The sequence below is a fragment of the Mytilus trossulus genome, chromosome 4 (genome assembly GCF_036588685.1).
Source record: "Mytilus trossulus isolate FHL-02 chromosome 4, PNRI_Mtr1.1.1.hap1, whole genome shotgun sequence".
Classification (NCBI taxonomy): domain Eukaryota; kingdom Metazoa; phylum Mollusca; class Bivalvia; order Mytilida; family Mytilidae; genus Mytilus; species Mytilus trossulus.
Window position 1 is genome coordinate 80,215,337 of NC_086376.1, and position 144,179 is coordinate 80,359,515.

General features: G+C 33.2%; 4 protein-coding genes across 9 annotated transcripts; 2 read left to right on the forward strand and 2 right to left on the reverse strand.

The window, feature by feature from the left end:
* Nucleotides 1-2,189: 2,189 nt before the first annotated feature.
* LOC134716085 (phosphatidylinositol 4-kinase type 2-alpha-like) lies at nucleotides 2,190-19,835 on the reverse strand. 2 transcript variants are annotated; one of them, XM_063578834.1, is made up of 9 exons: nucleotides 19,085-19,835; nucleotides 9,800-10,000; nucleotides 9,231-9,362; nucleotides 8,470-8,623; nucleotides 7,416-7,489; nucleotides 6,441-6,540; nucleotides 5,940-6,073; nucleotides 5,266-5,325; nucleotides 2,190-4,779 (listed from the first exon to the last, which is right to left on the reverse strand). In XM_063578834.1, exons 1-9 carry the CDS (start codon nucleotides 19,391-19,393, stop codon nucleotides 4,609-4,611), a joined length of 1,335 nt encoding a protein of 444 aa, XP_063434904.1. In that variant the 5' UTR covers nucleotides 19,394-19,835; the 3' UTR covers nucleotides 2,190-4,608. The 2 variants fall into 2 exon arrangements, with proteins under 2 accessions (XP_063434904.1, XP_063434905.1); XM_063578835.1 differs by lacking the exon at nucleotides 19,085-19,835 and adding an exon at nucleotides 12,016-12,744.
* A 3,263-nt stretch (nucleotides 19,836-23,098) lies between these two features.
* On the forward strand, nucleotides 23,099-26,793 carry LOC134716839 (uncharacterized). The gene is made up of 2 exons (XM_063579851.1): nucleotides 23,099-26,050; nucleotides 26,723-26,793. The coding sequence occupies exons 1-2, from the start codon at nucleotides 23,099-23,101 to the stop codon at nucleotides 26,723-26,725; spliced, it is 2,955 nt and encodes a 984-aa protein (XP_063435921.1). The 3' UTR covers nucleotides 26,726-26,793.
* Nucleotides 26,794-38,360: 11,567 nt separating this feature from the next.
* Nucleotides 38,361-56,215, forward strand: LOC134716086 (transcription elongation regulator 1-like). 2 transcript variants are annotated; one of them, XM_063578836.1, is made up of 21 exons: nucleotides 38,361-38,611; nucleotides 39,677-39,992; nucleotides 40,182-40,343; nucleotides 40,902-41,067; nucleotides 41,784-41,828; nucleotides 42,361-42,479; nucleotides 43,030-43,159; nucleotides 43,456-43,592; nucleotides 44,298-44,395; nucleotides 44,705-44,841; nucleotides 45,138-45,189; nucleotides 45,631-45,796; nucleotides 46,084-46,292; nucleotides 46,710-46,860; nucleotides 51,828-51,995; nucleotides 52,444-52,644; nucleotides 53,128-53,307; nucleotides 53,606-53,695; nucleotides 54,519-54,619; nucleotides 55,292-55,352; nucleotides 55,803-56,215. In XM_063578836.1, the coding sequence occupies exons 1-21, from the start codon at nucleotides 38,478-38,480 to the stop codon at nucleotides 55,938-55,940; spliced, it is 2,961 nt and encodes a 986-aa protein (XP_063434906.1). In that variant the 5' UTR covers nucleotides 38,361-38,477; the 3' UTR covers nucleotides 55,941-56,215. The 2 variants fall into 2 exon arrangements, with proteins under 2 accessions (XP_063434906.1, XP_063434907.1); XM_063578837.1 differs by having other exon boundaries at nucleotides 41,787-41,828.
* Nucleotides 56,216-57,324: 1,109 nt separating this feature from the next.
* On the reverse strand, nucleotides 57,325-109,502 carry LOC134716087 (insulin-degrading enzyme-like). Of its 4 annotated transcripts, none has more exons than XM_063578839.1 (28): nucleotides 109,480-109,502; nucleotides 100,565-100,743; nucleotides 99,280-99,356; nucleotides 98,680-98,706; nucleotides 98,046-98,149; nucleotides 96,592-96,761; nucleotides 90,833-90,955; nucleotides 90,241-90,353; nucleotides 89,851-89,940; nucleotides 88,859-88,931; nucleotides 88,126-88,218; nucleotides 87,693-87,784; nucleotides 86,974-87,054; nucleotides 86,624-86,727; nucleotides 84,634-84,736; nucleotides 82,974-83,072; nucleotides 81,775-81,881; nucleotides 80,979-81,123; nucleotides 69,385-69,495; nucleotides 67,816-67,936; nucleotides 66,837-66,928; nucleotides 64,989-65,100; nucleotides 64,351-64,518; nucleotides 63,218-63,342; nucleotides 61,832-61,979; nucleotides 60,757-60,818; nucleotides 59,779-59,940; nucleotides 57,325-59,460 (listed from the first exon to the last, which is right to left on the reverse strand). In XM_063578839.1, the coding sequence occupies exons 1-28, from the start codon at nucleotides 109,485-109,487 to the stop codon at nucleotides 59,359-59,361; spliced, it is 2,991 nt and encodes a 996-aa protein (XP_063434909.1). In that variant the 5' UTR covers nucleotides 109,488-109,502; the 3' UTR covers nucleotides 57,325-59,358. The 4 variants fall into 4 exon arrangements, with proteins under 4 accessions (XP_063434909.1, XP_063434913.1, XP_063434912.1 ...); XM_063578838.1 differs by lacking the exon at nucleotides 109,480-109,502 and adding an exon at nucleotides 103,347-103,515 and having other exon boundaries at nucleotides 57,326-59,460; XM_063578843.1 differs by lacking the exons at nucleotides 98,046-98,149; nucleotides 98,680-98,706; nucleotides 99,280-99,356; nucleotides 100,565-100,743; nucleotides 109,480-109,502 and adding an exon at nucleotides 97,318-97,347.
* Between the last annotated feature and the right edge of the window lie 34,677 nt (nucleotides 109,503-144,179).

Sequence of the window (144,179 nt, forward strand, 5' to 3'; positions counted from 1 at the left end):
GGTAATAGATTAATTTTATCTCGTAATTTGACTTTCCAAGTCTACTGTCCTTGAGACAAGGTTTACCTAACCTCGACCTCATTTCACATATTCCATGAAACAGTGATCAAGGTTAAAGTTACTGTGACATGATTAAGCAAGTTTCTCAGATACAGTCAGCAGAAGCTGAACTATATGTGGTGTATCTAGCAATTCGAATGTGTATACTAGTATATACATGCCAATCTGGTTGTTTTCATTCGAACTTGACCTCATTTTCACGGTACATTGATCTATGTTAAGATTTTGTGTTTTGTTCTGTTTTCTGATACTACATTGTATAAGCAAAAAAGGTACAGGTCTTAGTGACAGGTAGCATGTGTCCTTGACCTCATTTTCATGGTTAATTTGTCATGATATTAGGTTTCAGTAATTATGATCTCTTTCAAGATACCACAAGCATTCGCCTAGGTCAATTATAGCTGATGTATGGAATGATTGTAAGGTGCATCTGTCTGTCTGGCAGAGCTTATCTGACCTTGACCTGATATTTATGGCTCATTAATCAAAGTTATCATGCGTACCATTCAATGTGTACAATTGTGAACCTTTAAATTGCATAGTGATTTGAATTGTGACAAATGTGAACCCATTGAAATGTCTATCTTTTTTAACAAAATATATTAAACTGGTTTAATTAGAAAGTCTTTTGAGATCAAAATCAATGTCATTTTTTTACGAAAACTTGAACCATAAAATGAAGTCAAGGTCACAATAATTCTGTCAGACGGATATAAACACATTACAATGACACTATAGACCATACCTGTTAACCTACGAAAATGAAAATGCTGGTGATGATAAGAGGTCAAGGACAACAAACTTATCTAGATAGAGACTTAACACCATACTCCATCAAAATTCAAAGTATTGATTGTCTAGCTCCTGTAACTAGATAATATAATGAAATTCAGAATGGAAATGGGGAATGTGTCAAAGAGACCACAACCTGACCATGCATGGAACAGAAAACAGCAGAAGGTCACCAACAGGTGTCACCACTGCTTAAGGTCTTGTCTTTATTGGCAATCATCACAGGCGTGACATTAAACTGGTTTGTATATAATTGGTAAATAACTTAAGGATCATTTTGTAACATTTGATTGATTGCCACATAGTGATATAAATATGTGACATCCTATGATATTAGTTTGAAGAGGATATGAACATATTTTATTGGATTGGAGTTTAACCCCCATTGGCAAATATTACAAACTTATGATCAGAACATGTTAATGAGATATGAACCCTGCTTTGTATTTGACCAACAAGTTAACAATGTCTGTAGGAAGTTATATCAACCTACCTAGACACAGAGCTAACCACTTCACTCCATCACTAAAGGCTGTGGACTTGACAAAGAATCAGCAAATGTCAATTTTAAAGTCCTTGGTTTAACCCTGAAGGGGAATCGAACAGAAGACCTACTGTAGACGAGAATGCTTCCAAAAGACCACCATAGCAGTCATATAAGCCATACAAGTCCAGTGAAGGGCCTTCAGCAATAAGTACTCACCATACTTTTATCTTATAAAATACAATTCTGCACTGTGGTAGCCATATTGAAAGAAATTTTAGGTTCCAATGTCTATATTTGTTATCAAATAAATAAGATCGAGTAAGTATGAAAGATAATGAAGGTCAGGTTCAATAGACACTTATGCAGTAGACATTTTATTTGCATCTGTCCTAAGTCAGAAATCTGATGTGTAGAAGGTGTTAGCTCATATGGTTCATGAGTATTTCTTGTTTTTTATATAGATTAGACCGTTTTAGACTGTACTTTTACCTATGATGGCTTACTTTTACAAATTGTGACTTGGATGAGAGAGTTGTCTCATTGACACTCATACCACATCTTCCTATAGCTATATAAAGATAGTTGGTTGAATTAGATGTCTTTTCTTTTTTTATTATGTTGTTGGTCTTTACCCAAACTTCTTTTTTAAACTTTCTTTTTCACTTAGATTTTTGAATTCTTTACAGATGGCAAATGGTGAAATTTGCTTTATTGACTTTTAAAAATAAACCCAGCTGTATAAAGAATTAACCAAATATATCTGGAAAATGGAGTTGTTTGCTAATATATTAATTATCTTTTTCAATTACAAAATGTACAAGTCATGGTCAGAATGCAACACAACAAAAACTAAATTAATAATTTTAATTTAATTTCCTGAAATCAATGTCAATAACAAGTTAAAAATATCACATGTCATATACATATTGCAACACTTCTTATTGTCCTCATCTCATCCATCATATTAAATACAAATATAAATTATACAGCATCAACAATATTTAAATCATATACCAATGTACCTATACTAAGGTTGTCTCTTACTCTCTCTTGAAAATCATCATTCTTAAGTAACTTTGTGTCTGTGTCTGCATGTCCATTATTTTCAGTTATTACAAAACTGGAGAATTTCTCATTCAAGACTTGTTAACTGTATGACATGTCAAAATCTCAAAAATATCTCTTCCTATCAAACAATGTTTTACAGTTTACATGTATGGCATACCAATGGCAATTTTACAGAAATTAAGAAATGCATCTTCAAAACAAGTCATGACACTAAAGATTTTTTTAAAATGAAGTTCATATAAATCCCTGCTATTTATTCATTTAATATGCTTATCTTAAATTTATATGAATATATATTTTGAAAAAGGTTGTAACCTAACAATTATCCCTTAATTACATTGATTGATCGATTGGTGTTAAACACCACTTTCAGCACTATTGTTCTATTTTGTAGCGGTCAGTTTTTATTGGTCAAGGGAGCCAGAGTGCCTGGAGAGAACCACCTGTCCTGTGCAGGATTCATCCTCACACCATGACTGTTGACAGGATAGTGATACAGAAGTTTGACTTCTTAGACCACTCAGCCAATCCCTTAGTTCAAAAATAAAATAGAACTATTCCAAGGTTTTTGGAATTTTCTATATTTGCCAGAATAAATAAACTATTACTTCATCAATTAGTTTCAAATCTTTGGTCCTCTTCATCATTTTTTATGAAATCATTACAAAACTTCAATTACATATTTACAAACACATTACTATCTTCTTCGTAATTCTCTTTCTTTTCTTTATTATTCACTCACAAGTAGTGAAGTACTCATATTTTCAAAATTAAGTACAAAATAGTAACACTTTTTTTATTACATGACTGGGCATGACTTTAACATCTAGGTTACCTTGGGATTTCCTTTTGTATTTAAATGTTAAAAAGTTAACAGTAACAGTAATTTTATTATAAATGGGTATCTTCAGTTAATAAGTAGGATGTCTTCTTGTTAATAAAGCAAATTTATGATTTTAACATTGTTATGTAAATTATTAGACAGAGATCCCTATCTGTTCTGCAGATGATACAAAATAAATAATTATGCAGTTTAAAACACAATCTTTGTCATGATTGAAATCATTGGATCAATTGAAGAAAAAAATTGAGATCATTTTTAAATCTTAAATGTTTACATCATGGATTGTACAGCAAGATACAAGACATTTCCATTTATCTGGGACATAATTCTAAGAGATGCAACTTGGCTTTGCCAAACGTAAGAGAAAATGAAAACTTATGATATTTTTAAATATCAGGATAACTTCTGTGTCATGCTATTGTTGCTTAACAAAATAACATTGATAAGCATACAATATCAAAATATTTCCCTATAAAGCTGAATTGTAAGAACATTTAGAGATTACCCTTTGAGACAGACAAACAATGATTATGCAGAGGTACTGATTTAATGTGGAAAACTTAGCTATTATTAAACATATGCTAATAACAATATGTGTTAAATGTTACAAATCAGTTGGTGCATTGTAAAACTATTGTGACAGCTAAATAAATATCAATTGTAGAAAAGACTTCAACATGTTCAATCATCTCAGGAATTCAAGGCAGCAATGATTTTTTTATTGCTGTAATTTTATTGCATTCTTTTTTTTTTCTCTTTAAAAATCAATGTCGTGAAATAAATCTTTATTTTATCTTGTTTTAAAATCAACTGTAGAAAATTATTTACAGATAGTAAACATTTTTTCATGTTTTTGGGGACTAGAAACTACTGTGGATTCATTAATTTTCGTTGGATACCAATTATCGTGGATTTCGTTGGTACAGGAGAACCACGAATTCAAATGTTCAACGAATAACAAATTTTCTAAAGGAATGAGTGTAGACTTTGCCAAAACCACGAAATTAAATATCCACGAATATGTAAATTTTCCTTAAACCACGAAAATTGATACCCACGAAAATAAATGAATCCACAGTATTGAGGAAAATATTTTTGTGAAAAAAATAATTTAGGTAACCAAAATATATATTTTACTGAATCTAACTGTGAGAGCAAGAATACAAATCACTCTGAAACTTTTGTCCTATGCTTCACAGCAACACTTTACAGCTATTAATAAGCATTAACATATATATTTGGATTCCAAAAATATCAGGTCATATTTAAATCTCTCTTAGGTCCATCTTCTTTCCTTTCTTTTATAAAAAGAAAAGCATCATTCGTATGTGATTATCTAGTTTAATTTAACATTATATCAGCACCAAGAAAAGAATGGAGCTCTGTGTGCAAAGCTCTGTGTAAATGTTTCACTGTCAGTTCTGCCACGCCCACCCATTCCTTTACTTCGTTCTATTGTAACTACTGGCATCTGTACTAGTTGTACTGGGGATTTTCCATCTTTTAATGCTTGTGTCAAATTCAAAATCTAAAAATCAAATAAATGTTATTAATACAAATATCTTAAAAATTGATATATCAACAAAAAATAACGTGAAATTAGATTTTAAGTGAAAAAAATATGTACAAAACTATATAGATACAGGTCAACCATTTTACATGAAAACAGTCCTTTCATTTGTTAATTATCTGACAGAAGTATCTGCAAAGCTCTTGTTATGAATCAAACTTTTCCTTTTTAGAAAGGTTACAAATCTTCCAGCCAAAGGCTGTTCCATATAACATACATGAAACCCACCATGATTTTTTTTCTTTGGTAAAGTGTATGTTTAATAGAACAGCTCTTAGTATCAATGATAATTAATATAATTTAACTCCTTCAATAGAATTTATAATTCTAAACAATAATTTTTAAAAGCTCTTAGTGATTTAACAGTGTATCTCACAAAATTATATTTCAATATATATTTATTGTGTAAAGTAATAAAACAAAAGGTGAATAAGATATACTCACTTGTCCTCTCATAACTGACATCTGTTTTTCAAAAGTTCTTCTATCAAAACCTTTATCTGTCTATAAAAAGAAAAATAATTGTATAAGAACTTTTTACAAGCATGCCTGTGCTTCTTTCAAAAATGAATAATTCAAGTTTTACAAATTGCAAAATGTTTCAGGTACTGGAGCTCAAAGAGACGAAAGACTAGTTATACAAATTATATGTAGCGAAATAGGTTGTTTTCAAGGTGTTTCAAAAACAAAATATGAATTAAACATGGGCATATAATATGGATGACTGTTTTTTATAATACTGATTCATATGACTCTTAAAACCTTGTACTGGAAAAGTGGATATGGTAATTTGTTTACTTTTTACACATATTGATATGGAGGGGAGTTGTCTCATTGGCACTCATACCACATCTTCTTATTTTCAGTATATACATGGTGTACATGCAGATGACACAAAGATCTGATGTTCTTATGAGATATCGCTGAAAACTCCAACTTTCCATTGGACCATCAACAAGGAATCATGGTAAGGTGAAGACAACTTTCTGAAACATTTTGGTGAAATAGGAATAAGAAACAAAGGTATTTGTAAATGTTCATGCAATGGCTGTTGCCAAACCATGTGAAAAGTCAGACGGAATGATCTTTTTATTGCAAGTAATACAATAAAGTCTAACCTTAAAGAGTTCATACAAATCATCCACCAAGTCTTCTACAAATGTCATATCTGATAGCTGTGGTAATACTAGGTCTTTGATTTCATCAGAAAATGGTATCTTTGCCTGTGGTAACCATGCCCAATGATATGGATCTGAAATCATAAACATAGTTTTTAAGCTGAAATTAATATTGAACATACTAGCATGTGACTTCTTTTTTCATAGGAAATGTTAATGGATTTAAAACAAAACTTTCAATAGAGTTGTTCCATTTAAACATACATGGGACCAAGGAATGGCACTTTGAAATTTCAACTATGGGTTTGTGCCAAGTAAACAGTAATGTAAAATTGTAGTATGACTAAATCTTATGCCAAATAATAAAATACAAAAAGTAATAAAATATCCTTTATCTGGGACATCATTCTAAAAGGTGCAACTTTACTTTTTCCACTTTGGCAAATGCAAGAATAATTAAATACAAAAAGTAATAAAATATGACTATTTAAAAACACTTACAAGCTCTCCATTCATCAGGATGTTTATAAGGGAATGCTAATCCATTGTCTATAGCTGCTACACTGATGTCAGGATTGTCTACTAAACTCCATTCACCATCCTGAAATACAAAACAGCTCAAAATAACAAATAAATCAAATTCAGTTATATTTGTACAAAATTTTTTCTTAAAATACCACAAAAAAAAATATGAAAAAATGCTGACATCAATTGCAATAGTATCATTCCGCTATCATAATCTGAGTGAGATGTTTTCTACACTTCTTGTACAAGAACAAAGTTAATTAAATTCCATGTTACTGTTAGTAAAACTGTATGTAAAATATATTGGTTTGCTTTTCATTTAACTGTGTGCCCAATATTCATTCTAATGATTTTTACTGATCATGTTTGTGGTAGTTTACCTTTGGAAATGTATGTCAAATTAAATTACAATAAAGACTAAATGTCACTTGATAAGAAGACAACTCTACTAATGAAAAAAAAAGATATTTTCATTGGCTAGTTGATCAACTACAAGCTGCTTAATTAAGGATAAGCATAGGGATAAATAAGGGAAATTGTGAAATTGTTCTTTAAAAATAGCATTATAGATCTACTGATATGGAGTTCTATTCTACATACTGAAGTCAGTACATTTATTTTGTACTAATGATTTATAAACTTTAAGGCAGTGATTAAGGAGAACAAGAGGATACCATAAAACTACCCTCTGGCCTATGTACAAAACCAAGTGCTGAAAAAAAGTATCAGTTTATAGAAAATTGAAAAGGATTGAAAAATATGAATTTAAAAATTGTAAGATGTATGTTTACTTGTGAAAATCTTTAAGTGAATTCTGATATAAAGCAATGCTTTAATTTTATGTAATTCTATTCTTTTTGATCAAATGTGTATCTCATTTTGATTTATTCTTTTCTTTATGAAGGGCACAAATGTTGTTTGGCTAAGGATTTTTGTTTCAATTTAACCCACCTCTATATCTGTCCCTGAGCTGCCTCGTGATGACACTGGGTCATATTTTATTAACCAGTTGTCATTTCCTCTATCTACAAGATCAATATATATATTTTTTTAGAAATTGTTTAAGTTTATGAAGATTTATTTAGGTTCAGCTAAATTATAATTAAAATTTTATACTTTTATCTGCAAAGGCAAAACTCCATTACTTCAAATAAAGGCTTTGATAACTACAAATTAGGGCTTCTATAAAATCACAGACTACAAATTAGGGGTTCTATAAATTCACGGAGTACAAATTAGCGCTTCTACAAATTCACTGGTTAACAAGAATGTGTCTGCACTATCATTTTCTATGTTCAGTGAACCATGAAAATGATATATCTCTAATTTGGCATCAAAATTAGAAAGATCATATCATAGGGAACATGTTTACTAAGTTTCAAGCTGATTGGACTTCAACTTAATCAAAAACTACCTCAACCAAAAACTTCAACATGAAGCAGGAACGAAAGAACAGAAGCACAGACAAGAAAACATAATGCCCATAAATAGGGCATAAAATAAGTGCTTATATAACTCAACTGACTACAAATCAGGTCTTGTATATAAACTCCACGATTACAAATAAGAGATACTAAATAACTCCATAAACTACAAATTAGGGTTACTATATCTCCACAGACTACAACTAAAGTTTTCTGTAGAGGTCTCTTCTACATTTTTATATTCATTATTCAATCTCACTTTTCATTAAATACATGTATGCATGGTCTGACAGCTGAAAAGGTTTGTAAAAGTATTCTTAAAAATGTAAAACTATAACGTATACATACATGATGTTATAGTCCAAGTATATACTTAAAGTGGTGTACTTATAACTAAAGTATAATAAGTAAATCATTAAAATGATGCCATATTGTGGTTCATACAGAATTTTCATTAAGTGTTTGTACAACTAAACGAGACTAGTAACTGTGGCATACAGGTATCCTTGGGTTGGGACTAAGCAATTTCTACCAAATAACATTGACAACAAATTTTGTACATTTAAAATAAACAGCTTTACCTGTGTTTCTAATTATATAATCTAACACTACAAGTCTTTCAAATAAATGCTGTAATCTTGTCGCTGTAGATATTGGGAGATCTTCATGATCAAATTTCCTAAGCCAGAAATCAGCATCTTTGAAATCAGTTACAAACAGCTGAAATGAACCAGTCTGCAAAAGAAAAGTCTCTCATTTATATTGACTCTTGTAAAACAAGTTGAACTATGAGCTATTGATCTCTAATGTTACTCCCTTTATAAGTACAATGTATTTGGTAAACAGGAAGTTAAAACAAATAGCATTTCCCGAGAAAAAATGAGACAAAAAGTGTGGGATTAAAGATTGCAATGGATTAGTGATATATCTGCATGCTCACATGAAAATTAATTATTACATGTACCAAATATCAGGGAGTTCTGATTTGTAGTTTCTTATAAAAATGTGATCAAAATCTTATGGAAAGGATGGGACAGATGAAAATACTGACGGGAGGATACTGATGTAAACCAGTATACCTCGCCTCCTTTAAAGACAATGATGATTACTTGATATGGAGAGGCTCCTTCAAATGGACATGTTGCCAATTTTCTATCCAATCAACAAAACTTCATAAATTATGTTAATCAAAACCTCATCATAATGGAAGAAAGCAAAACATATCTTGTTTGAGAGATTTTTTGGGGTTATACATGAAGTGATATCTCTTAACCACACGATCAATGGTTAACTTATTTTTCACAGAATCATCTTATGTAAACTTTATTTATATAAAACAAACCTTTGGTGGTAAACCTAATCTATGAAATCTCTTTCCTAAAGCTGGTACTTTCTGTAATATGCTCTGTTTTGTCCTTGATTTTAACCTGTCGATGTCTGTGTAATTAAATGTTTCACTAGATAACCTTACTACCTACAAACAGAGAAACACACTTTAAAAATGTAAACTGAAATTAACCTTTTATTGTTACTAGTCTATAGCTAGGAGTGGGACATTCTGACTTTAACAGTGCTTATATATGGAACTTTAGGTTATGCTTTTTTTAGATTCAAAAATATGGAGGACAGGGTAATAGGAAACAGACATGTTTTTTTTTATTTGGCCTTAGTCATCATTTGACTTGCTTGTTAAATGATGATAATTTGGTCACTTCCAAAATAAAGATAATAATAGAACATAATAACATGACATACTACTTTGATGTTTAAATTTAAGACAGTTTTCATTCAAAATAACACTTAAAAATACAATACAACCTAATAATATCCAATATCTATACTTTAAAAGACTCTGCATTCCTTCCACATATAGACTTCACAGTTTACACTATAAATTGATTTGTCCCTTACCTTAGTTTTTGGGACTATACTCAATTGAAGTTTTGAGTCTACGAGACTAGCACCTGCCTCAGACAGGTATCCTTGGTTTGGGACTAAGCAATTTCTACCAAAACAACATGGGCAACATATTTTATGCATCCATTTGGTCCACTTTGGATTGAGTTGACCATATGGTTCTTCATCTTTTGGTTTAAACACACCAATTATTTTCTGAAAAAGAAAAGATGACATGATTAAACTTCTATTTAAAAAACATAACTCTAACTCTGACCTAACATTAACAACATTCTTCAGTTTTGGATCAATATGTCAAACTATTAAAGTTTAAAACTTGATTAACATCCAGTGACAGATATTTCAGGTAAAAAAACAGTAACAAGTTGCTTAAACACTGTGTAATACTTCCCTGCTTGTGATTTTAAAAGTAGTGGTTTATATTTTGAGCTACATAGTCATATATTCCATATCAATAATCATGATCATTAACCAATACTAAATTAACAAAAATTAACAGAAATTAAAGACTTAGGAAAGTCCTGATTGTGAATACACTTGCAGAAATTCTCAACATCTTATTTTTGTTCAAGTTGGTGCCTTCCTCCGATTCTATATATTGTGTATGAGGACATTTAAATCAAATCATTCAAATGTGCTGTATTTAGGGTGTACAATAGCTACTAAATCATATTTTACAACTTAAATGACTACCTAACTGCAATTGTACATTTGCAATATACTATATAATAGAATGGTTTTCAACTTATTGCTGTCTGACACAACAACTTTTAATATTTTTTGTAGTCCTAAAAAATAATTATAACTGAATGAATTATGATTTTTAACAGACTGCTTTCAGTTTATATTTTTTCACTCCCTCTTCAAGTGCACATGTTTAAAGACCTTTAATGGTAGATAAATGTATAGGGTTTTCTTTTGTGACATAAGAGATGTCAAGAAAAGTTTATTTTTCTATATTTCTGTTACTTTTAATGAATTACATTATACAAAATCACCAGTAGAATAAACAAATGAAATAAGAAAAATGTATGAAGCAATTGGGTCATCATGAATTTCAAAAGGTCAATACACAGAAGCAATATATGAGGAAACTAGGTCAAATTCCATCAGTACTAGTTCTGTTCAAACCAGTAGTCTAAAGGGGTGAGATTCTCACTATTCTGGGAGCTGTCAACTAATAAAATCAGAAAATTAGTTAAATACTCTAAAATATATTAAAATTGTCTCCCCTTGACCACTGATCCTTTCTTCATGCATTTGAATTATCATTTTATGTTTCTTTAATCACTCTGTAATGTTTATGTCATGTTGTAATTAATGTTATGCTCTTAATGGGCCCTTTAGTTTGGAAAATTAAAAAAAATGTTGTATTGTATATTGTACATTGTCAGATGGGTTTTGTCAGATGCAAACAAAATGTATAATGTCCATAGTCATGATAGTGCTGGACTATGTTTTAGCTTGCATCAAATGCGTAAATATATTTGATTGACATAATTAGTTGCAGTCTCATCACAAATGAAAACTGTAACTGTGTAAATACATGAAATACATGTATATTGTTGGTCGGATATGTACAGTGTATGGAGTGTTCATAGTTCAATATTTATAATTAATTGATTTTATTAGAATAGTGCACTGTTGTTATATATACACATTATCCTTAATCCCGGCTGACCCGGCCGCTTGAACTTTTGATGCACACAACAATCACTTTTCCATTGTGGCGTCAGATATTTTGTTTTTGTGACATTAAAATTTTACAGGAACCTGTGTGATATCCAGTAATGGTAGACAAATAGCAATAAGGTGTTTTGTGACCATAGATATGTATATATACATTGTAGGGGGTCTCATTGGGGGGTTCTGATCCACGGATCCTGCTTACTGTTTTGACAGATTCATATATATCCCCCTTACACTATGTACTTCTCATTTTTTTGTAAATATCCGGGTCCCACTAGACTCCCTTTCCCGTTTTCACGGCACAAAAAAATCATCAATCCTGCATCATGCTTAGACGTCAATGAGACCCACATTGTAGTGACAATTCATAGAATTTAAAATCAAGTTTAACCTATACTGAAAAAAGACAACAATGCCAGTGGTTCATCTAACATAGGTGGCAAATACAGGATAGGTAAAGGTCCACAGACATAGTCGTAGAACAAATTACTGTTTCTATAAAGAAAAACTTAGTCACGTACACCCTCTCTCCCATGAACAAAATAGCATCCACTTGTCCCTTTGTCACTTAATATTGGTTGATCGCCAGCAATTATTGCTAATTCTGCATCATAAACAATCTCAGCATATTCTCTATCTTGTGGAAATCTATTCTCAAAGGGAGACAGGTACTTGTTGACATCAATAGGCTGGTTATCATTGCATGCCCCATAATTATCATTATTTGGCAATTCTTCCCTGACAATAATGTTGACAGTATCAGAATCCTTCGTCTCCATAACTGTTACAGATTTTCATTTTGCCCTGTATGTGCAACTAACGTGCAAAGTCGTGTTTCCTGAATGAAATGATTCATCCAAGACCTTGAGCAATGTTATGCTCCTATCTTTATCTTATTCCTTTGCAGTACAGCAGTGAATTACTGGTACCGACAATTTAACAAATTCAAAATGTATGTCAAAATCCTTATCGTTTTTTGTCCTGTTAAAAGTGTTTCTACAGCAGGTCTCCTATTTTCATGGGTGACACTTCTGTCGCCGGTATTTATTTTAGTTCCGGTTTATGTTTTTCTACTTCCTTTCGACTGAGTCTGTCATTTTAACATCACGCATATGTCAATTAAAAGTAAATTAACTTTCATTCACAATACAAGCTTGAATTCATGTCCCAGCTGTTGCTAAATCCGTTTATTTCGAATGTTTACATTTGTCGATCAACGTGGACCAAGGGACGTAACTCTTTTGACTTTCAAGGGGAAGTAACTTTGAAAGTACCTATGAAAAACATCATCATGAGACAATCTCACATGATAATGACAAAAGAGTTAACCTATTTTTTTCTTGATTATTTCGAAATAAAACATACATTGTTTGAGGTTACACATATACGCTAAAGTGCATAGCTCAATCCCATTAAAATCTTAATTTTTTATGTTTAAATATTTTTATATAAACCTAGACTATTAATTAGTTATCAAAGGTATACGGATAATAATTTAGTAAGCCAGATGCTGTAACAAAATTGTTTTTTATCATTTATAGATTTTTTTGTTTGTTACCAATGTAAATCCCACCCATAACAATGACTTTGAAGCTTTATACTTGGTTTAATATCATCAAGATATTGAAAATCTTGATTAAATGTAAGAAAGATAGCTATATAGATAAAAGTATCACAAAGGTACATAACCGTTGGTTTTCCCGTTTGAATGGTTTTACACTAGTAATTTTGGGGCCCTTTATAGCTTGTTGTTCGGTGTGAGCCAAGGCTCTGTGTTGAAGGCCATACTTTAACCTATAATGGTTTTCTTTTTAAATTGTTATTTTAATGGAGAGTTGTCTCATTGGCACTCACACCACATCTTCCTATATCTATATGATTAAAAATTCAGATGCTTGTCAGCCTATATGACATATTAACTATAAAACTGTTTCCAAAAAATGAAAATATAACTTTATAATTTCTTATTTGTATGCATCCTTAGAGGTTTTCTTCATTAAAACCTTAAATCATGAAGGCTCAAAACCAAATATTTGAAGGCAAAGGAAAATAGCTATTTTGAGATCTTGTCATTAGTATTTTACATATAAGTCAATGTTTACTCAATACAATATTTTCATAAAGATGTTCTTTCCAATGATGTTTATTTTCATTTTTTAATATCAGCAGGTATTTATAGTGTGGGTTTGAAACTTTTGATTTCGAATTTAGAAAGTACCCTGGTTTTTCTTCTCCTCTCACCTATGTTGAATTATTTAAGGTGAATGGAATTTTCAGTTGCTATTGCACTGCTTGTGGAGAGTTGTCTCATTTATACCACATCTACTCATTTTTATATTGACCTAAATGTATTTACAATAGTAAAATAATTATGGTCATTATTGAACTTGAAAAAAATCAGGGAAATGTAGATTATACCCCCTTTTATGTATTTTTAGTTTTCAACCATTCTTGAAGATTTTTACCTCATAATTGGAATATTACTGTAAATACGTATGATTACTGATCACTTTTAGGTTTTGGGTAATGTTGAGCTGGATACTCATTTATATACATTTTTGTACTATAAATATGTTATAATAATTGAGAAGGTTTTTTTAACAATGCTATGAAAAGGACTACCGTAGTATAAAATACATATATATGATAGTATTATCAAAATTATTAACATATTTGCTTGAAACACCTGCATTAATTTTGATAATTTACTGATTTAATAAAAAATAAACTCATCAAATACATTTTCTCGAGTATTCTTTAGCACATGCCCATGGTGACCATAGGCAGATCCAGGGGGTCTGGGTCCCCTTTCATGGGAAAAAAATGGTTGATTATATAGGGAATCACTGAAGCATGACTGGAGTGGCCCCCTTTAGGTAAGTTAGTGCCCCCCTTATGAAAAGTTCTGGATCTGCCACTGGTGAATTTTGCATACAGACAATACTATTTATTCATATATATATGCATCAGCTGAATGTATGATGCTTCTGATGCATGTGGATGATGGTCAATAACCAATAATCATGATGGTTTATATGGCTATACATTTATTTTTGGCATTGCACAAGTCATGTCTTCTTTGACTATTAATGAGGTTAAAATACTAAATCCCTGTGATGTGTTTTAGTCGATTTGAGTCTCTGATGCATGATTTTTTACTATTAATTGGTTTTGGCTTTTAACTAGCTGTCAGTAACTGCGAGTACTCTCAAATCGTATTTTCTTGTTAATTCGACCTGTTGATACTGTTTATAATGCTTTTTTGTTATTTTTTATTTATATGGATCTTATCTGTACACCAGCTTTGATTATTTTTAATATCTTCAATTTTTCACTTGTTCTTACAACATTTGTATAAACTTCAAGATTATAAAAAAACGTTTTTTTCTAAAGTGAACATTGATTGGTTAAATATTTCTCAGTGTGTTTGAATTTGTTTGTTAGCTTTTTGGTCATGAATGTTTGTCTCTAATATTTAGTTAACTGTGCATTTGTATTCAGATATCGCAGATCAAATTTATTCGTTCATTGTGTAATCATACGTTTTTTGATTGAGTTAAGTCTGCCAATTGATATTTTATCGTATGTTTTTCTATGTTGTGATGTTATGCTATTGTTTCAGAAAAAGGGAGAAGTGTTTGGATCCATTAAAACGTTAAATCCCGCTGCAAATGTTTGCACCTGTCCTAAGTCAGGAATCTGATGTACAGTAGTTGTCGTTTGTTTATGTAATATATACGTGTTTCTCGTTTTGTTTTGTTTATATAGATTAGACCGTTGGTTTTCCCGTTTGAATGGTTTTACACTAGTAATTTTGGGGCCCTTTATAGCTTGTTGTTCGGTGTGAGCCAAGGCTCCGTGTTGAAGGCCGTACTTTAACCTATAATGGTTTACTTTTTAAATTGTTATTTGGATGGAGAGTTGTCTCATTGGCACTCACACCACATCTTCCTATATCTATATACAATACAATACAACAATACAATATTTTCATTTTCCAAATTTAAGGGCCCATTAAAAGGCATTACATTAATAACAACATGTCATAAAATAATAACTTAAATGCATAAGGAAAGGGTCAGTGGTCAAGGGGAGATAATTTTGATATCTTATTCTATTACAGCATGTAGAGTGTATAAGTTAATCTAACCATTAATTATTGGAGCTAGTTTAAGCTTTACTTTCAACCATTTTTAACTCAGCATAAGCACTTTGCAATAAATCAGATGGAGAATTCTCTAGTCTACACAATACATAAACATATGTGTTACTGTGGATTCATTTATTTTCATGGGAACCAATTTTCGTGGATTATGAAAAACTTGTAAGTTCGTGGATATTTAATTTTGTGGTTTTGCCAAAGTCTTCATACAAGCCTATAGAAAATTTGTTATTCGTTGAACATTTAATTTCGTGGTTCGCCAGTACCCACGAAAGCCATGAAAATTAGTATCCCACGAATAATAACGAATCCACAGTAGCAAATTTACATAAAGAGGATATCTACCCAGTTCAGACAGGACTGCTCCATTTGTGCACATCTTTGTTACACCAATAATATACTTACAAAATTTTAAATTTGGCTTCTCAATCTTCCAATATTTAAATATGTCATAAAGGGATAAGTTTTTCCTTTATATATATATATACATTATAAATTTTTCCTAAATATATATATATTATAAACTTAATTTATATTTTATGTTTGAGATGTTTTTCTTGTGTATTGTTAAGATTGTAAATGTTAAATAAAAAAACTCACTATACTGATTATGCCCGTAATGTGTCCTCTATAGGAAATTAAAATAATTGGGTAATGAGTCAACAGAACACAGGTGATGTCCCCATTTGTGTATAACATTATAAAGGGATATAACTCAAGAACTGTTAAAGTGACACTACCCAAATTTGTACCTGATTTGAGTTTTGTGGTAATAAGGTTTTTGTATACATTTTAGAACATTAAGTTGAGGCAAACTTATGATAGTGGACAGACACAAAAAATACAGCAATTTTTATATTTGTAGAGGGGCATAACTCTAGAACAGTAAAAGTGACACCACCAAAATTCAATCGGAACTACTCGGCCTTTCTGGTTGCATGAAGAAATAAAGTTATTGTACTGCATAGCGAGAATGGCCGAGTAGTTACGATTGCAACAAAATTCAAATAAATAAAGTTGGGGAACAGAAACAAATTTTACCGAAAAGCATATTAACCTATATGGACGTACTGATGGAGAAGGGAAAAACTTAATGCCCCTCCGCTACTGGAGGGGGAGGAGGATACAGATATAAATATATTATCATATAATTTAATCTCTAATAAACTCTAGATTAAAGTTTTAACATGAAGAATTATTAAATTAATTATAACTGTATTTTTGCCTTGAAGGAATGCAACTTTTGGCAAATGAATTAGTGACTAGATAATTAGCCTAGGTAAATATGTACATGTACAGTACATCACTACAAGTAGATTAAAATATATATTTTGAACTCAATATTTACCTTTTTGTTTGGCAAACTTTTGAAAGATTAGCAGGAAAGGTAAACAATTGACATATAATTGGGAGAACATATAATATTTTAAATGTACATTGTGTTGAATGTGTAATGAATACTACATGTGAAAGGAATATTGTAAACATGAGTGATTGATCTGAAAAACAGATTTCTTAGAGAAATAGAATTTATGTACATCATTTTGTACATGTATAAGTACCACATGTACATCATGTACATGTGAACACAAAATCTAGTTTATACATTGTATGTTGATTGCTGTGAATAGTGTAGAACTTTTGTTACCTTTCATAGTGTATGTTTGCTTTTCTGCATGACATACTACAGGGGTTACACATATTGGTTATTTCCAGCAAATATCCACTATTAACAGGAAAAATCATACTAAATTTGAACAAAACAATATTACAGTTAGAACCTTGAGAGAATATAAGACCATTTTGACAGTGACAAAAAACCAGTAGAAGACTGATTATGTTTTCCTGGCGCTTTTGGCGATAGGACAAAGTACAATCTGTGTACTCAACAGTTTTATTATAAGATTATAAAACCTTCACTGAATTTATTTTTAAATCCACCTGTACCAAAGTAGAAATGCGAAAGTTATTTGGAAGAAAATGTTACAGTTAAGTGAAGGAGTTTAAATTGCATTGATTGTTTTAAAATCATTTTTTTTTGGTTCTAATTGAAAAATAAAAGGTCAATTAAGCTTCAATTAAGTGCTTTTGAAGCTTCAGATGTTGGGGTAGCTCATCAAAAAAAGCAAATAGCATTACAATTTTTTTTTTAGAAAACTGACTGTGAATATTCGAGTTCAAGGACCATATAACTCTCCACAAAATTATCAGACTGGAATAAAATTTGAGCTAGATCTGTAACTAGTCACAATAAAACACTACGCTAAATTTCAAATCAATATCTTCAAGGATGAAAAAAAGGTGGAAAACTGATTTACCAGACTGATGGAGGAACAGACGGACAGATACATGTACATGTAGATGGAGTGTAAAATTAAAGTCCCCTTCGACTTCATTGGTAGGGGACTAAAAACAAGAAAATACTAACCTTTCCAAAGCACTTATGTCTTTCCTATAATTAAATTACTATATATAAATTACCTGGTCAAAAGTATTTGTCACCTACATTTATTTTTTATATATACATGTATTTCATATAAAATTAAAAACACATTTTTTTCAAAATAATATATTGATGGCATTTATTGTTAGAATTTTATCAACAAGGCTTTAAAAGACGTAGAAATGTCTTATTAAAGACTAAGTATGTTTGTTTATTTGGTCATGGTTTTGTCTTCAGAAGTTTTTGTTTTCTCTTGATGTGAACACATATATGACATATACATTTTTTAATATTTGTGTTTATCTTGTGAAAAAATCAAAATGATCCATAAAACAAATATAACCAAATAAACAAATAAACCTGTGACAATTCTGCTTCTATTGGGACCAAGTTGCTTAAAATCAAACCAAACATGACAACAATATATACATGTTGCAAAAAGTGACAAATTACTTACATTGTTTTTTGTATGGCCACACTCTGTAGCTAGCTATATAGTTTTTAAGGTGAAAAGGAATTATGCAAAATTTGGACAAAGAAGTTAACTCTAGAAAGTAATTCAGTGGTTGTTATCTACTGCTATATGGTTGGTACATGCAGAACATGTTATGATGATGATGATCTGGGAAGGGGCCAGAAATCAAACAATGTGAATTTTAGTTTTGCCCTGCAAATATAATTTATTAATCTTTAATATTGCATATCAACATGATTATACAGTACATTGTACTTGTATATTTTTTAATGTGGTGTAGTTTGACCTGCAAATATTATTTATGAATCTTCAATATAGCATATCAACATGTACATGTACATGATCATACAGTATGTGTTTGAATGTTGTGTAGTACATTGTAACCGGGAGACTATAATACTTATGGTACATTGTATCTGAATCTGAAACTGGAACAGTGCAATATGTACATATGTACATTGTAATTAGTTAGTATTAATCAAAGATTATATACATTTTGTAAAAACTAACCATATCTGTATTTTTTACAAAGTAGCTTCCACTTGAACCTTGATAGATTCTTTCTGGCATAATTCCTTGATCAATTGCTGCTTCAGCTTCTCTGATTATTTCTTGAAAATTTGGATCATCTGGGAAATTATTTTCAAATAATCCATACTCATGTTCAACTCTGGAAACTAGCAGAGGTGAACTTTCTTCATTGCCCCTTGTATTTGTACGGGTTGGTGACCTTGGAATACGAATATCAGGCAATCCTGGCGCTGCAAATGTAACATCAGGAGGTGGCGCTGCAGTATGTACATGTGAATTACTACTCATTCTCAATTTTTTGTTTAAATGGAAAAATGGTGTAAAATAGAATAGGAATACAAACTGTCTATAAATATAAAAGCAGAAACTTATTGGACAGATACCAGTGTCATTAAATGAAATTGTTTTTAAAAGTTTCCAAGTTTTTATAACATATCCTTATCAGATTTGTATCTGTCTACTGAATGTTTAGCTAAGCAACAAGATAAGATTTTGGTCTCTGGACCACCAACTGGAAAAGTTACTGTCAAAACTGTGGCAGCTATGCTGATGAGTCACTTTACTTAAACCGATTATATTGATTGATGAATTGACGATTTCTTTTGGAATACGCATCCATACTGGTATTGATTAAATCTTTGATCAGAGAAAACAATGAAACCGAAACTCAAATCACATGATCCATTTTGAGGATGACAAAATAATAATTTGGTTTCGGAACTCCTCAGCTGTTCCGAACACCTGTTGCACATAGTTTCGAACTTTATTAATTGTTTAACGTATTAATGAATTATAAATTTTATTGTAATAATTATTTAAACCTTGGTTTGATATAATAAAATTTGTTAACAAATAAATTTCAGGTTATTACGAAAATAAAACTATGTTACTTACTTGACAACAACCAGCGTAGTCAGATCTTCTACGTCAAAACCGGCGTAATTTAAAAAAAAAAGTTATTTAAATAGATTAAGATATTTCAAGTTGTCTGTGATAGGGTAAAATAAAATTATAAAAATACAAGGTAAAACTTGTATATACAATGTACTTAACAGAATTACATAAGAACAACACAATATATTTATAGAATGGATAAAACTTTTAAGTGCTGTGTCAAAAGTTTTGAATAAAGATTATTCGTGTCGACAGCCTCTGGTGTCGATAATGATCAAAAGTTCATAGATCTTGTGTGTTTCCATTCATTTAAATATATAGCCTTTTAGTTAAAATTTAAAACATTGCCAAGGACCCAATTATATAAGCTGCAGTTATTTGTTTGAACTTTCTGTCATTTTAAAAAATGTAGTTATATATGTATCAAATCTGAGACTACTATGTGTTATTGAAGATTTTCATGATATTGTCGAGCTGTAACACAAAATAACACTTATATTTGTGTTCAAATGGTGTTTTATCCTTTTAATAACTAGATTTATATATTTTTAACCCACCACCAAGCGAAGTTTGTGCAAAAAACTCATAGACATCATTCCGTCTCGTTCTGGTCAGTGGTCGGCCATGTTGATTTTATCTTCCAAGATACTGTAAATATTACTTGTGAGCCAGACCCTGATAGCATTCCTGACAGCAAATGGTAGAACTTTTTGTATATATGCACTGCACCTTTTTTTTTACCTTTTACAGTACATTTTAATTAAAAGTGTTGTGTATTTTTTAACACTTCCGTTTCGTCCATATTTTTAGATTTTAATACATAACCCATTTCGTTATTGTATTTTATCCTTTACATCCACTGAGCCTGAGATAAAGTCTAGGTAAACGCTGTTTTATCCATTTTATTCATTATTTTATTATTGTCTTTTAAAGTTTTTTACTGTAAATAATGATACAGTAGTCTAAAGTGACGAAACTAAAATCTTACTAAATAACCTGTAATAAAGTTCATTACCAGCACTATTCTAAATATTTATAAGACACTTTAACTTTTTTTGATTTGCCATCCGTTACGATGATTCGTTCAACACGTAGACGACAAACCAGAAAGCCGTTCACGCCAAGCCGTCCAACTGTACAAAAAACAGTAAATTATAACATTAATAAAACGAAAGCATTGAATCAAAAGTTAGATGCCACAGACCGTGAACATCTGCAGGTAGCGCTGAAAAATGGTAATCTAGTATTGACTTTTTCAACGGCAGCATTTGAGGCATTTAGGGCAGTTACTCAAACAATTTATAACTCAGTGCCTTTTCAAGACATTAAATTTGAATTTGTAACCCGGTTATCAAAAGATGGTATAACAAGGGTAGAGGAATCTCTGGTGGCATTCAAGGGTGGTGTTAAATTATACAGAATAAACTTATATTTGACGACTTCAGTTGTTAATGTGAATGGTGGATATTTACAAACTTTCTATTCCGATCACTTACATTTTATTATTAGTGAGCTTGACAAGATAGGGGATTTTAGTAATATGAACAAAATAATGAGAGAAAAAATTTGTGAACTGTTAGAAACTGACAAAAGTGCACAAGTTTCAAAAAGTGTAACTGACTCTTCTAACTTTGTGAGTAACACTGATGCAGCATCAAATATTGGTTGTGACACAATTAGTGTCCCAGGAAGAGGTGGGTCCATAGATATGAACTTAAGTATAGATGAAATCGAAATTTGTCTGATATGCGATAAACATTGTGCAGATAATGCAGTTTTGTGTGATAGGTGCAATGCCTGGTCTCATTATGCTTGTGAAAACATATCACCCTCAGATAGAAAGGGCCTTGAATCTGGGAATAATTATTACACTTGTACAAGCTGTAGGGATTTATTAACTATAGACAATATTGATAGATCTGAAACTGAGGAGTGTACTCCGTCCGTTAATAGCACAGATGACATTAGTTGTCCGTCCATAGTAAAAGTTTTAAATGCAAGGGAGCTTGGGGATAAAAAGAATAGTAGGAGTAAAAGTGTGAGTACTACCAAGTCCATTGGAAACTTACCAAGACGAATAAATATTAATAGAAAATGTATAGACGTAGCTATAAATACTGACATTTGCTATAGTGATACTAAAATTTTGGACAATTTACCTGATAAGGAAAAACAATTAAAAGCTAAAGAGCGTGAATTAGCTAATAAAGAATCAGCTCTCAAAGTAAAGGAGCGAACATTAAATGATACAAGTAAGAAATTAGCTGCAGCACAATCATATATATATACTTTGGAAAAGAAAATTGAAGAATTAGAACAGTCTCTTATATTAAGTGAACGTGCTAAAAATGTGCAGGATGTTAACAGTGAGTTTAATTCTCAAATTAACACTAACAATAACTCTAATAGTGAGCTCAAAATTCTTGAACACAGGTTTAATCTGTTAGAAAGCAAAGTAGGACAATTTCTAAATAGTGATAAAAGTATAGTTATAAATAATAACAATTATGGCTCTAATAATCGTCATGCACTGTCTCAAGAAGGGTCCGATATCCCAGTATATAAGGTACAGGCGACAGAGTGTTGTTCGGGTACTCAGGACACCGTCTCACAAAACCCAGTTACTAGTAGGGTCTCAGTAGGTACCAACTTGATAAATACTTCATGTAACACTTCTGAGCAGGACAATACCGCAAAATCAGATACATCTTTTTTAGAAAAGACTGTGAAGAAAAAAAGGCCACCCAGGTACAGGAGAAAACCTCAAAAACAACAACAGCATGTTGTAAACAGTCTCCAACCACAATGGCCAATGCAACAAACATTACCGAGCCAAGTATATGCAAGGTTACCAGTCTATCCTCACAGTCACAATCTGAACATACCGGCCAATCACTTTGTGAGACAGCAAATACCAACATCAATGGTAAGGCAACCACTATTGCATCCTTCAATGTTGAGAACTTCACAACAAACGCCGTATACCTATCAGAGCTACTCGGGAATGTAGATATTCTAGCTATACAGGAACATTGGCTATGGTCTTTTGAGAAATCCAAATTAGAAGCTTTTGCTGCTGAACGCGATTTTTGTACTACTATGAAATGTACCGACGAATATGATCCTATCAGTAATAGACAGCGCATGCGGGGATGGGGAGGTTGTGGTATTTTATGGAGAGCACATTTAGACCAATTTGTGAAAATTCATAATGATGGTAATGAACGTATTTGTGTTATAACTTTAGACACTAAGCCAAAACCAATTTGTATTGTGGCCGTATATATGCCCTGTACTGGTAGTAAGGAATATGACCGAAAATATGAGCAATGTTTTGATGAGATAAGTGAATTAACTATTAAATTTGCAGATCATACCATAATAGTGCTAGGTGATTTAAATGCCTCATTGATTCGTAAACAGAAAACTACAAGAGACAAAGTGTTTTTAACATCAATACAGGAAATAAACTTATGTGTACCAAGGAATTATCCTTCTAGTCATACTTTTTTTCACCATAATGACAAAGCTTCGTCACAAATAGACTATATTTTAGCTTTTAATGATAATAACTTTTTTACTAAGACAGATATATATTGTATGTCGCCGTTAAATTTGTCATCTCATGTGCCAGTGACCGCCAACTTTATCTGTAATTTATATGCGTCAGAAAAGAATGATGTAGTCAATACTGCTACGACGAATAGAATCAACTGGGAGAAATGTGATACGTTGAAGTACCAAAGGCTACTTGATGAAAAATTTAATTCCTTAGATATTACATCTGGAACTTTAGATGAACAATTTCAAAATGTGGCTGATATTTTTAAAACGAGTGCAGAGGAATCTTCAGAGGAGGTTAAAAAACGTAGGGTTCGAAAATTAAAACCGTGGCCTATAAATTTGAGAAGTCTATGTCATGACAGTAAACAAGCATATAATATTTTTAAACAAGATGGGGGAAATAAATGTGAAACTAACGCTCTATGGGTGAACTGTAAAGTGGCTAAAAAGAAACTTCGACAAGCTCAGAGGCAGCTGGATGCGAATAATAGATATAAACTGTACTATGAAATAATGGACTCGTATACTTCAAATCAGAAGCTCTTTTACAAACTTATTAATATTCAAAGAACTGGACAAGTTAAGAAACTGACTAAATTAGTTATTGATGGCATAAATCTTGAGTCCTCAGAAGAAATAAGGGATGGATGGGCCTCGTATTTCGAAAAATTAAGTACTTTATCTACAAGTTCATCATTTTGTGATCATCAGCATCAAATTGTGAAGCGTAATATACAAAATATTTTGACACTACAAAATTCAGGGAATAAGGGAAGGCAATATGCAACTTTAGATGAAGTTACAGCAGCTATAAGCAAAATGAAAAATGGAAAGTCACCTGACGAATTAAATCTAATGAGTGAACATTTGAAATGTGGTGGTCAAATAGTACCTATAATTTTAAAAGCTCTTTTTGATCGTGTTTTACAAGAAAGAGATGTACCTGAAATTTTTCAGTCTGGAATTATTACACCAATACACAAGAGTCATGGTAAACCCTTGCAGGATCCAAATTCTTATAGGCGAATTACAGTATGTAGTATAATGGGAAAAGTTTTTGAGACTATACATTTGTCGAAAATTTCACCAGATTTAGATAGACTTCAAAATAAATTGCAACGTGGTTTTACTAAACGGGTATCTCCAACAAATGCAGCTTTATTGCTTACTGAGGCGCTAGCTGATGCAAAGGATCGTAAAAAGAAAGTATTTGTAGCCTTTATTGATGCCTCTAAAGCATTTGATGTTGTGTGGCATGACTCTTTAATGTTAAAACTTTTTCAGTCTGGAATTAAGGATGAGGATTGGATTGTTGTATATAAATGGTATCAACAAATGAGATCAAAGGTTAAGTGGGATGGACAGTTTTCTAGAGCTTTTGATGAGCAACAGGGAGTTAGACAAGGAGGTATTTTGTCTCCTACTCTGTATAAACTTTATATTAATCCATTATTAGATTGGTATCAAAACAAGCATTTGGGCTTCCGTATTGGAACGATACATATTGCTTCACCAGCATGCGCAGATGATATTGTGTTATTGGCGGAAGATGCTATTTCATTACAGACAATGTTAAATTTACAAGAAACTTTTGCAAATAAAGATAGATATTTTATTAGTGAAGCTAAAAGTAAAATTATGACTTTCAATAGTAGAAGAAATGAAAAATGTGTGGATGAATTTTATTTACATGAAAAACCTATAGAACATGTTGTTTCATATACTCATGTGGGAATTAATCGAAATTCAGAAGAAAAATGTTTGGTATCAGAAAGAATTAAATTAGCTAGACGAACCTGCTATTCGCTAATGGGTGCAGGTATGCACGGATATAATGGAGTCAACCCGAATATAGTCATCAAACTATGGAATACATATGTTCGCCCACGATTAATTTTTGGACTAGACTGTGTAACACTTAGCAGAAAGGAATTGGATGAATTGAACTTTTTTCACAAATCACAACTTAAAATTCTGCAAAATTTGCCAGAACGAACCGCTGATGCAGCAATATATATTCTGTCTGGCCAAATGCCAATAGAAGCGTTTTTACATAGACAAATTTTAGTGAACTTTGGTAACATTGTGCGAAATAATGATATAGAGAAGGAGATTTGTATTAGACAACTTGTGATGAAGGATAACACCTCTCATAGCTGGTTTATATATGTGGACGCTATACTCTCATTGTATGAATTTGAATCTATTTTTGACATTTTAAACTCGATTCCAAATAGAGAAAGCTGGAAAATCTATGTGAAACAGAGAATAGAAACATTCTGGAAACAGAAGATAACGAATATGGCAGAAGGCAAATCTACTCTTCGCTTCTTGCATCCTATGTCAATGAATTGTGGAACTGTTCATAACGTTTGGGCCAACACAGGACTTGACTCTATTTCTATTATGAAAGCTAATGTAAAAGCTAGATTACTTACAGGAGTGTATACACTGCAATCAAATCGTAGTAGATTTAACAAGTATGAAGTAAGTGCGATATGTCCATTGTGTATGGATGAGATCGAAGATACTGAACATTTCTTGCTACAATGTGCTAGTACAGATACTGTGAGGAATGAATTTATTCCTAAGCTAAGAACTCTGCTTTATGACTTTAATCATGAAATAGGAAATTTAGTCTTCTCAAACAATTCAATGCTATTGAGAGTGATTTTGGATGTCTCTAGTCCACAAGTTCCAATATTAATACAGACGTTCTTATTTATGGAGAAAATTGAGGCCATAACACGAGGAATGGTATTTGCCTTGCACCATAAAAGATGTTCTATACTGGAGTTAGTAGGCAGCTAGGATGGCAATGTCATTTAAAGTCATTTAAAATTATTTAATAGTTTAAAATACAATAAAGTAATTTATTAAATTACTATTAATAAACAGTTAAAGGTTTAATATGACAATTTAATGTTAAGTAAGCCCTGTGTCCTGTTATTTATTGCAATAATTATATTTAAGGTTGCAAGGAAACTTAAGGGTTGAAAATGGTTAAGTGTTCTATTAAGTTAAGAAATGATTTTTCTATTAAGGTATAAAGAAATTATACTCGGATAAATAAATATTTGTCCCAAATAGGTGATAAATTAAATATTATGTAAGCTACTTATTCCCTCCCTAACTTAACTTCTTGTGTGTTTTTTTTAGTGAAGTAGGAGATATAAGGCTACTGGTGCAGTGTAAAAGGAAATCCGAGTGAAGTACCAATAAAAATGTGCATATTGGTCAGTTTTGAATGAACAATACAAAGTTGAGTTGTGTGCTGAGGTACAAACTGTCACAGTAACATTGATAATTTGGTGGTACACGAAGTGTTTTAGATTTTAGTATATGCCACAGTGCATGAACTTTTAAAGTAATATACATTGGTTAGTGTATAATTGACATAACAAGTGTGATTTATATGGAGCACAGATGTATATAGTATGGTGATGGAACAGTTTCCTGCACGTCTACAAAAATGATTTAACATTAAGTTATTTTAAAGTTTATGTTTTGAATTGAGCTCTGGCTGGGATCGCAGCCTTAGCTCATTTTGGATAAGACCAACTGCCGTTGCGTTGTAAATTGGTGGTGGGTACGCCAGGCTGTGTTGATATCCTTTATACCAGTATCTAGGACAATATATTTTAGGCGAAATAATACTGGTTTGTGCACCGATCATATATTCACTGTACAATATTCCTGCACATGCACACAGTTGCTTACAGTATACAGTAATCAGTTGCTTATCCGTGCTACACTACAAAAGTAGTGGTACTCCAGACAGTGGAGGAAAGAATTATAAAGAAGAAGATATAGTAGTCTCAGATCAAATGGAATGCATGGATCATATAGTTTATATATATACTAACCAACAAATAGGCTTAAGTCTCATAGAACGTAGGAAAAAAGTCACAGGAAAAAAGTCACGGAAAAAAGTCACGGAAAAAAAGTCACAGGAAAAAAGGTCACAGGAAAACTGGAAAGTCACAAGAAAAAAGTCACAATACATATTTTGTATGAAATAGTCATATGGTCTGCACATGTATTTATAGGAAAACATTCCCAATATATTTGTTTTTTTATGAATATGAACATATTTGAATTCAGTTTTAAACTCTTTAACTTTAGAAAAGATATAAATAGCAAAGCATTTAAATGAAGCGTGTACATGATGGTGCCCTTCTGATAATACTTTGTTGTAATAGTTTTTTATATTTCTTATGGAGGAGATGTGAGTTAAACTGCAACAATTCCTTTAATTTGAGTCAAAGATGAAAGAAATTTAGTATGTATGGCTTGACAATATGTAATATATTTTTTGCAGATAAGAATCCTTCAATTTAGTGTTAAAGAAACAACTCATTGTTATTTATAATGATTTAGTATTTACAACAATTATTCACAGGGACTGTGGCTTCTTGTGGAACATTTCCCGTTGTAGACCTTTCACTTCCTGTATTGGTAGAAAGCCATACCAATGAAATACAACTTAGGCTCATTATCAAATAATAATTTTAAATGAAATAATCAGCTTTGTTAAAAGTCAGTTTTGAAAATAAAAAATGAATTTTTTTATTACAATTTCATTAGTTTATATATCACATGTAATGAGTTTAATCGTCCCTTTATAGTGTTAAAAATTACCACTTAGGATAGTCGATCTGATACAAGTATTTTATGACTTTTCCCTATGCATTCATTCACTTCAGTTTAATTATTTATTGCATACGTGTACATATAGTGTCTTTTTCATGTGCAAACATACTTCAAATTCTGATAACAAATTAACTAAAATTATTGTGACTTTTTTCCTGTGACTTTTTTTCTTGTGACTTTTTTCCTAGGGATTTTGTGACTTTTTCCCCCGTTTACCGTCTAATACAGTAATCGGCCGGATATTATAATTTATTTTCAATCCCATGTCCGATGGTAGTAAGCTTTGTACAGGGTTCTTATAAGGTTCCAAGAGTAAAAAAAGAATGTTCATCATATTTTAATGAAATAATTCCACTCTCTTGGTATGCAATGCATATTGGCTGTTGTCTGCTTTATGGTCGGGGTTGTTGTCACTTTCTCACAATTCCCATTTCTATTCTCAATTTTATAAACCGAGTCTTTGAAAAATCTTTCTGTAGCAAATAAAGGCGAGTGACAGGTATGCGATGTTGGCTGTAACAGCCGACTAGTAATTGAAGCAGATCGTCTTCAGATTAAACGATGTAGTTGTAGTTGATCTTAAGTTCAGCCAACACTTGAAATGTTTGTCTGATGTATAGTATATAATACTATGATACTATGATTTTTTAATGTATCAGTTAAATATTCTGGTCTTTATCATTATTCCTTTAGCGATCGAGGTTTAGCAACATTTCGCTTGTTGTCTCGGAAGCTGCTTAATTCAAAATGTATTAGGTTTTTGGAAGTTCTTATTGCTTACTTCCATATGATTCATTGAAGTTATGGTTTCAGCTATCTCAGACCATTTTGTTTTTCAAGCTGAATCAATCATACCATGAATGTTTTTTTCCACAGTTTTCAGTCTTTGGGTTTAAAATTATCTCATGTGCAGATGGTAATTCATGATGAATTGTGAATATTGTCTCACTTATTTATACCAACTGTTGGAGTTACCATCTTTTGTTGCTTATGGTATTATTCCTTTTTTATGGTCAATTGAATATGTATCGTTTAAAATTCTAAGAAACAGAGAATTTATTGCTTTGTGGATATCAAAGATCATGTTCTACGGATTTCACCCAACCAATATATATTATTGGGTTTAGGAACCCAACAATGTTAGATCTGTAAATTTACGAAAGCAAATTTACAGATTTAAAATTGTTGGGTTGATGTTAAGACGAGTTGTATATATCCGAACCCATGCTACTGAGATATCGTGACACCAAATCGCCTGCACTGCAGCCGTCCCGCTAGACCACACGACCACCTGGCACCTGGGCTTCACAAATATATATATACATCTGTTGTAGGGTTGTCACTGACTCAGACGTACTTATGAATATAATTATTTTCTGTGACTGTATCTTACATTAATTTGTAGGATCCTTTACTATAGATAATTTAGCTGATCTGTAACAATAACATCTGCATGCCTTATATATCATGTACTGTAGTACGCCGCTAGATTAAAACTGACGTGGAAAGGTAACACATGCCCACCGAAGCTCTTTTTTGGAGAGCCCAGGTGGTCGTGTGGTCTAGCGGGACGGCTGCAGTGCAGGCGATTTGGTGTCACGATATCACAGTAGCATGGGTTCGAATCCCGGCGAGGGAAGAACCAAAAATTTGCTTTCTAACATTGTTGGGTTGATATATATATATATAGATTGTAGCATCTTCTATACGTTGTGGTAGAGACAGTAGTTGTTTATATGTATTTTTCTGAAAGGTTTTCTCGTTTTAAAATGTCCGTCTTGATGATGTTAAGAATTTCAAAGCCATGAAGCATCTTAATTATTATATGACATAATAAATATAGGAAGATGTGGTATAAGTGCCAATGAGACATTACTCCATCCAAATAACAATTTATAAAGATAAACCATTATAGGTCAAGGTATGGCCTTCAAAACGGATCATTGGCTCACAACGAACAGCAAGCTATAAAGGGCCCCAAAAATTAGTTATGTAAAACCATTCAAACGGGAAAACCAACGGTCTAATCTATAAGATTGCCAAATAAAAGTGTGTACGATCAATGGATTTCCGTTAATTCCATGTAGACCTGCTGTCATAAGTGAGTAGTAGATATTCTCTTTACTACATTTGGGCTATTTCGATCCTGTCTTTCGATACCCAGGTGCTCTTACATCTGTCTTCGCATTAAGTTATGAATTTTGTTCTTTGGTTGATGGACAGTATTTCAGTCTTTTTATTATTGATCTTAACTCGCTCAATTTTGGGTACAACTTTCAATGATGTGAAGTTGAGCTGATGCATCCACAAAAAATATTATCATCTGAAGTTGGTTCAAATTCTATTTCGCAACAAATCTGTGAAACTGATATATTATATTTAATCATTCAAGACTTAGGTGGTATTGGAGAATAAATAAAAAATAATAGAATTTGTTCATACTTTGCCAAACGAAGTATACATTGTGATATGTAAAAATATTATAAAAATGATAGTTCACCGTGCATTTTCTCAAGCTACAGGTTGTGACAAAATGACACATTTTGTATGGATTAAAGGAAAAACATCACATTGAAAAAAATGTCATTATGTAATTAAAAGCTAAACTAAATGATACTGAGAATTGTAATATAAAATACGAGAAGATAGTTTTTAGCAAATACTTTAATTTTGAGAATATCAATTGAAAAGACAGGGTACGTTTTTTTCTGCGATGGTAAAATATCAATATGAATAAGTTGAAATCTTACACATTTCTTGTTTTAATGAAAATTCACATAAGTTATCTGCATTCCTGCATAAAATTTTGCTAGCTTGATTGAAAATCTGGACCTTAATTAGGTTCTCTGTTATTTGCAATCCAACATATACAAACATAAAAGTCTGAAAGCTCTAACATACCACCGCTCTCACTAACATCTGACTCTAAAGCAAAAGTTAATATTTTAAAGGAACAGTTTATAAAGCATTTACACCTGTAACAGATGACCCAATACTAGACAAGGCCGCGTCAGTAAACATCCACTGATGGCCATCATGCCTGATATTAAGATACAAAAAGAAGGCATAGCAAAACTCTTAAATAATATCAACATCAACAAAGCTGCTGGGCCTGATCTCATCCATGGAAAATTTTTAAAAGAGTGTAAATCATCTATCACTCCATCTTATCAATCATATTCCAAAAATCACTGAACTCTGGAAAGATCCCAGATGACTGGCGTCACGCAAGTGTATGTCTAGCATTCAAAAAAGGCGACAAACACGATCCTATAAATTATCGCCCAATATCATTGACTTGCATCTGCTGCAAACGATTAGAACATGTTGTAGCTAGTAGCATTATGAAACATCTGGAAAAAATAAAATACTATATGACTTACAACATGGATTTCGATCATCCCGCTCCTGTGAAACTCAGCTTAAATCATTTATTCAAGATCTTGCAAATTCAAATAATAAAAACATCCAAATAGACATCATAATAATGGATTTTGCAAAAGCATTTGATAAAGTTTCACACCACCACCTCATGTATAAAATTGGTTTCTACGGAAAAATTGTAATGCATATATTATTGGATTCAAGATTTCTTAACAAACAGAACACAAACAGTAATCCTTGAAGGTGAAACATCAAATAAAATTCCTGTAACATCTGGTGGTCCTCAAGGCACAGTGATTGGTCCAATTTTATTTTTAATCTTCATGAATGATTTTGAAAAATATATTGAACACAGTACATTAAGATTGTTTGCAGATGACAGCATTATTTATAGGGAAATTTAAAAACCAGATGACACACTTAAATTTCAGTCTGACTTAGAAGCGGCCGGCAGGTGGGAGCAGGACTGGCTCATGCATTTTAACCCTGATAAGTGCAACATTCTCAGTATAACTAAAAAAACGCAAACCTTTAGACTTTACTTATAAATTACACAATCACTCTCTTGAAAAAGTTGATTCTACAAAATATTTAGGCCTAACTCTTCAATCAAATTTAAAATGGGACAAACATATAGATAACATCAAAAGCAAACCAGTCCCTTAGATTTATTCGTAGAAACCTAAAAGTAGCATCACCGAAAGTTAAAGCTCATGCATATAAAGCTCTTGTCCGACCAAAATTAAAGTACTGCTCAACAATTTGGGACCCACATCAAAAACAACAAACTTTACAAATTGAAAAAGTTCAGAGAAGAGCAGCACGCTTCTCATGCAACCGCTTCCATAACACCAGCTCAGTTACTGAAATGATGACAGACCTAAATTGGTACCCACTCGAAATTAGGCGTTTACGATACAGACTTGTTTTCTTTTACAAACTTATTCATGAAATTGTTGCACTCCCTACACATAATCTTTTGATCCCACTTGACAATAGAACCAGACATAGCAATCCACACTCATTTAGGCAAATACAAACATCTAAAGACAGTTATAAATATTCATTTTATCCACGAACTGTTATAAATTGGAATCATCTGGCACAACAAATAGTATCATGCAGTACAGTAGAGGGATTTAAGAGTATGATCTCAGAATCTGCTCTCATCCCCATATGCTATCCCTATAATTATTCTGTTATCAAATGTATATAGTTTTATCACAATTTATTTTTTTAAATGTACATATCCAGGTGTAATGATAAGTCGTTATACTAAGGCTATTTTTTTCTTATTTTTTCTGTAGACTTAGCTTTAATTTTTTATAACCATGCATTGGCAAGCTTGATAACTGGTTATTGTTTGTAAGTAACTAAATGTACAATGATGTCCCATACGGAACCTTCTGACCTTGTTTGTTTACATTAAAATTTCAATGGCGTCAAAATCACGTGATGTCAATTCGTTATATCCAATCAAATTGCTTTACTGTCAATTAGGGGATTTTTCAGTCTACGGCAATTACGTTATTTCTTTCTGGGATATTGCTTCAGAATAGTTTGCAATAGTTCTGGGTTTTATTCAACAGGAAAACTCTTTTTTTGCCATCCCTTTTGACATCGAGATTCACTTGTTGTCGAGTATCGAGTTGCGAGTTAAGAAAATCGAGTTGCGAGTTTAAAAAGTCGAGTTGCGAGTTACGAATGTCGAGTTGAGAGTTACAAAAGTCGAGTTGCGAGTTACAAAAGTCGAGTTGCGAGTTACAAAAGTCGAGTTGCGAGTTACAAAAGTCGAGTTGCGAGTTAAGAAAGTCGAGTTGCGAGTTAAGAAAGTCGAGTTGCGAGTTACGAAAGTCGAGTTGCGAGTTACAAAAGTCGAGTTGCGAGTTACAAAAGTCGAGTTGCGAGTTTAGAAAGTCGAGTTGCGAGTTACAAAAGTCGAGTTGCGAGTTAAGTCGAGTTGCGAGTTACAAAAGTCGAATTGCGTAAAAATGTGGAAACTAAAATATTTTAATTTTTTGGTGTAACTGTATAACATTTTGGAATGATGATTGCTTATAGAATTCATTGTACATAGTGTTGTTGATTATTTTTGTGGTTTGGACTTTATCTGAGTCTCTTGTAAAAATGAAATGGACTAGATAATAACTACGTATAGTATTTTCTGAAGAAGCAGATAGCCTTTTGAAATACAGCAGATGGCTTGCCGTTTAATTATTTTTAAATTTCATACATAGCACCGTCGTATTAAACTTAAAGGTAGATAGCAACTAAACTATAGTACATATATGTAAAACACCCCTTCTGCAGATTTCCAGTTTAAACCCGCCGCATTTTTGTGTCTGACCTATGTCAGGAACCTTTAGCCTTTGTTGCTCTTGTATATGTTTTAATTTTGGTTCATCTTTATATTCAGCAGCATAGAATGGCGTCTATATTCTTGATCTATCTAATATTGTGTTTTGGGGCCTGCTCAGGGCTCCCTATCGGTGTGTGATTTTTTCGCTGTGTTGTAGACCCAATGACCTTTGGTTGAATTGTATATTTTGATTTGGTTGCTGTCTCTTTGACTCATTACCCGTTTTTATTCTTTATTTTATAAATGTAGCTGTCAAAGATACTATTGTAAAAACTACATTTGCGCCATTTTACAGGTAAGATTTTATTGGAAAGTATAAAATGATTATTGCTACATCGTGATTTCATAAGTATTTTTTAAAAGTATTGGGTAACTTAATTTTAAACTGAGTCACTTAGGTATTAACCTGAGTTATATAGTGTTCACATGTTTGATATTGTCAATTATAAGTTATTTTTAACTTAATTAAAACCGGCAAAATAGCAAAACTCTGTATAAATCGCTCATTCTGCTGGAGCTGGTAAAATAGCCCCGAAAGGAGTCGAAAAAACAGCCACTGCCATATTTTATACGTTGAAACGAAATATTATTCTAAATAAGTCACATACATTTAATTCAAGACAGGACCTGAACTATAAAATCACTGATTTCAATTGTAATTGTTAAGTAACTTTTATTCATTTACATTTCGTTTAACATCTAGACTTGTAATAATATATAAATGTAGTTCCCTAAATATCTATGTACAGACACATTCTCAAATATACATAACAAAACAAATTTTGTCTCATTTGAGAGATATGAAAAATTAGCAAAAATACTGAAAAATATCTCCTTGAAAAACATCTTCCTACAGATCATCTTTGTACATGCTGGACAACTTGTAATGAAATGTTGTTCATCTTCAACTACATTTCTTACAAATCCTTTAAAATGGTCTCTTGCTATATACAAAGTTTTATATCTTGTCTCTTTCTATTTTGAGATCGTGGGCACTGATTCTGATTTTACATATGACGACACTTTATCAAAAAATTGTTTAAAGATTCATGTAGATACATTTCTTTAGAAAAACAAGTTTTTAATTTGAAATAAAAATCTAATTTACTACTCTTTGTATTTATTCTTTTTGTGTTCCAAAATTTTACCAAACTTTAACAAAGTTTTTGCTTAATTGACTTGATAAAAAAGTCAAGCTATACTTCCAAATTGTGATTTCAGCTTTTTGAAAATAAATAATGTATGTGTATGGATGAATTAAAGCATTCAATATTATTAGTGAACATGTTTTTGTTACACATAAAGGTTTCATATTGTTTTTTTTTTTTTTTTTTTTATTATAAACCGATATTTCATAATTGATAATACAACTGAAAATATAAAGGGAATATATCAAGCTCTCCTAGCACAGCTATAAAGTTAGAAGATTATTTGTTTAACCTAAAATATATTTCATATATTTTAAATTGGAGTCATCTAAAAAATCGTTCATATGTAAAGGTGCTTTAATAAATATTCACTTTCTTTCTGGCATGCTGCAGAGATAGTTTTGAACATTCCTGTAATTTCACTGTCATTCATTAAAATAGGTTTTATTGTATGGTCATATATATATATATATATGTTATAGAGTAAAATTACTTGGATTGTAAGATGAGTTCGCAATTTGAATATTGCTTAAAGTGATTTTTTGTATAAGTTAACTCTTCCTTTCCACGCTTAAAAAGTCAATATACATTTTAAACCTAGATACTTATAATTGTAAACACATTCTATTATATTTTTTTCGCAATACAAATATTCTTTTAAAAGTTTTCCAGGTTTGTTAAACATATTAATTTTGGTTTTAGATGGATTGACCTCTAAACACCATTTTACAGTACAGGATAAACTATCAAGTCGTTTTTGAAAGACTTGCCTTGGAACTAGACAAAAAATAACAAGATCCTCTGCAAACATGAGGCAGTCAATTCTGCGGTAATTTATATCAACAGCATCTGGGGTTTCATTAAATGCATCCGGTAAAATTCGTTTATAAAAATATTGAAAAGGTTGGGATTCAAAATATCCCCTTAGTTTACTCCAATTTGGGAATAACAATTAGAAGTAAGCACATTGTTTATTTTAGCACATAATTCACTTTTATTGTACATATCTCTCACGATTGCATGGAAATTACTACCTATGTTTGGCGGCAAAAACACACGTTTTTCAAAACGATGGATGGAATAATGAAAACGGAAAAGATCGATCTTCAATCGGTCTTTAAAAGTCTACTTCCAGATATCGATGTAGTTTTAAAAAGATCAATCTTATTTGAATCGATCTTTTTTCAAGTGTAAATGCTTAGATCGATCGCTTTTTTCAGGTGAATGTTATATTCAGATATGAAAATAAATCTGCGGATGTTCGGCGTGTTTAAAAATGATGGATGGAATACGAAAAGTAAACATTGATTCGTTTTTTTTTTTATTATCTTCTAAATCAATATATAAGTTCTATTTGTTTGCTGCAAATCCTCATCTTCAAACGCATTGGCCGTTCGTTATTTAGCGATAGTCTACACACATATCTTTGTTTAATGACTTGTGATGTATGATCAAAACTAATGATTAATAAGTCCATACGAAATTCCAATGAGCAAACTATTTTCTCAATGATTTTTGCAATGTGTTATAGTTCGCGCGAGATGCAGAATTTCCTTTACTATTCTATTTTTAGGATTATTTGTTTACGAAAGGTAATTTATGGTCAGATCGGTTCGTTTTATGTTGTAGTGTAAACGCATTGGATTAAATAAGATCGATCTCGTTCATTAGGATACATTATTTTTTTTTAAATGCTTCCGGAACTTAACTTATATTAGACTCTTATAAATAAGTATCACATATAACTGTTTCAAATCCCACAATCACGGGAATAACTAAGTTCGGGTACATGCATGTTTTGTTTATCAAATGTGAATCAAACCTGAAAATTCGGTGTAAACAATATTTTTGTAACTCGCAACTCGACTTTCGTAACTCGCAACTCGACTTTTGTAACTCGCAACTCGACTTTTGTAACTCGCAACTCGACTTTTGTAACTCGCAACTCGACTTTTGTATCTCGCAACTCGACTTTCGTAACTCGCAACTCGACTTTTGTAACTCGCAACTCGACTTTCCTAACTCGCAACTCGACTTTTGTAACTCGCAACTCGACTTTTGTAACTCGCAACTCGACTTTTGTAACTCGCAACTCGACTTTTGTAACTCGCAACTCGACTTTTGTATCTCGCAACTCGACTTTCGTAACTCGCAACTCGACTTTTGTAACTCGCAACTCGACTTTCCTAACTCGCAACTCGACTTTTGTAACTCGCAACTCGACTTTTGTAACTCGCAACTCGACTTTCTTAACTCGCAACTCGACTTTTATAACTCGTAACTCGACTTTCTTAACTCGCAACTTGCAACTCGACGATAAGAAACCCTCTTTGACATCAAGGGAATTTTGTATGAACATTTTCCTACAGTCATGATGGTCAGAATATCGATCAATTTATAATGAATAAAAAGAAAATTCTATGAAAAATAAATGTAAATTGTTTCTCATTAACCAACTCTATATGCCTGTTCAAAATTATGGCATGGACATCGTTTTTTCCTATAGTTTTCCTTTCATTTTGGTTGGGCTTTTTTCGCGGGAAAATCGAGAAAGAGGTAAGGAGCATGTCATTTTTAAATTCCTAAAAATACGATTTGCTTGACCTATATTGGCTGCCACAAGATTGATGACGCTGAATGGAATGTACACAAAGCAATGGAGGCCGGAAATGGGATTTTGTGAAGTTCTAGAATGTTTTTAAATATTCGGAAGTTAGGATTGAAACGGGCATTAGAAAATTGGCATTTTTGGCAATAATTGAGAACAACAATGAAAACTTACCTTTATAAATGTTTTTTTATTCAAAAGTGCAGAAAAAACGTATTTTGCACTGTTTTTCTACGCCAGAAGTACCGTAGTGACATCAATGCGGAGTTTCCCCGTGTGTTAAGTTCAAACACAAATACCTAACGAACTGACAAGATGAACGATCTTAGACTACGGTAGGATACGTTATGTTGATTTTTTGATTTTGTTATTTTTGTTTTTTTGTTGTTGCTAAATTAGTGTAAATTATAAATGTTATAGTCGACGCCCGGCGAATAAATACTACTGGTGAATGTGAAGACGGTCACAGTCGACTTGACCGTAGATCTATGAGTTGGTCAGAGATGTTTCAAAATCGTTACAATATTAATATTTTATATTTAAAGCCGAAGAAAAGGTATCCTAATATGACTTTATTCGAATACTGTGACCAAAGCCGAGGTATTTAATATTGGTGTTTTAATGTGCAGTGTTTGGCCGAAACGGCTTTAATTGCCGGACGGCGACGTAGGATGAAACAAGTTTAGCCTATGTTAGTCTACCAAGTCTGGTACCTCCAGGAAAATCGGGAACCAGTTAGCCTACAAAACGCGACCAGACAAGATGGGCGACGATGAACAAAATGAACATGATCATCATGACCATGGGCCTAGAGACAATGGGGATCGTGATTTCAGATCTCACAGAAATCAATACAATGGCCCTCCACGTGGTAGAGGATATATGAGAGGCCCAAGGTACCAAAACTAAAGCATGAAAGCTATGTTCTGTATTGTCGGCCATCTTTGTTGCTAAAAAGTAAAAATTGATCCAGTAGCCGGCGTATGGATAATTTTAATAGCCAAAATATTGTCTGTTCCGTAGGCGACTAGATTATCATTAAGTCGAATATGAACTTTTGAAATTTTATGCTTGCATCCATGTTGCTAAAAATGGAGATGGCAAATTATAAAAAAAAAATCCCCAAAAATGACTTGGACCCCTCCCCCTTTTCTTAAATTTACTCCATTTATTTATTTTCCCAAAAAATAATTAACTTCCATGTACAACTGTCACTGTTAGCCGAAAATTGCAAAATTTTGTAAAAAAATCATTTTTTTCCCTGTTTTTTTGCTATGACGACAAACTAGTCCTAATAATTATGAATTTTGGCAAAGCTATTTTTTTCTTTCCGAGATGCCTTCCTACGACGTCTCAACGCTGAAGCCATTTTTCATGTCTGGAGTTTGAGAGCAAATTTTGGGGGGAACTTTTCAACTTTGACACCAAATTTTGACATGAAATTTTATTGCTGGTTAGAAATTTGTACATAGTTACAAAGTCCTAGCTTTTTATGCTTATTGATGTAAAACATTTCCATAAATATCCAAAAGAAATGCTAAGATAAGATACGATTCCTTTAGAGATGGGCAAATATTTATTTGGGTCCATTAGAGTAAAGATTTAGAAATAAACTTACTCTAAATAGTTCTGATGTTTAGTTTCCCTCGAGGTTCTCATTAAGATGTGTACATGTATACTTGTCCAGGACTTTTACAAATCCGGCTGAATGTGTCATTTTTGAAACTTGTCAGTGGGATATATCCCAAGAGTCCGTAACACATTGTTTTACAAAAAATATTTCATGATTGTCACCATTGTAGTGACAGGAAACTAAAGTGGAATTTGATGTTGAAAATCTATGTAATGCCTAGATCAATATTTTTGTTGACTGATATGAGAACTTTTTTTTTAATGACGTCCTTATTCATAAAATATGATTATTCTGATCAAAGTAATTTAAAAAAATGAATGTCTTTCAGAGGACCACCACCATTTAGAGGTCCCCCAGGACCAGGAGGTCCTCCAAGAGGATACAGAGGGCCACCACCACCTGGCATGAGAGGCCCACCCCCACCTGGAATGAGAGGTCCCCCACCACCTGGAATGAGGGGTCCACCCCCACCAGGAATGCGAGGTCCACCTCCATTTGGAAGACCTCCATTTGATCCAAATTATGGACCACCTCATCCTGGAGGGCCTGGTGGACCACCACCTCAGAATTATCAGGGTATGCCTCCTCCTCCAGGAATGCCACCACCTCCAGGGATGCCACCACCACCTGGTATGCAAGGAATGGTAAGTTTTTTTCAAAAAGTTCTGTGGATAAACTTAAATTTTGGCTGGACTATAACAAAATCGTTTAAAACTCAAGTTAAAAGAAATTATGAAATTAAAAATCAAGAATAATGAATATGATGAAAAAAATTGCTAAATTCTGTGAAACCTTAAAAAATATTTGACAAACATTTTTTTTAATTCTATTAGCGACCACCTATGATGCCTCCTCCTGGGATGCCACCAGGCATGCCTCCACCAAATTTTGCCATGCCACCACCAGGTTATAGTATCCCTCCTCCAGGACAGATGCAACCCAATATGGATGGAAATCAAGAACTATGGGTGGAAACTAAGACAGCTGAAGGAAAGGTAACTATGTCTTATAAAATTTATATCATAGTTTAATATCAGAGTATTTTGCTGGTTGAAGAAACTACATGTGAAGCTGATTGTAATTTTTATCAACAAATATAGAAAAGTGCCACACACTCCTGTAGTAGCTGTCCTTTGATCTGGATGATAGCCAAAGTTTTTCATTTTTTAAGATCCTTCATTGAATGTAAAGATCACGGAAAACAGAAATAATTAATCTTTGATGTACATGTATGTTTCATTTAGGTACCAGGTGCCACATTCATTTGGAATTGTTGTCTCATGTTCATTTAATTCCTATTTGACCTGGTCTTGTTGTAGCATGCTCGATTAAGTGAAAGGTCATTGCCTCAATCTGAATTTTGGTGACCTTCACTTAAAAACTAGTATTTGCTTCTTTTCCAAGAATGTACAGTATTAAGAAGTAAGAATGTGTCCTATTATCTATATATATGCATGCCAGATTGGCCTCTGTACAATTTTTCCCCAAATTTATTAAAAAAAACAAACATAAAAAAACAATTTATTTACCTGCATGTTTTGTTTGAATTTAAGGCCTATTACTACAATGCAAAGACGAGGGAAGCTGCTTGGTCTAGACCAGAAAATGTTAAAATCATAACTCAATCAGAAGTGGAACAGATGGCTGCCCAGCAACAAACTACACCCAATCCAGTTCAAACTGGTCCTACTACAGCAGCACAGAATGCAGTAGCTCAAGGTAGGTAATTGGAAATAGGGATTAAATACAGCACAAACTGGTATAACTTGAGAAGGTTAAAATGATACAATTATTACAGGTTAAACTATTGGCTCTAGACACACTTAATATAACAGAGACTTGTCCAGCTACAGCAGTTTAAAATGCAATCAGCTACAGCAGTTTAAAATGCAATAGCTTAGGGTATGTTGCAGATAAGAAAAAAAAAAGATTTGGTTCATGATTCCAGCTCATTCAGAACCACTTATACTAATTCAAAATTTTGTAAATCAGGGCAGATGTAAGACAAGCCAGATGTTCATGAAGCTGAAGGTAAATTATGCATCAACCCCAGAACATATTTTATATTCCCTTCTTACTGAAAAGGTTTGATATTATCAAATGCCTTCTTAGCACAATTGTACAATGCAACCTTGAACAATATTGTTGGACAACTTTATATCCTTGACTGAATGTGCATTATGGGGTTTTCGAGGGAATGGAGGGGTAATATATGTTACAATGTTGCTGCTATATTGTCCTGTATTCCACATTAAATTTTATTAATATAAATATATCAGGAATAGGGTGTATGAATGAATTTAAGAAAAAAAATCAGTCACACACAAAAAATAATAAAAAAAGTTAATCAAAATAGTAATGGAAACTTGTAATGCTATCTCAATTAGAATTTTTATTTTTTTTATTTTTCTAAAATTTTGTAATTCTTCTTTCAGCAGCTGCAGCACAGCCACAAGTCACACCAGATCCAACGCTGACAGGTATGTTATTATGTTTTGTTAGATAAAAGATATTTTTCTTTCATAGACACATTTTTTAGCAACAGAAAATAAATGTTATTTTGTTAATGATTTGTGTTTTTCATTTGATATATGTATTTTTTAAGAAAAAAGAAATATAGCTTTATCATGTTAAACAGACTGCCGACCCTTTCATTCAGTAACTGTATGAAATATTGTCCAAAGAAGTTTCATATAGAGGAAGCATTAATATGTTCTGCTTTTAAGATATCTCTACGCAGTTTATCCAGATAAAAAAAGAAATATTCATGAAATATTTGTAAATTCTATAAACTGAAGCAATGTAAATTTAAGATCATTAATTATAGTATTTAAAAGTTGTTGTTTTTTTTGTTGTCAAAATAATATTTTTGGTTCCTTTAAACATGTATATATTACCAACTACTACATTTCATTCAGAGTTTATTTGTGTGTTAAAAAAGTGATCATAGGTAGCATGCAATGGATCAGATTTGGAAGAAAATATAATTACTTTGATTATCTTTTATTTAAGGTATGGCAATGCCACAAGTAGCAGCAGCCATTCCAGCAGCTGTCTTGCCTAATGCCACTCAGATGGGTGGACAATCTCCCACTGATGCCACATCATTACAGAAACCTTCTACGGTTCAGGTATTGAACTTGTCTGTCAATTTTAAGACATCATTTTGACATAAGAACATGTATTTAAGTCACATGTTATGAAAATATTGATTAAAATTCAGAGTTAGTTGGCATTTAAGCCTTAACCTATGATAGCAACAGTAAAAATATTCAAGGTATTTATTTGTATGGTATTTGATGTAAGGAATAATTCACTCAAAAAATAGATTTAAAAGAACATAATAATTTAGCAATGTCATAGTTCATTTGTACTAACTATTTGGAAGCTATTTTCGATTATACCAAAGGGGTGTTCCAACAAAAATTCAGTATAGTATGAATGAGTCGTTCTAAAGCACCTAAATTATATCACCTAATGGGTAGAGGCTTGAAATGTGTTTGGACAGTTAATACTCATATTTCCTCCAAAGTATTATAGACATGAGAAAAGGGGCCCTTCTTGATACCCTTTTTTTTTAAATAAGAAATTTTTTAAGAATAAAAAAGTTGTACACAGATATTTTTCATGTTTATAGCATTATTTTGACTTGGTGACTTATCTTGGAGTTTATAATTTCAGCTTCCTCCAAAGCCAGCAGAAGTAGTAGAATGGTCTGAACATAAAAATGCTGAAGGCAGATCATACTTTTACAACTCACGGACAATGGAATCAACTTGGGACAAACCTCAAACTCTTGTTGACTGGGAAGGTTAGCATATAGAAATAAGATTTAAAAGATGTTTTATTGAAATGATTATGCTTCAATTGTTAGACATTTTAGATAAAAAAATGAGTTTGAATAAGAGCAAATATACTTGTTCAAAAATGCTTTTGAATAACTATGTGTCAAAAAGTAGTTTTATCTCTGAATTAGAAATGTTTGCAAACAATATTGTTACTGCTTTCAAAATAACTATTTAGAATGCTAAGCTTGCTGTCAGATTGTCAAATCACACAATTGAGTTTATTGGGAAAATATCTTTAATGTGAATATTATATTTGTAGCAAAGATAGCACAGATACAAGCTACACAACAACCACCACCAACTCTAGTCCAGCCTGTAAAAGAGGAAAGTCCCACAATGAATGGACATGCAGAAGAAACACCCATGGAGACTAATGAGGAAGAGGTCACAAAAGATGTATGTAGTACAAATTATAGGGCTCCTTTTGTGTACATACAATAAATTAACATAAACTATAAAAATAGAATCAGAGATCAATAAATGTTACCTTTTGCCTCACCTCTTTATAAAAGGATTCAGAATAAAAAGTTATCATTGAAATAAGATCCAATTTAAGTACCTAATGCCATTTTCTTCCACAAGAGTTAATAGGTCCTGGTCACGGCACCAATATATTGAGGGCAATTCACTTTGTAATACTTGTGGAAGAAAATCACGTCTTTCTAGTTGAGATGCTCTACGATCGTAAGATAAACAGATATGTAACAATAACGTTACGTTACATTAACAATAGTGTGCAGGAAAGTACGGGAAACAATCACATAACATTCTAAAGTCTCTTGGCCTATATTTACGACAGTACCAAAGTTTTTTTGAAAGCTTCATTGAAATCAAAACACTTGTTCACAAGAAGATATGTAAACAAAGTGCCAACAGACTAATAAATAGCTGAACATTTGAGCATAAGTACCTTCAAGTGTGTCTTGTATTTAGAAAACTCATGAGGACTTAGAATACAATGCTACCCAACTGGTGATCACAAATTTATTTAATATTCACATTCTGAACAATGATTTGGAACTGAATGACAGTTTCCTAAATAAAGTAACAAAATATTGAAGATTAAGTATTTTATCTTATTGCTGGTTTTCAATTTTACAGGAGGGGGGAGAGGACAAATCCAAAGAGAAATCAGAAGAAGAAAAAGCAGCAGAGAAAGCCAGACCAGTTTCAAGTACACCTGTACCTGGGACACCTTGGTAAAATTATTTTCTTTCAAAATTACTGCCCTGAAAATTCTGAAAAAATTGCTTTGAAAATTACATGTAAATTAAATCAACTTTTCCTTGATCTTGACTAAATAATGATGATGATTGATTATTGTTTTCTTATCATTTAGTGGCAAATAAATTATTATAGATATTCTGGTTAATTGATTACAAGAAATAGAAATTGGTTGGTCAAGCAAGAATTTGATAAACCTTACTGTAAGAGCTGTAATGTTATGGTCTTGAGGGAATTGTAACCCATGGAATGCACATATAAATTGTTTTTTATTTTTATTATAGGTGTGTGGTTTGGACTGGTGATACCAGAGTATTTTTCTACAATCCAAGCTCTCGTACATCCCTTTGGGAAAGACCTGAAGATTTGGCAGGAAGAGCTGATGTCGACAAGATGGTTCAAAGTCAACCAGATGGAAAGAGTAAGTACATATTTTAAATATCTTTTTTATTTTTTATGAACTAGTCCTATTGTAAAGTTTTGATGATGATAGAAAACTGGTTAATGAATGAGTTATTTTGGTTTTAAGAATTCCTAATTTCTTTCTTTATTTTCTTATTTTAAATTAAGTTAGAATAGAATGAAGTACCTATAGCTACATTTTGTATTTGCCCATACCCAGAAAATCGAGAATGATAATATCTACATAATAAGTAATCTCATTTAAGTATAATTTTTTTTCCTTGATATTTTTGTTACTAAGCTGTTTTATTTCAGATGCTGTTGAGAAGAAAGAAGAGGATGATGAACCACAGACAAAGAAACAGAAGTAAACTTAAAATTACAATGTCTCATATTGTGCATGTCACGTTAACTCTTAAAGACCACTGAAGTAAAAAAAATTACAATCTCAATCACAATGCCAACCTGTTTCTGTATTGTCTTATTTGCCCCCATTAAAAACTGAACACCATGATAAGTTTTGAGTACTGAAAGTATCGCTTATCTGCAGTAAAATGGCAATTTATCAAATTAGGGGTTTTGAGTTTACTACAAAGTATGGTCTGTGTTCACATTTTTACACAATGCAATAAAATTTTGTAAGGGAAGGTACTTTGAAATATAGGAAAACTGTTTATAGGGGCTAGTTTAAATAGAATTTCTCTAACATTTTCTCTGTATATTTTGATATGCCTTCCATAGGTCACAGATGTTTATGTAGCTGCCCTCATTAGATAATAATAACTAATAAACATATATATTATTGTAGATTGGACAAAGATGAAATCAAGAAGGAAGAGGACAATGGACCAAAGACAATCGACGCTGGGAAGGAAGCAGCCATAGAGGCAGAGGTGCAGGCAGCCAGACAGAGGGCTGTTGTACCTCTAGAAATCAGGATGAAACAGTTCAGAGATATGTTATCAGAGAAAGATGTATGTATTTTGATTGATTTTTGTCTGTCTATAAAATGAAAATTGTCATTACTGACATTTATGTTGAATTGAACAAAATTTATATTTAAACATCAGAGGAGTTCAGTTCAGCCAAAAACAGTTCAATACACTAGATATAGTGTAAGTAGATTGTTTTTGTATCAGCCTGCAATAGATTTTTTTCATTTTATTATGCATAAATATTTTCCATAAATTTTACAAGCTATGATGAATATTTGAATAACCAAAATGAAGCAGATAAAAAAAATATTTACATGTTTGTTTAGGTATCTGCATTTTCCACCTGGGAGAAGGAACTTCACAAGATTGTGTTTGATCAGAGGTATTTATTACTGACATCTAAGGAAAGGAAACAGGTATTTGAGCAGTATGTTAAAGAAAGGGCAGAAGAGGAAAGAAGAGAGAAACATCGCAAACTCAGAGAAAAGAAGGACTTTTTCCGCAATTTGCTTGAAGATGCTAAATTGCATGGAAAGTAAGTATTGTTATATTGTTTGCGATGTGCATATAAAAGTTCCAAATTAAAATTTACATGAGAACTGATGTTCACTCATATCAACAATGTGGTATATTTTCCAATTGTTGGTTTTTTAACCTAAAGATGAGGTGGATTCATATGACATTTTTGTATTACCTAAATTTAAAATGCACCATATAATATTAAAGTGTAATAAAAAATTAATAGGAAAATTTCTGTGGGAAATAAGATCAAAGAAGGCCATTTGCAAATTTACACATTAACAACTCCACCAGTCATACAAATAACTCTTTCCACTACACTATTGGGCTGTGAATTTTGATCTCCCTTATTTCAAATTCAACATTAAGGGAAAATTATCCATAAAAAATGGAAAAACCATTTGATAATAGTATCATTTTCTTTTACTATTAGATCATCCTTCAGTGAGTTTGCTGCAAAATATGCTAAAGATGAAAGATTCAAAGGCATTGAAAAGATGAGAGAGCGTGAAGCCCTCTTCAGTGACTTCTGCTCAGATCTAAGGCGCAAAGAAAAGGAGGAAAAATCACTACAAAAAGAAAAGGTAGGTTACAGAAAGAGACGTAAGTTATTGTGTGGTTAATTTTTAGGCCTCAAGTCTCCTTGTAATTGTCTCTGATAAAAGTTTACAAGCTGTGATATAATAAGTGATTGTTAGTCTATTGACATGACAGATTTACGCCAAACTACAGGTAAGGTTTGGTTAACTTCACTTAATTCAATTTTTCTAGTCCAGTTTTCTTGTTTTGATATGATCAATTACATTGAATAGATATGTTGCAGTGAATATTTATAAGATCTGAAAACAGATGTATGTTTACATGTATTTAAAAACTTTGATTTCTATAGTAATTAATTACTGTCTGATATCTTTGAGCAATACTATAATGAAATTATATTAATGAATAAATTTATACAATGAAGGATTGGTATATTTTTAAGAAAAAAATTGTGATTTATATAAGTTGATTTAATTTCGTAAACAATATTCAATTGTTATAAGATTATATTAAGTTTTTCTTGAGACTTGAGGCCTAATATTTGTTGATGTTGAAACCAAGAGACACAAGGTGAAATTATATTTGGTCAATTCAACTGTTCGCTGAAATTTCAGTATCGTAAGTTTTTCATACCTGCAAGTCTTGGGCATTACATGTTCCTGTTTTAAATCATTGTAGCGATATGAAACTACATAACAAAATAATGGGTAAATTCTCTTGTTTTGAATAATTGCTTATATTTTTTTTTAAAGGAAAATTTTCATATTTTGGTACAAGTCAGCATAAATTTTGTTTGTTTTCAGTTACTGATAATTACAGAAATAATATATACTTATGGTATTTTATAGCAAATTCAACCTATTTCCAATCCTTTATGCACAGCTCTTTTGTTTTCTTTCACCAATTTTCTTCTACAAATAAAACTATGTCATCATACAAATTTGGTCAATCATGTCTCTGATACTTTTTGATAGTTGCTCTTTTTATTTTTGAATTAAACAATTCTTTTTTTGTGTAATAAAACATTGCTTTTATGACATTAAGGTTCAGTCACATGATCAAGGAAAATATTTTACTGTTGGGAGCCTGTAAAGCCTAAGACTTTGAGAGAGAGTTACATATCTATAGCTTCATCCAAATTGATATCAAGGATGATTTAATGTAAATAACAATTGATGCTTATACTTGTTGTCTCTTGGATTCCATCATCATTTCATGATTTATGTTACAGGGATTTGCAGAAAAACATGTTTAATACTCAGAGCTTCATAAGATTTTGTGTATAGGCTTGTATGCAAACTTTGGCAAAACCCCAAAATGGATTATCAATGAAATTATTTTTAGTTTTTGATTTAATAAAATTAGTACCCACCAATTTATCAACTTTCTTGCAACACAATCAGAATACCAAAATTAAACAAAATCTGTTATAATTCTTTTAAAATTATTGCTTTGCTTTTTAAAATTGAAAATTATGAAGCCCTGAGTATATTTATCATTGCATGTAAACATGAAAAACATGAAAGCAAACAAAAACAAATTGAAAATGCACAAATGACATGTGAAAAAAATGAAATATATCTTTATTATTGAATTTATGTAACTGTGTAATGGTTGTCAGATTAAGTATGAAATGTGTCTGTTTTGAAGGTCTAAAAAAAAATCATGAAATCAAAATACTTGTAATGTAATGTTTAGAAACATGGAGAGACACATTTCATATGAAACTTATTAAAATGTACTTTTGCTTTCAGGTTAATAAAAGCATTTTATTTCAGCTTTGTCATTGTATTTTACATTTTTAACATGAGATCATAAATTTGTGGTTGCTTTTTTTTTAAGAGCATTCATGCAACCAAGTAATTTTGTGTCTTGGTCAATTTACATAATTGCAATTATAAGAGTTAATAGAGAATCTGATGTGGCCAAGTGATTACAGTTGTAGTAAATAAAGTTTTCACAGAAGTTAGACAAGATCTTTTATTTATCCACTGTTTTAAGTTATACTGTTTTCTGATTTGATAAAGTGCCAAAGCAATAGTTATTAAAGATTATAGATGTTTCAGTTAATAGTTATAATTTAGAGAAATTTGATTTTAAATGTTAATTGTTAAATTAAAGTTTTAATTTGAGAAATTTATTTATAAGAGAATTTGAATTTGAATGAGATAAATTTCAAAATAATATTTTGTTGAATGAGTTAAATTTCAGTATAATATTTTGTGATTTGTCCCTTTAAGCGTCTAGCTTCAGAAACGAGAGCACATGAGGCTGAATGTTAACCAGGAGCCACAGTCTATCATATTAAGGCCAACATGCGGTATTTGTTAACTATAGTTTACTTGCCTGTTTTTTAAATGTGAAATTGGACTTTGAAACCTTTCAACGGACTGCCTCGATCACTGCTGCACTTTGAACAGGCTTAAGAGAGATACAGCAAGATCTGGTCTTCTCTTGGTGAAACAAAGTGCAGCTAGGATTGTTAACTTCTTGACAAAATTTATTGACATCAGAGAGAGACAGTTATTAATGATGGAGGTTATCTTTGAAGCATTTTTTTTTGTTCTTGGGTATAATGACACTCACACTGATAGAAAAAAAAGCATTTTATTCACATGTTTTCAAACTAATCTATCATCCCATAGGCTTCTTTATATGTATTAGTGTGGAAAGATGTGCATAGATTTGGAAGTCATGTATCAATTTGATAGCAGGATAAAAGGACTGCATTTTGTTTTCTTAACTGGTCTGTGTGTCAGTCTGTAGTTTTGTATAAAGTTTTGGTCTTACCTTCTGTAAACTTGGTATGTATGCTCATTATGGTGTGAACTATTCAGATAATTTTCAAAATCATAATTTTAACGTTGGTTTCACAGTTCACAAAACATGGAAATATGGTGGTGTAAACTGGGGGATATATAATTTTGTTCTCAAATACTTATATGTTCATGAGTATGTCATGAATGACAAGATTTCAGAGCATAAAATTATCGCCAGTACTGGTAATTAAATTTACCCATCATTCAAATGTTTTCCTGAAATAATACAAGCCCAAAATATTGATGGCTGTATGAATTCTGGACAGAAGTAATTGATTTGATATTGGTTTATGATTGTGTCTTGAGATTTTTTTGTCACTTGTGTAAAAAGCCTAGTGAAAACACTAAAACAGTTTATGGTAACAGAATTGTAAGACAATATTAATTAATTTTTGATTAAACAGTGAAACTTGCATAAACAGAACACATTAACAAGATAAAAAATATTCTTTTTCAATTTTATATGTTGCCACTCCAATTTGAACAAATTTGATGTTGATTTTTTGTGCAGGTTTTATTGTAACAAGTTGAAGGCAGTCTGTTGTAAGATTTCATTGCAGATGGCTGTTCTTTGATTATGATATGTACTTACTGGGAAAAACTTCCCTATACTTTCACTGAGAATTCCATTCTTTACTGAACTTTGTTTTTGGCATAACTGATGCTAACTAGTAATGAAAAACGTTGATGTGATACATCAGTAGAAGAATTACAATGATGCTATATTTCCTTTTATTTTCAAAAGTAAAGGGAGGTTATGATGCTTTCTTTTGATTGTATAATAGAATTTATTAAATTGATAGTCAGATGACTACATTTTTTTGTTACTTGTTGGAAAATTATGATTTTAAAATGAGGGAAAATAAGTTTGAATTGGGCCTTGGGTATAATGTATGGTAAGGAATCTATACTGTATTAGTGACCTGGTAGAAAAAGTCTTTGATGGGAGAAAACTAAAATCTCTTTCATTTTATTTGTTCTTTGAGAAATTCCAATTGGTCATGTTTTGGTAATGTCAAATAATTCAGATAGTGTGTATTCCTTATTAAAGAGGGTTATTCAGTAATTTTCTACTTTTGTAATTGAGTATAAAAATATCACAAACAAATACATTTAAAAATGGAATTTATGAAGTTCAAAATTTGCTAAGTATGTATCATAAGAAAGAATTGATAAAAAAAACAGGATAAAATTTGGAATGGCAAATATTTTTGTATGATGGAAGAAAGATTGGCTATATTGTATTTTTTTTAATGTTATTTGAATGGATTTTAAGGGAAAAGTTCATTTATTGTATGTATTAGAAATTTTCAACGTAATTGAAGAATGGTTTACAAAGTTAATTTTATTCTTTACATATCATGTATATTCATTATGTAGATGTAAATATGAATTTGCGTGTACAGATTTATAAGAATTAACCTAATTTTCAAATCAGCAACAATGGAAAAACATACAAATTTGTAATTCATTGGATAGTGGTGTACCATTTAAGTGATTTGGTTTGGAAAATAAAATTTCACAGTACCGTAAATGTAAACTGACTTTTCATGTTCTCAGATATAAACCAAAGTGTTGGCAATGGGTCTGTTTTATAAACCATAAGACTTTGTCTGAAGCAGCATGATTTGGTGTAGGAATAGCTTTTACAAGTTAAATGAGTTTAAATTTGAAATGATTTTAAAAACAAAAATAACAAGTTTATTTCTGAGAGCAAGATGATTTAGATAATCTCTATTAGATTGTGGTATCGATCGGTGGAAAAAAGTTACATTTTTTATGTTTGTTTTTCCATTGTTTAGAATAATAAAAAATATAGTCACTTTATTGAATAAAAAAATGAAATCATCTTGTTCATTGAAACTAGATTTTTCATGATACATAAATATAGATATATTTGAATATCAAGTTTAAGAGAATCAATAAATTTTGTTTCTAAGGAAAAATAACATAAGTAATTGTAAGAAAAGTTAAGAATAAATATGTTTTTATTCCAGTATAAATGTTGTATTTGTAATATCTAATAAACTTTTATTTCAGCCAGAGTGTTTTCTATAGAATATATAACATGTATATTATTTACTGTATCAGAATTAGTAAAGATAACAGTTTGCCATTCCATCCTTCAATCTCATATGCTTCAAATTTTATGTCAACTGTTTTTTTCATCTTTGTATTTTCATTTCTTGTAGTTAAAGGCTGATTTTATCGCCTTGTTGAAAGAGACCTCCGGTCTTGATAGGAACTCACGATGGAGTGAGACAAAACGTAAAATAGATTCTGATCCTCGATACAAGGCCGTGGACAGCAGCTCTCGTAGAGAGGATTGGTTCAGAGATTATGTGAGAAAGTTAGAAGAGGTATGTAGTAATTGACATACGTAAAAACTAAATTTTGATTTGCCTTTTTTTTTAAATCCTCGAAAATATGAGTTTGAATGCAATTTATGACATTTAAATTTAAATGACATTAACTGACAAATAATGATGAAACTTAAGTAATGCATGAATTTTCATATCAGTAAAAGTAAATATAGAAGTAAACTGGTCAAACAGGGTTTTAAGTTATCACCTATGGCATTACTTCATTGGTTAATGATATTTGTTACTACTATCCATAATCAATAGGTAGTGTATAAGGATAACACCTGGTAATCAAGAAAACTTTGTTTACACTCAAAAAGAAGTTTCATTGTCAGATATTACTTTCTCTTAATTTTATTCATATCAATATTTAAAGCATAATATATTTGTGAATAAGGCAATACCAAGATCCAATACTAAAACTGTAAACTTTGTCATGTTACAGGTTGAATCAGAGGAAGATGATGATAGAAAAGATGAGAAGAAAGAAAAAGAAAAGCAGGAGAGAATTGAAGCTAGTATACGTAAACGTGAAGAAGAAGTACAAAGATCATTGTCGTCATCACTGAGAGAAAGAGATAAGGAGAGGGAACAACACAAAAAGGATGAAGCTATTCAAGTCTTCAATGCCCTCCTCGTTGATCTGGTAAGGGACGACATCAAAAGATCAATGAAGGATAAAAAACTTAAATCAAAGAGTTTGGGGTTGTGGGGGTTAAAATTGCTGCAAGTTTTGTTTAATTGACATCGACTTTACATGTATCTTTATTAGCCAATCAATTTTTCCCAAATTAAGTTAAGAGAGAGGGGTGGGGGATCAGTGAAAAACTATGTGAATTAAGTTTTTTATCCTACATTGAACTTTTGATGTCCCTAATATCAATTGGGATGTTTATTGAAAGATAAATAAAATTTGTTGATACCCTGTTTGAAGTTAACTGTTTCTTAAAACAAAAATTGTCCTGTTAGTGCAGAATCTTTAAAGTATAAAGTTCCTTCATGATGACGATGTAATTTAAAATGACAACTATATCAAGCCTATCTTACAATTCTTATTTAAAGAGGTAGAAAGTTATGATAGCATTTTATTTAGCTTTGCATTGATAATAAATATACTGTTGAATTTTAGGTCAAAACAGCTGATGCATCTTGGAGAGAAACTCGTAAAATGTTAAGGAAAGATCATCGATGGGACATGGCAGAATTATTAGAGAGAGATGAAAAAGAAAAAATCTTTGAAGAGCACATTGAAAATTTATACAAGAAAAATAAGGAAATGTTCCATAAATTACTTGATGAAACAACGGAGGTATTGATATTCTTAAAAAAAATCTCTTCGAAAGTTGACTTTCAAGTTCAGCGTTTAGTGTCATCATTTGTAAAATTACCAAATGTAAATAAAAAAAACCTGTAAATTATATTCAAGATAAAGCAGGTGTACACCTATATAGTTATTATTTAGTAAACTTTTTGTAAATGAATAAAAGAATGGTTTTAAGACTTGGTAGATTGAAGCAGAGGAGGATAAAAGCACATTGAACTTTCATTTAATTTATAACAAAGAATAAATTTTGGTTGTAATATTGATAATGTTCTAAAAATTTCAGATAAATTTAACAACAAGCTGGAAAGAAGCAAAGAAAATGATCAAAGAGGATCCTAGGTATACCAAGTTCTCAGCAATATGTAGTGACAAGGTAAGTTCTTATTTATGCCCAACTCTGGAGTATTATGTTTGTTGGTCTGTGTGTCCGTCCTTCCATTTGTCTGTGGTCTGCTTCAGGTTTAAGTTTTAGGTAGTATTTAATGAAGTATAAGTCCAATCAGCTTGAAACTTAGTACACATGTTCCCTATGATATGATCTTCCTTATTTTAATGCCAAATTAGAGTTTTTACTGCAATTTCACAGTCCACTGAACCTAAAAATTGATAGTGTGGGTAGGGCATCCATGTACTATGGACACATTCTTGTTTAAATATCAAATATATGTTAAATTGAAGGAATCATCCTCAATCTATACATATAGCTATCATTAATTGAATATTATTTTATTTAATTACCACTTGGGATTACTAATGCAGCCATAATACCTTACTGCTGCCCAATAATGCATAATGGGATTTATTAATATTTAGGGGAAACCGATTTTTTTTGTGGATATAGAATGATGAACGATGGGTTTACACATTCATGAAGTACACATTTCATATAGGCTTGCATAAACGCTTTTACAAATGACAAAATCCTGTATTCACAAAATTACAAACTTTTCCTCAATGGAAATATATGCAGTTATTAAAAAAAATTAAACCATATTAGAGCTTTTGAACATACAAGTACCAAGGTAAGACACTTTAAAAATGCGTAACAACCTTTAATGGCAAATTTAAATTTCACTTTGATTTCACCTTTGCATAATCATAGATGCTGAGATTTTTATATGCCTTCCCTAGCCCTAATTTTTTCATTCTGAAAATTTCTGAACTTTATGTTTTATTGATTTTATTTTGTTATACAGAAACGAGAAAAAGAATTTGATGATTACTTGAGAGAAAAGTATGTTCAGGCTAAAGCAGATTTTAGAGAGTTGCTGAAAGAGACCAAACTGATAACTTACAAGTAAGAAATTGACAGTATATAAATTACTGTGTATATTTATGCCAAGCTGAGCATACAGTTAAACCTATGTGACACTTCTATCAACTATTCTGAAAAGCTTTGGTATTGGAGACATCTTTTTGTCTTACTTAGAGGTATTGGTCTTATTTTTTTGTATGAAGCTGAAACAATCAACTTTCACACCAATTTATTTTGGTTTTTGGGTGACCTACTTCCAAAATTTTATGAAAACTATCTGTCTTGATATAAACTTGTTTTCTTACATCTCTATATATGCATATGATAGAAGTTTGCATTTTTGTTTTCCTTTCTGTGCAATATTCTTTTAGTGTGAGTCTCACTTCAGGTTTTGATGAGGGTCACATGAACTTGAAATTTATTACACATGTTCATTATGATTTAAAATATGTAAAATTAATTCCTAATTAGGATTTTCTATTGGATATTGTCGATCACTGAACATGGATTATATGATAGGGCATGGTGTCCAATTTTCTGTTTTGTTTACTTCTTTCAAGTAACTTGGAAATAAAATATAGGCTCAAGTAAAATAACAAAAATACTGAACTCCAATAAATAAAAAAAAATTTGTAATTGTATATAAAAGTTGTAAAAGAATATGATTTAGGGCAAAATAAACTATATAGCATTTTCTCCTCTTCTTTTTTTTAGATCAAAGATACTTATAGAGGAATCCGACTCGCATCTCAAAGATATAGAGAGTATATTACAGGTAATTTGTGCTGATTCAAACTTAATAAGACATAAGATGTGGTTTGAGTGCCAATGAGACAACTCCCTCCAAGTCACAATTTGTAAAAAAAAACTATTAATGGTCAAAATATGGCCTTCAACATGGCGACTAGGCTCACAAAGAAACAGCAACTGCACATAAGGTAGGGTATGGATACAGGTACTGCCATGCTGCATATAGAGGAATATTTCATAATTTTTTTATAATGATTTATATTTGATTCTCTTTCTGTAAGAGCAAACTTAGAAAATAAAAACTTCACAAAAAGTTTAGAACTGCATTGTCAATTAAATTGAAATATATGCTTAAATATGTGACTACTGGAAAAAACATTGTTAATACTGTAATAATATAACCTCCAAATAAATATTTATCAGAAAAAAAACCTTAGTTAATTACATTGTTAATATTATTGATTTGCCATTTCAGAATGATAAAAGATACCTAGTGTTAGACTGTGTTGCTGAAGAAAGAGCCAAAATATTGGTTCAGTACATGGACGATCTGGCCAAGAAAGGTGCTCCACCTCCCCCTACTGCTTCAGAGCCCTCTAGGAGATCAAAATAATCACTGAGATACATTAAAAGACAATTCACCCTAGCCAGTGCAGTTAATATTATTTTATATTAAAAGGAGGAAATACTCTTTATCATGAAAATTAACTGTTTTTATAAAGTCCTGAAGAAGATCATTGAATTGATTATTTATTTCTACATTGTGGTCCAATCATTTAATCATTTTAGCAATTCATTGATATTTCATGTTTTATAAAGATGTTGTTTTATCTCACATTTTATCATGTATGACAGTCATTTGTCAGTGGAAATAAAATTGTTATTGTATGTGTTATCATTTTGATTTAAAGATCTTTTTATAATTTGTTCATTTCCCTCTGTTGCGTCCATTCCTTATCAGGCTGAAGTCTTTAGTTGAGATTTCTACTTTGAATTCATCAAATTAAAACTAAGAACACTTGTTCATTACGTTATATTTAGAGCACATGCCAAATAAGTGGAATAACTCCTGATTTTGCAGGTCACTGAACATGGAAAATGGGAAAGTGCATACACGGTTAAAAGTTTAGTTGCAGTATGATTGAAATAGCAATCTGACTACAAATAAACGAAACAAGTGTCTTATGATAGATAGGTGTCTAAACAATATTTCATTCATTATTTTTTCACCACTATTGCTGCTTCATGGAATCATGTTATGGTAATAACACATAGGTAATGGGAGAGACAAAACAAATTGCAATTCAACATAGGTTGCCTTTTATCCTACTTTGCTGAGTTGCCTTTCGTTGATCATATATCAATTCTTATAGGAACATCGAGATAACTTCTAAACATGTAAGAAACAAACAACCTGATTAAAGAACACAACACTCAAAGGCCACCACTGGGTCTTCTACACCCAAGAACATCTTGCACCAGTAGGTGGTCCTCAGCTGGCTTCTACATAAAAATTGTGCATACTACCAAATCTATTGCAGTACATTACAAAAAAAAAAACCTAACTCCAAGTGAAAATGGGAAGACCTTTATCAAATGGCAAACTCAAAAGCTCTATTGCAGTACATTACAAAAAAAATTACCTAACTCCAAGTGAAAATGGGAAGACCTTTATTAAATGGCAAACTCAAAAGCTCTATTGCAGTACATTACAAAAAACAACTTATTCCAAGGGAAAATGGGAAGACCTTTATCAAATGGCAAACTCAAAAGCTCTTATACATATGGAAAACAAGTGTCATATTCCTGACTTGGTACAGGCATTTATTTCCTTATGTAGTAAATGGTGAATTAAACTGGTTTCATACTCCACAATAGAAAAGTTAATCTATAGTGTTTCTATTTATGTTCACTTCCAATCTTCTCAACATATTGTGTCAGTATCAAAAGAATAAGATACAATTTTTAGATAATTTTTATTGATTATTTTGATAGACATATCACTGATATTTATAATGCCCAATTACAAGGGGTGCAATCAAAATCACGTGATGGATATACACACACCGTAAGTTTCAGTCGAACTCGCCGCTTGAAAGGTTAGTAGTTGCATTTTCTTGTTAATATCAATTAAATTTTGATTAATAAGTTGGCACACCGAATGTTGGATAGTAAGTAGTTTTAAAATACACTTGTTTTTGCTAGAAAGGGTGCAGTTATTGCAAACACTTCGACACAGTTCCAAATTTTAGACGGATAACTGTGTAGAAGTGTTAGCATTAACTGCACTTTTTTCAGCAAGAATAATTGTGTATTTCAAATCTAGATAGTATCCGACATTCGGTGCACTACTTTATTTATTAAATTTTATTGATATAAACAAGTAAATACTACTACTTACCTTTCAAGCGGTCTGCTCAACTGTTACTTCGGGTGTGTGTATATCCATCACATGATTTTGATTGTACCCCTTGAATTATAAAAATTCAGTATGTGAAAAGTCAACAATATTAAACTGCAAGTTATTTTACTACATTTATGTATACCAGACATAAACTCAACAATATGAATACATATTTTTTCCATTTATGAAGGAACACTTTTGCTTATTTTCAATTTATGATTGTATAAAATATTTACTGCACACAACATACATTGAGTGTCATTCTATTTTAAATTAAATCATTAAAACACAATGTCTGCATGTCTGCAATCACCTAAAGCCACAAATTTAAACACATTGGATAAACAGACCGAATGACAGACTAGAAATCATAAAATATCCCCCTCAATCCTTCAACAATTTCTGATATTGGTCAGCCATTTTGTTATTGACATATTACTTGATTACTGTAAACAGTTTTTCTTGACAGAAGTTTAGATGAACTCATTTGATAACTAGATGCTTTTATTACTGGTAAATGACTAACTAGCAGTTCTAGGCATCCCTCTGAACCTTGTTGGTACCATCTTTAGAAGTGATAATCAGTTCATATAATAGTCTGTTCTGGGTACTTACAAACTTATCACTTCTTGGTGCTATAAAACAGATTTTGTCCAACCATACATGGGCAGAATAAAACACTTTAAACGCAGACAAATTATAAAGTTGTAATTAAGTATGTGTTTAAAAATACTATTTCATATTGAGCATAATAAGAAATCTAGCATAGCGGTATACAAATATACTGTGAATTCCAAAATTATTTTGTACAAGTATTAAAGAGTGAGGGATATACATAAATTATACAGCTATATCAACTGTTTTAACCAATGTCGATCCCCAGAGACCGATGAGCAGATGCATTGTGCAATTTGAAGAAATGCTGAAATCAATTAATGCAGTAAGAAATACAAATACAATTTCTTATTAATGCCATAACAAACAGGACATATTTTTCCCAATAAGAAAAATAACTTAAAAACTTCTAAAAATTACATCAACATTTACCAGTATGCAAAAAACATAGAAAAATGACAACAACAAAAAAAAAAACTTCTTAGTTTCCTCAATTGCATTGCAATAGTTGAATATTGTGATATTGGTCTTTATGTGTCATATCAATTCTACCAGATGTCAAGAATATTTTATGAATCTGTACTCTGTAGTATAAACTTCAGTTATTTAATTTTTGAATAATAAAAAAAAAAATCTTTGCATACATTATTCAGATTTTGTGAATTCTACCTCCGTTACAAAATTACAAAATGTCTGATGATTCTAAGGAATTTATTTAATAGCACTTTTTTTTGTTTGCATAAATTTAATCATAAAACATGCATTTTTCATTGAAATATGAAATACTTCATACATAGTAATTCAAAAAAAGAAATTATGAAAGCATTTAATTAATTGATTTGGAAAATAAAATATATTACAGAGTTTGTTAATAATTTTTAACAGAAAAATAAAAGGAAGCTAAAATTCCATCAAAAGCCATTTTCAAATTCAACTACAGTTGAATCATAAAGTATGTTTCATTCAGTCTTTTAATTTCATCACAGTTTTTCTTCCTATCGATACAGTGTTATCATAATTTAGATCTAGCTTTCTGTAGGTCTATATAAGGCCTTGGTAATGGATAAAGTCCCATGTCTCTTTTGAACTCTGCTACACTGGTAACAACCATAGGCTGAAAAAGACAATCATTGAAATTCTCATAAAAATAAAGTATGTAAAGTACAGTCTATAAAGGACACAATTTACTTCTTTTCAAAAAAAGTCCTTTGGGTTCAACTTAATATATATCACAAAAGGTCACTATTTGTTTCATAAATAGATCTAATTTAATGTTATCCAAACAGATATCATCATTACAGTATATTGCAGACTCTGAAGTCAGTATGTTTTTGAGAAGATATCAAGAAAGGATGATTTTGTGCATTTATTGGATTTTAAGTCTTATTGAAATTTTCTGAAATAATGTCATTTTCAGAGGTATCATAATTACCAGAGGTAGTTCTGGAGAAGGCAGCAGATTGTTTCCATCATCAGTAGTTTCTGTTGTTTGTTTTTCTCCATTTGTTTCTGTTAATTCCTTCTCTCCATTTACAGAGGAAACAACATGAATAGAAAACTTCTTCCTATATGGAGCACCAACAGCTATTCTATCCTAAAATATACAATGTGTAAGTTTTATATACAATGTGTAAATTTTATATACAATGTGTAAGTTTTATATACAATGTGTAAGTTTTATATACAATGTGTAATTTTTATATATATACAATTAAAACATCTTTCCAGTTAAGCAATTTCAATAAAGCCTCCAACCCAATTGAACCCATGTACGTTCACAGCACTTAGATATGTTTGAGGATTTAAAAAAAATAATTAAAGAAATTGCAGTTATCATGTTGTTGGGCTGCATGCAGTATTGTTGTTGAAGAAACTTTTCAAACTACATGTATCTAAAATTATGGTGCGAATACCTGGAAGTTCGATTAATTATGGTTTCATGTTAAAGAAGGTCAGAACTTCATTACATTGTAAATCCATAGCAGCCAAAAATCTTTCTCCAAAAGTTCAAATTAGTCGAGTTAGATATGATATTGAAAGCAAATAGTGCATTAAAGACCTTGTTGATCTTTGGATGTCATATGAGTTATGTTGTTGCATTGCTGTATCATTTATACATACTTCTTCTTATTTATATTGTGTTTCTCCTTAACAATTTACAAAGACAATGGTGGATCCTGCATTATTAGGGTACTGTGCCCTATATTTTATATTGAAATACTTTAAATCATTCAGATTAATTTCTTATAGCACAAAAAATGAATCTGCTATCTTGTGTATCATTTCTTTCCAATCATTCTGAGTACAATTATGTGTGATTAATAAGCCAAAATGACCATTCAAAAATCATACTAATCTTTTGATCACATCAAAAAATTAAATCTAAACATAACATGACACATCTTCTTACTTTGAAAAAACTAAAGACATCTTCTTTCTTCACAGTTTTCAGAAATTCAACTTCAACAGTTTCTGAAAATAATCATATTTTTTCAATAAAATATACAATAATATACTAATGAATGAGTGATTTCACAGGAAAATATGCATCTCCTGTCCTCTCAAAAAAGAGTATTAAACCGAAATGTCAAAGCCTAAGATTTAGTATGGGCAAAAAGCAATCAAATGATTTAAACTGGAAGATGCAAAACGTCCTGTAGGTGAATAGATGACAGTTTGGTAGATCTTTTGTTAGCTGTTTTTAAGGACATGCAGATGAACGAACTGCTATAAGCAGAAAAAGGTAAGATCATGTTTCATGGGGAAAACCTTTAAAATTTGTACATCAAAAATTAAAATAGTATATAGGTGCAATATTTCATGTCTTGTACAAAAATTTAAGCAATATTGTTGAAATTTGTAAATTAGTTTCCGAGAAGTTGCAGAGTAAAGATTGATTGATGAATTGTTTTTGTTTAGCACCACTTTCAGCAAATCTTATCTATATTGTGACAGCCTGTTTTTATTGGTAGAGGAAGCTGGAGTTTACAAAGAGAATCTCTGACTTTAGCAAGAATAATGGTAATATCATTCAATTAAAATTGGATTCAATGCACCTGCAATGTGGCTGTGCAAGGTTGATACTGACAACATCAGTGTTGACAGGCTAGTACCAGTAGTACATTAGATAAACAACTTAGTCCCCTCCGCCACTGAGACCTCACAGATCAATGAAGTGTGAGTTTGACATAGAATAACTGAAATATTCTCAATGTTTATACATATGAACATATACATTGTCTGGTTTAACAATGAAGTAGAGTTAAGAGTAACCTGTTGAATTGCAATTTGAATTTATCACAAATATGGGATTGAACTGTATCAACAGGATTTCAAAATGCCATGCAACAGAAATACAATAAAAACACAGTTAAAAACTTGATAGGCTAAACCTTAAAGAGTAATTATAAATAAATTTTTACTGCAATTAGATTGGCTATATATGCAGATAGTTACTTTTATTTCTTTTGGATTTTAATTCTTACCTCTGTCAAAGTTATACTGTTGAGATAATATTTCTGACCAGTATCGTGAATTTTGTCCTGATATCTTTTTAGGTTTTTCCATACGTTTGGACACCAGAGCCTTCAAATGTTTCTGGAATGCTTCATCTGTCATATCTTTGATATAGTCCTGTGTGGAAAATCAAAGGTTTGAAATTACATGAAGGCTTTTGAAGCAAAATGTATGAAACATATTGATAGGGATAAAAGAGAGATACTTAATCCAAATAAAAGTTTTATGAAAGAAAGACACAATATATATAAAACCAGGTTCAATCCATCACTTTCTACCCTTAAAATGCCTGTACAAATTGCCTGTATCAAGTCAGGGATATGACAATTGTTGTCCATTCGTTTGATGTGTTTTATCCTTTGATTTTACAATTTGGTTAGGGACTTTCCGTTTTGGATTTTCCTTCGAGTTCCGTATTTTTATGATTTTACTTTTTGCACAAAGGTCACAATTTTTAACATTCCTTATGGTATAATACCCAATCTTGTTTGATGTCATTGTTGTATAAATATTAACTATTTGATCCAATAATCAAATTTATTCATGAAACGCTGATCTCTGTGATAAACAATCAAATTCTAAGTCTGTAAAGTTTTATTGTGAGCTTTTAAGGATAACATTTGTTTAATAACCCCAATAGCTGAATCTTGTATCGCCTTAAAAAATTTATTATATAATAATTTGTCTAAAACCTGACAATTAGTCAATTGCTCAGGTGTGCCGAAATATATCTATGGTAATGTCACATAAAACAAAGCAACCTGAAGTTATACACGATGTTGATTTCAGTTATTAAATCAACTTTAAGATAAATACAAATTAAAGTTAATTCTGTACCAATTTCCATGGATTCAAGAAAAATTATATTTTAGTAGGTATTTGTGAAATTTTAGCTTTCAAAAACTCTACAAACAAAATGAAAGGAAATGTTTATTGTATCAAACATTTGAATAGGAAGTTCCAAGTTCTTCTTAACCTCCATAAAAATGTGCACCCCAATAAAAATAATGAATCCACAGTAAAACATCAAAGGGTGTAAAAGCCAATTAGCGTGTGCAGGTTACAACCCTTGATTAGTGCTCACTGTTACTATGAAATGCAGTTATTAATTTTTTACCAACGGCGAAAGTTCAAATCAGTTATATTGTTTATTGTCAATCATAAAGTGAAATTTTTGTAATTTTTTTCAAAACTTAAAAACTACGAAAATTAATCCCCACGAACTTACTTTTGAATACAAAACCACGAAATTTTAACCACACGAAAAATTAATGTTTATACAGTAAATCAGTTTCTGTGAAAATGTAAACTATGTTTTTTTAGCAGTTATACCCAGTGTTTAATTTTTGACTTACATCCATACTATTTAGGAATGCTTCTACTCTTTTCTCTACATATTCTGGAGATCTATCAGACTGTATAATAACCCTTAGTCCTTGTACACCATTAGACCTTCTCACTCCACTGAACACAATATAACCTAGAAATAAAAAAACAACTCTCAGTTCATGTATCAAGAAACCAAGCTCAGTGGTTGTACATTAATAATCTGGAAATATATTTCTATTTGATGGCATGTCAACTAATATTAGTTACAGAAAACCAAACAAAATCATCTACTTTATTGTCCTACATATATATTGAAACATGAACATGCCATGACTTATGGTTTACTATGTTTGCCAAAGTATAAGTATAGTTGAAAACAGCACACTTTCAAAGCTGGTTATAGAAACAAGATACTATGACGTCGACAAGCATTCCAAACAACAAGTTGACCAAAAGTATACCAGCCAACCTGTCCTGTCAAGTAATTTCAATAAAATCTGGGCAAATTATTTTTACTATGAACACTTTCACTTTTAAACAGATATATAATGTTAAGGAGGGGTATTTTTTTCTGAAATACCCCTCAAGAACATGCTATATCTGTTTAAAAACACTGAATGTTAATATTCAAAAATGCATTGATGATCGTGAGGTTACAAGAATCTGGTGGGATAGAGTATTTTTTGGCAAATACCACGGCAGAGGGGATAAAAAAGGCAAAATCCTTTTGGCAAACACAGCGTTTAAAAATGAACGATGTTCATTTGATAACAGTAAATTTGTGAAAAATACACTGGCTATCAACCATTCAAAACCCAGGATTCTTACATAAGGTGTAATTATACTATGATCACTTTCATTTTGAAAGATGGAATTAGTTGAAATCATAGAGGACTGCTGTTTTGGAAAGCATACATCTATACTATTTTTTCTTGCCATCTACTTAATTTTTGTTATTTTGTTTGGTGGCTGCCAATACATGGGCATTGCTCAATTCATCATTAATGTCTTTATTGGGTTGGGTATCAAAGTGAAAATTCTAACAATGCCATTCTTTAGCATACACTATCCTTACTTAACTGTTCCCTTATGTCAAAAAAAGTTCTGCTAGCCTATACTCATGAGAAAGATCTGTAACTGTTACAAAAACTATACTAACCTAACTGTTCCTTTGTTCTGAGGATATCAAAACAGGGTTCTGCTATAATCTGTACAAACATTTCCAGTAACATGTTGGGCTGTGTCTGTTGTAATCCACATTGATAGTAAACCTCTATACTAGAACTTTTGTGCACATGATTCTTCTCATGATAAACAAATGATGAACCTGAATAAAAAACAAAAGTACATAAATTTGCTACAGAGATATCTCTCTTATAAAGCAAAAAATGTAAAAAAAAAAAAAGAAAATAATAGTCTGTTGTTTTTCATGATCAGTGACTTTAATTGAAATGTATTTTATTTCATCTAAATTATGTGTGAAGGCAATTGAAATAAATAGTATACGACAAATTACTAGTATAACACTACTTTAAGATGCATCAAATAAAGTAAAAGAGGCAAGATTAGTATCTGGCCTATTTATTTTATTACACAAATTGGAGTACAAAGATTAGAGCAAACATTAAGCATCTTTCTTGTAGAGAATATTTGCCCTTCAATCAAAATTCCAAAGTTGCTACCACAAATTGTGTATAATATGAGATGGTTTTTATGGTTATGAATTTTTATGGCACATATAATATCACTTTGTGTGAACAAATAAAATCCTTGAGAAAACAATAAAAGTTAACTCACCATCAGGTAGTTGTAACTCTCTTAGTCTTTTTGTCTGACTAGGTAATAATGGCTTGGTATTACATTTTGTTGTTAGTATAGATTCCACTGTGTCAACAATATCCAAGGCTATCTGTAAAATAAAATATCTCTGTTTACTAAGACACTTTTGTCAGTATATTTGATAACTATCTTTGACTACTGGTACTTATTATTAATACAAAATGTACTAATGTATATTGTTTCAAGTTTTTTATTCATTTCTAACCTTCTGTACTCCAAGGGACCTTTGTGATTCATTTACAGCCAGTACAGCTAGCATATTTTCCTAAACTGTTTAAAAGAAGGATGAAAGATACCAGAGGGATAGTCAAACTCAAAGATTGAAAATAAACTGACAATGCCATGGCTTAAAATAAAAAGACAAACAATAGTACAGCAGACACAACATAAAAAATTAAGACTAAGCAACACAAACCCAACCAAACAATCGGGGTGATCTCAGGTGCTCCAGAAGGGTAAGCAGATCCTGCTCCACACATGGAACCCGTTGTGTTGCTTATGTTATTACAAATCCGGTAAAATAGTCTTATTCAGTAGATCACATTCGTGAAAAAGGAACAGTGTTTTAGTTACGACATCAGGAACATTTCCTATATCATCTGTGAAACAGTTATTCCATATCGGTCAACCAACTTTTTTTTGAAAAACACGTCCTCCAAACTTAACAAATATGTTGTCAATCAAGAAATCAAGTATCTTGATAATGTCAGTTTCAGAGATTTTTTTTGTTTGAAACGGAGTGATCCTTTACAATATAGGATTTATCCCTCCCCAAGACAAGATACTTGTATCTACATTCACCATTCTTTTTAGTGAAACAAAGTAATACCAACTCTTTTTTCAATTTGTCATTTAGTTAGGAATGGGGAATATTTGTGTAGATTGTAGAAAAGTCAATGTTTTAAATCTATGGCAAGATGAGAGAGTCTTAGGTTATATGCCGTTCTCTAAAAGATGTTTGGAATTATTTAGTATCCACATCTGATTCATGTCACCCCTAGAATAGGCAGTTTCACAATAACTTTGGAGCTTGGCTTTAATTGCTGATAAAATAGATGTTAATAATTTAGAAAGAGGTTTAGTAAAGCACTTTGAAGACACAGCAATATACCGTTATTTGTAAGGAAACTTATGTAGTTAAGGTATCAAATACACTAATACAGTGATGGAAGATCCAGTAAAGTTTAGACAAAAAAATAAATCTGGAAAGTAATAAACATCACTGTCTATTACACGGGGGGTCAACTTCCTATTATTGGGTATACAGGGATGTGCCAAAAATATGGGTCATAATTTTGCGACATTTTATATAAGAATGACCCTCCTTTTTAATGACATCCTATATTAAAATGCGTTTACGTTTGATAACTGTATATTGATTTGGGGTATGATCCACTATGGTATGATCTACATATCATATATAAATATGCTAAATTGAGAATCTTGCATTATAAAATATATGTGCACAAAACGATGTCCATTCATATATAAAAACTTAAGGGAAGCTGGTATATTTATGAATTATGAGTGATGATGAGTTAGTGCTAATATAAGCATGGGTCATATTTCATATATTGTATATAAGTATAGGTCATTCTTTCTTAAATTTTTATATAACTATAGGTATTGAATTTCAGTGAATGTTATATTAAAATGGGTAAGTTTTTGTAGGCAAAAATGGCACACCCCTACCAAAAAATATGGAAGTTACCCCCCCGTGGTCTATTACAAGGTACAAAAAAAAGTATTGAAGATTTTGCAATATGATATAAAATATTTAATTTGATAAAAACTAATACAACCAACCTGCTTTGTTACATTTCCATATATAAGTCCTTCTATATATAATTTGGATAATAACTGAGGTATAAAGGCATCTAATTTCTCTACAGTCATCTCTGGAAAACAAAAATGACCACATAATGTTATTATCATCATTTAGTAGTATTAATCTAGAAATAAAATATGGTTATCTTAGATCCTGTTTATTTGTTACAGAATAAATTCACTCCAGTTGGAAATGGTTAGGACTCATTTGCTTTTTTAATTCACTGACAATTAAATATTGTTTACAAACTTTATTGCCAGACTCTTTTTGAATACTGAAAGGCAGGAACCTTAAAATTATTTACTAATGGTATTGTATTATCTTTTAGGTCAAATCACGAGTGACTGACATTTTCAATATACTGGTAGATGTTACATGCAAGATAATAACATATTAAGTTGATAGTGCTTTGCTTTAAACTAATATGCAAAGTTGGATTATGAATCTACATACTCACAAAAAAAAATACAGACGGGGGCTTCCCAAGATTGCCAGCTGATTTTTTAAGATAGACTTGATTAAATGTATTTCCACTTGATAATCTCTTGATAGGGTGCTTGTATTGTGTGCTATCTTGAAACAAGGAAACCAATACTTTAAAATGGTCTTTGCTACTTTTTGGGGAATTATTGCACCAATTACTACCTGTACTTAATGCAAACACACTACCAAGAGATCATAAAGTGGTTGTAAAGTCAGGTACATCCAGCCATTTTTGCAGATATTTGCATTATAGTAACCTAGGAAGTCATTTCCATTCACCTAAATATCTATTTTATCCATTCATTTAAATGTAAAACAATTATTTACTATTTAATATCAAAGGATCAAATGAGATTCAAATTGTGATTCAGGACTAAGTAATGGTGATGTTACAATAGGAAATAGGTGGAATCATTTCCATCATTCAAACAATCATCTGACACTCTTTAAAGCTTAAGTTATGTATGTGCTTACCATCAACACATTGAAGTAATTCATCTTTGGTCCACATAAATTCTGACATCAGTACTGATGTGTAGTATATAGCATGTTGATGGGGCTGTTCTGCACTGAAGTTCTTAAGGCTTCTAGTATACTGGAGAAATAAAAAAAAATATCAATGACTATGCTATTCATAATTTTGATGTGGTTAATTTATTTCATTACATGTAAAAGAAAAATGAGATAACCTTTAAAAGTCATCAATGTAAAAACGCGTCTTTTAATGAAATTTCTTTACAGATGTAATAATAAACTAAAGCATGCAAATAAAAATACCTTGCTTGAAAACTTTGTTTAAAAGTTACAGAAACCAAATTTAAATTTGATCTTTGTCTTGTGATTATAAGTGTTGTGTATAACTCTCATAGCATTTGGTTGAGACAAACTATTAAAGTAAGAGAATGAAGCATTTTTTATTATGTTAATAAAGGGGCATAACTAAAGAACGGTAAACGTTACGACATCCAACTTGATCTGTATTATGTGAAAATTAACATTGTCTGAGCCTTTTTCAACTGATTTTTATAGTTTGTTCTTAAGTTATACTGTTACACCATTGTCCCAGGTAAGGGTAGGGTTGGGATTCTGCTAATATGTTTAATGCCGCCACATTCTGTATGCATGTGCCTGTCCCAAGCCAGGAGCCTGTAATTAAGTGGTTGTCATTTTTAATGTGTTACATATTTGTTTTACATTTGTCATTTCAGAGCTTTTTATAGCTGACTATGCGGTATGGGCTTTTCTCATTGTTGAAGGCTGTGACCTTCAATGACCTAAAGATGTTAATTTCTTTGTCATTCGGTCTCTTGTGGAGAGTTGTCTCATTTGCAATTATACCACATCTTCTTTCTCCATATTATATATAAGTTTCATTATATTTGGTTGAGGCAAACTAAAGTTGGAAAACAGAAATGAAAATTTCAGCATTTTTTATGTTTATAAAGGGACAAAACTTAAGGACAGTAAAAGTAACACTATCCAACTTTACTCTTGATCTCTATTATGTGGTAATAAACATTGTATATAAGATTCAAAATATTTGGTTTAGGCAAACTAAATTTATAGATTTGAAACGAAATATTCAGCAATTTTGAAATGTACCGACGGATGTACAAGACAAAACTTAATACCTGCTCCACTACGGCAGGGGCATAACAAATGTACTGTTAAAACATTATTTCTTTTCCAGTCAAAAAGGGATATGCCTCTTAATCTGCCACTGGAAATACTTCTGTATATGTGTAATTTGGCAAGCTGAGTGAGCTACACAAATTTGGAATATTTTAGGACAGACTGTTTATTTTTATGTATGATTAGACACGAATATTTATATCCAACTTAATGGGGAGTAGAATAATAATTGCCAAAATCTGCTAGACTTGCCCTCAGAATAAAGTGGTTGTTCCTAGTAATGGACAAATATCAATATAATATGAATTATTATTAAATATAGAACCAAAAAGTAAAAGTCCTTTAATTTACCTTTCTCTTTTATTTACAATAACATAAATTACATATACAACATATACATCATATACTAACCATCTCTTTATAAATTTCAAATCTTTTTGGATCCACTTTGAAAGTTGTCATTTTCTCCAATATCTTGGCCAATAAAACTTTCTGTTTCTGGTTATATCCTCCGATAGCAAACTAGAAAAAAAGAAACCAATTACACTTGATTATATTCAAGTTCATAGCAGAGTTAGGAATTAAACCATAGTTTAATATACAACTATTGCCTTTGTTTGAAGTTGATACACAGAATATATATAGCTGAAAGAATTATATCAACTGAAGATTAAGTCTCAGCTTGATATACTTATTTAGGTTGATATATCATATCCACATCAAATAAAGCTACAATTGTTATCAATTGTAACAAAGGATTGAGGTTTTTAGATTCTTATTTATATATATATCACTTTTTTTATAAGCAATATTATTCTCCAACATTTCTAACAACTCTCATATGAATGTGTACGGAACACTATGCTAAACAAATTACGTAACAAATTTTCTATATATTGTTTTTTACTGAATGATAGCCATTTACATATTTGTATACTACTGCAACTTCTTATCTGACCTGTTGAGAAGAGCTTAAAATGAATATAATTATATCTCATGATAACCGTTCAAATAATTTATGATTTTTTTTTTTTTACAGTATATCAACTTTACTTTTTGAAAAAGACATTAAAAAAATAAAATGATATTGCATTTGAAGAAATGACTTCAGGAGAACTTTCTTAAGAAATGGCTAGATAATTATTATTTACAAGATAAGGGACGACATCAAAAGATCGATGTAGGATAAAAAACTTAAATCAAATAGTTTGGGGGTGGGGGTAAAAATTCTGCAAGTTTTGTGTATCTAAAATCGATTTTTACATATATCCCTATTGGTAAATCAATTTTTCCCTAATTTAGTTAAGAGGGGGGTGTGGGGGTCAGTGAAAAAACTATGTGAATTAATTTTTTTATCCTACATTGAACTTTTGATGTCGTCCCTAACTCAGCACATATGTCAAATTCAAATTTACTTTATACAAAAATTGCTTAAAATATGAACAATTTCAACAACCCTAAAAAATTGTAACTTGGTTTAGGCACTACAGGTATAGAATATAAACTTGAAGACATGAATGAAAACTAAAAAGAGTCTCTGTCTCATAAATTTTTTTCCCCTTTACTGTTCAACATAATGATTTTAAAAAGCATGTTATGATATATGATTTTAAAAGAATATGATTATATGATAAAGAATTCTTTATATCCAGAGGAATAGTTCTATTATCAAGAAGAACTTTAAACTGTTTACAGTAGTGTAATATAACTTGATCTAGATAAGATACTGTACTATAACATATATTTAAATCTATATATATTTTATATACCGGGTCAGGTTTATATTATAATCACCTGGTTGCAAACCAGGAAGTATCATAACATCCATAATGGCGTTTTCTAAATCAGTAATTAGAAGCCAGATACCAATAAATTGTAATTTATGTGAAACTGAGAAGAACATAAAATGGAAATGTCTGACCTGTGGAGTTCTAATGTGTAGTACATGTCAAGATAAAATACATCTGAGAATTGGTAAGGATCATAAGGTAGTGGACATCAAGGATGTAGGGCTGCCTGTTGAAAAATTAGATTTTACCAATATCAAATGTAAAGAACATTCAGAACAATCTACTTGCCTTTTTTGTACAAAATGTGACAAACTGGTTTGCCCTACTTGTGTTGCTAAGGTTCACAAGAAACATGATTTAACTGAAATAAGTGAAGCATATAACATGAAGATAGAAAGACTAAAGAAGGGACAGAGTAAACTGCAAAAGGAAAAATATGAAATCATTGCAACCAAGGATGAACTGAACCAGTTACAAAAATCGGAAAATTCAAGTTATGCCAAAGTTAGGGCAGATATTCTTAACCATGAGAAAGTTTTAAAGAAAGCAGTTGAGAAACATATTACAAAACTAAGAAATGAGGTAGATCAGAACCACAAAGCCTGTTCCAAAGCAACTGAAGAAAGTATCAATGCCATTTCCAAAAGTGAAAGACAAATAGACAAAAAGTATAGTGATGTTCAAGATTTCATTAATACCACTGACATTCCTAATTTTTTCAAAGAATTTTGCCAAATTGAGAAATCAACAGAAGTATCCATCCCAAAACCTGAAATATCCCATAAAACAACACTACAATTTATTCCAGGAGAGATAACTCAGTCTAAAATTGGAGTTCTACAAAGTGTAGACATACCTGTACCAGACGTAAATGTTTCTCTTAGTGATGTAAATCAATATCAGACTAATCTTTCTGTTGTTGATTATTTATCTCCATGTGATGATGATTCACTGTGGATAGCTAGTCCAAATGATCAAATACTACAGAAAGTAAAACCTGAAGGAACCAATCTAAAGATAATATCAACCTTCAACATCCAGGTCTATGGTATGGCAATAACTGCTTCTGATGATCTACTTCTGGCAACAGATGAATCCAGACTACAGATGATGAGCAGGACCACTGGTAAAGTAACAGACAGTGTGTATGACATTCATTCTTTCTCTCCTATAGCCATTCATGTCACCAGTGATGGTCAGATTATAGTAGGAGGTGGTCATATTGAAGATGAAAGAACAGCAGTGTTTGTAATAAATAAGAATGGAAACCATGAAGCTGTGTATGAACATGACCGACATAGTAATCCTATATTTAATTATCCCAGGAGAATTACTACAACCAGCAATGGTAACATACATGTGGCAGACTATGATACAGATGAAGACAGTGGTAAAGTGGTAGTGATAGGACAGGGAGGTGATGTAGTAAATATTTATAAAGGGGATACAGAGATCAATAAGAAGGCACCATTCAGACCAACAGAAATAGTGACAACACCAGAAGACAATGTCATTGTAGCTGATGTTGATACTCATACACTCCTCATCCTGAACAACTCTGGACACATGATTACATACATAAAGACAACAGACAATGGAATAGAAGGTGCATGTTCTCTTGCTTTCTCTCAAACAGGACAGCTCTATATAGGATGTTCTACACCTGAACACAGTACAGCCAAGGAAGCCAAGATATATAAAGTGAATATATCTGGATGCTGATGTTATCCATACACAATTTATTACAATTTAATTTATCAGAATGCTTTGCAACAATCAAATGACTTCTAAAAAGACAAACTATTGTTTATCATAAATTTTACTATTTTGCATGTATACTTCAAACCAGTGAAGAGTTGTGTTGAGATAGTTAGATAGAAATAACATTTCATGACAATCTTCTTATACCTAGTCCTATGTCAAAATATTTATATGATAATCAGATTTAAAATGTGATTATTATGTTATATTCATTTTTTTTATTATTAATGCATGTTGTAGGTTAAAATATTTTAGCAGATTTTAGGTTTGTTTTCTTATGTCACTTTACATCATCTTTTTCATAGAATGCTTTGTGTATTGTCTTTTAAAAACAAAAACACAAAACAATTCAAGTGTACATTTGTAAAATTATAATATATTCTGTGAATATCATACTATTAGTATTACACTAGAAGTGCCAGCAGTAACTCACGTTTTTATAACATTAATTAAAATTTCAATAAGATAGTAGGTACCATATTTGTGTTACAATATAATACCAGTTTAGGCTTCAAAAGTTCAAATGAAGGTAAATCAATGTATAACTAGAAAATGATATAGTCAGGGATACTGTTAACAATAAATTATTCAATTCTTTCTACATACCATACAAAAATTTGGTTTTGAAGTTTAGCTGAATCAGTAAAATTCTGATATAAACAGGATAACCATAAATCTATCTATTTTTTTCTGTTATGTTGTACATATTAAGCATGTAAAAAGTAATTAATTACAACTATATATGTGGTTTTTTGCTATTATTTAGATCAATTTATCCATCAGGTAAAACTGTTCATAGATTTTATACTTTATAAACAAAACCACAAAGACTAATGCCTTCTAAAATTTGAAAAGTATGAAATCACAGATTCAAATATCAACAAAAAATAGTTCTACAAACCATAAGAATTACAATTTATGAATATCTGTAAACATCAGACACAGAAATCCAAGTTTAGAATATAAAGAATTAAAGAATTCATCTATAGTACACATATGCCCCAAGTGCACTATCATGTTCAGTGGACTGTGAATGTGGGGTAAAAACTCTAATTTGGCATTAAATTAGGAAGGTCATATCATAGGGATAATATGTAAAATTGAGAATGGAAATGGGGAATGTGTCAAAGAGACAACAACCCGACCAAAATAAAAAAACACAACAGCAGAAGGTCACCAACAGGTCTTCAATGTAGCGAGAAATTCCCGCACCCGGAGGCGTCCTTCAGCTGGCCCCTAAACAAATATATACTAGTTCAGTGATAATGAACGCCATACTAATTTCCAAATTGTACACAAGAAACTAAAATTTAAATAATACAAGACTAACAAAGGCCAGAGGCTCCTGACTTGGGACAGGCGCAAAAATGCGGCGGGGTTAAACATGTTTGTGAGATCTCAACCCTCCCCCTATACCTCTAACCAGTGTAGAAAAGTAAAAGCATAACAATACGCACATTAAAATTCAGTTCAAGAGAAGTCCGAGTCTGATGTCAGAAGATGTAACCAAAGAAAATAAACAAAATGACAATAATACATAAATAACAACAGACTACTAGCAGTTAACTGACATGCCAGCTCCAGACTTCAATTAAACTGACTGAAAGATTATGATTTCATCATATGAACATCAGGCACAATCCTTCCCGTAAGGGGTTTAGTATCATACCATACTAAGTTGCAACTGGATTGGACTTCAACTTCATCAAAAACATCATTGACATGCATATAAACTCATTTCAAAAGTGATTATTTTCGAAGGGTTAAATATTTTGCAGTGGTGTCTTGCCATGGCTTTGTTTGGGGTGTTGATAAACGGCGGAAACGGAATACGGAACGGAAATGAAATACAGAAACAGAATGAATTTGCATCTTTTCTTTTCGGTTATTTCATCTACATAGGCATATTTAATATAGTTTTACACAATTTAATTAGAGTAAAACCCAGAGTTATGAATTTGAAATGAATTATTTTAAAGCATAAAGTATTGAAATAATTACCAGGAGAGGATGAGACTATGTTTTTGAAATATTTGGTAAGGTCATGTGTACGTCGTTCATTGCCTTGAATCGAGATTTTGCTGTTTTGCATTGGTGATTTTCGTTGTATCTTTTTTTGTATAAAGGAAAGAAAACGTAAAAAAAAACCAAATTGGTCAAATAGGTGTATGGACAAAATTCGATATGGAAACCAGGGTCTCTAGAATAGAAACTTGTATATACTTTATTTTTATGAAAATGAATTGACAAAATCTCTCACTATACAAAGCCTTTCACGGTGTCTTCTCATTTATCCAACTTTTAAAAATAAGGTATTCTCATTTAGCCAACTTTTTATTTTTGTTAATTATTAGGTTGTTTGTTTAGTAATAAGAAGGTCAGTCTTTCAAAAATATGACAGTAAATTTGTTCCTGTATGTTTTTATATTATTTAAAACATATATATAAAATAGGCGATAGTAAACTTGTAACATTTTATTTTAAGATAAAATAAATGTTTCATAATTTATACAGAAGAAACCCACAAATCAGTAATATTTGGTCATTTGAGGTTTTGTGTTAATTTGCATTTATACTAGTAACATGTATAATTAGTTTAGCATTTTTACTTCCCAATCTGGATAGCCTTTGGTAGTATCGTATTGTTTCAATGTCCATTAGTTAGTAAGTTAGTCACATCATCAGACCTACATTTTGCCATCAAGTTCAAGCACCATGTGTATTCATGCCATATACAACCGATCGGAACTAGACAGTGACATGATTGCTTTAATCTAGCACTGTTGTACAATAAAGTCAATTTTCCATATTCAATCATATATTCCACATTAAAGCCTACAATATTTAAAACGAACGAACTTTATACTTCAGTTTTTGTTTGTCTTGTATCATTTGCTGCTCAAACCAATAGAGAGATATTTATTAGTCTGGCTTCTTCATAATTTGATGCTAAATTGTTGAAACCAAGGAGATTCTGAGCTTCCCTATGGACCCTCTACCAGGGCAACTGTAATTACGCCTTTTGTTCATAAAATCATGGCCTAGGACTATTGAAATATTTAGTAAACATACTTAGACAACAGACTGACCCAACTTAAGGATATTATACTACAACAAGAACAGATCAATTTATATCACTGCACTGATACAGTATCCCATCTACTTAAACTATAGGATGAAGATCTACTGAACATTCCATCAGTGTGTGATATCATATGGATATTTCTGTGTTACGTTTTTAACCATTGTGGTTGAATTGCTTTTGTTTATATATATTTAAAAATATATATATAAACAAAAGCAATTCAAGCATATTTAAAAAAATATATAAGTATTATATGTTGTGTGAATTTTGTTCTTTTCAGTCTTTGTGTTCTTAAACGTATTCAATTTATATTTTGTTTTATTTGGATTATTTAGTCAGAAGAACAGAAAAAAATGAATGAATAAAAATGCAACTGATGTTTTTCTATCCAATTCATATTTAAACTAAAGGTTAAAATTTTAAAAAAAACTTTTGTAAGTTAACTGCTAGTAGTCTGTTGTTATTTATGTATTATTGTCATTTTGTTTATTTTCTTTGGTTACATCTTCTGACATCAGACTCAGACTTCTCTTGAACTGAATTTTAATTTCCGTATTGTTATGCGTTTACTTTTCTACATTGGTTAGAGGTATAGGGGAGGGTTGAGATCTCACAAACATGTTTAACCCCGCCGCATTTTTGCGCCTGTCCCAAGTCAGGAGCCTCTGGCCTTTGTTAAGTCTTGTATTATTTTAATTTTAGTTTCTTGTGTACAATTTGGAAATTAGTATGGCGTTCATTATCACTGAACTAGTACATATATGTTTAGGGGCCAGCTGAAGGATGCCTCCGGGTGGCGGGAATTTCTCGCTACATTGAAGACCTGTTGGTGACCTTCTGCAGTTGTTTTTTTATTTGGTCGGGTTGTTGTCTCTTTGACACATTCCCCATTTTCATTCTCAATTTTATTTCAAATGGTTTACAATTCAATAACTAAATGTCAGTTGCACATTTTAACATGCTATATGCTAAATAATACTACAGAATATTTAATCCGGGTATAATTTTCAGTCTTATTTTTCACCTGTCATTTAACTCAAATTCTAATTGAAAAACCTTTTGTTCTTAAATACCTTTGATCTCGTCTATCCAACTTTTTTTTTTACCTTTACTACCTATAATTTATAAAAGTAAGATAAATGAGAATGAACCCTTTTCACAACCTTTTACGTGAATACTAAAGGAATTGTATAGTAAATTCTTGCAGTACTGACGTATGCTGTTTAGTATTTACATAGGAAAGCATTATATCTCCTAGAAATTGAATCAATAAATACGAATTGATGTGCAAAAAGTGGCAAACAATTAGTAGCCTAAATAGATATATATGATTTGCACAGTGCCCTCACCAAGTTATGCCTAGTCTTGTCCTAAGGTTTTAAAGATCAAGTTGTCCACGCTGCTATAAATATCATGCCGCTTAATTCTTCTGTCAAAATTCAATTCCTCTCAAGCAGCTCTGAATTTTGTTTCATAACAAGTGAAAAAAGTTTCACTCATTCAGTATGCTGTGTTACTATAGAAGAAAACATTGAAAGATAGACAAAAAAGCCAGAGTGTTTTCAAACTCAGAAGTCGAAAACAAATCGTCAACGCCATGATTATAAAAGATAAAATGCCAAAAAAGACAAAAAGACAAACAGGCAAACAAAACACACAAAACACAACATATAAACTAAAGGCTGAGCAACACGAATCCATGAAAAACTTGAGGTGATCCCAGCTGCTCCAGAAGGGTAAATAGATCTTGCTTCACATGTGACACCCGTTAACATAGACATGTATTTATATTCATTCACACAAAAGAAATAGTGAAATTTGAAAGCTTCTTGTATTTATATTGTTAGTCTTTTGTGATTTTAGTGCTATGTAAAGACAACTAAAAACTCATTCTAAGATGGGTATGAATTTGTCAATGAGACAACTCTCAACTAGAGAGCAAAATGACACAGATATTAACATAGGTCACTGTACGGCCTTCAACAATGAGCAAAACCCATGTAACATAGTCATCTATAAAAGGTCCCAAAATGACAATGTAAAATAATTCAAACGAGAAAACTAACGGCCTTATTTATGTACAAAAAAAATAAAGGAAAAAACAAATATGTAACATATAAACAAAGACAACCACTGAATTAGAGGCTCCTGACTTATGACAGGCACATACATACATAATGTGGCAGGGTTAAACATGTTAGCGGGATCCAAACCCTCCCCCTAATCTGGGACAGTGGTATAACATTACAACATAAAAACGAACTGTAAAAATCAGTTGAAAAGACTTAACTCATCAGATGGATACAAATACAAGTGGATGTGGCTGGGTACTTGTACATCCCAACAACAAAAAGACACAAGGTACATATCTGAGAGTTCTCAGAGTTAACTGACAGCTAGTTCAAAGCCACTATAAACAAATAAAAAAATCTTGCATCTAAGACGTAAAGCAATGATGCTATTATACTAATCTAGACGGCGGTAACACATCATGTTGGAGCATACTATATGTTGCAGCATCTAGCAGAGAATGCATGTTTCAGATACTTAATTAGCGGAAATGCAGGCATGTATTCTTTTGTCCCTTCATCATGTATCAAGCTGGTATTGATGATTGTTGAAAAAAAGGTGAATAATAATAATTATGATAGCTGCTAGTTTATTTTATATTTTTTGTTTTACATTCTATGGCCTATTTCTTCTGGCCCTCATACTTTTTCCATATTCTAATTTTGTTCTCGACCATACTTAAGTTAATATATCTTTCCATTTTAGATGTAACGGTTCATATTTAGTTGATACAATTATAGTGAAAAGTTCATTTAATATTTTTGCTCTGTCATGGTCGTTTTCTGCCAGTACTTAGACCTGATTTAGTCTTAAGTGGCATACTTTGAGAGAGTTTTTTTTTATCTGACCTGGTCCTGTTACGTGGGCTTTTCTCGTCACTTGGTGTTCGTCGTCCGATTACGTTCTTGTTAACTTTAATAAAATTTCTCAGTCCCTGAAACTACTAGGCCAATTGTCTTTAAGAGAGTCGCCTGATAGTTTTGGTTAAAATTTGCAACAATTATCATTGGTGTATTCAGTTAAAAACTGTGTTGGCCATCGATAACCATGAAAGTCAACCAAGATAGCAGACATGGTTTGAATTAAAACACAGGGATGAAATGCAAGTGCTGTCCATTTAGAATTGCTATGAATAACGAAAACTTGATGTGAAAAACATGTCTAAACTAACATTGGACTCGAACTTCTTTTAAAATGAGGTTTACTATGTGTATTGCTTCATATGTGTTTCTTTTTTCTACATTGGCTAGAGGTAAATGGGGAAGGTTGGGATCTCACAAAACATGTTTAACCCCGCCGCATTTTTGGGCCTGTCCCGACGAGCCTCTGGCCTTTGTAAGTCCCGTATATATTTTTGAATTTAATCTCATTTATATGTTTTGGAGTTTAGTGTGAAGCTAATTTTTACCGAACAAGTACAATTTTATTTAGCGGCCAACTGATACATCTGGGTGTGCGGGATTTGCTCGCTGCGTTGAAGTCCATTCATGTCAAAACGGTCAAATGACTTCTTATAAGAGTAAATTAATAGACTTTATATGACGAATTTTCTCACTTGTTCGCCTATTATATTTAAATATATGATAAATAGATAGATACTTTTAATAGCAAAAACTACCAGCAAGACAAGATCTATTGATTTTCATAGTTTTTTATTATCCTCCTTTAATTCTGTTTCTATAAAAATTTCTTCCTGTTTCTGTTCCGTTTTCCATTCCGTTTTCTGTTTCCGCCGTTTAAGAACACCCCTTTGTTTGGACTTGTTTGTTTGCTTTTTGGCTTTGAATGTTTGTCCCTAATATTTTATTAACTATGCATTTGAATTCAGATATCGCAGATCAAATTTATCCGTTCATAGTGTATTAACTTACATTTTTTTATTGAGTTAAGCCTGCCAATTAATATTTTATCGTGTGTTTTTCTATGTTGTGATGTTATGCTATTGTTTCAGAAAAAGAAAGAAAGTTTGGTACCATTAAAATGTGTGAGCCAAGGCTCCATGTTTAAGGCCGTACATTGACCTATAATGGTTTACTTTTTTTAAATTGTTATTTGGATGGAGAGTTGTCTCATTGACACTCACACCACATCTATATCCATAGCAAGACACTCATGTTGCATTTACTTCTAGTCAATATGGATGGTTTTGCTGTGTAACTACAAGGTAATAATTGAATGACAAAGAAATATTCACCTCTCAAGGTTTTATTAAAATAAAACAAGCGTGCCAACGTGGAAATGTCTTGCTTGCTTTACTAACCCAATGATTTTTTGTTGATAGTCCCAAACATAAAGTTTTACCACAAGTATCACATACACTTTAGATGACCAAAGAAAATGATGTCAAGATCAACCCAATAAACCAAACTAGAAGTACATGTACACATTGCAAAAATTCCATACATCAGTTGACTATTTCTTTTATCATACAAGATACAAACTAAACAGATGAAAACTTTATTTTGACAGATGAACCAGGAAAATAAGGTCAAGGTCAGATGAACCCTGCCAGTCAGTCATCTTACAATCTTAGAGGTTTCAGTCTTAAAGGCATTCACAAGGAGTTTTATTGTCACACAACTAGTAAAAGTATAGATCTCCCAGTCCCAAATCAAAGTGTGCTATAATATGTTCAACTATACATAATGCCAATAAATCCTACCACGTATGAAAGCTTTCTGTTATTCTCCTTTTTGTTATTTTTATACAGGTAGTAAAATGAAACTAAAATTAAAATAACAAAATATAAACATGTAAGTTATGCAAAATAAGCTAATGAACCATGACTGAAGGTACAGGTTAAAAAATCTCCATGTGAATGAGATATTCCAATGACCATTGAACTACCACTATTGGTTCCTCATCTTAGCGCAAACTCATACATGTAAACAAAGCTAAATTTTCAGTCATTAGACCTTTACTGAAAAGGCAGAATAATCTACATGGAAATTAAATGCACCAATTCTTATTCAACTGCATACTAAATATCATTGACCTACAACTTGAGGTACACCATAAACTAGACCTTATCACAAAATGGTTGACACCCCCCCCCCCCCCCCCCCCCCCCCCCCCCCTCCCCCAACCACCACTGCCAGAAACAGCATAAATATGTCGTGGGTTTTTAGTCCATCAGGGGACACAAAGTTGCCATTCAAATGGCCTCACCAGCAGTGAAATATAAGGGTTTATCACTGTCAGAGAATAATAGGGTTGTTCACCAATAGTGCCATTTAGACATAAATATTAGTTAGCCAATAGATTTATTACTGTGAGGTAGAATAACATAATTTACTCACGGACATTCCATATATGGTACATTCTAAGCCGTAATGTAGACCTGCTAACTCAGCATCGTAAGCATATTCATTTAAAGCATCTTTAAACAGGGATACAAACAAATACATCAGGTTACAGTTGACTGGATCTGATCGACCTAAAGAACTGTAATATAATAAACAACACAATATCTATTACTAATTCACTTTTATACAGTCCTTAAATTTTGGGATTCATTGTATAATAAAAACATAGTTTTAATAGAATGCTACATTACAACTATATTATGTAGTATTAGTGTATTTGAAGCTGACAAATCCAAAAGAAACAGAACTGCTTTTTCCTTCATAATAACTTTCCTTGTTTTTCATCCAATTTTGATTGATTGGATTTTTTCTTTTCTTGACCTTTCTGTTATAATGTCTATGGATTTTGTGTAACTTTTGCAATTCATAGTAAAAAAGGAAACTGTTTTTATCCTGCACCAGTTTCATCCTGTACTCATCCTTCATCTAACATAACTACAGGCCCATTTTAATCAGATAAAGAGGTTTGACTTCAGCATAGTTGAAATAGGTAACTCTATAAACTTAAATATCCTTTATTTAAAATTCTGTTAATGTATTGTAACAAGTATTAAATAACATTTGCTATTATGATTTTTAAAATGAAAATATGTGTTTTGCAGAAATTATTCTAGTGATTTTTTCTTGTTTAAGGAAGCCCATACCTACAGCACATCATGAAAACAATAGCATTGCCTTTAACGTCTCTATTTTTCTAACTATTTATTAAAGTAAATTTTTTAAAAATTACCTTATTAATTCAAAATTAATACAGGCTTTAGGTAATAGATAAGTATCGTCTTGTTTAAACCAAAGTTGTGTCATAGCACTGTCTTTTATAAGTTCTGGTAATGCAGCCTACAAAAAAAGATATTTCATAGTTAATGCATACATTAGAAATACATCTGCAATGTGGTTAGTTAATTTGTTTCCCTCATAAAAAGCAAAAACTTAATTTATTGCTTTCCAGATTTTTGTTTTCAAAGTAATTTATTAATATGGGTACGAAGTCCCCTATTACAGCAGAAAATTCAATAAAAAAAATTTCGGGAAAATCTCGGGAAAATTATCTGAATTTTTCATTGTACTAATGAACTCAAAATCGTTTAATTTTTTTTTGTCATGCTTTTGAATTTTCGGATCGGTGCAGAAATCTACTTCCGTTTCTGGTCTTGTTTACATGAGACTTTGAATAAAATGTACATTTCAGTATCAGTCTAAGAAAGGAACTAATACTAATTCATTTAAAAAAAATGTTTGTTATTAAAAAAACGTTACCTGATGACAGTGTTTCTTTGTTTACATTGAATATGACGTCATAACTTAAATAATGTCACAACTAAAATCCTTAACAAGAGAACCAAAATCGGAAATGTTACGGTATTACCCTTTCTCTTTTTAACATTGTTGATTTTAAAAAAAAATCATAGACTTCGTCCCCATTCGCAGGTAATTCCTGCCTCATATTAAATTTGAAAGCATACCACTATACAAATCAGTCCCATTAAGCTGTAACAATTTATATTAAAAATGATTTTTGGTTTTAAAATGGATCTATCTTTCTGCTACAGATCTGAATTCTCATAAAATAAAATAGTAAAATTGTTGATAATCAGCTTGCATACAATCAGTTATGTCCCCTAAATAACATACAAGTTCATACCACAAAACATATTTTCAGAGTATCCATCATGAACAAATCAGTTTTTTTACATCAAATAATATATGAATGTGAGATGACATATTGTAGTTCCATCAGATGTTACTTCTTTAGCTCATTCTGTTGATAGAGGTTGGACTTAAAAACACAGTGTTTGAGACCCAGGGGAGTCAATACGATTTTCTAAAAAGAATCATACTCTCATGTTACAAAGTCACAAAATAGTTTGAAATAACAATATGTACATTTGTTCTTTCTAGTATTGACTATTCTGTAGGAATATAACTTACTGGATCAACTTCCCTCGGTACCAATTCAAAATCTGTTGGTATAAAATCATTCTTTTCTGGTAATGTTAAGTTCTCATTTTCTCCACATTTACTCCACATCTACAAATAGTTAGCCATTATAGAGACAGTATTTATATAACAGAAATATAATGAGAAGTGAAATACACTTTGAAGGTTAACAAATCTTTATTCATTAATGTGTTCAGTGCTTATTCAGAAAGGTTCTCATATTCATAGTTTCTGAAAGATCATAAAATTTAAGGTGGTACCCAACACTTTCACCAATATTAATTTGGCTCTTTAATTTTCATAAAATTTTAACAATATATTTACTTTGACCTTTTAACAAAAATATAAAAATTTCAAATATTTTGAACCAACCGTTTTGTCAGTAAAATTACACTGGTTATATAGCAGTTTGACAAGCATCACTTTTGATCATTGAAAAGCTTAGTATTCCCTTTCCAACACAACGTAATTAAAACATTTAGCTGACTTTACAGAGTTATCTCCCTGTAGTGTTATGTACCACCTTAATTACATACATATTTATTATGTATCTTTACAATTCATTCAGCTTACTTGGAAAAACTTAAAACTTATAAAAACCAGGTGCTCCGCAGGGCGCAGCTTTATACAACCCCAGTGGTTGAACCATGAACAGTTGGGGCAAATTTGGTCACAATATTCAAGCTTGATTCTGTCTTAATTTGGATTGTGATCAAATTTTTGACAAAATATAGGTTTGTTTTTGTCACAAAATTGATGTGGTCAAAGATCTAACAAATCTATTGCACAATACTGTGCAATTGAAGATTTCTTCTTTGAAACTTTTCAAAATTCTAAATTTGAAAAAAAGGAAGCCCTTCAAAAAATGGTAAACAAAAAATCCCCCTCCCAACTTTTTGAAACCCCCTTGGAGCAATAACCCTTAAACTCAATCCCATGCTTTCCATTGCAGTATTGAACCTTGAAGTACAATTTCAGAGAGATCCATACACTTAAACACAAGTTATTGTCATGATTGTTTGGAAACTAGAAACATGCTTCTTTTTGGCCCTTTTTTGGCCCCTAATTCCTACATATTTTGGGCAATTAACCCAAAACTTAATCCCAGCCTCCCTTTTGTTATATGGTACATTGTGAAACAATTTCATACAATTTAACATATTAAGTTATTGTCTTGAAACTAGAAAAATGCTTGTTTTGACCCTTTTTTGGCCCTTAATTCCTAAACTTTGGCCCCATAACCCCTAAAATGAATCCAAACCTTCTACTTGTGGTTTTAAACATTGCGGTATGATTTCAGAGCAATTGAAATACTTCTAAACAAGTTATTATCCTGAAACTAGAAAAATGCTTGTTTTGGGCCCCTTTTGGGCCCCTAATTCCTAATTGGTTGGGACCATCATCCCCAAAATCAATCCTAACCTTCCTTTTGTAGTATTGAACCTTCTAAAAAAAAATTATGAAGATCTATTCACTTAAACTAAAGTTATTATCCGGAAACCAATGTGTCTTCGGACGACGACGCAGACGACGACATCATACCATTATACGATCCAAAAATTTTTTTGGGGTCGTATAATAAAAACCTGATGAGCCTAAAGGAGTAGATAATCCTTGCTCATTCAAGGCTTGGTATAAATAAAACATTTACCTGTATTTTAGAGTCTTGGATGTCTTCAACACTATAATCTGTACCATACCATTTTTCTTTGATGTTAGTTTTATCTTCAAACTTCTTACTTACTACAAAGATCCTGAAAGTGATATGTTTTCAACTTCAATTCTGCCTTGAACTCAAAGATCTATCCATAACATTTAAAAAAAAAATAAAAAAATCCAAAAACCTCAAATGCAGAATATAATTAAGATAACAGAATTATTTAACACTTGGTTTTTATTAAATATCAGATTGGAATCCTGATAACAGTTGCCTAGTTATAAAAAAAGTCTTAGATAAATGGGTAATTTTTCCATGGGAGACAGATGATGCCCCCCTTGTATATCACATTAAGTTATAAAGGAAAATAACCGAAGAACAGTAAAAAAGAAGCTTCCCAAATATGTACTTGATCTGAGTTTATTGGTAATAAGTATTGTGTATATGTTCCAGACCATATGAGTATTTGGACCGTACGCGTACGGTCCGGACAGTATACATATACTCGTACAGTCCGACTATACGCGTACGGTTGGACCGTATGAGTATAAGCGTACGGTCTGGTACGAGCTGACATACATGTTATTTTATCATATGGGTAATTAATTAAATTGATACAAGCATTTATTATACTAGTGATTTTTAGTTTAACAAATTGTTATTGATAATTTATTACAATTAGATAAAATGAACAAACGAACAATTGAAATTAAGTATTTGTTTAATTGTAAATCTGAATTCTATTTTGGTACTATCGCCCAAGGTGACACAATTCAGGAAACGTAATATTTTTTACATTTTCATGATGCAGTTAATGCATGTTCCTTTGCATTTGGATTTTGTGGTAAAGTTGCTAAATATTCTAAAACAATTGAACTCCCACATTATATTTACTTCCGATATCTTCAATTTCAGTGTTCATAATACAATTAATGTAGTACTGATCGACATGCTTAATGATTAACATATCTAATTAACGTAAATTAGAAAAAGTTAAAATATAAAGTATTTGTTTCAATTACAATTGAACTTTTTTATATTAATTTGATAGTTAAGTTATGTTGATCTGCTATATGCATTTGTATCTAATAAACCTGACCATCTTTTTTAATAGTAGTCAGACCGTACACGTACGGTCGGACCGTATGAGTATATTGAAAAAGGACGCATACAGTCCAGACCGTACGCGTACGGTCCAAATACTCATACGGTCTGGAACATATACATCTCAAAACATTTTGTTGAGGCAAACTTTAGTGAGAGAACATAAACTTAAAATTCAGCAACTTTTCCCTTTGTAAATGATCATAACTCTGGAACAGTTAAAGTGACACCACAAAAATTCAAACTTCATCTGTGTTTTGTGGCAATAAGCATTGTGTATAAGTTTCCTAACATTTGGTTGAGGTAAACTACAGTTAGAGAATGGAAAACCAAAAATTCAGCAAGTTTTATGATTATACAGGGGCATAACTCAAGAACAGTATAAGTGACACCACCCAATTTCAAATTTGATATATATTACCAGGTCAGAAACATTGTGTAAAAGTTTCATAACATTTGGTTGTGGCACCATCTTTAAAGGGGTATAACTCTAGACCAGTTGATGTGCAGCCACCAAAATTTAAACTTGATCTGTGTTTTGTGGTAATAAGCATTGTGTATGAGTTACATATTATTTAGTTGAGGCAAACTAGAGCTAGAGAATGAAACCAACTTTGGGACTTACAGACATGCCTACAAATGGACAAAGGTAAAACTCAACATGGTTGACTGTGTGCACATTTTCAGAATGAAGCACATACAAATTTTACTTTGGTCAACCCTTTTACACACCAATAAATTTACAAAATGAAGCATTCAATTCTTAATTTAGAGCACATCTGGGGGTTTTCAGCTTTTGTAGTCTATTCATGCATTGGGAGGTCTGAACCTTAAACATATCTTAAACTAAAGTCACCTTAGACCCAGAGTGCAATCTTACCTCATTCTATCAGGCTGAAGTTTGTCCAATACCATTGTGACCAAATCAGGTTGGAATTCTGACATTAAGTATGGTCCACTTAACACTTCAGATAAACTGTATTTCTGAAGAAAAAAATCAGATTTTATTCAGGGACGGTGTGGTAAGCATATCTTTTGATACCTTTACCTGAAATGCACATTGTAGATAGGTTTTTCCATACGTATACCAAAAACATTTATCGTTTTTACATTTCTTTTCCCTATCTTAAAGTTTTTTCTACAAATAATGAAAGGCTGTTTTTAAAACAATACAATATATATGAATTACTTGTTTGTCTCTAAAATGTACGAATAAGGAGATTAACTTACATGTATAAGGCCAGCAACTTGTGTTGTGTAGTTTCTTGGCTTTTCCTTTCCTTTGAATCTAAATGTCATTGCACTCAAATCCTTAAATAGAAAATAAGGTCAATAATTCTGTATATCAGAAATCCTTAAATTGGTGACGCCATAAACTGTATAAAAATGAAAAGGTATGATTGACTGGCTGAATTTGGTGATGTTGGAAATGGCATTTATCTAATATTTTGTTTATTCAATCTGCAACTTTTATAGATTTGGAGAAAAAAAAAATGTAAAATCACAAAAATACTGAACTCAGGCCCATACATGTTGTGATTACTTTTGTTGTTTGGCTGCTGTCTCAATTACATACTCCACATCACCTTTCATTTACTGTTTCATTTTGAGAGAATGTACTTTCTTTAGAAATGATTTTTTTTTTATTAAATAAACACAATTTCTTCAACATTGATAATCAACAACTGTCATTGCTTATTTTAAAAGTACCCTGTTTGTGTCAACTGGAGTGTGTGAGGTTATACAGAGCAGGTTTTGATATAGACTCAATACACAGAACAGAAAACTGCATTCTAAATAATTCCCCTGTGTTCTATATTGATTCCATTGACTGTTGATCCCTTACCTTACCAAATATCCATGGTTTAGGGCATTCCCTCTTCAACATGTCAAAGTACTGATGTCATCAATGTGTTTTATATTGGTTATATCATTGGTTGATGCCTTACCTTACATTCATCAAATATCCATTGTTTAGGGCCTTCTCTTTTCAACATGTTAAAGTACTGATATGTCAAAGTTATGATGTCATCAATATGTTCTGTAACATACAAAGGGAAATAACTATGAAACAAATGAAACACAGCTGAAATCTAAATTGTTGTTGAAATAACAAATATTATTCAAAATTAAAAGTTATTTAGTTTTTCTATTCTAAAGTAGATAAGACAAAAGTGTCTGTACTTTATTTTCAGCATTAACATTAGACAGTTCAAATCATAAGAGTTTACTTTTTTTAGACATAGAATCTATTATATTGTAAATATTCTTCTAATGTTAAGATTTCATCCATTCTTTTTAATGTTAGTAATTTATTTCCATGTTGTTAATGGTTGCCTTTTTCATATTTTCCAAAAAATAATTGTCACATTCTATAATTACCTTGTCCTTCTTCAGTTAGATCAACATCAACCTTAAAGAACATAAATCCTTTGGCTCCTGGTGACTGACCTCCACATAAGGTATTTACCCAACCTATAAAAGACAATTATTTATACAATTTACATAGTCTATTCCAATAATTTTGTTTTTCTGATAAACATGTGCATTCCTATGACTAAATAAACACACTCACTGGACATACATAATTGCTGGTCATCAGTATACTCCATTTATCCAAAAACTACTTCTACACACAAATCATTACAGTCTAACAATTCACTGTAATGAATAGACTTAAAGAATTTTACTGATATTTCAATGTAAGATTCTCATAAAATACATGTGTTTCCTGTTTCCAGTTCCACTCAAACTTCTTTAGTTTATGCTCAAAACACAAAAAGGGTAAACCATTTTGAATGTTTTGGTCAATTCAGATTTTTATCTTTTAGTGGTTTTTAAGATGTAACTTGCATTTACCCTTATGTTCTGATTTTTAGTACAGATCTGCATGATGGTTGGTATATGGGATCAACAGACACATTTTTTCAAATTAAATATCCCAATGATAATTGTGGCCAAGTAGGGTTAAATTTGGTTAAAAATTATGGATGAAGGAAAACACATGACAGGTGATGGGAAAAGCTTTCATTGTACTTTGGTCCAGGTATTTATTTGCAGTCTTCTTTTGTTACGAGACCATACAGCATGTTTAGTAAATGAAATTAATACTGACCTCTGTTTTTAAGTTCAGACAACAGACTTCCTTTTCCTTCATGGCCTACTAAATGCCCTAGATAATGACCTGGCTGTAATAAATGTAGAAAAAAGTCATGTATAATATGACGTTATTTTTTTTTAAAGTTGATGTTTTTTTAAATTATTTAACATTTCACAGCGGTTTTATACTTTTACTTTAATCATCACTTATTTTTATTTACTATGTATTTACATTGTATAACAGATCACATTCATTGTGTGTAAATTTGTGTAACTCAGTTTTTTTTATTGAGTTAAGTCATTCCAATTGAAATTTGTTAGTGTGCCTTTTAATGTTGTGATGTTATACAATTTTTACAGAAAAGGGAGAAGGTTTGGTACCATTAAAACGTTTAATCCCGCTGTAATTGTTTGCACCTGTCCTAAGTCAGGAATCTGATGTTCTGTGGTTGTCGTCTGTTAATGTGGTTCATACACGTTTTTCGTTTTAATATAGATTAGACCGTTTTGTTTTCCTGTTTGAAAAGTTTTACACTAGTAATTTTTTGAAACTTTTATAGCTTGCTGTTCGATGTATGCCAAAGCTCCATGATGAAGGCCGTACTTTGACCTATAATGGTTTACTTTTATAAATTGTTACTAGAATGAAGATTTGTCTCATTGGCACTCATACCACATCTTTCTATATCTATGTACACAAATTTGAAAGAAAAAACCAAGAAAGAAAACATTTCAGAATAAGAAATTAAAACAAAATGTGTGTCTGTCAAGAGAACATTTAAAAAGTAAAAAAACAGCGAAGATGAAGCATGTCTTTTATCAAAGTGCTTATTTATTTAGAGATGCACCACTTACTTATCAATAAAAAGTTTTTTAAAGTCCTTTGAAAATAATAGAAAAATTCTTTTGTGTAAACATAAAAGAAATTAAAAGAATAATACTCACTCTCTATACAATCTCAACTTTTTACATTTTTTATCTTAACAAATATTCAATATTGATACTTACATTACATTTAAAATAAGGATGTAGATCCATGATAGGCCATGACATGGAGAGATTCCTTACATCTTTCACTGGAACTGTATAGGCTATTTTCTATCAACAGAAGAAGTCAAATACATTGAATCTATTTGAATGTTAACACTTTAAAATCCAGGTGGTTTTTTTTTTAATTTAATTATTAATTGGCTAAGATGCAGCTTAAGATTTCAATTTTTTTAATGAGGCTGTTGTTTTTCTTTATATGACAAAATAACACACAATTAATTCTATCTTATTGAATTTGCCAACCCCATGTATATTGTATTAAGTCACTATCACATTGTGTAAGTAATAAATTTAATAAATTTCTAGAATTAATTAAATTGATCATCTTTTCATAGATATAAAACATACCTTCATTTGTGCTGGACCGACTGGATGATCCTTCCATTCAGGAACAACAACGTTCATGTTTTCTACATTAGCTATCAGGGGAACTACCATTTCTGTTAATTCTTCAATTGATTCTAAAAAACATAACATTAATTCAATTTCAAATATACAAAAATGTCAATTTAACAATTTTGAAATTGTAAACAAATCAAAATTTAAGCCTGTCAAACATTGATTCATAATTAAAAAAATAATGGACATTTTAGGGGAAATCTACAAGGGTGTCTTTCAAATTCTCAATTATTTTTTTTAATTGACAGTATGCTAAATAAATATGAATTGAAAGAATTTGAATTGCTTGAGCCAAAACTTTAAAAGAATATTTATGTCTGATATACCAAATTTAAAATATATAGTTCCCACCATACTTTTATGTGATTTTCTGTTTTAGCTTCTTTAATTATTATGTTAAAAGCAGCAACCTTTCATTAATTCCATAGTTCATGTGATAGACATTGCAGGTCACAACTTTTTCACATAGAGAAAAGATTTTTCAAACTGTAAAAAGTAATGATTTTACTATATTGAACTCTTTTTGTATAATTTGACTGACCTTTTCCAAGTACACAAAGTCCCATGATATTTGAGGAATAATATCCATCATGAAATTTCAGCAAAGCATCCCGTACATTTACACCATTAGATTTTGGAATGGTGTCAAGAGTGTCCTTATTACCTGAAAAAAATACCATTAAAAACCACACTTAAAATAAGTTAAGCTTTTTAAATAATAGAAGAATGTGTTCATGAACCACAGATGTCCCCACTTGTAAACATGTAAGAGTCGCTGTACTAATTTAAACCCATGCATAATGTTTTATTTTCATTGAAATTGAAGGACATCTATTTTTGTATGTTGAGTGTGCAAAACATCAATTTGACCATTTCCCATTTGTAAAGGACTGAACACAATTTTATATCATATATATTTTTACTTACCAGTCAAGGAATATACATAAGGATTATCTCCCTTACAACGTTCTCATAACTCGCAACACCTGGATGATTTCAAACATCTATCTAACATTGATCATCCGGGTGAATGCCTCCTCAGTTTATCTTTCGGCGGCAACAAAATAAGACGTTCTCACTTTGAGACTTTCTATAATAGTCTTGTCGTTGCAAATTTTTATTTATGTACGTTTAATATTATCGTCCGCTCATATTGGACGATGGCTGAAGAATATATACACTCACTGACTTACGCAAATGCTGAAAATTTAGATTCAGATAGTGCAGGTGAAACGCCAACGGGTGATTTTCTCGTGAAAAAAATGGCGAGGACAACAAAAGACGCTTCTTCAAAGAAAAAGAAACGTGTGTCAAAGACGGCTGAACTTGAGAATAAGTTAAACAGTATGGAAGACAGGTTTGATAAGAAAATGGATATGTTATTTGCTGTTATGAACAAGTCATGTGCTACTATAGGTAGTTCGACTGTTGCACAGGTTTCTCAATCTGGTGGTTTAGCCACGCAGAGAGAACAAAGTTCGGATAACGTCCCAAGTACAGGGGAGCGTAGACCGGTAATTTCTTTGAATGCAAATCTTGATGAGGACTTGGGAAGTCCTAGAATTATCAGAAATATTGATTTTGACAATAGGTCAGAAATTTCTCTTCATATAGACAGTCGTGAAAAGGCTGATTTACTTGGTTTATGTTCATCAGAGGATGAATATTCTCGTGGCCTCAGTAGTCCTGTTTATTCTCAGGCTGGCAATAAATCTAGAAATGTTGAAAGATTTAGTCAATATCTACAAACTCAACCTACTATTAGTAACAATGTTGAAAGTCAGTCAAATCAGAGACAAACAAGTAACATTGATAATAATAACAATAAAACTGTAGACAAGCAGTCAGATAATTTAAATTTATTGTCTAAACTTTTCAAGGAAGATATTCCTTCAGAATCTTCTGATAATTCTGGTGGCTTGATCATTGATGAGGCACAGGTTAGAATTCTAGAACGTTCCTGGAGAACTAAAAATCCAGAGAAACTTACAGCTTATAAAGATGAATACCGTAGTTGTTTTCCGGTTAATGATAAATCTAAAAGCTTTTTACAAGTACCCAGTTTGGATGATTTATTAGAACCAATGATAAGAACTGTTCATGGTACAAATAGTGTTAAGTCATGGGACAAACATAAGCAGTTGGTTACTCAACCTTTAAAACAGATAGAGAATCTAGCCTATCAAGGGCAGGTGGCTTCACGTATGGGTATTATATCAGTGTTGTATATACAACAAACATTAGGAACCTTATTAGAGAGGGTTGAAAATGAAAATGTTAGTGATGAAACTTGTCAAATGGTGAAGGACTTGTTTGCAATTTCGACAAAGTCTCTTGATCAGGTTGGACGCACAGGTGCGTTTAACCATATGATACGCAGGAAAGCTGCAGCTACTGAGTCTGGTTTAAATAACTTGAAAGATATACAGACTAAAGTTTTGTATTTACCTCTTTCGAATGAAGGTGTATTTGGTAAAGGTTTGGAAGACAAACTTGAGAAACGTAAAGAACAACGTGAGCAACTAGACGATCTGTTACCAGAGTATAAGAACAATAATAAGAGAAAGTTTGAATCTACTCAGGTGCGTCAAGATTGGCAAAATAAAGCTCCTAGATATAGTTCTAACAATAGTTATACTCATGTTAATTATAACAATGATAATTCAGCTGATAAACGTTCAGGTTTTAGTTATAATAAATCTTCTGTGAGATCTGCTCCTAGGAAGTTCCAGAAAGACAATAAAGCTGATGACTTTGGGAAAAAAGATGAAGAAAAGAAAACAGGTAGCAACTGGAATTCTTTTCGGATCCCAAAGAAAAACAGTAGCTGACTCAGAGTTAAAGGTAATAATTTATCAGAATCAGGCCGAGATACCAGTTGGGGGTCGTCTAAGATTTTTTTCGAGACAATTGGTAAAAAATAACAGACGATCAATGTCAATAATAGCAGAGGGTTCTAGAAATGCCATTTTGGACAGGCATACGGAAAACCTCTGTGTCTTTAAAAGACTCGGATATTTTAATCCAAGAAATAAAGACTATTATAGGAAAAGATGCTATAGAACCTGTTCGCCAGCAAGATGCAGCAACAGGTTTCTACAGTACATTTTTTTTTTTTTTTTTTTTTTTCTAGTCCCCAAAAAGAACGGGACAATGAGACCAGTAATAAATCTCATACCCCTCAACAGGTATCTCAAGAAATACATTTCAAAATGGACACTCTCCTAAATTCACTAGGTTTTCTCATCAACAGAGAAAAATCAAGTCTAGTGCCAATTCAAAACTTGATATACTTAGGGGGGCAGTTTCATTTGGACAAGGGACTTGTTTGCCCAACTCAGGAAAGAATAGACAAATTGAATATGGCAATACTAGTTCTTTCATCAGGGAATGCAGTGTCAGCATTTCACTTCCTACAATTACTAGGCATAATGACATCTTGCATAGAGTTAATTCCGAATGCACGCTTGTTCATGAGACCGGTTCAACTACATTTCCTCTCATTTTGGAGACCAAGTTGTCAGGATCTTTCCATAAAGATACCAGTTACACCACATCTGAAATCACATCTCAGTTGGTGGAAAGATTCAGCAAACACGCTGAGAGGCCAATATTTTCAACTGGCTCAAACTTCTGTAACCATAACGACAGATGCTTTGAAAACCGGGTATGGGGGTTTTATGAACAATCAAATTTTTCAAAGGAAATGGTCAGAAATGCAGAGCAAGAAACATATAAATTCCCTAGAATTGGAAGCAGTGTTTTTAACGTTGAAACACTTCCTAAATCAGTTAAAAGGTCAATATGTTCTGATAAGATCGGACAATACCACAGTGGTCCAATATATAAACAAACAAGGGGGGACGAAATCGCCCACTTTTTGCTACCAAACATGGGATTTATGGAATCTTGCAATTCAAAACAATATTCGAATGAAGGCTGCTCATATAACAGGGAAATTGAACATTTTAGCAGACCAACTCAGTCGAACCAAAATTCAACATACAGAATGGTCTCTGAACAAACTTGTGGTTCAGAATCTATTTCAAATTTGGGGAACTCCTCTCATAGATTTATTTGCCTCAATAGACAATCGTCAGACAGAAATTTTTTGTTCATGGATCCCACATCAGAAAGCCTTAGCTCTGGATGCTTTGACAATTTCATGGGAGAGAATGTACGCCTATGCTTATCCCCCAATTTATCTGATCCCAAAAGTCTTGCACAACTTTTCAAGCTGACTGCATGGCTTCTATCAACGAACGGTTTACAACAGAAGGCTTTTCTAAAGGGGTTAGAGAGTTACTCTCCGCCTCATGGCGAAAAGGTACTCAAAAAGATTACTACTCAAAATTCAGAAGGTTCAATAGCTGGTGTAGTACAAGGAAAATTGATCCCTATAAAATATCTTTAAGTCAGATTGCTGATTTTTTATCGTATTTATTTGATAGTGGTTTGCAATACAGAACAATTGCAAGGTATCGCTCAATGTTGTCCACGGTATTACCTCCAATAGATAATTTCCAAATTGGATAACATCCTAAAATAATTAGATTGATTAAAGGTGTTTTCAATACAAGACCTCCAGTTGCAAAACTATTACCTGAATGGGATTTGCACGTAGTATTAAGAATGTTAGAAAATAGTCCTTTTGACAATGTTAAACAAATGACTTTAAAAGATTTGACTTTAAAAACTGTATTCTTAACTGTCATTACTACTTTCAGGAGATGTAGCGATCTGCAGGCACTAAGAACGGATGAAGGCTCCATGAGAATACAGACTAAAGGAATTACGTTTATAGACATGGCCTAGCCAAACAGGATAGGGAGAAACATTTTGGAGCAAAAATTTTCATACCTACATACACTGAGAATACCTTTTTAGATCCACGGAAAAGTCTGTTGCAATATTTAGATAAAACAAAATCGTTGCGTAAAAAATTACAACAGGACCAAAGAGTGAAATTATTTTTTAGCTTTATGTGAACCTCACAATTCAGTTACCTCTCAGACAATTTCACATTGGATTGTTCAAATTATTAAACAGGCTTATTCTGATTCTGAATATCCAGGGAAAGGGAAAATACATGCGCATTCTACAAGAGCTATTGACCCAACTTGGGCATTCTTTAAAGGAGCATCTATCAATTCGATCTTAGAATCTGCAGATTGGAGTTCAGAATCTACCTTTAGTAGATTTTATTTGCGTGAATTAGATGTAAATGTGTTACAGAAAATAGACTAAGTTGATATTTTCGGCGAGTTGCACAGTATGTTTTTGTTATTCATTAAAATGTTAGTGGTGGAAGCATTTTAAATGGTGGAAGTATTTTGTATGTTTTTAAATATGAACATGAACTACATTTCAACTTATGATGAAGTTTGAAATGACAAAGAATCACAGAGAAGTTTTTCTGTTATTAGATGTGTACATGTGTTGTAGAAAGTCTCTTCAGGTGAGATAATTTATTTATAACACTCCTCCTAAGGTTCAGACTGCTTTGAAATCAGTAGTAATCCTTATGTATATTCCTTGACTGGTAAGTAAAAATATATATGATATAAAATTGAGAATTTGTTATCAAGTTCTAATTTTATGAATTATTTTTACTTACCAGTCAAGGCTCCCACCACCTCCCCAGTTATAAATAATTTTCGGTAAAAGGGAATATTTTGTTCCCGCCGATAAACTGAGGAGGCATTCACCCGGATGATCAATGTTAGATAGATGTTTGAAATCATCCAGGTGTTGCGAGTTATGAGAACGTTGTAAGGGAGATAATCCTTATGTATATTCCTTGACTGGTAAGTAATAATAATTCATAAAATTAGAACTTGATAACAAATTCTCAAATATGTTGAATGTGATGCCTCATATCTGTACTTGATCAGTGTTTCCTGGTAATGAGCATTGTGCAATGAAAATTTGGTTGTGGCAAACTAAAGGTAGAGTGCTGAAACAGTTAGTGAACTGCATATATATGCTGTAGATTTTTTCTAAGTCTAAATCTAAGAAACTATATAAATTGATCATATTCTTTCTAAATTATATTAAAGGATTTTCTTCCTATTTAAAATAAGAATAAGAATACTTTATTAATCCAATTATGGACCCTTGCAAGTTTTAAATTTCATACAATGATTTGTGTTATAACAATGAAATAATAAAATGAAATACATGACAATAGAACACTGAACAGTTATGCACATGCACATGGAATAGAAAGTAATATGGGAGACAATCAATAAATAATGGCACAATTGATTAATTAGATCTGAAAATAATTTTTAATTTTACCTGTTCCAAATTTAGAATAATCATGTGAAGGATCTGTCAGGGTTTTCTCTAACTGGTGAATTCTCCAAGGATCACTCTGTAAATTTTTATCATTTTCAGAGTTGACTGCATTAACCTCCCTGTCTGTTGCAGTCTCCGTAAACAAAGGGCACAGAAAGAACTGTGAAAACCTGGAAAGTAGTAGGAGATAGTGAGTAGATAATAAATGATACCTGAAACCCAAGAATGGATTGAAATCAAATCCTAAAAAAATAGTGTTTATATTAATTTAATGTTACCACATAAATCAGTACCTCAGTAACAAAATCTTAAACAAAAAATCCAGAACTTATAATTAGTTTACCAGGAATGAACAAAAATTCAGTGCCTACCTACTGGTAAAATGTTCTGGTGATATGTCAAATGTAAACCTACCTGTCTAAAGCTACAGGTAAATGTTCTGGTGATATGTCAAATGTAAATCTACCTGTCTAAAGCTACAGGTAAATGTTCTGGTGATATGTCAAATGTAAACCTACCTGTCTAAAGCTACAGGTAAATGTTCTGGTGATATGTCAAATGTAAACCTACCTGTCTAAAGCTACAGGTAAATGTTCAGGTGATATGTCAAATGAAAACCTACCTGTCTAAAGCTCCAGGTAAATGTTCTGGTGATATGTCAAATGTAAACCTACCTGTCTAAAGCTACAGGTAAATGTTCAGGTGATATGTCAAATGTAAACCTACCTATCTAAAGCTCCAGGTAAATGTTCTGGTGATATGTCAAATGTAAACCTACCTGTCTAATGCTCCAGGTAAATGTTCTAGTGATATGGCAAATGAAATCCTACCTGTCTAATGCTCCAGGTATATGTTCAGGTGATATGTCAAATGTAAACCTACCTATCTAAAGCTTCAGGTATATGTTCTGGTGATATGTCAAATGAAAGCCTACCTATCTAAAGCTCCAGGTCAATGTTCAGGTGATATGTCAAATGTAAACCTACCTATCTAAAGCTCCAGGTAAATGTTCTGGTGATATGTCAAATGTAAACCTACCAATCTAAATCTCCAGGTAAATTTTTTGGTGATTTGTCAAATGAAAGCCTACCTATCTAAAGATCCAAGTAAATGTTCTGGTGATATGTCAAATGTAAACCTACCTATCTAAAGCTCCAGGTAAATGTTCTAGTGATATGTCAAATTTAAACCTACATGTCTAAAGCTCCAGGTAAATGTTCTAGTGATATGTCAAATGTAAACCTACCAATCTAAATCTCCAGGTAAATTTTTTGGTGATTTGTCAAATGTAAAGCTACCTATCTGAAGCTCCAGGTAAATGTTCTGGTGATATGTCAAATGTTAATCTACCTATATAAAGCTACAGGTAAATGTTCAGCTGATATGTCAAATTATAACCTACCTGTCTAAAGCTACTGGTAAATGTTCTTGTGATGTGTCAAATGTAAACCTACCTGTCTAAAGCTCCAGGTAAATGTTCTGGTGATATGTCAAAATAAAAGTTGGTATGTTCTCCTGAAGTGTAGGCATTAGAACTTCCTCCATGTTCACTAAGGAACTACAACAGAGAAAATTCATATACAACAATTATTGATATTTCATTGACATGAGAAGTCATACATTAACACACAATAACAAAAAGAATACATTTTTTGTATTTGTCACTCTGACTTTAGACTTGTACCAATTACAAGACAGAAAGCCAAAAAAATCTTTCTTCAAAATTTTATCTTGAAAAAAAAACCAAGAAGTGGTCAGAACTAAATTTATGAATGCTTATTCTATTTTTATTAAACAATTAGAAAATGTCTATATGTCTTATTCTAATTTTTATTAATATTCAAAAATAAAATTTATTCACAATGGATACAACAGACTTTCTGTACTGGATGACTGGATTATACATATTTAATATATTCAATATGGTATAATTGCTGATGAGACAACTTTCCACCAGAGACAAAATATTAATGTATTGCCTGGCCCTTCAACCAAGTCCTAGAAGTTATACGTCCATGAACAGCCCTCAACCTAGTCTACATACAAAAATGACAAGTGGTTCGTTTAAAATATTTGTATCAAACTTACCTTACTGTATTCATTCTCCTGTTCATACTGAAACAGAAGAAAACGGTAAATCATATCAAATTCAACACTTTTAAACAAATCAATGAACTAAACAATACACCTTGTAAGAAAACAAACATGAAATGAAATTCTTTTTAACTGTCATTCAGGTGGAGGATTATAGGATCAGGTTTAATCCATCATTTTGTATATAAGGAAGTGCTTGTACCAAGTCAGGAATATGACAGTTGCTTTCCATTTATTTGTTGTGTTTTAGCTTTTGAATTTGCCTTTTGATTAATGACTTTCTGTTTTTAATTTTCCTTTTTTCCAAAAATATAATTTGACAATTCATTATAATACTTACATAGTACATTTATGTATGCATCTGACATATATTATCAATGGTATATGTATTACAAAAGGTTCATTTCTTTAACATACTTTCAGTTTACAACAGTTACACAATTTTATATTATTATAAATGTCTTATAAGAACAGGATTATCAACTTTCATACATGTACATTGCATCTCTAAATGTTGAAACATTGAAATCAAAAAGCTTAAACATCATTTTTTTTTCCAGAAAGGAGTGAAACTAAATCAAATCAAATTGATACCTTTTTAGTTCCCAAAAACAGCATGTGCTCACAAAAATGTGCCAACCCAGGCAAGTCTACTGGATCTTTCATGTGTCCTAAAACATAATTTGGTGAAAAGGAATTAATAACAAAAGTTCAGGAAACACATATTGTTAAAGGTACATGTGTAGATATCAAGAGTACTGGTGAAGGAGGTGAAAAAAATGTTATGAACATGGAAAATATTAAATTCACAAGACAATACAAGGTTACTCCCCAAAAAATACAGGTACACTTTTAATAGATAAATATGTACACAAGTAAACAACTGACATCACTGATTAGTAAAATTTTAGGCAACATAAGGTCCAAAATAAAAATAGAATGTTTCCAGAGGACACAGATACCCCAAATCATATAATCTAGATAGGAGTGGGATCAGTTATTTTAAATGATTTAGGGTTCAGTAGCTGTTGTCTGGAAACCAAACATCTGAGTATTTTGCATATTATCAAAAGTGAAATCACTCAACTTTGAAATGATTTATAGAGAATAACATATTTTTCCTTACATGATTTCCAAATTTTAAAGAATCAATGGGGAAAAAAAGTGAAATAAATTTATTTTGAACTGAATCTGTAAGCAGCAGTCCCTTACCACATTCTGAGTTTCAAATAATTTGATGGATGCTCCTCAAGTTAACATGCAAAACTTTTTAACAGATGTACATTTAATTGACAGTAAAATACAGGTGCTTTAAATTTAACCAGTTAGCAAAAAGCAACTCAAACCTGAGCTTTGAAGCAAAGGATTTGAAGATCAGTGAGAATTTCCAGATGATCCTCAGAAAACTTGATTCTACATAATTTCTCAATAAAACAAACTTGTTTACTAGTCTGACATTGACAATTTGAGGAGCTGGAATTTCAAATTCAATTGTCAAGATTAAATCTTATTTTTCATGTGGAAACAATTTAGGTTCTAAAGGTACAACAAGTACAGTAACAGTTACATTTTGTAATATGGTAAAAACTTTTGATATGAAGAGTTCATGTTCTGTATTGATGGTTTTGTCAATATTCTTAAATTCCCTCAAATTTCTTGAAGAAAATATTCTAAATGTTACATGTACAAGTTGAATAGAACTGTGGCAAATACTCATCCTTAGCTATAGATTGCATATATATTTCATTTAAAACATACATTAGATTCTAGTTTTAGCTACACTTCAATGACTGTATATTGTTGGAAAACTATCCAGTGGCAAATATTGCATGCATTCATTGAAAGTTGCATACTACATTTATATATATTAAATCCTTACCAATATTGACATCCATAGCCCCTGAAGCTTTGTCTGTTTCAGGATCACTGATCAATAAAACTTTCATCCCATTGTTTAGTTCTAATCCTTCATATGTCCTTTTATCTTCAGCAGATTTCAAGATGGCATCTGAGTTGATTTTACTCTTTATATATTGGCTTGCCATTGTAGAAGTGTATCTTTAAACATAAATGTTAATCATTGTGTTAATAGAAATTAATACTATGGAGACTGCATACAGCGGTAATGATAGTTGCATATATTTATTTATGTGGCATGAAATATAACATGTAGGATTTCACAATAAGATGATTTTAGGTGTCCTTCAATCAAGTAGGATTTTTTCTGTATGCTGGATAGTCATGATGGGGGAGAATTTTCACGAGTATTTTTTCCCCTTTACTGGCAAACCTATTAAGCAATTCCCATAAAATCTCATATACTGCTAGTATCAATTAGATTGATTGATTTTAGCTTCACATCTTCATGTACATGTAGCAGCAAATATTTCATGCATGTACCTGACAAGAACAAATAACCAATAAATATAAAACATGTTGTAACAAAATGTAGGGGTCAATTATGTTAGAATCAATATAGAACAATACATGAAAAGGAAACCTCACAAAGAGGTTAAGCCCCTAGAAGAAATTATGAAAAATAAAGGATGTATTATAAATCTATTTCAAAATCACATCTGTATCAAGACAGCCATATACACCAATGCAATCCCAATAGCCCTTCATATATTTGATAACTATGTACATTAAGATAGCAGATAGGATGTAGTGATAGAAATAATTTCTGTACAACTTGTTTTTAGTGTATATTAAGATATAAGCAAAGACTACATATATGTACCTGTTTAAGTACACAGTCTAATGTGTGCTCAACTCTTGTAACTCAATACAAGGATTTTTTTTATTGTCATAGTTGTTTATGGCTCTTTGCTACATTTTGTAACAATAAAGGCTATCCCAACCTGAACATTTTCATAGATGTTGCCTATGCATTAGGATGCTGATTCCTACAGGAGCTTTGAATCATCCTTCGCATTAATTCAAGTAAAAAAAAGGGAGGGGTCATCTTCAAGTACAATTTATAAATTTGGAAAAGGCATTTATCAATATGTATGTTATTTACATAAGAAGTTCCATTTCAGAGTATATTTATAAAATTATTATTGACAAGACTCAAAGGTTTATCTGCTTAAATTAGAGCTGGCAGCTACAATGTTTGTATAGAACTACATAAAACTTTCCTACAGTTGTGTATGTCTGACTTACATGTAGGAACTGACAGGGAAATGTGCGTGACAAGTTTACTTAAGGTTCATCATAACAAATGGACAAATATGGCCGTATTTTCACCTCAAAAACCTCTCTGTGTACAGACTTACCTGTGCTGTTTGAAAAGTTTTAATGCCTAGCATCCACTAGATATATAAAAGTTAAATGCATTTTGTGTTTCAGAAAGATAAAATTTTTCTTGGTTTTTGATGGGCATTTTTTTTCCTTTCTGCAGAAGATCCAAAAATAAACAAACACCTGAATTACTTTGATACTGTCCACTCACAGCTGACTCAGATAAACTCTTTAACTCACCTATACATTTGTAGTTGTGAAGATACCTCTTGTCCATGTCAATTAAGGACAATCAAAACAATACAAACCGTTTTTTTACCTGAGGGTGCATCTCAAAGTTGTACCACAACTTAGTTAATTTTCACACCTTTTGCATGAAGGAAAAAAAATGCCCATCAAAATCCAAAAGAGATTTTATCTTTCTGAAACACAAAATGCATTTAACTTTATGATATCTAGTGGATGCTAGGCATTAAAACTTTTCAAAGTTCACAGGTAAGTCTGTACTCAGAGTAATTTTTGGCATGTAAATACAACCATATTAATTTGTCCGTTTGTTATGATGAACCTTAAAGACTGTAGACAATTTATGTCATTTTTTTGTATTAGAGGAAATTAGACATATGTCAATAGAGCAATAATATATTTTACACTAGAGTCTATAGCTAGAACAAAAAAAAAATAGAATTATAGATTTCATCAGGTTGGGAACAAACCCTCTCTATGGTGATTATACTTGTAAAGAGGGATAAACCTTCTATAGAGGGGTGAAATTATCCCTCTATAGAGGGGTATTTTTGTTTAGACTGGATTTAAATCAAAACAGAGCAGAATGGCATTCTCTACTTATTATGGCAGTAACCTGCAACAGTTGATGCACCAATTGATGTACTTAGTTTAATATGCACATGCCAAGTTTGCTGCTTATCTGACTAAATATAAAATCTATTGTTCACCATGATTGAAAGCTGTGATGATCAGGTAAATTGTACTCACTTATGCCTCACTGAACAGAATTTCTATTGTTAGATTTAACATGAAATTTAAAGGTCAACTATTCCTTTTGATGTTGATCAGGTGTTCAGATAGGTATACAATAGATTTCAAGTTTTGTCACTTTAGCAGAAAACGGGTTATTCCAATTTTTAGTAAAGTGCATATGTTGATGCACCTACTGCTAGAGATTATAGCCAATATAATAAGAAAATGCCATTCTGCCCTAATTTGCTTTAAATCCAGTGCAAACAAAATACCCCTCTATAGAGGGATAATTTTATCCCTCTTAAGAAGGTTTATCCCTCTATACAGGTATAATCACCATCCAGGGGGTTTGTTCCCAACCTGTTCATCATAATATAATTTTGACAGAAACAGACGACGTTTTTTTAAACATGAATTTCAAGCGTCATACTGAATACCTGTGTGATGAACTATTGTTTCCTAGATTACTTTTGCCAAGAAACCTGCTAAATATTGGTACAATTAATCTAAAATTAAGCATATGTTTACAGAAAAATACAAAGTCATGACAAATTTAGCTTTACAACCACATTTGTCTCCCTTTGAAGATAGAGCATTCTAAGATATTAACAAATCCGGACGTCGGTTTGTACGAATTTCCGGAATTTATATTCAAATTGGTTTTAAGGATTATGTACTTGCTTGTGTTGATTCAATGGCCTTTATGCTAAACATATACTGGCACTTGTCTCACATAAATATCTATATACTTTAATATAACACCCTTGTGGTATATTTAGGTATATAACTTAGTTAGGAGTAATTTTATAGAAAATCCACAGCATTTCCCCTTGTACTCTATTACTATTTGGCGATTCGGTGCTTGATAGATAGAGGATTTTGCATGCATTGCTAGTAAAGGTATCATTAAAAAAACCAAAATAAGAACTTAAACAAATATAAATATGGAGCAAATTAAGTTCATTTTCTAGGGTGCACTCGATTTAAGTTACATGTATTTTGCGATTTTCAAGGTTTTTTTTGTTTCATTTTTTTAAAAGTCATATGAAACCACAAATTAAAAAAAATGAATCATATGGGTTTTTTTTATAAAAAAATGGATAGTTTCCATTATTAAACTTCTGTACATACACTTTTTTTATGAAGAAAATTCTTTTCATGATTTGTTCACATTCAGAAGAAGTTTACCGCTTTTCAGTTGTTAATTGCTTGCTTCCATGCAAGAAGCAATTTGCCGGACTTATTTTCCGTTTTCAAAGTGACCTTAGCGTAACCCTCCTCGTAAAAATCCGGTGATTGCAAAACACATGGATCTGTCACTGAAATAAGCTTTTATCAAATTGTACATGTTAAACACGTTCTCAATATCCATGCTTTTTGTTGGTTGTTGACTAACGGGCGACAATCGTTAAACTTCGGCTTCAAAACACACCACATCTTCCTATATCTAAGAACTATAATTACTGCCATATTTTCACAACAACACTGACCGATTGAAATATCTTTTAACGATTATACGAAATTTTTTCGAAAAATAATGATCATTTGTAAAAGCTTGTAACATAAGAACAAACTATCAATCTCAGTTAAAATAAAGGTTACCTCATCAGATCGATACAAAACTCACAAATACCAAGTAATCAAAAGAAATAATTAAACCAAAGTACACATTTTTGAGAGTGCTCGCATTTTCTGCAGATCAAACTAGTTGGGATATATTATATCACCATAAGATGAGGCCAAATGAACATCACCATCCAATAAGATAAAAATTAACAACGAGGAAACGAAAAATCAGTGTCCTTTTTGTCGCCAAGTTATTTTTATGAAATGGATTTTCACACTGTGTTGAAAACTCATTGGTGGCCACCATATATTTTCTGCCCTTTAAGTCTTTTTGAAACATTCCCCATTTACATTTTCAATTTTACTATAGTTCTAATCGCGGGCATCCTTTAAGGTAGGTTCATGGTATACCGCCAACTTGGTTTGTATAATCGCAGTACAAAATCGGTTTAGTTCTTTGTTCAAATCTGCAAATTTGGAGACATATTTACAATCTATTGTTTAGACTATTTATTCATTTATTTAAAGAAAAACTACTTTCAATCATGCAGTTTAATTGAAGTCTGGAGCTGGCTTGTCAGTTAACTGCTAGTAGTCTGTTGTTATTTATGTATTATTGTCATTTTGTTTATATTTCTTTGGTTACATCTTCTGACATCAGACTCGGACTTCTCTTGAATTGAATTCTAAATGTGCGTATGTTATGCATTTTACTTTTCTACATTAGCTAGAGGTATAGGGAAGGGTTGAGATAGATCTCATAAACATGTTTAACCCCGCCGCATTTTTGTGCCTGTCCCAAGTCAGGAGCCTCTAGCCTTTGTTAGTCTTGTATTTTTTTAATTTTAAGTTTCTTGTGTACAATTTGGAAATTAGTATGGCGTTCATTATCACTCAACTAGTATATATTTGTTTAGGGGCCAGCTGAAGGGTGCGGGAATTTCTCGTTACATTGAAGACCTGTTGGTGACCTTCTGCTGTTGTTTTTTCTATGGTCGGGTTGTTGTCTCTTTGACACATTCCCCATTTCCATTCTTAATTTTATTAGTGATGTATTGCATTATCCAAATGTTTAAACAAATACCAAGTATTTCTGTTTTTTAAATCAATTTTTCAATAAGTCACGCCTTATCCTTCAAAATTCAACTAATTCGTTCCTATCTAGTATAACAGATAATTTACGATATTTGTATGTGATTTTTAACACGTAGAATAATCGCTGATTTCGGGGAAAAACAAACTGAAAGTAATCGGGAACTAATCTTTAAATGTGCGGGAATTTTTAATTGCCGTCCAGCCGATTACTTTTATGAGTTATCTATAAGTAATTAAGTAACTCAGAGGCGGATTAGGGGGGGGGGGCAGGTTGCATAGGCGAATTTAGGGGGTCCAGAGGGTCCGCCGCCTTTTTTTGGGAAAAAATTGGTTGCTTATATAGGGAATCACTGAAGCGTGACTATGGGAGCGGGCCCCCTCTTAGGCAGTCAGTGGGCCCCCACTTATGAAAATTTCTAGATCTGTCAGTGAGTTGCCTGGTACTCCTTTTTTGGAACAGATTGGTTAATTATATACACAATCACTGGAGCATGACTGGACCGTGCCCCTCCCAAACCCCATTATTAACATTTCTGCCGGGGTTCGCCACTAAGATAAGCTGTGGACGTCGATCCATCCATGGACATCATATAAGGATATCCATGGTGACCTAGACAAACCGTTGAAAAGTTACGATACAGTTATATATCTTATTTTTTTCAATATTTCAAAAGATCCTTAATTTACTCCAAAAATAAAAGCCAGTTTGCGGAGCATATGATATGCTCCGCAAACTGTGATATGCAATGAATATTACAGAAAATCTTATCATGTTGGACAGTTGTAAAATATCTTTTATTGAAAAGATTTGGAACATATTTTTCGTGGGAAATTATAAGAAGAATAGGTCCTCAATTTCCACGGGAAAAATTTAACCTATATAGAATAGTAAATTTGTTTTAAACTTTGAAGTTTTAGGCTTGAATGATTGTGTGTTACGACATATTATGTTTTTCAGATGAATTGTAAATCCTTTCATACTTTGATTGCAGAAATAAAAAAAAGAAGACCGCACCCACTTCATATTAACTTTGGTGTGTATGTCGGACTTTTACAAAATAGAGTGTACATGCGTATCTCGTTAACATAGTATCACGCTAAATATTCAGTTCTGTAATATTTTTTACTGGACGTACAATTCTTATATTTATATCTGTTCAATAGTGGAAACTTTTAATAAAATAGATAGTACCGGAGTTGATTTTTCTGTGTAGTGATATTAATAATACACGGTAATAAGTTATGCTGCATGGTAGTCTTGCAATTTCCGACGAAACCTTACAGCTTACACAAATAAGAAATTATTTCACAATTTAATGTAAGGTTATCATGGAAGTAATGCTCAGCGTCTTTTCGAACAATCGACATTAAGGCGAAGTGTACGTAATTAAAATACACAGTGGATTTTTTTTAAATGTCACATATGAATTTTGCTTGTAAAATTAAACTAGAAAATAAAATAAACTAGAGGCTCCAAAGAGCCTGTGTCGCTCACCTTGGTCTATGTGAATATTAAACAAAGGACGCATTTGAATTCATGACAAAATTGTGTTTTGGTGATGGTGATGTGTTTGTACATTTTACTTTACTGAACATTCTTGCTGCTTACAATTATTTCTATCTATATTGAACTTGGTCTAAAAGTTTCTGTCGAAAATGTTAGACAAATTTACAAATTTTATGAAAATTGTTAAGATTTGACTATAAAGGACAATAACTCCTTATGGGGTCAACTGACCATTTTGGTCATGGTGACTTATTTTAAGGTCTTACTTTGCTGTACATAGTTGCTGTTTACAGTTTATCTCTATCTATAATAATATTCAAGATAATAATCAAAAACGGCCAAATTTCCTTAATATGACTAATTCAAGGGCAGCAACCTTACAATGGGTTGTCCGATCCATCTGAAAATTTAATGGCAGATAGATCTTTACATGATAAACAAATTTACTCCCTGTCAGATTTTCTCTAAATGCTTTGGTTTTTGAGTTATAAGCCAAAAACTGCATTTTACCCGTATGTTCTATGTAGCTAAAAAGGGGTATTCGTTTTCGTTTTTGTGATACGAGCCTTTAAAATCAACAGCATGACACTCCAAAAATACAAAGGATATACAGGGAAAATCATCAAAATTAGCAGATATTTTTACATTATCAAGATTTTCTATTGTTGGTCAATACTTTTTTTCAAAAATGAAAGACGAATCCATCGGTGCAAAGAAAGTCCTTAGCAAAAGTGCTAGTTTTTACGCTACTCGATCCTTGTTGAATTTAGTTGGTTTTTTTGCTGTCATATGGAGAACGTGTTTCAAGAATTTAAAAAAAAACTTTTTCTTAAAAATAAGATAACCCATAACTTTTCTTTTCTTTAAACAATATATAAAGAAAATTCATGATTTATTGACATGTGTTTTTAAATCTCGTTTTGTTTCTTATTTGTGGAATATTCATAGCAGTCCAAATAATATTTTTTTTCAGTTTTTATTTTTTAAATTTATTTTCAGCTCCTTACACTATAAAATCGAGGTCTTTTTATTTAAAGATACAACGCCTTTGAATCAGAAATATATTTTCTATTATGTATCATATCAAGACGTTTAGTCGTTACTTTTCAGGGTTCATGGTTCTGTTTTATAGTTAATTCTCCACCAGATGGCCAAAGTGTGTATGGTTGTTTAAATTCAATGTGTGTCCTTTTTAATCTATTGATATTGACAAAGATTCGCTTTTTAAAATGATCATTTCATGCTTGGAAAACCACAATGATGACCCCAAACTTAAACAAAGATTGAAATACGGCTTATGATTTAGAAAAGCAGGCTCCAAATATCATGCTATTCGCTACTCCTGACCTAAATCTATTTGTTTTGTACTGTTCCGACATTGAGGCCTATTTATACGTTATCAGGCCTCAAATCTGAATTAATCAATGCTAACCTTACATTATTTATCCCCCAAGAAAGGATGACCTGTATTTTGTTTTCTAGATTATAACAATGACATACTTTTAAATTTTCCAATGAACGTAAACTACATTTGCAATCAGGGGGTGATTCAGGCGGGGCATGCATGCCTCCCCCTAAAATTTACAAAACATGGGTTGTCCTCAGCTTAATAGATAAGTGCGATCATTTTACTGTGGCGTGGTCAACCACATCAAAGAGTTGATGGTCAATTCTTAAAATGTTTAATCTAAATTAAGAACAGCTGCTTATAGACGAGAACTTCATGTATCGGTCAGTTATATTGGAGTAGTAGCTTGAAGTAACAAGTAACTAGTTGCATTATAGATTAGAATGAAGTAACATGTAATTTTGTATTGGAATTTATAACTGTGAATAGTATTTATACATGTACTGTTACAAGTCGTTATACAATCACATGCAGTTCTAACAGTGACTTTATGGTGAAAATATGCGAGTGCTAGTTCCCTATATAACGGGCAATGCGATGGAGTAAGATCCCACATACGTGCAGATTCCGAAAAAATGAGCAGTCCTAAAACAACAACAACACACACACACACACACACACACACACCGTTATACCGATAATTTAATTTTGTGCCCCTAACCTAAAATCCTGAACCCGTCTAACACTACTGACACTTTTGTAATGCACGACATGTAATGACCTAAAACAATGAGAAGTATTGACAAATCAAACACGCCTAATATAAGTTTTGCAAATAAAATAGGTTCCTTTAGTCTGATTAAATCCAGGCCCACTGTCCACTTGAGTTTTTGGATAGTGAGACTGGTTTTAATCAGACTGAGGTTCATTGTATTTTAATAACATAAAACATATTTGTATCCACTAACCATTCATCTATTCTTCTTTTGTTTTAAGTGAGGGTGAAGTCATAGGACACACATTTGTTCTCGACTCTTATATAAAACGAACTTACTTTCCCATCTAAAACCATAGGCGAATCCAGCAATTTCCGCTTTTGTGGAAATTTTTTTAGTTGGTTATATAGGGAATCACTGCAGCTTGACTGGAGCTGATCCCCTCTTTAATAGGGAAGCAACGCAAAACATTCCTGGATCCGTGACTGAAAACAAGAGCAAGAATCAATACAATATTTTTACGAATGATTGCTTTATATGTTTATACCGATAATTAAAAAGGCTCCGTGTTGAAGGCCGTACTTTAACCTATAATGGTTTACTTTTTAAATTGTGATTTGGCATGATGGAAAGTTGTCTCATTGGCACTCACACCACATCTTCTTATATCTATAATATCCTTTTTTATTGGCGCTCTGTTGGATATACCATTTTTTTTAAATTTAATGAAGAGAGATTGAGCGCTCACAAACATATTAAACCATATTAAACCAATGCCAAATAATTTATAGCAAGTCTGTATGGTTGCTTGCTGTTCAATTGTTACATCTGTTTTCCGTTTTGTAATTGATCAACTATCTCCCCTTTTTAAATATGTTTTACATTTTGTTATGTTTCCTCATTGCTAAATGCCGCCGTTTAGTGGCCGTTGTAATTGCTTTTTGTAACTATATAGGATAGTATATTGACATTTCATACAACATTAGGAAAGAAGTAGGCGGTGATTATATAGACAATAATAGTGCATTGACTTGACATATCAACGCTATAAGGATGAGGCTTAGAAACGGGGAAATGCGAGGCTGTGCCGAGCTATATATCCCCGTTTCGGGCCGAATCCTTATATCGTTGATATGTCAAGTCAATGAACTATTATTGTCTTTATACTGCAATCTAAAAAACATTTTCAATTGCGTTAAGGTCATTTATTTAATCTAAATATTGGGGAAAATCACCTTTAACAAGGCCTTATATCATGCTCGTGGAGAAATATACATCACAATGAAATGTACATTTACCTGTTGAAAACCACACTCGATGGTGAACGAAATCGTTTGCGTATGGACTAAAATATCAAACATAAGCATAAAACATAATGATTTATAGGTTGCAAAAAAAACAAAACATAAACAAATGAAATATGTTTTTCATATAACTGCAAAAGAAATAAGGTAGAGTCGTTCCACGCATCGTTGTATGCATTGGAAACAAGAACAGGTTTAAGAGGTCATATGAATATTATAATTGAATATTATATCGACAACTTCTATTTAAATATTCAAGAGAAAAAGTGATATCGGACCCGTGAGTGACTGTATATGACATAGATATATACAGTCAACGCATTTTGACTGCTCAAATAGAACGAGTGCAGCCAAGCTATGTTATTTTCACTGTAAAGATTTGTTTTGATTCCTATACTTAATTAGATAGGTCTTAAAAGCATACCTTTTTTTACAAGTAAATGTATCACTCACAACAGTTGAGTATCACTGAGGCCCAAAATCCTGAAAGTTAGGCGCGCCTGTCAAGACATTTTATCGTCATGCACCAAAAATTACCGTCATTGACTCAACGTCATTTGGCAAGAAATTTTACCTTTATTCGTCATGAAGGTACACCCATTACCACCATCATTTTAAAGTATATACTATTGACGTGGACCTGGACTACAGACGGACTGGTTTTGTCTATAATTGTTTAAAAGCATATAATTGAGAAATAAAATGGGGAATGTGCCAAACAACCCGACCGAAGAGCAGAAAACTCAACATCGATAGAATCCTGTTTGTTTTTGTTTGGATTCACCGTACGCATTTCCCTATCCACGGTTCATTAGGCCGCTATCCATTTATTGGTTAATGTATTTGGCGGGTAAATTCTGTCAAGGCCGGAAGTCATGATCTGTTTCCTATAAACACTGGAACTGCAAGAAAATCTAAAACACCAATTTACGATTTAATAACTTGACTTTGTGGTTGGAAATTCGTTATATTATCAGTCAGGTCAGTCTTATTCTTTCTCTAATGACACAAAATTCCCCTGTTACTGTGTAATTTAATGTTAACCCGATATTATGAATGTTTGGCTTGAATGACGAGAACACGTAAAAATTTGAATGATATACCTCCTCTTTATGGCTAGATTATGTTTATTTTTACCAATCCAGATATTCATCTCAAGTCATAACTCCTGCCAATGAAAGTTAAATAATAAAATATGCGAAAATTAAAGTTGACATGTTTAAATGAGCTATTATATGGGAATCGAGTAGACCGCTTTACATGTGAATGCAGATTTTAAATTTTAAAGTGTATTTGAATCGATAAGTGTAAATAATTATAAGAAATAAAATCACTTCACTCTGTTTGTTTGTAGAATAATTATTTTTATAATCAACTGAACAATACAAATTGCAATTCATACTACCTATTAAAATAAAGACCAGCAAATTTTTATACAAACAATTCTAATATGACGTGCTTCTTTAGCTTTGTAAAGAAACCATACTTTATTATCCAATAAAATAAGTTTGCACATGCGTATATTGACTACGGCAGAAAAATGAATTTCGTCAAATTGATATGCATTTAATGTATTTCCTTAAATTAAACCACTTTCAAACACTAAAATGATACACATTTTGTTACTTAAGTTATACTTTTAAAATGACAACAATGTGTTACAATTCATAATTGACATATTTGACCTAGATACCGCATCGTTCATGTTGGCTGTTCTAACTTCAAAACCCCTCCCTCTGAAAAACACGTTTCATCTCTCCTTTTAAAAAGGCATGTCATTGTATAGAATAATTTCATTGAAATATTTGTTCCGACGATAAAATATAAAATATAAAATAAAGTATAGGTTATTATTACTGTTGTACTGAATGACAAAATTGTTTCATATATTTCTAATAAAATGAATTGACCCTAGTAGGGAATCGAACCCCATTCTCCTATAAAAAAAAATAGGCGTAATTACCAATATACCACCAAGGTTTCCAATCCATTTTACAAATGCAACAAGATTGTCACCCAGTATTTATTTTAATCATCATGTAATACAGCATTTGAAATCGTCAGATGCACAAAGGCGTACCCTTTGATCAACTTTACAAGGTGTAGCCACCGCAAGTATAAATGGATCTCTGTCAAAGGGCCCCTCCTTCCAAGTCTCAAATGTCAGCACAACTTTATCAAGGAATCCTCTATCAAATATAAACATATTTACCAATGCTACACTATTAACCGGCGAAATATTTACGATTAATTTAGTAAAATAAAGACCTACCCGATTCTCCTTGTGCGTCCACCGCCATTGACAACTGACTTGAAAATGTGCATGTCAGAAATTGACCTCAAAGGAAAAGACTGTTGTAATATAACTTTTCTGTTATATTGTGACTCAAATATTCTTTTAGTTAGGCTGATAAATTAATTTGTTAATTTCTGTTTCAATTTTGAATTTTAGAAACCTACAACTTTGCGAAATTTTAACTGGTTTGAACTAGTTGGATAAAAATAGACAGCGAGGTTGATGGAAGAGCCTACACGAAGATCGTGAGCCTACTCGCTATCGCTCTGGCAAAAATAATCACGAATATAATGCCTACCCATGTTAAAACTACAATAAAGTATAGCTGGCATCAATTATTTCTTAAACATTCTGTGAGTATTGCATGGTTCATTAGAATGATCAATGCATTTGAATGGGGACATATAGTTGTACCCCCCCTTTTTTGTCCTTGGTTGGGACCACCTCCTTTTTAAAATGGCTGGATACACCCTTGTTATTTATACATCCATCTGGTGTTATATGGTCAAAACATGTCCAAGAATTTTGTAAAATTCCTTGACTTGTATGTTTTGACCCCTCTATTAGAAAGTTGACTGTTCCAAATATAACAAATTTTTCTCCTATTAAAATCATGGTATGCTGTTTTCCGCCTGTCCAGACATACCCAAAGCACTTAAACCAATTTTAATGAACTTTGAATTGTTCACATCTTTGATACTCATGTTCACAGACAAGTCCTTAAACAATGAGAAAGGGTTTAAAAAATTGAGGACAGAAGAAGCATAAGAAAGTGGAAGATGTGAAGAAACAAAGGCAATGTTAGTACAATTAAATGATTTTGCTGCTGGCGTTTCCTCAAAGTAGCTGGTTAGCTCCAAATGAGACGTCAGTCGTGGGTGTTGCTAAACATGCTAAAGACTTGGAAGAAATAAAGGCAATGTAAGTAAACTGATTTAATAGAGATATGTTTGGTTGGCTTTTTTTATAAGTTTTATGTAAGGGACGACATCAAAAGTTCAATGTAGGATAAAAAACTTAATTCAGATAGTTTTTTTAATGACCCAAATGGGTTTGGTTTGCAAAATGAGGACATATTTGCAGTGTTTTATTTCAAATTTAAAATCAATATAGAGCAAATATATTGGATTATTTTCTTCAGTTTTTGGTATATATTAAATGCATGGGGATAGATTGTAAAACAGCATAAACTTTTAATTAATTGACACTCATTTAAACAGCTTGAATAACATAAATTTTGCCCTTTTAATTTTCATAAAATTTTTCATTTGATATACAGCAGTTTGACAAAGACTTATTTTATATCATTGAGAAGCTTAATATTTTCTCAACTAAAGAGTGTGATTAAAAAAACATTCAGCTGTTTTTTACAGAGTTATCTCCTTAGTGTTATGTAGGCGTCAGACCGCTAGATACTCCCTCAAATTTAGAACATATGTAAAAGAAGGCCTTCTCTAACACAAAATAGTGCTTTTGATGTCATTGTTTACATAATTTAACCAACAAATTTGCAGAAATGAAACTTTTGGTGGAAGAGAAATATATTTTAACCAATTCGAGCCAAAAATCACTTGTCTATCAGTTTACATTAAATTTCAGCATTAATGGGCTCCATAGTATACTAATTTAAGATTTCCAGAAAAAAACAGGGGTTATTTTTGGAGTACCTCTGTTTCTAAGGTCAGATGTACCACCTTAATAGTAGAATTTTATAACAAAATATTAATCTTAATTTGAAAACAATTTGCTATTGACAAAACAAATATCAAATGATCATTTCAGAAATACATTGTGTTTCAAGTGCAAAGTGTCTTCTAACAATTAACAATTAACATAGTTGTTTTCTGAGCTAGTTCTGATTGGTCAGGTTTTATTGTCTGTTTCTTGCTTACATTCTATATGGATAGTTCAGTGGTATCTCACTTTTCAGGATATGGTGTGTGTTATTCAGAGGGGTCTTTTTATGTAATTTTGAAATGATATACATTTGATATTTGATATTAATTGAGATTGAAAAGACCAAATATTATAGTGCATTAAGGTGGTACCTTACACTACAGGGAGATAACTCTGTAAAATCAGCTAAATGTTTTTATGACGTTGTGGTGTTAGGGAATATTAAGCTTCTCAATGATCAAAATTAGTGTTTGTCAAACTGCTATATAACCAGTGTATTTTTTCTGATAAAAAGGTTGGTTCAATTTTTTTGAAATGTTTATATTTTTGTCAAAGGGTCAAAGTAAATATTTTGTTAAAACTTTATGAAAATTCAACAAGCCAAATTAATTTTCATAAAGGTGGTTTTAATTTTGTTTATAATTTTTGAAATAAAGTTGAAAAAACATTTTGAATCAAAATCAATTTAACATTGTGAATGTTGAAAATGTTACAAAACCAATCTTTAAAATCAAATTTCCATGTTAAAGGCTTGTAATTGGCAATGTCACTAGTCCTTTCTTGTCATATTTGAATTAATTATATTTAAGGAAATTCATATTAAATGTCAAACCGTTTTGTTTGGTTAAAGGTTTTTTTATTGGTTTAGTCGTAGAATTTGTAATAGATTCTACTCTTAAAGGGGCACTATCTATGAGAAATATAAAAAATCAAATATGTTATTTTTTTGGCTCAATCATTAATGAAAAGCAAATAGTGAAATAATAAATCACTGTAAACAGACAACATGATTCAATTTTCAAAATCAGCTTAATAACATTGATTATGAATTATTCACTTGCAAGTGAATAATGCAACCTCACTGAATCCATATTCATGTGAACTTCAATTTGACATCTTAGCTGGATATGAATAGCACCTGAATTATATGTGTAAAGTTATTAAAAGGAAAAGAATGTCAACATTGAAAGTGAAAAGAAGGTAAATCAATTTGATTGACTGATTTGATCCACAAAAAACATTCATTTCCTCTTAAGAAGCTGGTTACCTCCAATGGGACGACAGTCATGGATGTTGAGATGGCCTACGTCGCAGATTCGCGAGGACAGGCGGCTCGGATGTTCGCTAGCAACCTACGACAGCTACAGGCTTCCTGCCTATGCCTGTAGAAGGGGACTTTGAGATGTCATGCTGAAGTTTTTCTGGAGATTATCTGGTTTCATTTTTGGGAAGCAGTCCACATGGAAAAATGATGCAGCCAAACTAAAGATACGCTCGATTGGTTCTTTAATCTAACCTCCCTGTTATTAAGAAGCAGGAAAAATTGAAGAATAAGAGGGAAAATGTCAAATTTGCATGGTCTTCAACAAAGAAACCCTTTTGTTTTATTGCTGTGCTTCATATACAAGTTGACAGACCAGTCCTTCAACAATGAGAAAATGTTTAAAATAAATTGTGTATTAAAATGTTTTGATTTGTGTACATTAATCTGAATAATAATGACTTTCTTTTATTTCCAATTCTACCAAAGAGATTGACAAAAGAAGCAACCCAAAGTGAAAGACTTGAAGAAATATACTGGCAATGTAAATAGGATTAAGTGATTTTGCTGTTTGTGGCGTTTCCTGGAAGTAGCTGGTTTATACCTCCAAATGGGACGACAGTCATGGATGTTGAGATGGCCTACGTTGCAGATTCGCGAGGACGGGCGGCTCGGATGTTCGCTAGCGACCTACGACAGCTACAGGCTTCCTGCCTATGCCTGTAGAAGGGGACTTTGAGATGTCATGCTGAAGTTTTCTGGAGATTATCTGGTTTCATTTTTGGGAAGCAGTCCACATGGAAAAATGATGCAGCCAAACTAAAGATACGCTCGATTGGTTCTTTAATCTAACCTCCCTGTTATTAAGAAGCAGGAAAAATTGAAGAATAAGAGAGGGAAAATGTCAAATTTGCTTGGTCTTCAACAAAGAAACCCTTTTGTTTTATTGCTGTGCTTCATATACAAGTTGACAGACCAGTCCTTCAACAATGAGAAAATGTTTAAAATAAATTGTGTATTAAAATGTTTTGATTTGTGTATACATTAATCTGAATAATAATGACTTTCTTTTATTTCCAATTCTACCAAAGAGATTGTCAGAAGAAGCAACCCAAAGTGAAAGACTTGAAGAAATATACTGGCAATGTAAGTAGGATTAAGTGATTTTGCTGTTTGCGGCGTTTCCTGGAAGTAGCTGGTTTATACCTCCAAATGGGACGACAGTCATGGATGTTGAGATGGCCTACGTCGCAGATTCGCGAGGACGGGCGGCTCGGATGTTCGCTAGCGACCTACGACAGCTACAGGCTTCCTGCCTATGCCTGTAGAAGGGGACTTTGAGATGTCATGCTGAAGTTTTCTGGAGATTATCTGGTTTCATTTTTGGGAAGCAGTCCACATGGAAAAATGATGCAGCCAAACTAAAGATACGCTCGATTGGTTCTTTAATCTAACCTCCCTGTTATTAAGAAGCAGGAAAGATTGAAGAATAAGAGAGGGAAAATGTCAAATTTGCTTGGTCTTCAACAAAGAAACCCTTTTGTTTTATTGCTGTGCTTCATATACAAGTTGACAGACCAGTCCTTCAACAATGAGAAAATGTTTAAAATAAATTGTGTATTAAAATGTTTTGATTTGTGTATACATTAATCTGAATAATAATGACTTTCTTTTATTTCCAATTCTACCAAAGAGATTGACAGAAGAAGCAACCCAAAGTGAAAGACTTGAAGAAATATACTGGCAATGTAAGTAGGATTAAGTGATTTTGCTGTTTGTGGCGTTTCCTGGAAGTAGCTGGTTTATACCTCCAAATGGGACGACAGTCATGGATGTTGAGATGGCCTACGTCGCAGATTCGCGAGGACGGGCGGCTCGGATGTTCGCTAGCGACCTACGACAGCTACAGGCTTCCTGCCTATGCCTGTAGAAGGGGACTTTGAGATGTCATGCTGAAGTTTTCTGGAGATTATCTGGTTTCATTTTTGGGAAGCAGTCCACATGGAAAAATGATGCAGCCAAACTAAAGATACGCTCGATTGGTTCTTTAATCTAACCTCCCTGTTATTAAGAAGCAGGAAAAATTGAAGAATAAGAGAGGGAAAATGTCAAATTTGCTTGGTCTTCAACAAAGAAACCCTTTTGTTTTATTGCTGTGCTTCATATACAAGTTGACAGACCAGTCCTTCAACAATGAGAAAATGTTTAAAATAAATTGTGTATTAAAATGTTTTGATTTGTGTATACATTAATCTGAATAATAATGACTTTCTTTTATTTCCAATTCTACCAAAGAGATTGACAGAAGAAGCAACCCAAAGTGAAAGACTTGAAGAAATATACTGGCAATGTAAGTAGGATTAAGTGATTTTGCTGTTTGTGGCGTTTCCTGGAAGTAGCTGGTTTATACCTCCAAATGGGACGACAGTCATGGATGTTGAGATGGCCTACGTCGCAGATTCGCGAGGACGGGCGGCTCGGATGTTCGCTAGCGACCTACGACAGCTACAGGCTTCCTGCCTATGCCTGTAGAAGGGGACTTTGAGATGTCATGCTGAAGTTTTCTGGAGATTATCTGGTTTCATTTTTGGGAAGCAGTCCACATGGAAAAATGATGCAGCCAAACTAAAGATACGCTCGATTGGTTCTTTAATCTAACCTCCCTGTTATTAAGAAGCAGGAAAAATTGAAGAATAAGAGAGGGAAAATGTCAAATTTGCTTGGTCTTCAACAAAGAAACCCTTTTGTTTTATTGCTGTGCTTCATATACAAGTTGACAGACCAGTCCTTCAACAATGAGAAAATGTTTAAAATAAATTGTGTATTAAAATGTTTTGATTTGTGTACATTAATCTGAATAATAATGACTTTCTTTTATTTCCAATTCTACCAAAGAGATTGACGGAAGAAGCAACCCAAAGTGAAAGACTTGAAGAAATATACTGGCAATGTAAGTAGGATTAAGTGATTTTGCTGTTTGTGGCGTTTCCTGGAAGTAGCTGGTTTATACCTCCAAATGGGACGACAGTCATGGATGTTGAGATGGCCTACGTCGCAGATTCGCGAGGACGGGCGGCTCGGATGTTCGCTAGCGACCTACGACAGCTACAGGCTACCTGCCTATGCCTGTAGAAGGGGACTTTGAGATGTCATGCTGAAGTTTTCTGGAGATTATCTGGTTTCATTTTTGGGAAGCAGTCCACATGGAAAAATGATGCAGCCAAACTAAAGATACGCTCGATTGGTTCTTTAATCTAACCCCCCTGTTATTAAGAAGCAGGAAAAATTGAAGAATAAGAGAGGGAAAATGTCAAATTTGCTTGGTCTTCAACAAAGAAACCCTTTTGTTTTATTGCTGTGCTTCATATACAAGTTGACAGACCAGTCCTTCAACAATGAGAAAATGTTTAAAATAAATTGTGTATTAAAATGTTTTGATTTGTGTACATTAATCTGAATAATAATGACTTTCTTTTATTTCCAATTCTACCAAAGAGATTGACAGAAGAAGCAACCCAAAGTGAAAGACTTGAAGAAATATTCTGGCAATGTAAGTAGGATTAAGTGATTTTGCTGTTTGAGGCGTTTCCTAAAAGTAGCTGGTTTATACCTCCATATGGGACGACAGTCATGGATGTTGAGATGGCCTACGTCGCAGATTCGCGAGGACGGGCGGCTCGGATGTTCGCTAGCGACCTACGACAGCTACAGGCTTCCTGCCTATGCCTGTAGAAGGGGACTTTGAGATGTCATGCTGAAGTTTTCTGGAGATTATCTGGTTTCATTTTTGGGAAGCAGTCCACATGGAAAAATGATGCAGCCAAACTAAAGATACGCTCGATTGGTTCTTTAATCTAACCTCCCTGTTATTAAGAAGCAGGAAAAATTGAAGAATAAGAGAGGGAAAATGTCAAATTTGCTTGGTCTTCAACAAAGAAACCCTTTTGTTTTATTGCTGTGCTTCATATACAAGTTGACAGACCAGTCCTTCAACAATAAGAAAATGTTTAAAATAAATTGTGTATTAAAATGTTTTGATTTGTGTACATTAATCTGAATAATAATGACTTTCTTTTATTTCCAATTCTACCAAAGAGATTGACAAAAGAAGCAACCCAAAGTGAAAGACTTGAAGAAATATACTGGCAATGTAAGTAGGATTAAGTGATTTTGCTGTTTGTGGCGTTTCCTGGAAGTAGCTGGTTTATACCTCCAAATGGGACGACAGTCATGGATGTTGAGATGGCCTACGTTGCAGATTCGCGAGGACGGGCGGCTCGGATGTTCGCTAGCGACCTACGACAGCTACAGGCTTCCTGCCTATGCCTGTAGAAGGGGACTTTGAGATGTCATGCTGAAGTTTTCTGGAGATTATCTGGTTTCATTTTTGGGAAGCAGTCCACATGGAAAAATGATGCAGCCAAACTAAAGATACATACGATTGGTTCTTTAATCTAACCTCCCTGTTATTAAGAAGCAGGAAAAATTGAAGAATAAGAGAGGGAAAATGTCAAATTTGCTTGGTCTTCAACAAAGAAACCCTTTTGTTTTATTGCTGTGCTTCATATACAAGTTGACAGACCAGTCCTTCAACAATGAGAAAATGTTTAAAATAAATTGTGTATTAAAATGTTTTGATTTGTGTACATTAATCTGAATAATAATGACTTTCTTTTATTTCCAATTCTACCAAAGAGATTGACAGAAGAAGCAACCCAAAGTGAAAGACTTGAAGAAATATACTGGCAATGTAAGTAGGATTAAGTGATTTTGCTGTTTGTGGCGTTTCCTGGAAGTAGCTGGTTTATACCTCCAAATGGGACGACAGTCATGGATGTTGAGATGGCCTACGTCGCAGATTCGCGAGGACGGGCGGCTCGGATGTTCGCTAGCGACCTGCGACAGCTACAGGCTACCTGCCTATGCCTGTAGAAGGGGACTTTGAGATGTCATGCTGAAGTTTTCTGGAGATTATCTGGTTTCATTTTTGGGAAGCAGTCCACATGGAAAAATGATGCAGCCAAACTAAAGATACGCTCGATTGGTTCTTTAATCTAACCTCCCTGTTATTAAGAAGCAGGAAAAATTGAAGAATAAGAGAGGGAAAATGTCAAATTTGCTTGGTCTTCAACAAAGAAACCCTTTTGTTTTATTGCTGTGCTTCATATACAAGTTGACAGGCCAGTCCTTCAACAATGAGAAAATGTTTAAAATAAATTGTGTATTAAAATGTTTTGATTTGTATACATTAATCTGAATAATAATGACTTTCTTTTATTTCCAATTCTACCAAAGAGATTGACAGAAGAAGCAACCCAAAGTGAAAGACTTGAAGAAATATACTGGCAATGTAAGTAGGATTAAGTGATTTTGCTGTTTGTGGCGTTTCCTGGAAGTAGCTGGTTTATACCTCCAAATGGGACGACAGTCATGGATGTTGAGATGGCCTACGTCGCAGATTCGCGAGGACGGGCGGCTCGGATGTTCGCTAGCGACCTACGACAGCTACAGGCTACCTGCCTATGCCTGTAGAAGGGGACTTTGAGATGTCATGCTGAAGTTTTCTGGAGATTATCTGGTTTCATTTTTGGGAAGCAGTCCACATGGAAAAATGATGCAGCCAAACTAAAGATACGCTCGATTGGTTCTTTAATCTAACCCCCCTGTTATTAAGAAGCAGGAAAAATTGAAGAATAAGAGAGGGAAAATGTCAAATTTGCTTGGTCTTCAACAAAGAAACCCTTTTGTTTTATTGCTGTGCTTCATATACAAGTTGACAGACCAGTCCTTCAACAATGAGAAAATGTTTAAAATAAATTGTGTATTAAAATGTTTTGATTTGTGTACATTAATCTGAATAATAATGACTTTCTTTTATTTCCAATTCTACCAAAGAGATTGACAGAAGAAGCAACCCAAAGTGAAAGACTTGAAGAAATATACTGGCAATGTAAGTAGGATTAAGTGATTTTGCTGTTTGTGGCGTTTCCTGGAAGTAGCTGGTTTATACCTCCATATGGGACGACAGTCATGGATGTTGAGATGGCCTACGTCGCAGATTCGCGAGGACGGGCAGCTCGGATGTTCGCTAGCGACCTACGACAGCTACAGGCTTCCTGCCTATGCCTGTAGAAGGGGACTTTGAGATGTCATGCTGAAGTTTTCTGGAGATTATCTGGTTTCATTTTTGGGAAGCAGTCCACATGGAAAAATGATGCAGCCAAACTAAAGATACGCTCGATTGGTTCTTTAATCTAACCTCCCTGTTATTAAGAAGCAGGAAAAATTGAAGAATAAGAGAGGGAAAATGTCAAATTTGCTTGGTCTTCAACAAAGAAACCCTTTTGTTTTATTGCTGTGCTTCATATACAAGTTGACAGACCAGTCCTTCAACAATGAGAAAATGTTTAAAATAAATTGTGTATTAAAATGTTTTGATTTGTGTACATTAATCTGAATAATAATGACTTTCTTTTATTTCCAATTCTACCAAAGAGATTGACAAAAGAAGCAACCCAAAGTGAAAGACTTGAAGAAATATACTGGCAATGTAAGTAGGATTAAGTGATTTTGCTGTTTGTGGCGTTTCCTGGAAGTAGCTGGTTTATATCTCCAAATGGGACGACAGTCATGGATGTTGAGATGGCCTACGTCGCAGATTCGCGAGGACGGGCGGCTCGGATGTTCGCTAGCGACCTACGACAGCTACAGGCTTCCTGCCTATGCCTGTAGAAGGGGACTTTGAGATGTCATGCTGAAGTTTTCTGGAGATTATCTGGTTTCATTTTTGGGAAGCAGTCCACATGGAAAAATGATGCAGCCAAACTAAAGATACGCTCGATTGGTTCTTTAATCTAACCTCCCTGTTATTAAGAAGCAGGAAAAATTGAAGAATAAGAGAGGGAAAATGTCAAATTTGCTTGGTCTTCAACAAAGAAACCCTTTTGTTTTATTGCTGTGCTTCATATACAAGTTGACAGACCAGTCCTTCAACAATGAGAAAATGTTTAAAATAAATTGTGTATTAAAATGTTTTGATTTGTGTACATTAATCTGAATAATAATGACTTTCTTTTATTTCCAATTCTACCAAAGAGATTGACAGAAGAAGCAACCCAAAGTGAAAGACTTGAAGAAATATACTGGCAATGTAAGTAGGATTAAGTGATTTTGCTGTTTGTGGCGTTTCCTGGAAGTAGCTGGTTTATACCTCCAAATGGGACGACAGTCATGGATGTTGAGATGGCCTACGTCGCAGATTCGCAAGGACGGGCGGCTCGGATGTTCGCTAGCGACCTACGACAGCTACAGGCTTCCTGCCTATGCCTGTAGAAGGGGACTTTGAGATGTCATGCTGAAGTTTTCTGGAGATTATCTGGTTTCATTTTTGGGAAGCAGTCCACATGGAAAAATGATACAGCCAAACTAAAGATACGCTCGATTGGTTCTTTAATCTAACCCCCCTGTTATTAAGAAGCAGGAAAAATTGAAGAATAAGAGAGGGAAAATGTCAAATTTGCTTGGTCTTCAACAAAGAAACCCTTTTGTTTTATTGCTGTGCTTCATATACAAGTTGACAGACCAGTCCTTCAACAATGAGAAAATGTTTAAAATAAATTGTGTATTAAAATGTTTTGATTTGTGTACATTAATCTGAATAATAATGACTTTCTTTTATTTCCAATTCTACCAAAGAGATTGACAGAAGAAGCAACCCAAAGTGAAAGACTTGAAGAAATATACTGGCAATGTAAGTAGGATTAAGTGATTTTGCTGTTTGTGGCGTTTCCTGGAAGTAGCTGGTTTATACCTCCAAATGGGACGACAGTCATGGATGTTGAGATGGCCTACGTCGCAGATTCGCGAGGACGGGCAGCTCGGATGTTCGCTAGCGACCTACGACAGCTACAGGCTTCCTGCCTATGCCTGTAGAAGGGGACTTTGAGATGTCATGCTGAAGTTTTCTGGAGATTATCTGGTTTCATTTTTGGGAAGCAGTCCACATGGAAAAATGATGCAGCCAAACTAAAGATACGCTCGATTGGTTCTTTAATCTAACCTCCCTGTTATTAAGAAGCAGGAAAAATTGAAGAATAAGAGAGGGAAAATGTCAAATTTGCTTGGTCTTCAACAAAGAAACCCTTTTGTTTTATTGCTGTGCTTCATATACAAGTTGACAGACCAGTCCTTCAACAATGAGAAAATGTTTAAAATAAATTGTGTATTAAAATGTTTTGATTTGTGTACATTAATCTGAATAATAATGACTTTCTTTTATTTCCAATTCTACCAAAGAGATTGACAGAAGAAGCAACCCAAAGTGAAAGACTTGAAGAAATATACTGGCAATGTAAGTAGGATTAAGTGATTTTGCTGTTTGTGGCGTTTCCCGGAAGTAGCTGGTTTATACCTCCAAATGGGACGACAGTCATGGATGTTGAGATGGCCTACGTCGCAGATTCGCAAGGACGGGCGGCTCGGATGTTCGCTAGCGACCTACGACAGCTAAAGGCTTCCTGCCTATGCCTGTAGAAGGGGACTTTGAGATGTCATGCTGAAGTTTTCTGGAGATTATCTGGTTTCATTTTTGGGAAGCAGTCCACATGGAAAAATGATGCAGCCAAACTAAAGATACGCTCGATTGGTTCTTTAATCTAACCCCCCTGTTATTAAGAAGCAGGAAAAATTGAAGAATAAGAGAGGGAAAATGTCAAATTTGCTTGGTCTTCAACAAAGAAACCCTTTTGTTTTATTGCTGTGCTTCATATACAAGTTGACAGACCAGTCCTTCAACAATGAGAAAATGTTTAAAATAAATTGTGTATTAAAATGTTTTGATTTGTGTACATTAATCTGAATAATAATGACTTTCTTTTATTTCCAATTCTACCAAAGAGATTGACAGAAGAAGCAACCCAAAGTGAAAGACTTGAAGAAATATACTGGCAATGTAAGTAGGATTAAGTGATTTTGCTGTTTGTGGCGTTTCCTGGAAGTAGCTGGTTTATACCTCCAAATGGGACGACAGTCATGGATGTTGAGATGGCCTACGTCGCAGATTCGCAAGGACGGGCGGCTCGGATGTTCGCTAGCGACCTACGACAGCTACAGGCTTCCTGCCTATGCCTGTAGAAGGGGACTTTGAGATGTCATGCTGAAGTTTTCTGGAGATTATCTGGTTTCATTTTTGGGAAGCAGTCCACATGGAAAAATGATACAGCCAAACTAAAGATACGCTCGATTGGTTCTTTAATCTAACCCCCCTGTTATTAAGAAGCAGGAAAAATTGAAGAATAAGAGAGGGAAAATGTCAAATTTGCTTGGTCTTCAACAAAGAAACCCTTTTGTTTTATTGCTGTGCTTCATATACAAGTTGACAGACCAGTCCTTCAACAATGAGAAAATGTTTAAAATAAATTGTGTATTAAAATGTTTTGATTTGTGTACATTAATCTGAATAATAATGACTTTCTTTTATTTCCAATTCTACCAAAGAGATTGACAGAAGAAGCAACCCAAAGTGAAAGACTTGAAGAAATATACTGGCAATGTAAGTAGGATTAAGTGATTTTGCTGTTTGTGGCGTTTCCTGGAAGTAGCTGGTTTATACCTCCAAATGGGACGACAGTCATGGATGTTGAGATGGCCTACGTCGCAGATTCGCGAGGACGGGCAGCTCGGATGTTCGCTAGCGACCTACGACAGCTACAGGCTTCCTGCCTATGCCTGTAGAAGGGGACTTTGAGATGTCATGCTGAAGTTTTCTGGAGATTATCTGGTTTCATTTTTGGGAAGCAGTCCACATGGAAAAATGATGCAGCCAAACTAAAGATACGCTCGATTGGTTCTTTAATCTAACCTCCCTGTTATTAAGAAGCAGGAAAAATTGAAGAATAAGAGAGGGAAAATGTCAAATTTGCTTGGTCTTCAACAAAGAAACCCTTTTGTTTTATTGCTGTGCTTCATATACAAGTTGACAGACCAGTCCTTCAACAATGAGAAAATGTTTAAAATAAATTGTGTATTAAAATGTTTTGATTTGTGTACATTAATCTGAATAATAATGACTTTCTTTTATTTCCAATTCTACCAAAGAGATTGACAGAAGAAGCAACCCAAAGTGAAAGACTTGAAGAAATATACTGGCAATGTAAGTAGGATTAAGTGATTTTGCTGTTTGTGGCGTTTCCCGGAAGTAGCTGGTTTATACCTCCAAATGGGACGACAGTCATGGATGTTGAGATGGCCTACGTCGCAGATTCGCAAGGACGGGCGGCTCGGATGTTCGCTAGCGACCTACGACAGCTAAAGGCTTCCTGCCTATGCCTGTAGAAGGGGACTTTGAGATGTCATGCTGAAGTTTTCTGGAGATTATCTGGTTTCATTTTTGGGAAGCAGTCCACATGGAAAAATGATGCAGCCAAACTAAAGATACGCTCGATTGGTTCTTTAATCTAACCCCCCTGTTATTAAGAAGCAGGAAAAATTGAAGAATAAGAGAGGGAAAATGTCAAATTTGCTTGGTCTTCAACAAAGAAACCCTTTTGTTTTATTGCTGTGCTTCATATACAAGTTGACAGACCAGTCCTTCAACAATGAGAAAATGTTTAAAATAAATTGTGTATTAAAATGTTTTGATTTGTGTACATTAATCTGAATAATAATGACTTTCTTTTATTTCCAATTCTACCAAAGAGATTGACAGAAGAAGCAACCCAAAGTGAAAGACTTGAAGAAATATACTGGCAATGTAAGTAGGATTAAGTGATTTTGCTGTTTGTGGCGTTTCCTGGAAGTAGCTGGTTTATACCTCCAAATGGGACGACAGTCATGGATGTTGAGATGGCCTACGTCGCAGATTCGCGAGGACGGGCGGCTCGGATGTTCGCTAGCGACCTACGACAGCTAAAGGCTTCCTGCCTATGCCTGTAGAAGGGGACTTTGAGATGTCATGCTGAAGTTTTCTGGAGATTATCTGGTTTCATTTTTGGGAAGCAGTCCACATGGAAAAATGATGCAGCCAAACTAAAGATACGCTCGATTGGTTCTTTAATCTAACCTCCCTGTTATTAAGAAGCAGGAAAAATTGAAGAATAAGAGAGGGAAAATGTCAAATTTGCTTGGTCTTCAACAAAGAAACCCTTTTGTTTTATTGCTGTGCTTCATATACAAGTTGACAGACCAGTCCTTCAACAATGAGAAAATGTTTAAAATAAATTGTGTATTAAAATGTTTTGATTTGTGTACATTAATCTGAATAATAATGACTTTCTTTTATTTCCAATTCTACCAAAGAGATTGACAGAAGAAGCAACCCAAAGTGAAAGACTTGAAGAAATATACTGGCAATGTAAGTAGGATTAAGTGATTTTGCTGTTTGTGGCGTTTCCCGGAAGTAGCTGGTTTATACCTCCAAATGGGACGACAGTCATGGATGTTGAGATGGCCTACGTCGCAGATTCGCGAGGACGGGCGGCTCGGATGTTCGCTAGCGACCTACGACAGCTAAAGGCTTCCTGCCTATGCCTGTAGAAGGGGACTTTGAGATGTCATGCTGAAGTTTTCTGGAGATTATCTGGTTTCATTTTTGGGAAGCAGTCCACATGGAAAAATGATGCAGCCAAACTAAAGATACGCTCGATTGGTTCTTTAATCTAACCCCCCTGTTATTAAGAAGCAGGAAAAATTGAAGAATAAGAGAGGGAAAATGTCAAATTTGCTTGGTCTTCAACAAAGAAACCCTTTTGTTTTATTGCTGTGCTTCATATACAAGTTGACAGACCAGTCCTTCAACAATGAGAAAATGTTTAAAATAAATTGTGTATTAAAATGTTTTGATTTGTGTACATTAATCTGAATAATAATGACTTTCTTTTATTTCCAATTCTACCAAAGAGATTGACAGAAGAAGCAACCCAAAGTGAAAGACTTGAAGAAATATACTGGCAATGTAAGTAGGATTAAGTGATTTTGCTGTTTGTGGCGTTTCCTGGAAGTAGCTGGTTTATACCTCCAAATGGGACGACAGTCATGGATGTTGAGATGGCCTACGTCGCAGATTCGCGAGGACGGGCGGCTCGGATGTTCGCTAGCGACCTACGACAGCTACAGGCTTCCTGCCTATGCCTGTAGAAGGGGACTTTGAGATGTCATGCTGAAGTTTTCTGGAGATTATCTGGTTTCATTTTTGGGAAGCAGTCCACATGGAAAAATGATGCAGCCAAACTAAAGATACGCTCGATTGGTTCTTTAATCTAACCCCCCTGTTATTAAGAAGCAGGAAAAATTGAAGAATAAGAGAGGGAAAATGTCAAATTTGCTTGGTCTTCAACAAAGAAACCCTTTTGTTTTATTGCTGTGCTTCATATACAAGTTGACAGACCAGTCCTTCAACAATGAGAAAATGTTTAAAATAAATTGTGTATTAAAATGTTTTGATTTGTGTACATTAATCTGAATAATAATGACTTTCTTTTATTTCCAATTCTACCAAAGAGATTGACAGAAGAAGCAACCCAAAGTGAAAGACTTGAAGAAATATACTGGCAATGTAAGTTACTAAGGATTAAGTGATTTTGCTGTTTGTGGCGTTTCCTGGAAGTAGCTGGTTTATACCTCCAAATGGGACGACAGTCATGGATGTTGAGATGGCCTACGTCGCAGATTCGCGAGGACGGGCGGCTCGGATGTTCGCTAGCGACCTACGACAGCTACAGGCTACCTGCCTATGCCTGTAGAAGGGGACTTTGAGATGTCATGCTGAAGTTTTCTGGAGATTATCTGGTTTCATTTTTGGGAAGCAGTCCACATGGAAAAATGATGCAGCCAAACTAAAGATACGCTCGATTGGTTCTTTAATCTAACCCCCCTGTTATTAAGAAGCAGGAAAAATTGAAGAATAAGAGAGGGAAAATGTCAAATTTGCTTGGTCTTCAACAAAGAAACCCTTTTGTTTTATTGCTGTGCTTCATATACAAGTTGACAGACCAGTCCTTCAACAATGAGAAAATGTTTAAAATAAATTGTGTATTAAAATGTTTTGATTTGTGTACATTAATCTGAATAATAATGACTTTCTTTTATTTCCAATTCTACCAAAGAGATTGACAGAAGAAGCAACCCAAAGTGAAAGACTTGAAGAAATATACTGGCAATGTAAGTAGGATTAAGTGATTTTGCTGTTTGTGGCGTTTCCTGGAAGTAGCTGGTTTATACCTCCAAATGGGACGACAGTCATGGATGTTGAGATGGCCTACGTCGCAGATTCGCGAGGACGGGCGGCTCGGATGTTCGCTAGCGACCTACGACAGCTACAGGCTTCCTGCCTATGCCTGTAGAAGGGGACTTTGAGATGTCATGCTGAAGTTTTCTGGAGATTATCTGGTTTCATTTTTGGGAAGCAGTCCACATGGAAAAATGATGCAGCCAAACTAAAGATACGCTCGATTGGTTCTTTAATCTAACCCCCCTGTTATTAAGAAGCAGGAAAAATTGAAGAATAAGAGAGGGAAAATGTCAAATTTGCTTGGTCTTCAACAAAGAAACCCTTTTGTTTTATTGCTGTGCTTCATATACAAGTTGACAGACCAGTCCTTCAACAATGAGAAAATGTTTAAAATAAATTGTGTATTAAAATGTTTTGATTTGTGTACATTAATCTGAATAATAATGACTTTCTTTTATTTCCAATTCTACCAAAGAGATTGACAGAAGAAGCAACCCAAAGTGAAAGACTTGAAGAAATATACTGGCAATGTAAGTAGGATTAAGTGATTTTGCTGTTTGTGGCGTTTCCTGGAAGTAGCTGGTTTATACCTCCAAATGGGACGACAGTCATGGATGTTGAGATGGCCTACGTCGCAGATTCGCGAGGACGGGCGGCTCGGATGTTCGCTAGCGACCTACGACAGCTACAGGCTTCCTGCCTATGCCTGTAGAAGGGGACTTTGAGATGTCATGCTGAAGTTTTCTGGAGATTATCTGGTTTCATTTTTGGGAAGCAGTCCACATGGAAAAATGATGCAGCCAAACTAAAGATACGCTCGATTGGTTCTTTAATCTAACCCCCCTGTTATTAAGAAGCAGGAAAAATTGAAGAATAAGAGAGGGAAAATGTCAAATTTGCTTGGTCTTCAACAAAGAAACCCTTTTGTTTTATTGCTGTGCTTCATATACAAGTTGACAGACCAGTCCTTCAACAATGAGAAAATGTTTAAAATAAATTGTGTATTAAAATGTTTTGATTTGTGTACATTAATCTGAATAATAATGACTTTCTTTTATTTCCAATTCTACCAAAGAGATTGACAGAAGAAGCAACCCAAAGTGAAAGACTTGAAGAAATATACTGGCAATGTAAGTAGGATTAAGTGATTTTGCTGTTTGTGGCGTTTCCTGGAAGTAGCTGGTTTATACCTCCAAATGGGACGACAGTCATGGATGTTGAGATGGCCTACGTCGCAGATTCGCGAGGACGGGCGGCTCGGATGTTCGCTAGCGACCTACGACAGCTACAGGCTTCCTGCCTATGCCTGTAGAAGGGGACTTTGAGATGTCATGCTGAAGTTTTCTGGAGATTATCTGGTTTCATTTTTGGGAAGCAGTCCACATGGAAAAATGATGCAGCCAAACTAAAGATACGCTCGATTGGTTCTTTAATCTAACCCCCCTGTTTTTAAGAAGCAGGAAAAATTGAAGAATAAGAGAGGGAAAATGTCAAATTTGCTTGGTCTTCAACAAAGAAACCCTTTTGTTTTATTGCTGTGCTTCATATACAAGTTGACAGACCAGTCCTTCAACAATGAGAAAATGTTTAAAATAAATTGTGTATTAAAATGTTTTGATTTGTGTACATTAATCTGAATAATAATGACTTTCTTTTATTTCCAATTCTACCAAAGAGATTGACAGAAGAAGCAACCCAAAGTGAAAGACTTGAAGAAATATACTGGCAATGTAAGTAGGATTAAGTGATTTTGCTGTTTGTGGCGTTTCCTGGAAGTAGCTGGTTTATACCTCCAAATGGGACGACAGTCATGGATGTTGAGATGGCCTACGTCGCAGATTCGCGAGGACGGGCGGCTCGGATGTTCGCTAGCGACCTACGACAGCTACAGGCTTCCTGCCTATGCCTGTAGAAGGGGACTTTGAGATGTCATGCTGAAGTTTTCTGGAGATTATCTGGTTTCATTTTTGGGAAGCAGTCCACATGGAAAAATGATGCAGCCAAACTAAAGATACGCTCGATTGGTTCTTTAATCTAACCCCCCTGTTATTAAGAAGCAGGAAAAATTGAAGAATAAGAGAGGGAAAATGTCAAATTTGCTTGGTCTTCAACAAAGAAACCCTTTTGTTTTATTGCTGTGCTTCATATACAAGTTGACAGACCAGTCCTTCAACAATGAGAAAATGTTTAAAATAAATTGTGTATTAAAATGTTTTGATTTGTGTACATTAATCTGAATAATAATGACTTTCTTTTATTTCCAATTCTACCAAAGAGATTGACAGAAGAAGCAACCCAAAGTGAAAGACTTGAAGAAATATACTGGCAATGTAAGTAGGATTAAGTGATTTTGCTGTTTGTGGCGTTTCCTGGAAGTAGCTGGTTTATACCTCCAAATGGGACGACAGTCATGGATGTTGAGATGGCCTACGTCGCAGATTCGCGAGGACGGGCGGCTCGGATGTTCGCTAGCGACCTACGACAGCTACAGGCTTCCTGCCTATGCCTGTAGAAGGGGACTTTGAGATGTCATGCTGAAGTTTTCTGGAGATTATCTGGTTTCATTTTTGGGAAGCAGTCCACATGGAAAAATGATGCAGCCAAACTAAAGATACGCTCGATTGGTTCTTTAATCTAACCCCCCTGTTATTAAGAAGCAGGAAAAATTGAAGAATAAGAGAGGGAAAATGTCAAATTTGCTTGGTCTTCAACAAAGAAACCCTTTTGTTTTATTGCTGTGCTTCATATACAAGTTGACAGACCAGTCCTTCAACAATGAGAAAATGTTTAAAATAAATTGTGTATTAAAATGTTTTGATTTGTGTACATTAATCTGAATAATAATGACTTTCTTTTATTTCCAATTCTACCAAAGAGATTGACAGAAGAAGCAACCCATAGTGAAAGACTTGAAGAAATATACTGGCAATGTAAGTAGGATTAAGTGATTTTGCTGTTTGTGGCGTTTCCTGGAAGTAGCTGGTTTATACCTCCAAATGGGACGACAGTCATGGATGTTGAGATGGCCTACGTCGCAGATTCGCGAGGACGGGCGGCTCGGATGTTCGCTAGCGACCTACGACAGCTACAGGCTTCCTGCCTATGCCTGTAGAAGGGGACTTTGAGATGTCATGCTGAAGTTTTCTGGAGATTATCTGGTTTCATTTTTGGGAAGCAGTCCACATGGAAAAATGATGCAGCCAAACTAAAGATACGCTCGATTGGTTCTTTAATCTAACCCCCCTGTTATTAAGAAGCAGGAAAAATTGAAGAATAAGAGAGGGAAAATGTCAAATTTGCTTGGTCTTCAACAAAGAAACCCTTTTGTTTTATTGCTGTGCTTCATATACAAGTTGACAGACCAGTCCTTCAACAATGAGAAAATGTTTAAAATAAATTGTGTATTAAAATGTTTTGATTTGTGTACATTAATCTGAATAATAATGACTTTCTTTTATTTCCAATTCTACCAAAGAGATTGACAGAAGAAGCAACCCAAAGTGAAAGACTTGAAGAAATATACTGGCAATGTAAGTTACTAAGGATTAAGTGATTTTGCTGTTTGTGGCGTTTCCTGGAAGTAGCTGGTTTATACCTCCAAATGGGACGACAGTCATGGATGTTGAGATGGCCTACGTCGCAGATTCGCGAGGACGGGCGGCTCGGATGTTCGCTAGCGACCTACGACAGCTACAGGCTACCTGCCTATGCCTGTAGAAGGGGACTTTGAGATGTCATGCTGAAGTTTTCTGGAGATTATCTGGTTTCATTTTTGGGAAGCAGTCCACATGGAAAAATGATGCAGCCAAACTAAAGATACGCTCGATTGGTTCTTTAATCTAACCCCCCTGTTATTAAGAAGCAGGAAAAATTGAAGAATAAGAGAGGGAAAATGTCAAATTTGCTTGGTCTTCAACAAAGAAACCCTTTTGTTTTATTGCTGTGCTTCATATACAAGTTGACAGACCAGTCCTTCAACAATGAGAAAATGTTTAAAATAAATTGTGTATTAAAATGTTTTGATTTGTGTACATTAATCTGAATAATAATGACTTTCTTTTATTTCCAATTCTACCAAAGAGATTGACAGAAGAAGCAACCCAAAGTGAAAGACTTGAAGAAATATACTGGCAATGTAAGTAGGATTAAGTGATTTTGCTGTTTGTGGCGTTTCCTGGAAGTAGCTGGTTTATACCTCCAAATGGGACGACAGTCATGGATGTTGAGATGGCCTACGTCGCAGATTCGCGAGGACGGGCGGCTCGGATGTTCGCTAGCGACCTACGACAGCTACAGGCTTCCTGCCTATGCCTGTAGAAGGGGACTTTGAGATGTCATGCTGAAGTTTTCTGGAGATTATCTGGTTTCATTTTTGGGAAGCAGTCCACATGGAAAAATGATGCAGCCAAACTAAAGATACGCTCGATTGGTTCTTTAATCTAACCCCCCTGTTATTAAGAAGCAGGAAAAATTGAAGAATAAGAGAGGGAAAATGTCAAATTTGCTTGGTCTTCAACAAAGAAACCCTTTTGTTTTATTGCTGTGCTTCATATACAAGTTGACAGACCAGTCCTTCAACAATGAGAAAATGTTTAAAATAAATTGTGTATTAAAATGTTTTGATTTGTGTACATTAATCTGAATAATAATGACTTTCTTTTATTTCCAATTCTACCAAAGAGATTGACAGAAGAAGCAACCCAAAGTGAAAGACTTGAAGAAATATACTGGCAATGTAAGTAGGATTAAGTGATTTTGCTGTTTGTGGCGTTTCCTGGAAGTAGCTGGTTTATACCTCCAAATGGGACGACAGTCATGGATGTTGAGATGGCCTACGTCGCAGATTCGCGAGGACGGGCGGCTCGGATGTTCGCTAGCGACCTACGACAGCTACAGGCTTCCTGCCTATGCCTGTAGAAGGGGACTTTGAGATGTCATGCTGAAGTTTTCTGGAGATTATCTGGTTTCATTTTTGGGAAGCAGTCCACATGGAAAAATGATGCAGCCAAACTAAAGATACGCTCGATTGGTTCTTTAATCTAACCCCCCTGTTATTAAGAAGCAGGAAAAATTGAAGAATAAGAGAGGGAAAATGTCAAATTTGCTTGGTCTTCAACAAAGAAACCCTTTTGTTTTATTGCTGTGCTTCATATACAAGTTGACAGACCAGTCCTTCAACAATGAGAAAATGTTTAAAATAAATTGTGTATTAAAATGTTTTGATTTGTGTACATTAATCTGAATAATAATGACTTTCTTTTATTTCCAATTCTACCAAAGAGATTGACAGAAGAAGCAACCCAAAGTGAAAGACTTGAAGAAATATACTGGCAATGTAAGTAGGATTAAGTGATTTTGCTGTTTGTGGCGTTTCCTGGAAGTAGCTGGTTTATACCTCCAAATGGGACGACAGTCATGGATGTTGAGATGGCCTACGTCGCAGATTCGCGAGGACGGGCGGCTCGGATGTTCGCTAGCGACCTACGACAGCTACAGGCTTCCTGCCTATGCCTGTAGAAGGGGACTTTGAGATGTCATGCTGAAGTTTTCTGGAGATTATCTGGTTTCATTTTTGGGAAGCAGTCCACATGGAAAAATGATGCAGCCAAACTAAAGATACGCTCGATTGGTTCTTTAATCTAACCCCCCTGTTATTAAGAAGCAGGAAAAATTGAAGAATAAGAGAGGGAAAATGTCAAATTTGCTTGGTCTTCAACAAAGAAACCCTTTTGTTTTATTGCTGTGCTTCATATACAAGTTGACAGACCAGTCCTTCAACAATGAGAAAATGTTTAAAATAAATTGTGTATTAAAATGTTTTGATTTGTGTACATTAATCTGAATAATAATGACTTTCTTTTATTTCCAATTCTACCAAAGAGATTGACAGAAGAAGCAACCCAAAGTGAAAGACTTGAAGAAATATACTGGCAATGTAAGTAGGATTAAGTGATTTTGCTGTTTGTGGCGTTTCCTGGAAGTAGCTGGTTTATACCTCCAAATGGGACGACAGTCATGGATGTTGAGATGGCCTACGTCGCAGATTCGCGAGGACGGGCGGCTCGGATGTTCGCTAGCGACCTACGACAGCTACAGGCTTCCTGCCTATGCCTGTAGAAGGGGACTTTGAGATGTCATGCTGAAGTTTTCTGGAGATTATCTGGTTTCATTTTTGGGAAGCAGTCCACATGGAAAAATGATGCAGCCAAACTAAAGATACGCTCGATTGGTTCTTTAATCTAACCCCCCTGTTATTAAGAAGCAGGAAAAATTGAAGAATAAAAGAGGGAAAATGTCAAATTTGCTTGGTCTTCAACAAAGAAACCCTTTTGTTTTATTGCTGTGCTTCATATACAAGTTGACAGACCAGTCCTTCAACAATGAGAAAATGTTTAAAATAAATTGTGTATTAAAATGTTTTGATTTGTGTACATTAATCTGAATAATAATGACTTTCTTTTATTTCCAATTCTACCAAAGAGATTGACAGAAGAAGCAACCCAAAGTGAAAGACTTGAAGAAATATACTGGCAATGTAAGTAGGATTAAGTGATTTTGCTGTTTGTGGCGTTTCCTGGAAGTAGCTGGTTTATACCTCCAAATGGGACGACAGTCATGGATGTTGAGATGGCCTACGTCGCAGATTCGCGAGGACGGGCGGCTCGGATGTTCGCTAGCGACCTACGACAGCTACAGGCTACCTGCCTATGCCTGTAGAAGGGGACTTTGAGATGTCATGCTGAAGTTTTCTGGAGATTATCTGGTTTCATTTTTGGGAAGCAGTCCACATGGAAAAATGATGCAGCCAAACTAAAGATACGCTCGATTGGTTCTTTAATCTAACCCCCCTGTTATTAAGAAGCAGGAAAAATTGAAGAATAAGAGAGGGAAAATGTCAAATTTGCTTGGTCTTCAACAAAGAAACCCTTTTGTTTTATTGCTGTGCTTCATATACAAGTTGACAGACCAGTCCTTCAACAATGAGAAAATGTTTAAAATAAATTGTGTATTAAAATGTTTTGATTTGTGTACATTAATCTGAATAATAATGACTTTCTTTTATTTCCAATTCTACCAAAGAGATTGACAGAAGAAGCAACCCAAAGTGAAAGACTTGAAGAAATATACTGGCAATGTAAGTAGGATTAAGTGATTTTGCTGTTTGTGGCGTTTCCTGGAAGTAGCTGGTTTATACCTCCATATGGGACGACAGTCATGGATGTTGAGATGGCCTACGTCGCAGATTCGCGAGGACGGGCGGCTCGGATGTTCGCTAGCGACCTACGACAGCTACAGGCTTCCTGCCTATGCCTGTAGAAGGGGACTTTGAGATGTCATGCTGAAGTTTTCTGGAGATTATCTGGTTTCATTTTTGGGAAGCAGTCCACATGGAAAAATGATGCAGCCAAACTAAAGATACGCTCGATTGGTTCTTTAATCTAACCTCCCTGTTATTAAGAAGCAGGAAAAATTGAAGAATAAGAGAGGGAAAATGTCAAATTTGCTTGGTCTTCAACAAAGAAACCCTTTTGTTTTATTGCTGTGCTTCATATACAAGTTGACAGACCAGTCCTTCAACAATGAGAAAATGTTTAAAATAAATTGTGTATTAAAATGTTTTGATTTGTGTACATTAATCTGAATAATAATGACTTTCTTTTATTTCCAATTCTACCAAAGAGATTGACAGAAGAAGCAACCCAAAGTGAAAGACTTGAAGAAATATACTGGCAATGTAAGTAGGATTAAGTGATTTTGCTGTTTGTGGCGTTTCCTGGAAGTAGCTGGTTTATACCTCCAAATGGGACGACAGTCATGGATGTTGAGATGGCCTACGTCGCAGATTCGCGAGGACGGGCGGCTCGGATGTTCGCTAGCGACCTACGACAGCTACAGGTTTCCTGCCTATGCCTGTAGAAGGGGACTTTGAGATGTCATGCTGAAGTTTTCTGGAGATTATCTGGTTTCATTTTTGGGAAGCAGTCCACATGGAAAAATGATGCAGCCAAACTAAAGATACGCTCGATTGGTTCTTTAATCTAACCTCCCTGTTATTAAGAAGCAGGAAAAATTGAAGAATAAGAGAGGGAAAATGTCAAATTTGCTTGGTCTTCAACAAAGAAACCCTTTTGTTTTATTGCTGTGCTTCATATACAAGTTGACAGACCAGTCCTTCAACAATGAGAAAATGTTTAAAATAAATTGTGTATTAAAATGTTTTGATTTGTGTACATTAATCTGAATAATAATGACTTTCTTTTATTTCCAATTCTACCAAAGAGATTGACAGAAGAAGCAACCCAAAGTGAAAGACTTGAAGAAATATACTGGCAATGTAAGTAGGATTAAGTGATTTTGCTGTTTGTGGCGTTTCCTGGAAGTAGCTGGTTTATACCTCCAAATGGGACGACAGTCATGGATGTTGAGATGGCCTACGTCGCAGATTCGCGAGGACGGGCGGCTCGGATGTTCGCTAGCGACCTACGACAGCTACAGGCTTCCTGCCTATGCCTGTAGAAGGGGACTTTGAGATGTCATGCTGAAGTTTTCTGGAGATTATCTGGTTTCATTTTTGGGAAGCAGTCCACATGGAAAAATGATGCAGCCAAACTAAAGATACGCTCGATTGGTTCTTTAATCTAACCCCCCTGTTATTAAGAAGCAGGAAAAATTGAAGAATAAGAGAGGGAAAATGTCAAATTTGCTTGGTCTTCAACAAAGAAACCCTTTTGTTTTATTGCTGTGCTTCATATACAAGTTGACAGACCAGTCCTTCAACAATGAGAAAATGTTTAAAATAAATTGTGTATTAAAATGTTTTGATTTGTGTACATTAATCTGAATAATAATGACTTTCTTTTATTTCCAATTCTACCAAAGAGATTGACAGAAGAAGCAACCCAAAGTGAAAGACTTGAAGAAATATACTGGCAATGTAAGTAGGATTAAGTGATTTTGCTGTTTGTGGCGTTTCCTGGAAGTAGCTGGTTTATACCTCCAAATGGGACGACAGTCATGGATGTTGAGATGGCCTACGTCGCAGATTCGCGAGGACGGGCGGCTCGGATGTTCGCTAGCGACCTACGACAGCTACAGGCTACCTGCCTATGCCTGTAGAAGGGGACTTTGAGATGTCATGCTGAAGTTTTCTGGAGATTATCTGGTTTCATTTTTGGGAAGCAGTCCACATGGAAAAATGATGCAGCCAAACTAAAGATACGCTCGATTGGTTCTTTAATCTAACCCCCCTGTTATTAAGAAGCAGGAAAAATTGAAGAATAAGAGAGGGAAAATGTCAAATTTGCTTGGTCTTCAACAAAGAAACCCTTTTGTTTTATTGCTGTGCTTCATATACAAGTTGACAGACCAGTCCTTCAACAATGAGAAAATGTTTAAAATAAATTGTGTATTAAAATGTTTTGATTTGTGTACATTAATCTGAATAATAATGACTTTCTTTTATTTCCAATTCTACCAAAGAGATTGACAGAAGAAGCAACCCAAAGTGAAAGACTTGAAGAAATATACTGGCAATGTTAGTAGGATTAAGTGATTTTGCTGTTTGTGGCGTTTCCTGGAAGTAGCTGGTTTATACCTCCATATGGGACGACAGTCATGGATGTTGAGATGGCCTACGTCGCAGATTCGCGAGGACGGGCGGCTCGGATGTTCGCTAGCGACCTACGACAGCTACAGGCTTCCTGCCTATGCCTGTAGAAGGGGACTTTGAGATGTCATGCTGAAGTTTTCTGGAGATTATCTGGTTTCATTTTTGGGAAGCAGTCCACATGGAAAAATGATGCAGCCAAACTAAAGATACGCTCGATTGGTTCTTTAATGTAACCTCCCTGTTATTAAGAAGCAGGAAAAATTGAAGAATAAGAGAGGGAAAATGTCAAATTTGCTTGGTCTTCAACAAAGAAACCCTTTTGTTTTATTGCTGTGCTTCATATACAAGTTGACAGACCAGTCCTTCAACAATGAGAAAATGTTTAAAATAAATTGTGTATTAAAATGTTTTGATTTGTGTACATTAATCTGAATAATAATGACTTTCTTTTATTTCCAATTCTACCAAAGAGATTGACAGAAGAAGCAACCCAAAGTGAAAGACTTGAAGAAATATACTGGCAATGTAAGTAGGATTAAGTGATTTTGCTGTTTGTGGCGTTTCCTGGAAGTAGCTGGTTTATACCTCCAAATGGGACGACAGTCATGGATGTTGAGATGGCCTACGTCGCAGATTCGCGAGGACTGGCGGCTCGGATGTTCGCTAGCGACCTACGACAGCTACAGGCTACCTGCCTATGCCTGTAGAAGGGGACTTTGAGATGTCATGCTGAAGTTTTCTGGAGATTATCTGGTTTCATTTTTGGGAAGCAGTCCACATGGAAAAATGATGCAGCCAAACTAAAGATACGCTCGATTGGTTCTTTAATCTAACCCCCCTGTTATTAAGAAGCAGGAAAAATTGAAGAATAAGAGAGGGAAAATGTCAAATTTGCTTGGTCTTCAACAAAGAAACCCTTTTGTTTTATTGCTGTGCTTCATATACAAGTTGACAGACCAGTCCTTCAACAATGAGAAAATGTTTAAAATAAATTGTGTATTAAAATGTTTTGATTTGTGTACATTAATCTGAATAATAATGACTTTCTTTTATTTCCAATTCTACCAAAGAGATTGACAGAAGAAGCAACCCAAAGTGAAAGACTTGAAGAAATATACTGGCAATGTTAGTAGGATTAAGTGATTTTGCTGTTTGTGGCGTTTCCTGGAAGTAGCTGGTTTATACCTCCATATGGGACGACAGTCATGGATGTTGAGATGGCCTACGTCGCAGATTCGCGAGGACGGGCGGCTCGGATGTTCGCTAGCGACCTACGACAGCTACAGGCTTCCTGCCTATGCCTGTAGAAGGGGACTTTGAGATGTCATGCTGAAGTTTTCTGGAGATTATCTGGTTTCATTTTTGGGAAGCAGTCCACATGGAAAAATGATGCAGCCAAACTAAAGATACGCTCGATTGGTTCTTTAATGTAACCTCCCTGTTATTAAGAAGCAGGAAAAATTGAAGAATAAGAGAGGGAAAATGTCAAATTTGCTTGGTCTTCAACAAAGAAACCCTTTTGTTTTATTGCTGTGCTTCATATACAAGTTGACAGACCAGTCCTTCAACAATGAGAAAATGTTTAAAATAAATTGTGTATTAAAATGTTTTGATTTGTGTACATTAATCTGAATAATAATGACTTTCTTTTATTTCCAATTCTACCAAAGAGATTGACAGAAGAAGCAACCCAAAGTGAAAGACTTGAAGAAATATACTGGCAATGTAAGTAGGATTAAGTGATTTTGCTGTTTGTGGCGTTTCCTGGAAGTAGCTGGTTTATACCTCCAAATGGGACGACAGTCATGGATGTTGAGATGGCCTACGTTGCAGATTCGCGAGGACGGGCGGCTCGGATGTTCGCTAGCGACCTACGACAGCTACAGGCTTCCTGCCTATTCCTGTAGAAGGGGACTTTGAGATGTCATGCTGAAGTTTTCTGGAGATTATCTGGTTTCATTTTTGGGAAGCAGTCCACATGGAAAAATGATGCAGCCAAACTAAAGATACGCTCGATTGGTTCTTTAATCTAACCTCCCTGTTATTAAGAAGCAGGAAAAATTGAAGAATAAGAGAGGGAAAATGTCAAATTTGCTTGGTCTTCAACAAAGAAACCCTTTTGTTTTATTGCTGTGCTTCATATACAAGTTGACAGACCAGTCCTTCAACAATGAGAAAATGTTTAAAATAAATTGTGTATTAAAATGTTTTGATTTGTGTACATTAATCTGAATAATAATGACTTTCTTTTATTTCCAATTCTACCAAAGAGATTGACAAAAGAAGCAACCCAAAGTGAAAGACTTGAAGAAATATACTGGCAATGTAAGTAGGATTAAGTGATTTTGCTGTTTGTGGCGTTTCCTGGAAGTAGCTGGTTTATATCTCCAAATGGGACGACAGTCATGGATGTTGAGATGGCCTACGTCGCAGATTCGCGAGGACGGGCGGCTCGGATGTTTGCTAGCGACCTACGACAGCTACAGGCTTCCTGCCTATGCCTGTAGAAGGGGACTTTGAGATGTCATGCTGAAGTTTTCTGGAGATTATCTGGTTTCATTTTTGGGAAGCAGTCCACATGGAAAAATGATGCAGCCAAACTAAAGATATGCTCGATTGGTTCTTTAATCTAACCTCCCTGTTATTAAGAAGCAGGAAAAATTGAAGAATAAGAGAGGGAAAATGTCAAATTTGCTTGGTCTTCAACAAAGAAACCCTTTTGTTTTATTGCTGTGCTTCATATACAAGTTGACAGACCAGTCCTTCAACAATGAGAAAATGTTTAAAATAAATTGTGTATTAAAATGTTTTGATTTGTGTACATTAATCTGAATAATAATGACTTTCTTTTATTTCCAATTCTACCAAAGAGATTGACAGAAGAAGCAACCCAAAGTGAAAGACTTGAAGAAATATACTGGCAATGTAAGTAGGATTAAGTGATTTTGCTGTTTGTGGCGTTTCCTGGAAGTAGCTGGTTTATACCTCCAAATGGGACGACATGCATGCATGCAGTCATGGATGTTGAGATGGCCTACGTCGCAGATTCGCGAGGACGGGCGGCTCGGATGTTCGCTAGCGACCTACGACAGCTACAGGCTTCCTGCCTATGCCTGTAGAAGGGGACTTTGAGATGTCATGCTGAAGTTTTCTGGAGATTATCTGGTTTCATTTTTGGGAAGCAGTCCACATGGAAAAATGATGCAGCCAAACTAAAGATACGCTCGATTGGTTCTTTAATCTAACCCCCCTGTTATTAAGAAGCAGGAAAAAGTGAAGAATAAGAGAGGGAAAATGTCAAATTTGCTTGGTCTTCAACAAAGAAACCCTTTTGTTTTATTGCTGTGCTTCATATACAAGTTGACAGACCAGTCCTTCAACAATGAGAAAATGTTTAAAATAAATTGTGTATTAAAATGTTTTGATTTGTGTACATTAATCTGAATAATAATGACTTTCTTTTATTTCCAATTCTACCAAAGAGATTGACAGAAGAAGCAACCCAAAGTGAAAGACTTGAAGAAATATACTGGCAATGTAAGTAGGATTAAGTGATTTTGCTGTTTGTGGCGTTTCCCGGAAGTAGCTGGTTTATACCTCCAAATGGGACGACAGTCATGGATGTTGAGATGGCCTACGTCGCAGATTCGCGAGGACGGGCGGCTCGGATGTTCGCTAGCGACCTACGACAGCTACAGGCTTCCTGCCTATGCCTGTAGAAGGGGACTTTGAGATGTCATGCTGAAGTTTTCTGGAGATTATCTGGTTTCATTTTTGGGAAGCAGTCCACATGGAAAAATGATGCAGCCAAACTAAAGATACGCTCGATTGGTTCTTTAATCTAACCTCCCTGTTATTAAGAAGCAGGAAAAATTGAAGAATAAGAGAGGGAAAATGTCAAATTTGCTTGGTCTTCAACAAAGAAACCCTTTTGTTTTATTGCTGTGCTTCATATACAAGTTGACAGACCAGTCCTTCAACAATGAGAAAATGTTTAAAATAAATTGTGTATTAAAATGTTTTGATTTGTGTACATTAATCTGAATAATAATGACTTTCTTTTATTTCCAATTCTACCAAAGAGATTGACAAAAGAAGCAACCCAAAGTGAAAGACTTGAAGAAATATACTGGCAATGTAAGTAGGATTAAGTGATTTTGCTGTTTGTGGCGTTTCCTGGAAGTAGCTGGTTTATATCTCCAAATGGGACGACAGTCATGGATGTTGAGATGGCCTACGTCGCAGATTCGCGAGGACGGGCGGCTCGGATGTTTGCTAGCGACCTACGACAGCTACAGGCTTCCTGCCTATGCCTGTAGAAGGGGACTTTGAGATGTCATGCTGAAGTTTTCTGGAGATTATCTGGTTTCATTTTTGGGAAGCAGTCCACATGGAAAAATGATGCAGCCAAACTAAAGATATGCTCGATTGGTTCTTTAATCTAACCTCCCTGTTATTAAGAAGCAGGAAAAATTGAAGAATAAGAGAGGGAAAATGTCAAATTTGCTTGGTCTTCAACAAAGAAACCCTTTTGTTTTATTGCTGTGCTTCATATACAAGTTGACAGACCAGTCCTTCAACAATGAGAAAATGTTTAAAATAAATTGTGTATTAAAATGTTTTGATTTGTGTACATTAATCTGAATAATAATGACTTTCTTTTATTTCCAATTCTACCAAAGAGATTGACAGAAGAAGCAACCCAAAGTGAAAGACTTGAAGAAATATACTGGCAATGTAAGTAGGATTAAGTGATTTTGCTGTTTGTGGCGTTTCCTGGAAGTAGCTGGTTTATACCTCCAAATGGGACGACATGCATGCATGCAGTCATGGATGTTGAGATGGCCTACGTCGCAGATTCGCGAGGACGGGCGGCTCGGATGTTCGCTAGCGACCTACGACAGCTACAGGCTTCCTGCCTATGCCTGTAGAAGGGGACTTTGAGATGTCATGCTGAAGTTTTCTGGAGATTATCTGGTTTCATTTTTGGGAAGCAGTCCACATGGAAAAATGATGCAGCCAAACTAAAGATACGCTCGATTGGTTCTTTAATCTAACCCCCCTGTTATTAAGAAGCAGGAAAAAGTGAAGAATAAGAGAGGGAAAATGTCAAATTTGCTTGGTCTTCAACAAAGAAACCCTTTTGTTTTATTGCTGTGCTTCATATACAAGTTGACAGACCAGTCCTTCAACAATGAGAAAATGTTTAAAATAAATTGTGTATTAAAATGTTTTGATTTGTGTACATTAATCTGAATAATAATGACTTTCTTTTATTTCCAATTCTACCAAAGAGATTGACAGAAGAAGCAACCCAAAGTGAAAGACTTGAAGAAATATACTGGCAATGTAAGTAGGATTAAGTGATTTTGCTGTTTGTGGCGTTTCCTGGAAGTAGCTGGTTTATATCTCCAAATGGGACGACAGTCATGGATGTTGAGATGGCCTACGTCGCAGATTCGCGAGGACGGGCGGCTCGGATGTTTGCTAGCGACCTACGACAGCTACAGGCTTCCTGCCTATGCCTGTAGAAGGGGACTTTGAGATGTCATGCTGAAGTTTTCTGGAGATTATCTGGTTTCATTTTTGGGAAGCAGTCCACATGGAAAAATGATGCAGCCAAACTAAAGATATGCTCGATTGGTTCTTTAATCTAACCTCCCTG

Excerpts from the sequence above, each read along its gene's own strand:
- LOC134716087 (XM_063578838.1), bottom strand. The coding sequence starts at position 103,429 with ATGCTTAATTTTAGATTAATTGTACCAATATTTAGCAGGTTTCTTGGC. Across the intron at positions 65,101-66,836 it reads ATGGAAATGTAACAAAGCAG|ATAGCCTTGGATATTGTTGA; the intron begins GTTGGTTGTATT and ends TTTATTTTACAG. Across the intron at positions 61,980-63,217 it reads CATTCCTAAATAGTATGGAT|GACTATATCAAAGATATGAC; the intron begins GTAAGTCAAAAA and ends TTTTCCACACAG.
- LOC134716085 (XM_063578834.1), bottom strand. The coding sequence starts at position 19,393 with ATGAGTAGTAATTCACATGTACATACTGCAGCGCCACCTCCTGATGTT. Across the intron at positions 10,001-19,084 it reads TTGTAAAAAATACAGATATG|AAAATAATTGGTGTGTTTAA; the intron begins GTTAGTTTTTAC and ends TTTCTTTTTCAG. Across the intron at positions 6,541-7,415 it reads GCTCAGGGACAGATATAGAG|GATGGTGAATGGAGTTTAGT; the intron begins GTGGGTTAAATT and ends TTTGTATTTCAG.
- LOC134716839 (XM_063579851.1), top strand. The coding sequence starts at position 23,099 with ATGAAATGTACCGACGAATATGATCCTATCAGTAATAGACAGCGCATG.
- LOC134716086 (XM_063578836.1), top strand. The coding sequence starts at position 38,478 with ATGGGCGACGATGAACAAAATGAACATGATCATCATGACCATGGGCCT. Across the intron at positions 38,612-39,676 it reads GGATATATGAGAGGCCCAAG|AGGACCACCACCATTTAGAG; the intron begins GTACCAAAACTA and ends AATGTCTTTCAG. Across the intron at positions 45,190-45,630 it reads CCACAGACAAAGAAACAGAA|ATTGGACAAAGATGAAATCA; the intron begins GTAAACTTAAAA and ends ATATTATTGTAG.